This window comes from Podarcis raffonei, chromosome 1 (assembly GCF_027172205.1).
Source record: "Podarcis raffonei isolate rPodRaf1 chromosome 1, rPodRaf1.pri, whole genome shotgun sequence".
NCBI classification, from domain to species: domain Eukaryota; kingdom Metazoa; phylum Chordata; class Lepidosauria; order Squamata; family Lacertidae; genus Podarcis; species Podarcis raffonei.
The window spans coordinates 30052844-30197022 of NC_070602.1; the positions used below are offsets into that span (position 1 = coordinate 30052844).

General features: G+C 43.9%; 3 protein-coding genes across 8 annotated transcripts; 1 reads left to right on the forward strand and 2 right to left on the reverse strand.

The window, feature by feature from the left end:
* Nucleotides 1-32879: 32879 nt before the first annotated feature.
* Nucleotides 32880-60508, reverse strand: LRRC74A (leucine rich repeat containing 74A). Of its 2 annotated transcripts, XR_008329157.1 has the most exons (16): nucleotides 60122-60507; nucleotides 58007-58129; nucleotides 56731-56906; nucleotides 54850-54957; nucleotides 52921-53017; nucleotides 51672-51721; nucleotides 50399-50480; nucleotides 47384-47469; nucleotides 45199-45393; nucleotides 44108-44203; nucleotides 42167-42310; nucleotides 39791-39898; nucleotides 38610-38695; nucleotides 36833-36910; nucleotides 34341-34415; nucleotides 32880-33085 (listed from the first exon to the last, which is right to left on the reverse strand). XR_008329157.1 is itself a non-coding variant. In XM_053378722.1 (15 exons), exons 1-14 carry the CDS (start codon nucleotides 60156-60158, stop codon nucleotides 36850-36852), a joined length of 1449 nt encoding a protein of 482 aa, XP_053234697.1. In that variant the 5' UTR covers nucleotides 60159-60508; the 3' UTR covers nucleotides 32880-33085; nucleotides 36833-36849. The 2 variants fall into 2 exon arrangements, 1 of the variants encoding a protein (XP_053234697.1); XM_053378722.1 differs by lacking the exon at nucleotides 34341-34415 and having other exon boundaries at nucleotides 60122-60508.
* Nucleotides 60509-60523: 15 nt separating this feature from the next.
* On the forward strand, nucleotides 60524-78761 carry ANGEL1 (angel homolog 1). Of its 3 annotated transcripts, none has more exons than XM_053378700.1 (10): nucleotides 60524-60583; nucleotides 67856-68449; nucleotides 69629-69855; nucleotides 70352-70421; nucleotides 71450-71883; nucleotides 73094-73220; nucleotides 73607-73717; nucleotides 75435-75504; nucleotides 76121-76284; nucleotides 77423-78761. In XM_053378700.1, the coding sequence occupies exons 1-10, from the start codon at nucleotides 60568-60570 to the stop codon at nucleotides 77581-77583; spliced, it is 1974 nt and encodes a 657-aa protein (XP_053234675.1). In that variant the 5' UTR covers nucleotides 60524-60567; the 3' UTR covers nucleotides 77584-78761. The 3 variants fall into 3 exon arrangements, with proteins under 3 accessions (XP_053234675.1, XP_053234669.1, XP_053234680.1); XM_053378694.1 differs by lacking the exon at nucleotides 60524-60583 and adding an exon at nucleotides 65315-65750 and having other exon boundaries at nucleotides 77423-78760; XM_053378705.1 differs by lacking the exon at nucleotides 60524-60583 and adding an exon at nucleotides 66478-66510 and having other exon boundaries at nucleotides 77423-78760.
* A 5639-nt stretch (nucleotides 78762-84400) lies between these two features.
* On the reverse strand, nucleotides 84401-102497 carry VASH1 (vasohibin 1). Of its 3 annotated transcripts, none has more exons than XM_053378766.1 (8): nucleotides 101968-102497; nucleotides 101306-101669; nucleotides 95190-95278; nucleotides 94331-94387; nucleotides 93451-93525; nucleotides 92483-92864; nucleotides 88032-88144; nucleotides 84401-86592 (listed from the first exon to the last, which is right to left on the reverse strand). In XM_053378766.1, the coding sequence occupies exons 1-8, from the start codon at nucleotides 102012-102014 to the stop codon at nucleotides 86520-86522; spliced, it is 1200 nt and encodes a 399-aa protein (XP_053234741.1). In that variant the 5' UTR covers nucleotides 102015-102497; the 3' UTR covers nucleotides 84401-86519. The 3 variants fall into 3 exon arrangements, with proteins under 3 accessions (XP_053234741.1, XP_053234734.1, XP_053234744.1); XM_053378759.1 differs by having other exon boundaries at nucleotides 101306-101672; XM_053378769.1 differs by having other exon boundaries at nucleotides 101306-101703; nucleotides 101968-102495.
* Between the last annotated feature and the right edge of the window lie 41682 nt (nucleotides 102498-144179).

Genomic DNA, 144179 nt, shown 5'->3' on the forward strand with positions numbered 1-144179 from the left:
CCTTCGCTTCCATTGGTGACAACCACCTTGGGGTTTTATTTTCCAGTAAATCTTTGTATCTTATCCAGACATTGAACAATGCTTTCCTGACAATATGGTTTTTAAATGCTTTATGTGCTTTAACCTTGTCGTACCACAAATATGCATGCCATCCAAAAACATTGTTAAAACCTTCTATGTCCAAAATGTCTGTGTTCTCAAGAAGCAGCCAGTCTTTCAACCAGCAGAATGCTGCTGATTCATAGTAAAGTTTAAAGTCTGGCAGGGCAAATCCACCTCTTTCCTTTGCGTCAGTTAATATTTTAAATTTTATTCTAGGCTTCTTGCCCTGCCAGACAAATCTGGAAATATCTCTCTGCCACTTCTTGAAACAGTCCATCTTGTCCAAAATTTGCAATGATTGAAACAGAAATAACATTTTTGGCAATACATTCATCTTTATAGCTGCAATTCAACCCAACAGAGAAAGCTTCAAATTTGACCATATTTCCAAATCTTTTTTCACTTCTATCCAACATTTCTCATAGTTATCTTTAAATAAATTTAAATTCTTAGCAGTCATATTAACCCCCAAATATTTTACTTTCTTAACTAATGTTAAACCTGTCTCCTTCTGAAACCTCTCTTTCTCAATTGGTGTAAAATTTTTCTCAAACACTTTAGTTTTTGACTTGTTCAACTTAAATCCTGCCACATGACCAAATTCTTGAATCAATTCTAATACTCTTTTCGTACTAGATTCTGGCTCCTGTAACGTCAAAACTAGGTCATCTGCAAAAGCTTTCAATTTATATTGTTTGGCTCCGACCTGAATACCTTTAATCAGACGGTCCCTTCTAATCATATTCAGCAAAACCTCCAGAACCGAAATAAAAAGCAATGGGGGAATTGGGCAGCTTTGTCGTGTCCCTTTCTCTATCTTAAATTCCTCTGTCATCACATTATTAACTATTAACTTAGCCTTTTGTTCTGAGTAAATTGCACTTATACCATTTTCAAACCCTTGGCCCACCCCCATTCCCTGAAGATTTTTCTTCATAAAATTCCAAGAAATATTATCAAAAGCTTTTTCCGCATCTATAAAAATTAAAACTGCTTTGGTATTGATGTTCACTTGCAGCTTCTCCAAAATGTTAATTATATTCCTCGTATTGTCAGACAAATGTCTACCTGGGAGAAAGCCGGCTTGATCTTTATGTATCTCTTCAACTAATACCTTTTTTAATCTATTAGCCAAGATATCAGCAAATATTTTGTAATCCACATTAAGCAGGGATATGGGGTGGTAGTTCTTAAGTTGTGTCTTTTCAGACTCAGTTTTCGGTATAAGTGTAATGTAAGCTTCCTTCCACGACTCTGGCGCCTTTTCCCCCTCCAAAATTTCATTACAGACCTCCTTTAGTGGCTGAATTAACCAGTCTTTCAAAGATCTATAGTATTTGGAGGTTAGACCATCCGGCCCTGGAGATTTACCCAACTGCATGTTCTGAATGGCACCTTCAACCTCCTGTTCTGTAACAACGGCAATGGCAGTCTCCTTCTAATCTGGAGGGAGAAGCTCCGCGGAAAGTGGGTCTGTCCGCTATGGCGAAGCGGAGACCCTTTTGAAAATCACAGGCAGGAGAAGCCTGTGAACGTGGGACTTGGCGGGCACCCTTAGCGCCCCCCGAATTTGCGAAGGAACCCCGCAAGGGGCTCCGGAGCGTAACGGGAGCTTGGCGCGGTGCTGAGAGTCAATTGCTCTTTCCGTGGGGTGAAGCTGCACAGCTGTTGCCTGAGAGCGCTGACCTTTTTCCTGTGACAATTCGGCTGCTAAACAACTACCCGTGAGTAGGTGAAGCTTAAGAAATTGGGACTAAAGGAAGAAAAAAGGGATTAATTTGGCACTGAAGCGGGAAGGTGTAAACAGGAAGTCCGCCTTCCGTTTCTGTACACAGATCAAAGCAAAGACGTTTTTAAGCTAAGACCTGGAGAGCGGTGCTTTTAAAGTTCTAAATCCGAACGTCAAAGTGAAAGAACTCCCCCCCCCCCAGGTTAGTGGAGAGGGTGGGGGAGAGGGAAAAGTGACTTTTTTTCTTCTGGGAAAAATAGAGACAATTATCTAACTCCTGGGAACGAACTGCCAGGTTCACTAGAACTGTTGCACTGAGAGTCGCACTATTTATAGACAATGTAACTTTTTAATGGTTAACTCTGCAAAGGAGATACTTGTTGAAGGTCTTCTCTGGACTTGAAACTGTTGCTTGTTTTTTTGAGGGGACTTAGGAAAGTTGGAAAAGATTCTTTATTGTAACTTTAATGACTGCTACAGTGTCTCCCTAGAGGAACATTGAAGCTGTACACCCAGCTGGGGGATTTTTCCATTCTGGACTTTGGGGATTTTCCACGGCAAGACTTGACCGTGGGACCGACCTTGATTCATAGACAAAAGTGTGATGACTGAGAGGACAACAAGATCGGGCAAGGCCAGAGTGCAGCAGCCCAGTACAGTTTCCCAGCAACGTAGATCATCTGTTCCCGGCCCTCCTGTGACACAGGGGGAAGATTTTGCACAAGCTGGGTTAAAAGGAATGGCTTCAGAGGGGGATTTTACTTCTGTGTTAAATAAAATCTATGAAAAATTGGAAGGCCTAAGCAAACAAGTTACGGAACAATCAACTAAAATAGACAGGAATACTGCCAGCATTAATAATCTGGGACAGAAGGTGAACTCCAATACAGAATCTATTGAAAAATTGCTGGAAGAATCTGCGTCTAATCGAAAAATAGCTGAGGAAGCAAAAGAAAAAGCAGTGGCTGTAGAGGAAGAAATAAAACCTATGCGTAAACAGATTGGGGATCATCAGTCACTTCTGTCTATGATTGAACTGAGGGAGAAACAGACCAATCTGAGGATCAGGGCAGTACCGGAACTTGAAAAAGATAATCTAAGTGACTACCTTACGCAGGAATTTGGAAAATTTTGGAATTTGGAGCTGGAGAAAGACTTTAAAATAGTAAGTGCGTTCAGACTTGGAAGAGGAGGGAGAAAAAACAGGGTGAGAGACTGTTTGGTTACCCTCCGAACGAAAGAAGAGAGAGATAAAATACTGAGTGCGCACTTCCAGAAGACTTTGGAGATCAACGACTCGAGAGTGGAGATTTTTAAGGATATACCGAAACATCTATTGGATCTTAGAACCAACTACGGAGATCTGGTGGCCCTACTGAGAAGAAACAGAATTGTTTTTAGGTGGGAATTCCCCCAGGGACTATCTTTTACCTTTAAAGGGAAAAAGTTCAAAATAAGATCAGTGGAAGATAAGGAAAATTTTTTGAGAGACCATGAAGAAGACCTACAAAAAGAAGTACTAGAAGAGCTAAGAGCTTTAAGATCAGGAGTATTAGACATAGTACCACCACCTTTGGGACTGGACAAACTAAAAAAAGCGATACCACCGTCAGAACAAGAAGAACTTTTGGGAGCAGTTGGAGGAAAATAGAATAACCACACCATGTCTCTGCAATTATTAAGTTGGAACATTCATGGATTTAATTCCACGGAGAAGAGGAAGAAAGTCTTTCATTTATTGAAAAGGAACAATTGGACTTAATTTGTTTACAGGAAACTCATGTGATAAGGCTTCACAGGAAAGTACTAATTAATAAAAGATTGGGTCAAGAGTTTATTTCATCGGGGCTCAGGACATTGGTCATAATATTTTGTTTGCTGATTGGGAAAAGTTGTGGACCACCGGGATGAAATTTACGGCATGTAATGCCTTAAGAGAAAATATTATGAAAATGATCTATAGGTGGTACATAACCCCAGTCAAGCTTGCAAAGATTTACCATTTGCCTGATAATAAATGTTGGAAATGTAAAGAAAAGGAAGGTACATTTTTCCACCTTTGGTGGACGTGCCCGAAGATTAAGGCATTCTGGGAAATGATCTATAATGAACTTAAAAAGGTATTTAAATATACTTTCACCAAGAAACCAGAGGCCTTTCTCTTGGGTATTGTCGGCCAAGGGGTGTTAAAGACAGATATAACTTTTTTTATGTATGCTACAACAGCAGCTAGAATACTTATTGCGAAGTACTGGAAGACGCAAGATCTACCCACACTGGAAGAATGGCAGATGAAGGTGATAGACTACATGGGTTTGGCAGAAATGACGAGCAGAATCCGAAACCAGGGAAGAGAAACAGCGCAAGAAGAATGGAAAAAATTTAAGGACTATTTAAAGAAATATCATAAAGTTAATGAAAGTTAGAATGATGATGGACTGAAAGTAAATGGTTACTATTAGTAATGGTTAAGACAAGGAGAATAAGGAAGGTTAGCTTAAACTTAAATTAAAATAAGGGAAGATTTGCTGAGTAATTGATAAGAATTTGGAATACAGAAAAGGGAGGCATGAGGAAGTCGGGGAAGGAAGGTATAAGAAATTAGGATATGAAATGGTACATGTTTTTTGTTTTGTTTTTGTTTTTTGTTTTTGTATGTTTATGTATGTCATGTTTATATGGAAAAATTCTTGAATAAAAATATTATTAAAAAAAAAAAAGAGTTTATTTCATCGGACAAGGTCAAAAAGAGAGGAGCTGTTATTTATGCCAAAGAGAGCCTATCACCGAAATTTGTTTTTAAAGATGAACAAGGAAGATTTGTGGCAATTGAGATTCAATCACAAGGAGAAAAATTTCTGATTGTAGGAGTTTATGCACCAAATGAGGGGAAATCTGAATTCTCTTTTTTTTTTTACCTTTTGAATACCAGCTCTAGGCCCCTTACTTGACCACACCAAATTGGCAGCAACAATTCCCCTCTATTTTAGTATCCTTTCCCTGAAATATTCCAGTTCTAAATCTCCAGCATAAAAACATTGCTAGTGCCCTTTCATCCTTGTTGGCAGCATCCCTGGCAGCTCCTGCCCCCATAAATCAGATTCCATACTTAGAACTGGCTTAAAACTAAGTCAGCTCACATAGGTGCCTTGGCTTCTGCAAGGCTACTATCTCTCCATATGCACATGGGATGTTTTACTTAATAAAAAAATAAGATCTTTTGGAGACTCTTTTGAGAATGTGGTCAGCACACAGTGAGCAGCAAGGCTTTGCAAGGGTACAAGAGTCACTGTAGCCTTGCTCAGAGATGTGGGCCTCTAAGAGGGGTAGAAAGCATCTCTGCTCAAATGCCACCATAAGGGTGGCGTGTTTGCTTCTTGCAGATGGGGCTGATTAGCCGGGAATGTCAGCGATGCGATTTGGGGCAGAGTAAGCAACTTATGCATTACTCTGAACCTCATAAAGCAGAATTGGAAAAGGTCATGTTCCCTTTCTTCCCCAGTCACTTCTTCTACTTCCTCCTGCTCTTCAAAGATAGATAGATAGATAGATAGATAGATAGATAGATAGATAGATGATAGATAGATAGATAGATAGATGATAGATAGATAGATGATAGATAGATAGATAGATAGATAGATAGATAGATAGACAGATGATAGATAGATAGATAGATAGATAGATAGATAGATAGATAGAGAGATAGATAGATAGATGATAGATAGATAGATGATAGATAGATAGATATAGATAGATGATCGATGATTGATAGATAGATAGGTATGGTTTTGCTGTTTTATTTCTCTGCCATAAATAAATTGACTACTATATGTGGCCAGTCATCGATTTTGATGATTGTGATGATGATGGTGATGTCAAATTGTTTATTTGTCATAATTTTTTTAAAAATAAATTGTTTTTAGACTGTTACTAGCTGTCACTTTCCTCCCTCTACTTCACACACCCATGGAAATTTCTCTGTTTTCAAAATGCCCCTAACTTTTGAAATCTTATCTAGCCGTTCTGGTCCACTGTGTTGAACCAAAGACGAACTGTTCCAGGCACTCAGCAAACACCATCTTGGTAGTCCAGAGGACCCCACAATTAATTGGTAGTTGAGTTCATATATGTTTATATTCACTTGCATTGATATTGGCTAATTGGCATGCTTTGATGCTATCCTTATCTGTGGGCTTGGGGTGCTCAGCTCTGAGCCCAGAAAGGGGAACTATCTATAAGATTTGGGCATTTGCCATCTATGCCCTCATCTGGGCAGGTGAAGTGATGGGAAATCCTAGACAAAGTGGCACATGCTGCTTTGTGTAGAAAGAACATATGAATGTTTGCTTGGGTGCAGACAAGCCATCTCCTTGCTGCGGTGTCCTTCCCACATGTGTAACAGCTAGGAGACCTGGCAGACTATAAGTCCACACCTTTCTTTAATAAAGCACTAGAACTGAGCACACTGGCATTGATGGCATCCTTCCTCGGTATACCTACGGTTGGGCCTACGGTTCAGAACATCAATCCCTGCATTCATGCCCGCTTGCACCCATAACTGTCCACAGATTGTGTTTCACCCGTTGTGAAAAAGCTGATCTAAATGCCCTCTCCAGGACTGGTTATTTGCCTCAGCACGAACATTAGGTATATGGAATTTTTAATTTGCAAGGTACTTTACATTAGCTTGATTGTGTTTCCATCAGTTCTGTTAATTTTAAGATATGGGGAGCAGAGGCTGGAATATGACCCAGGACTATCCAGGAAGTCCACTGCAAAGCAAAGATTTCAGCCTGTGTGTTTACAACCCATCCAATGTCCACGCACTGGATCACACTCACAGAATTTAAGAGTTTGCGATACTCCATTTGCTTCTTTACATCTATGAAGTCAGTATCCTGAAATCTCAGTGCTTGTTGGACCACCATGGCCACAATTCAATGTGCCTGTTAGATCTGCCAAGGCTTTCACCCTTTGAATGTCTTCCTTTGTGCCACTTTTGAATTTCACCCATACTTCAAAAGTAGCTTGAAAGCAGGACAAGCACATTGCTGTGGAAAAGAAGTGCCAAAGGCACCTCCGGGTGCATATGTGGAATGAATCACTCGGTTCTCTAGATTATGACCTATATTCTGAATCTAATATCTGGATTTTCTGAGTTGTAACTGATGCTGGTCCTACTCAGAGTAGACCAATTGAAGCTAATGAACATGACTAACTGAGGTTCAATGATTTCAGCGAGTCTACTCTGAGTATAATGGATGCAACTTTATGTTTACATGAGTCATTGTGATATTAGGGACTAATTCATTATGGATATTTCTGCTCCATGGGTTTTGATTGTAGGGTCATTAGTGCCACCGGATGAACATTGAAAATAATGCTGGCTTACACAGAAGAAGGTGGCGGACATGGCCAAGTGGGTGTATTGACAAAGATAAAGCAGATCTTCTGGTCCTCTTTGCTACGACCAATTCCTCTCCCCAGAACCTCTGGGGTGGCGATTGGGGCCATCTCCACTGGACAGACCCCGGAGACCCCCTCCAGCAACATGCGTCCCAGGAAATGGCACAACTAGGTGGCAAAATGGCTTTTGATGGAATCTAATATGCATGGCAGTACCTCGAAAGAAAGCAGATGTCAGGCAGAATCAACCCTGGCTTCCGGGATCAGTGCTTGGTTTTGACAGCAGCCTAATATCTCTTCCCAAACACCTCCAGCAGGGTGTCTTGGCTAATAGGGCTCCTTTTTGTTAACAGCCCTTCTCAGTTGTCTCAGAAGCCACGAAGCAAAATTGCTTTGGGGTAGAAAAGAAAACATATAAAGAAATGGGCAGTGCTAAGGGAAGGGCCTCTCCTGCAGAATTAATCTCTTGCTGTGTGGGTTACCAAGACATCTCACCTGCACGAAGCCAAGAAAATCTCATTACAGTATATGCAAGAAACATGGATACTCCAAGTTTAAGGCCACGGACGCACTGTACATTTAAAGCACATTTGAAGCACGTGGCGCCTGCCCCAAGGATCCTGAGAACTTCAACAAAGCTACTGTTCCCAGGAAACTGCAGTTCTCAGGATACTTTGGGGGAAGTCATGTGCTTTCAATGTATGGTGTGCAGCCTAAGTTTCTACTAATGTCATTTTCTTCATTTGCTATTTTCTAGTGTCATTTGAATTATGGTGCTGGAGGAGACACTTGAGAGTCCCATGGACTGCAAGAAGATCAAACCTATCCATTCTTAAGGAAATCAGCCCTGAGTGCTCACTGGAAGGACAGATCCTGAAGCTGAGACTCCAATACTTTGGCCACCTCATGAGAAGAGAAGACTCATTGGAAAAGACCCTGATGTTGGGAAAGATGGAGGGCACAAGGAGAAGGGGACGACAGAGGACGAGATGGTTGGACAGTGTTCTCGAAGCTACAAACATGAGTCGGAGCAAACTGCGGGAGGCAGTGGAAGACAGGGGTGCCTGGCGTGCTCTGGTCCATGGGGTCACGAAGAGTCAGACACGACTAAACGACTAAACAACAACAAGTGTCATTTCCCTTTGCTTAGGGATTATCTACACTTCCACTTGTCCCCATCTGCCTTGCTTCTTTCCCTGGGAAAACCCACTCTTTAGTGCTGAATTGGAGCAAATGTCAATCTGTAGAAAACCCCACTGGCACTAAAAAGCTGGTTTCCTAGAGGGGGAAGGAGCGGGATATGTGGACGAGCCTTCACAACTATAACTCATCACATCCAAAAGTGGTTATGTGGAATGTCATTTTGTTCCAAAGATTTCAAAACAACTGCAGCACTGCACTACGTTTCACTGAGAATAAATCTGGGCCAAGTGTTAGACCAGATGCAAAATTCAGAAAAGGCATACAGGGATGCTATTCTTGCCAGTTGCCAGGGAAGAGCAAGAGATGTCAGTCCTCTCTAGATTCCCAGGTTGCACAGTATTAATAGCAGCATCATGTCACAGCGATGGCATCAGGCACTGCATAGGGATAATGTGGATGACAAATGCACGACAAATGGATTATTTTTTAAAAAAAGAAATGTTTTGATTTTGATTTTCCAGCATCAATATAGAAAACAACAACAACAACAACAAAATTGTGAGTCTCTCCCCACAGCTGAACATAAGTTTGATGAAATACATTGCTCCATAGTTGTAGATGTGTCAGACAGTGGATGCCAATATATTTCTTCATGTCTGTTATAAGCGGACATCCGGTTTCAATAATGTTTTCATCTGACTTGTCCTTTAAATGTTCTCACCTGTTTCCTAAGTTTCTCCATCAATGCGACTGTCCGCACTTTCTGCCCCCAGTTGTGAATTTGTAAATTGTGCAGATCTTTCCAGTTGGGGGCTATGAGTTGTCTCATTGCCAGCAAGAGGAAGGCGAACAGTTCCTTGTGTTGAAGATTTTTCTAGTCTCCGTGAAAAATCATTAATAAAAGCAAGCTGTGGAGTACCTAGCATAGTCTGCTGAATTACTGAGCTGTTTTCTGTGAAAACATTCTCCCAGAAAGGTTTGATTAAGCTGCATGTCCACCACACAGATGAAGAGTTATGGTTAATTATGGAGAGAGAAAACTTCGCTTACATTTAAGGACGAGGGGGAAATCTGAAAAATTCACGGCGGATAAGGCTATCAATGGCTGATAGCTATGCTCTGCCTCCATGTTCGGATGCAGTAATGCTTCTGAATGCCAGTTGCAGGAAACCACAGGAACGGAAGAGTCCTCTTGTGCTTTGTGCCTGCTTGTAGATTTCCCACAGGCATCTGGTTGGCCACTGTGAGAACAGGATTTTGGACTAGATCCTATGTTCTTATGTTCACGGCTAGTCTTCCACAGGCTAGCTAGATTCTTAACATTTGCTTTTCTTGTAGTACCAATCTGTTTTTCCTCTTTGTGCCTCTTAGTCTTATTCTTAATAGCATTTCTCTAATTTGGCTTTGTCTTGGCTTGAGATTGTGTTCTGCGACAGGCTCAAGGGACTATGTTCCTCACATGGGCCTAGATCTGTCGGCTTCAGGCTACCCGCAGAGACTAAAGGGATTCACGAGAAAAGCAAGCTGTGCTGCTTTTGTGGAGATGGGGAGGTGTTTGGGGTTGCTCCCTCCTCCCAGGCAAAATAATCCTGGTTTATACAGTGGTACCTCAGGTTACCTCGGGTTACAGGACGTGGGTGGTGCTGTGGGTTAAACCACAGAGTCTAGGACTTGCCGATCAGAAGGTTGGCAGTTCGAATCCCCGTGTCAGGGTGAGCTCCCGTTGATCGGTCCCTGCTCCTGCCAACCTAGCAGTTTGAAAGCACGTCAAAGTCCAAGTAGATAAATAGGTACCGCTCCAGCGGGAAGGTAAACGGCATTTTCGTGCACTGCTCTGGTTCGCCAGAAGCAGCTTAGTCATGCTGGCCACATGACCTGGAAGCTGTACGCTGGCTCCATCGGCCAATAAAGTGAGATGAGCACCGCAACCCCAGAGTCGGCCACGACTGGACCTAATGGTCAGGGGTCCCTTTAGCTTTTACCTTGGGTTACATACACTTCAGGTTACAGACTCCGCTAACCTAGAAATAGTACCTCGGGTTAAGAACTTTGCTTCAGGATGAGAACAGAAATTGTGCTCCGGTGGCGTGGCAGCAACAGGAGGCCCCATTAGCTAAAGTGGTGCTTCAGGTTAAGAACAGTTTCAGGTTAAAAATGGACCTCCAGAATGAATTAAGTACTTAACCCGAGGTACCACTGTAGCCCTGGAAACTCCTCTCTGCCTTGAGCTAAAGGGGAGGTGGTGGTAGACTATCAAATGCATTTACACCTGGCTTGAACCTAGGGCAGTTTTGGCAAAAGCGGAAGTGCTGTTCCTTTACACCAGGGGTTAGCAAACTTTTTCAAGTCTGTCCCTCAGACCTTGTGGTGGGCTGGACTATATTTTTTGGAGGAGAAAATGAACAAATTTTTATGCCCCACAAATATCCCAGAGATGCATTTTAAATAAAAGGGCACATTCTACTCATGTAAAAACACGCTGATTCCTGGACCATCTGTGGGCCGGGCTTAGAAGGCAATTGGGTCGGATCCGGGCCCCGGGCCTTAGTTTGCGTACCCATGCTTTACACCATCTGAAGAGTCCTCAACATAAGACAATAAAGTCTAAAATTACCTAACTGCACCATTTCCCCCCACAGAACCTGAAAATTTGAAATAATAGATCCATCTCTCTCTCTCTCTCTCTCTCTCTCTCTCTCTCTCTCTCTCTCTCTCTCTCCTTTCAGGTGTAGTTCATGCATATGTAAAATATTAATTGCAAGAGCTGTAGAGCTCTATGACATCATACACTCTGTGGCAGTTATTTTCAGTCGGTATAGTTATGGCAGTTAGTAGAACAGTCTTAATAGAGCAGCAGATGTGTTGTGCTGCTGTCTGCCTCAGAGTTAGTCTATGTAGGACGCATTAGCAATTTAAGAAACATTCACCTGCATTGTATATATTTTATTCTGCAACTGCAAATACACTAAGAAAATATTGTTTGTTCTTTAAACTTTAAAAGAGAATGTGTTGCATAGTTTTTTATAGGAGGGGGGAAAGAGAACTAATTAAAGGATCAAACGACCCAGGCCTGTCTTCTTCATCTTCTGCAAATGGGAATGAGAGTCCAATTCCCACAGTTCAGACAGTTTTGAACTAATTCAGCAAACTCTGTGAAACTGAATGAGTTATCTCCTTCACCAATAGACTTCTAACCACAGTACCTAATATAGTCACTAGGCTTCAGTTCATCTTCTCAGCTAGGAAGTTGCCGCCGCCCACGACACAAGATCAGTTTCAGAGATGCTGTTGCCATAACAACCAGGTTTTTTGGATTCTCTCTCTCTCTCTGCTGAATGGTTAGAAGAAAAGCAATACCACATCTGGAGCTGCAGTAACTCTTCCCCTACCCTCATTTTCAGACTGAAACAGCAAAGCAGATGCAATTATCTTGCAAGCTTTGAATGAAATGTACCAAACAGCAGAGAGCAACCATCACCATCTCATGCTCAGGCAATATAGAAATGCTTTATTGTACAGTCTGGGATCAACCTCACAGCTCTCTGATGGGGTGCATTGCTAGTGGAAACTGATATTCTTCTGTTCAGCTACTGTGTATCCATCATATGCAGCAATTAAAAAATATTGCATGTAGATGGAACAAATTTTCATAGCCTCCAGTTGTCGAGCAGTGTTAAACAAATCCCACAGATTCAATTGTACAGGTATCAGAGGAAAATAATGTTCTATTTTTAACACACCACTCCCCATCCATTTTCCATAATCAGGATTTTAGAGTACAGCTCCAGATCCCCTTTCAGGTAAGCTTTGTTTTACATCATTTTTTTGGGGGGGGGGAGAATTGGAAATCTTCACTTCAGAGTCAGATAAAGATCAGTACCTAATTTCCAAGGCAGTAGTCGACATGAGTGTGTTGTTTTGATCCCACTGAGTTAGAAAATGAGGGCAGACATCTCAGGTGCATTCTAAAATGTGTTACTTATCACTTGTGAATCTTCTCTTGCTTCAGTATATGAACATTTCCCCAGTTCACAAGTTATTCTTTCCCAGGATAAAATGTTGCCAATGCCATGCACTGCACCAGAATCAGGTCTGTGTTAATGGAACCAGCTTAGTCTTGCCATGGTCTGAAGACGATTGGCTTGTGGTAGCACAGAGGTGAGCTTTTTCACAAGTGCTGTGGAATGTCTTCACTGCTGAGATGCAAGAGGCCCTTCCCACAGGTGATACAATAAATGCAAGACAGCTGAAAATTTTGATTGTAAATCCACTTTCCTGTATGGTCACTGCACTGATAGGATTTAAAGACTGGATACAAGTGAATTTTAAACTGCATTTCTGCCTTTCACACAATGGTAGAGGGAGGGAGACAGCACCAACAGCACTTTCGGAGACATACATGAAATGCGAGGTCATAAGAACAGAGGAGGAGTCATGGGAAAACAAGGAGAACATACCTAGAGACATCACCATGCCAACAAAGGCCCGTATAGTTAAAGCCATGGTTTTCCCAGTAGTGATGTATGGAAGTGAGAGCTGGACCATAAAGAAGGCTGATCACCGAAGAATTGATGCTTTTGAATTATGGTGCTGGAGAAGACTCTGGAGAGTCCCATGGACTGCAAGAAGATCAAACCTATCCATTCTTAAGGAAATCAGCCCTGAGTGCTCACTGGAAGGACAGATCCTGAAGCTGAGGCTCCAATACTTTGGCCACCTCATGAGAAGAGAAGACTCATTGGAAAAGACCCTGATGTTGGGAAAGATGGAGGGCACAAGGAGAAGGGGACGACAGAGGACGAGATGGTTGGACAGTGTTCTCGAAGCTACAAACATGAGTTTGACCAAACTGTGGGAGGCAGTGGAAGGCAGGAGTGCCTGGCGTGCTCTGGTCCATGGGGTCACGAAGAGTCAGACACGACTAAATGACTAAACAGCAATGGTGAATATTAAAAGACACATGCTTGGTGAGCTTTTCTCTGTATCCAGAAAAAAGGAGGGCCAATGAGAAGCAAAAGCCAAGAATTGCAAGATACCCCCCCCCCCATTCTGGCATTTGGAATACATTTAGCACTCAAAAGTGAATGCAAGGCATTGTTGTGATGGGCTCACCCCCTCCTGGCCTGGCCCTTACATGGATTCCTCCTTATGGCAAATGTGTCTTGCATTCTCAAAAAAGAGAGGCTTTGGCTATTTTGTTCCTCGGTTTCCACTTCCATCTCAAGCAAGCAAATGTGCTAAAAGAGAAGCTGACAGCACATGGCAACAATAGAAGGAGACAGAGGGATCAGGCTCTGTGCCGCAGTCCGCTTGCTTAAGCGGGAGGGATGTGGGGAGGAGCACATTCCAGACCTTCCCAGCCGAGTCAAATTGGCCTGAAAAAGACTTCCATTCCTAAGGATCTTTTAGATTAAACAGTGGCCTGAGCCAACCAGATTCCACACAAAAAATATTAATGTAACAACTGGTGTTCAATTACAGCTATTTACTTGTATATTTTTATTCCCCTCATCATTGTTTGATTTCTCTATTTTTAGAGTCCTAAAAATGTGACTCTTGAGCTCATTGCCTGGTTTTCCCAACTCCTCCACAGATACTTTTTCAGCTCCTATTAGCTGATTTCAAAATGTGTGATTAAAACCTTATGATAAAGATGTTGGAATTAATGTCAAGTCAGAAAACTGCAGTTACACATCTAAAAGGCAGACCAAGCATGCTTCCACACTCAGGTCATAAGGATATGATTTTGTCTGTGTGGAAATTGGGCACATTTCCATCTTGTTGCTGTTCCACTGCTGCTTGCCAGCCACAGCCGTAGGTGGAGCTTTGTGGAATGCATTTGGACAATGTTTTCCTCTCCTTCCCCTCAGACGCTCCTCCTCTGCTCTCCACGGCCTTTTTCCAATATGGGGGTGTGAGCAGGTGTGTATGGCCCCCCTTAAAGAAAACAAGAAAGTGTGCAGGCCAGATTTTCCTATGTATGGTTCCCAAAAGCTGACCATCCTTGCTGCCTACCCATAAATAGACTGCAAATACCGTAATGTTAGTCAATAGGCTAGGATTAGTCAAGTTTTAGAGCCACAGTGCTACATTTTGCTCCAGCATGAACAAGCTGATAGTCTAACCTCCCTGAAAACAAATGAGGAGGAATGCTGAATAAGCAGGTTGTCTGGAAGTGGCCTATATCTCCATCTCATTTCCTTCGCAAGAAACAGTAAAAGAAATCACATGGGGAAGGGAGACTTTTCCCTCCCTGACACAGTCAGAGCCAACATTTTCCCTTTGTGTGGCTTTCATGTTTAGGAAAAAAACTTCTGATTGGTGTCAGTAAGACATTTGCCCCTCCCCAAGCATTGCAGCTGTCCACAGACAGTGAGTTTAGCTTTGACTACAGTAGGAAGAAAAGAGACAAGCCTTTTCTGCCACTGCCTCCCTTCCCTGTAAAGTTATGTGCCTAAAATGAAGGATATGTAGCTAGATGCTACACTGTAAGTGTAACATATAGTTTGACCCTCTTTGTTACTTATTGTGGATGAAGACGGAACAAAGCCTTCCTCTTAAGGAAGAACAAATTAAGATACCTGCAAGCATCAGATAACTGTTGGAAATCCTTGTTTTATAGTACACGTTCTTCATATCCAAGGCTGAGTGGCTGTAATCAACTCCCACTTGTTGGAGAAGCGGCAGAAGAAACGACCGCTTGTTCTTCCAGTCATGCTTACCTCGAGGGCCATCCAAGTGTGGTCTCACGCAAGGCTGCAATGGAAAACTGGCAGGAGCACAGAGGTCGCACTTCATTTGTCTGACGGGTGCTTACCAGCATGCGGGCTGCTACCCTTTTCCTTCTAGATAAAAACACTTGCCTAACAAGTAATGTCTCAGTCACAACAGATTCCACCTCCACTTGAGTGAGAATAAGGAGCAGCAGAAGTCTTGGGCAAAGATTCCTTCCGAAGAAAAGAAATATCCCAATGGGTAGATAAGCTTAATAAATTCATTTAGCTGTGTGAGAGGTGAGAGTGAAGACAAAAGAAAAAGGCATTTGAACACTAATGGAATTCATTTTGTTTTTATACAATGACAATATAAGAGAGGACATTCATATGGACCTTTTTCTCTCTTTTTTTGCTGGTAAAGGTATTCAATTACTATGTCCTAGGATTCCTGAGCTATAGATTTTTGTGCTACCCATCTACCCTTGCTACATAAGTGGCTACAAGGCTGCCAACAAGATTTCCTCAGTCTGATATATGTGTATTAGGCCCTCTGCCTCACCCACAACCAAGGGCAAATATGTGCATAAAATTTGCATGCATATGCAGAAGTATGCAAATTTGTATCTTTTTTTGTTGTAGTAGAGGGCCCAAAAATTAAATCAGGGCCCACACACCAGTAATGCATTGTCCACAAGACAGAATGCCAACAAGTGAAGCTTTTCCCATGATTGTATTTCCAGGTCTTAACCTGTTGAGCTTCTTCCTGCCCAACAGCTATTAAGGACACCAGAACCTTTATGAGTTGTGAGTTCATTACATTACTGGAGGTTTTTCATAATTTGCTCTTAAGCTGGCAATATTATGCATGAGACCAGGTATTACATATCAGATTGTGGTGCAGAAGGGAATGGTCAAAAGGATTCAAGATTTATTGCAACCAAGGTCCCGATTCCTCTGCAAGCCAAGGCAGTGCATTCTAAGAGAAGGTCTTTATAAAGTACTAGAGCAATGCTAGTGTATATCCTAGAAGCAACTTGTACCAAAATTTAGATTGTGAGCTCCTCATGCACACTGATGATATTCTCATTGGTTTAACTGAACATGCCATTAATAACTTTAAGAACCATAGTCCAGGACTGAGCCGTTCTGTAGCAATGCTGTCACATTGAACCAAATCTGCTTTAAGTGCTTGGCAATGCCTGCTGTAGTTGTTATGAAGCTGACGATGATGTTGAACTTATATGCCACTTTCCTACAAAGCATATGTGGTGAATTACTGCTGTAAATGCAACACAATCTCAGCTCAGAGGTACTGTACTGAACAGGGAACTACTGTACTGTTGCTAGGGAGAATTCTTTGGCTGAGCCAGGTTGCCTAGCTGAAAGAGAGTAGACTCAATTTTCCAAGGGCCTTTGCCTCAGGTGTGCTACCTCATAACAGGACCAGACCCAGCTCTCTCCCTCCCTCTCTCTCATACACACTCCATTAGCATCATTCCAGCTTCTACTGAATAAAGAAAGAATAACTCGGCAGCCCTCGTTTGGAGCCTCTGAGCCAAGGGGATTCATCAGTCAGGCTGGTTTCTTCTGAACCCAAAATAGGCTTTATTAATAGTCCAGGCAGGGATTTTTTTTATCAGCTGGTGGCTGCCCTGAGCCAGGAGCAGAGTCAAGCTACTGCATCCGTCCGGGAATCTTGGCTATTCCAAGAGTAGGAGTGAGCTGCTGACTCAGGAGGTTTTCTGGTATTTCATGGGAGGCCCACAGACCCTCCAGAGTAAAGCGAACTATGGAATTGACTCCCTTTCTTTCTGGCTCCATGCCTGACACTCAAAGTGGAGTGAGGCCATTTGAGCTGGTCTGATTCCTCCTCACCAAGCCACTTCCACATGTGCAGGCAAAGAAAAAACTCTTTGAGAAGCACAACAGGGCAGACTTCCTTTTAAGGACTTCTCTGATGTATATCTTCCCTTAGTCTGTGACATGTCTCCTCATGGTTCCATTATTCAAGGAGCAGTTTTCAAACTGTGCAGAGCCAGCCCAAAGCCATCTTCCTGCCTGAGATGGAAGACAAAATGGTGCCTTTCCCTCACCTGAGACCGGCGAAATTTTTGTTGCAGCAATTTCCCTATCACTTGTTAGACCTGATGAATTTCAGCCTACTGCATCTGTAACAAGGCAGACTTCTCCTCCACGAGGGACATAAGAAGGCTGCAAGTTCCATTCTGACCTGTCTTCATCACTGATTGTAAAGGTATTTTTAAGTGGAAAATACTTTTAAAAATAAACAACCCTGCTCTAAACTTAAGCATGGCACACCATTCTTTAAATGCGCATTAGACAAAATCATGGAGGAGAGGGCCATTGATGGCTACTAGCCATGTTGGCTATGCTCTGCCTCCATGTTGGGAGACAGCAATGTGCTGGAAACCAAGGAGGGGAGAGGGCTCTTGAGCTTGAATTCTTTAATGGTTTCCCACAGACATCTGGCTGGCCACCGTGATAACAGGATGCTGGACTCGATGGACCATTGGCCTGATCCAGCAGGCTCTTCTTATGTTCTCTTGTGAGGATTTTATTTCCAGCTCTCCTGTAGAGCTGCCTGGCTCTGGAGAGTGAGATTTCTGCCATGGATGTGCTCCTCCAGAAGAGAAGTAATGCAAAACACAAGTTCCTCAAACATGGGATTTAGTGGAGAATGCAAATATTTTCTATGCTGTCCATGTTTAGCAGGAGACATTTTCAGAAAGAAAATTCATAATATTTCCAGGAAATGACTTTTAAATAGAGCTGAGCTAAACCTAGCCAACAAATGCTCACATTCATTTTTTGCTATTGCTAAGAAGGGAACAATGGTTTTGAGATTTGTTCAGAGCTAGATTGGAAATGTTGCTCTGCATTTGGGATGATGTCGCTGACATTGTCATGTAATATACATATGCAATTATTCTGCAGTATGCTCTCAGCATGGCTGATGCAGTTTGCTGCCCCAATTCATGAGATTTATGACCTAGTGTACTGATCCTTTGATGTGCTGATCCACCTACTCGATCATGTAATCTGACACCACACATTTCCCACATGCGAGGATGCTCCTTTCCATTTACCAAAATGATCAGGGGGCCCTAGCATCTTTTACCACAACGTTTGTGGTCATTTAATTTAGAACGAAAGGAGAGAAAAGGGGGAAGGGGAGACATGAACAAGATCTATAAAAGGATACATTCATTTCAGAGGTGCCAGAGAAGTAAGCAGGAAGAGAGTGCTAGGGAGAGGGGCCAGTGATGAAGATGATGAAATTTATGACCCACCTTTCAGGTGTCAATCTCAGCCTTGAAAAGCACATAGAACTGAAGTGTGAAAGAGCAAAACTCTTCCTCTCTCAGCTTTATGTGTTTTTCAGTATGTTTCCGAGCACAATTCAAAGTATTGGCATTGACCTTTAAAGCCCTAAACGTCCCCAGCCCAGTATCCCTGAAAGGGCGTCTCCACCCCCATCGTTCTGCCCGGACACTGAGGTCCAGCGCCGAGGGCCTTCTGGCGGTTCCCTCATTGTGAGAAGCAAAGCTACAGGGAACCAGGCAGAGGGCCTTCTCGGTAGTGGCGCCCACCCTGCGGAACGCCCTCCCATCAGATGTCAAAGAGATAAACAACTACCTGACATTCAGAAGACATCTGAAGGCAGCCCTGTTCAGGGAAGTTTTTAATGTGTGACATTTTAGTGTATTTTTGGTCTTTGTTGGAAGCCGCCCAGAGTGGCTGGGGAAACCCAGCCAGATGGGCGGGGTACAAATATTATTATTATTATTATTCAAGTGAAGGGAATTTTTGCCACGCGATAGCATAGTTGGCAGGGAGTGCAGAAGGGGCAGAAAGCCTTTCTGGGCACCATGGGAAGTCCCGGAGGGCCTGATTGTACCCACAGTCACCATCTTGGCAACCAGAGCTCTGGAAGGATCAGCACACTGTCAGACCCTCCAAGTGTCCCTATCTTCCAGAGATGTCCCTGATTTAGAGAAGCTGTCCTGGTTTCTGATTTGATCCTGGAATGTCCCACTTTTCCTAAGGATGTCCCAATTTTCTTTGGAGAAATGTTGGAGGGGACATCTCTAGTTTCATCAGAGAAATGTTGGAGGCTATGTGGCTGCATTCAAAGAATATAGTAGACACTAGATTTTGCCACCTACAAGGTGTCAATGAAGTGGATCAGAAACACGGCCTTCGTTTAAGCAATCTAGAAAGTTAAAGTGTAGAGGGAAAGGGAATCACAACAAATGATATGTGTTGAAGGATGTCTTGCCGTGCTTGTTACTATGTTCTTATAGCAGCACCGGAGCTACACATTCAAAATAGTGTCTTGCGTCTGATAACAGAGGAAATATATGGCCATCATGACTAGCAGCTATTAATAACCTAATCCCCTAATCACCTTTTATAATTGTCCAAGTTGGTGGCCCTCACTATGATACTAAGCTAGATGGGCACAATTTGACTTGGTCTAAGTCTCCATACCAGTGGTTGTATTCTGCAACATGCCATTGAAGCAATAACAGTGCATTGGTAGTGATCTTATATAGGGCCATCCACATGTCATTCTGCTTTATTCGTTCTGTGATGCTCCCCCACATTTTTGCTGTCTGATGGGGCACTCTTGAGCCATGGTGCAACGAAAGCACAACACTAGCCCCCTGCCAGAAACTTTGTGGTGGCAGGATTGCAGTAGGAAGTTATGGGACATGGACCAATTGGAAACAAAGCAGCATGTTTGCTTCAAATCCTTTGTATCATGAGCACAAATCATAATAAATACACCAAAAAAAGGATGTCTGCAGGAGCCCCTAGAGAGGCTCAGAAAACAGGAAGTATCCCTCCTTCCTGCTTTTGTAAGACCCTCATGATCTCTTCCAACTCCACAGCTCTATGATGCTCATGAGGTGCCTGGTTTTGAATGACTTTCCTCCCCATTGCTAGATATCTGGAGAAGCCCCAAAGCCACTCCCTAAATATATTCCCCTTCTTTTAAGCACAAGACCCTCTAAGCTATATGCATGATAAAACTGTCAATAAAACAGCTGAAATCCACAAAACCTTTTCTTTTAGAGATACATAAAATAATCCTCAATGGGATTCAGATAAATTCATGGTTTGGTTGGAAAACTGCATTGCAAAATTTGGGTAAGTGTGAATTTTGAACAACCATAGAATCATAGAATTGTGTAGAGTTGGGAGGGACCACGGGGATCATCTAGTCCAACCCCCTGCAATGCAGGAATCTTTTGCCCAATGTGGGGCTTGAACCCACAACCCTGAGATTAAGAGACTCATGTTCTACCAGCTGACACATCCCTCTTCTGTTGCCAAACACAATGCCCTTCCTCCTCCCCACATTAGGGGACATTGCTTGCAAAAACGTGTACATTTGTCAAAACTGCATTCAAAAATGTGTTTATTAGGAGATATTCACACTAAATCCACACTAAAACGTGGGTAAATTTCCATGCGTTTTAAAAATAAATGGCTGTGTTTTGGTGCTCATATTGTTTCAGAAGGTGTGGGTTTGAGAGAATCCCCTTTAACCGTGAACTGAATCAATTTCTTCCCTGTTCCTCCTCAGAGCCTGTGATAAGCAGCAGGCCTTTGGGGGAAGATGGGAAAAGTTCACTACAGCTTAAAGGAGGGAATGAAAAGCCAGGCTGGAAGAGGCACAAGTATGTTCCTCTCAATGGAAAAAGGACACAGTAGGTTCAAGGATCTGAGCCATGGCTCCGTTTCAACTTGTCTCCAGCCCTCCCAGAGAGAGGTTTGCTTCTCTACAGCACAGTGAAAACAATGCATCTTAAGCTTTAGGGACATGGCTCCCCATGATCCCTTTGGGGACTGTGGGCAGGTGAGAGTGGGTGGGTATCCCTGCTTGGTACCAGACAGTGATACATTAAGGTCAAAGACAGCTTTGCAGATTGCTGGCAGGATGGTGATGGGGAGAGTCATGCTCCTTCTTTGGCTCACAAGCTGTTTGTCTGCCAGGACTTCCAGAGGCTTAAGAAAACTTTCCAAGAGCAGAGTTCGTCTGAGGCATGTGTATGCAGGGCTGGGAGAGAGAGGGATACACAGACAGACAGACAGACAGACAGACAGACACACTCTGAAATTTGGCCATTCAACTCTACTCCTGGCTTAAGGCTGCCAATGATATGTGTGAGAACAGAGCGCTCTCTGGTGGCTGTAAAGAGACACATGAACCCAAACAAACATTGGCTACGGGATTGCAGAGTGTTGCATGGACATCCCATAGAAGGCATGGCCCTTCTAAGGCTATTGATTTTTGACCAATGCAGAGTTTACATTGTAAGTTTGGGTGCAACTCAGCTTGCAGAAAGCCATTCGCATGGAGTTAAAAGAGACAGAATAAAGGACTTCCAGATTTGTATACTATGCCTGTACCTTGCACCTCTATGGTGACCTCTCTATCCTGTGAACTTTAGACTGATACACCTTAGGTTGCATCCTGTGAATAGTGAGCTATCCAGGTGCTCAAGAATTGAAGGGGTGTTGGAAGATTGGGTGCAACTCACTTTGCTTTTGTGTAACCTGTGTTGCATCCAAATTTTCAACAGATTATGACTTCAATATTAAGCCTGCTCCCCCTCTCCCAGTGCTCACCTCCTGCCTCCCATATTGCTTCACATACAGCCAGATGAAAAGTTCTGGTGAGTTGGAAACTTTACTCACTATTCTGTGACGTTTTGGACACACTAAAAATGCTGAAAGCTGTCCAGATAAAAGTGGCACTCTAAACCTTTGCTATGTGTTTTAACCTGCCTCTTCCTCCACTTGGCTTATTTGGCATGCAGCGGATCAGAAAATAGCACACCGGCAGATGACATTATAGTCCTTCATCTGTTCTGAAAAAAGTGGTGGCGCTTTGTTCCTGCCTGTCCTGGCTTCTGCCCAACACACGCAGACAGAGGCTCTTACTTGTAAGTAAGGAAGAGATCCTTGTTCAGGAAAGTGAAGGTACAGGCTCAGCAGCAGACACAGGGCCGAGGAGTCACGGATCAAGAGTTCAGGGGCAGGGCAGACAGCTTAGAATTGGACAAAAGTTATGAGGCTGTCCCAACAAGTTTCACCACCCTTTCGACCAGCTTTGAAAGATGAGGTGTGGCCTTAAGGGAATGTCTAGATTGAAAGTGCATGCTCCATCTGCAAAGGCATTCCATTGTTCAGACTCCTGTTCAGGCTCCCCTGCTCATAGCTGATCAAAGCCCTCCTCAGCCTCCACTGAGGTTCTCTGTTCCAGAGGAAGGTCATGGGGGGAGCCAGAATCCCTGCTTCCCCTTCCAAAGTGATAGAAGTCAGTTTGGAAAGCGAAGAGCCCTGCTCCTCCAACCCAAGTTCCCACCACTTCCATTTCTTCCTCCTCTCACATTGGAGCCTGCCATCACAAGCTCAATCACATCAGGGCTCACAACACAGCCTGCCTCTGCTCCACTCCACCCCTGCTTCCCAGAGCTCTACAGGAAACTGTTCAGGATTAGGCTGGGGCAGGGGAAGGTGGAGACAGTACAGCTGTGTGGCAGCGGCAGCTCCTTCAGGTCCTTTCAATTCTTTTGCAAGCACTCATTAAGGGCTCAAGCTTCTGTGAGTGCTTAAGTCCATTTTCCATTTTACACAGAAAGTTACTGCCCCAATGGAAACCACAGCCCAATAGTATGTCAGTCTCTTGGTTGCTGGGGGTTCTGGTTTCTGGGAGAGGGACAGCATTGCAGGGCAAATGGAATGACACTTGGCATGAAAATCTGCCAACAGGGAGGTCTCCTACCACCAGGAATAAGTGCACAGCAGCTGTTTTCTAGGTCATGCTCCCCGCAACTCAGAGAACAAATATGTAATGAAAAACTACCAGCAGAGATTTTTCCAAGGCACTAGTTCCAGGTACATGACTTTCAGAAAGGTTTTCCTTGTTCAGGATATTCCTTGACTTACAAAATCACGGAGAAGCTTTAGGACTGTAGCCAGAAGAGGAATGAGTCATCTGTAATAGAAGAACTCGTCTGATTTATACACTATCAGAGATATCCGTTATGGCTTTGACCTTTCCTGCTGTCTTGCGAAGAACATTAGCATCAATCGCATGGCCCAGATAATCTGCAGTGCTGGAAGCGGTCACATTTGTCCTTGCAAACTTTCCTTCTTTGGGCTCTCTCAGGCAGGGGTGGAGAAACTCTGGGCTGTGGGCCGAGTCAGGCCTCCCCATTCCTGCCTTGGACTCCTCTGAGCAAAGTGCAGGCTATAAATTAAAGAAATGAGGAAATATTTGGCTTGCTAGGACATCTGAGCAAAGCCACACAACTTACCCTACACCTGACGTCTGAATGGGGTGGGCATTTGCAGTATGCTTTGAAGTCCTGTTGGTCGGCAGACTTGCAAGCACCAGCAATCAGCTGATCATCTGAAGAGAGTCTTGCCTAGCCTAAGGCTCAACTATTAGCTAGATTGACTGGAGGAAGTAGCTCTGGTTGTTTACCTATAATTCACCTAAACAAAATATGTGGCTTGTGTTCTTGGCTCCTGGCTAATAAGGAGTCTGCTCCTGCATAGATATCTGCAAAATTTGAGGTGGGTGGGTTAAAAGCTGCAATAATTCCCTGGAATACAAAAAGAGGGGCACATTTCATCTCCAGCAATTATCAGAGACCACTGAAATGTGCTTTTATGCAATCAAAGCAATGCATTGTGATACTAAAAACAGGCTGCTTTATTGATAGCTATCCTGTTTTTTTTTTATGTTCTTAGAAGATTCTTTCTGCAACATGATACCCAGGCCTCTTCCATATTTCTGTTATCTGAAGCTCTGCCCAATGTAGCTGGCCTAATCTGAGATGCAATGCTCTCACTTTAGTAGGGACAGTTTCCATATGATGCACATATTTGTGGAATTCCTTGCCATATTTCACAGGAACAAGAAGCGCAATAACTGCTGTGACCAAACAGGCTTGTGATGACCCCTCCAGCCTTGAACATCTAATGGTATGGGAAAGGATGGGGCAATAAACTATGCAATCAGCTGGGCAATGAATGGAAGGTGGATAAACTGACTTTTGCTTTCCACATGCACACCCAATTGCAACGACATGTGCCAGCAGGCGAGCACAAAACAGGCAAGACTTCTGGCGATTCCTACAAGCCAGGAATTGCCTTAAGCATGGGAAATGTTTGTTTCTTGTTCTTTCTGTGTAAATTTCCAATCTCATCGTGGAATTTGCCTTCCTTCTGGGCTTAAGTAGCAAACTGCATTGTCCTTCTCTATGGATTTTCACAGCACATTTGGATGGAAGATACGGCACTTGATAGAACAAGCCAGGAAAGCTCTCTGGCTTCTGGGTGGGTGGGATGCGGGGCAACGAAGATGTAAAGGAAGGCTAAGTAAAACTTGTGGCTGCTGTTATAAAAACAGGAAGGTGTCGGCCTGTTTGTGAGCAACCAGATATATGGAAGAAGGGAAAGGACATAGGGTTGTTCTTGGCTCTGGGCTCCTCCAGACGCCTTCATAACTGTGCATTCCTGGTGCTTTCCTGAGGGGGAACGTTCAAAGCAAATAGATTCTGAATTGTATCATTCTACTGTTGGAAGTCTGATGTATATTTCTAATTGGAGTAGGCCAGATATCAGTTATTCTGTTGGAATATTGAGTAGGCTTGTTAAGTAATCCTACCAAAGTGGCTTGGAAAGGGTTAAAACATATTTTTGGATATCTACAAGGGACATGTGATTATTGACTCAAGTTGTCCTCCTCAGGACCAGAAGAACTAAAGTGTTTTGTCGACAGCAACTGGGCAAATTTACCCCACAGGTGAATCTGGAGCTAAGTTGAACATATTTTGTGGGGCGAGGCTAAGACATTTTAATGCACCCAAGTATTTCAATATTGTTATCCATCTTTCACTCATTCCATGGATGGTTTTGAGCTGCTTGGTGTTTTAAAGGAATCCCTGGTGATAAATTTATGGTGGGAAATGTGTACTTGCAGGAATTTTTGAGTGTGTTCAATTTTATTTATTGTTGTATATTTTTAATATTTATTTCTTTACTATGTAAGTTGTGTTTAGGCCTTTGGGCATAATACGACACATAAATAAAGTTATAACGACAACAACCAGCAAGGAAATTTAAGGATGGTGGAATAATGTGCTAAGGCCTACAAATAAAAACAGCTGGAAGCTTGTTTCCATGGATTCACTCAGCAGGCAATTGTTGGTAACATCATGGGTGAGCTTCTCCTTAGAAAGGTAAGGTGACATGGAGAGACTAGACTTCCTTTAATTTTGGAACTTCACTGACACCTAGTGGCCAAGTGGTTGCATAAGCAAAGTCAAGGTTGCTCATCTACAGCACATATCTGTTGCTTTCAGAAGTTTTTCTTTTGCCCTGTCGCTTTACCCAGGAACAAACATCAACCAGGTTAACTGTGGAATGACGTTTATTCCAATTAGCAGTAAACCACGGGTTTTCCTGGGGAATGTGGTGGGACAAAAGAAAAACCTCTTGGGCTCGTGCCTGGAAATCATGAGACAAACAGAATAAACTGCAGGGATGTATGGATGACTCCTAGTCTGTTCATTTCTACCACCAATGTTTTTTTCCTAAAAATGTTTAGGGGTACTCTCATTTCAACTCAAGAAAATCACCATTTTATAGTTCCAATTGGGAAAAATAAATACAGTAAATGGACAAAAGCAGAAAGATTCACAAAATGTTTAGGGGTATGCGTACCCCTGCATACCCCCAGAAAAAAAAGCACTGTCCACCACATCTATTGCATTTAGGGAGCTTCCTCTACTTCTCATACAGTCCACTTCGAAGCCCACATCAGTGGGACATGAGGGCATTAGCTTTCTCCCACTGTCATTCCTAGTTTCTGATTTTCAGAGGCCTGCTGCCTATGATTCTGGCCCACAGCCACCATGACCAGTAGCCATTGATAGCCCTACCCTCCTTGAGTACTTCTCGTCCCCTTCAAAAGCCATCTAAGTTAGGGTCAGGGGCATCACTGAGCCTTGAGGCGGTCAATTTCATGCTCTGTGTGAAGATGTGCTTGCTTTATCTGCCCTAATCTCCCACTCTTCAGCTTCACTGGATGACCCCACGTTGAAGTATTATGAGAGGGAGGAAAACTTTCTACCCACATCCTCCTTTCTCTCTAAACTAAACAGCTCCAATTGTTGCAAGCTTTCCTCATTGCTGTTTGGAAGAAATAAACCACAAGTGCTAGTTTGCCCATCACGGCAAGTCAAGGTTCACACTTTGTTGTTCCTGCCTCTATTATTATAATAATAATTATTATTAATTATTATAATTATTATAATTTATACCCTGCCCATCTGGCTGGGTTTCCCCAGACACTCTGGGCGGCTTCCAGCAGAATATAATAACATAGTCAAATGTCAAACGTTAAAAACTTCCTGATACAGGGCTGTCTTCCAAAAATTGTGTGGTTCTTCATCTCCTTGACATCTGATTCAAGGATTCCCAGCATTCCACAGGGAGGGCACTACCAAAAAAGAAGGCCCTCTGCCCTGTAACTTCACTTCTCGTAGTGAGGGAACTGCCAGAAGACCCTCAGAAGTAGACCTCAGTGTCCAGGCTGAATGATGGGGGTGGAGATACTTCTTCAGGTATACAGGGCTGAGGTTGTATAGGGCTTTAAAAGTCAGTACCAGCACTTTGAATTGTGTTCAGAAACATACTGGGAACCATTGAAGATTCTTTAGGACCAGTGTTATATGGTCTCGGCGGCCACTCCGAGTCACCAGTCTAGCTGCTGTATTCTGGATTAGTTATAGTTTCCAAGTCACCTTCAAAGGTAGCCCCACATAGAGCACATTGCAGTAGCCCAAGCGGGAGATAACCAGAGCATGCACCACTCTGGTGAGACAGACTGCAGGCAGGTAGGGTCTCAGCCTGCGTACCAGATGGAGCTGGTAGACAGGAAGGGCAAAACAAAAAGGGAATCATTTGGCAGTGCACTCTGTATTGCTGCTACTTCATGTTTGGTGAATGAAGCTGATGTGGAAACTTTATCAGTTTTACAAATTCTCTTTATTTTGAGGGCAAACCTTCATGGGAAAACAAACCTCGTTTCAACATGACAGCTGCAGAATTTTTGGTTTCACCACTTTGCTACAGGAAGTCTCTCCTTTTTAGTGGAATAGCACAGATGGGTCCCTGACACAAAGTATAACTTAAGTTATTTTATGAATTTGGTTGTGCGGCTCTGATAGCTGTTTCCAGTACATGAGCTTATGTCTTGCACTTGTTTTACACAGAAATTTTATAGCCTCACTAAAGCAAAATCTCGCAACAAACTGAGGAATGAAGTTCTGTGGCATCAATATTTCATGATAAAGGACTAATCCACTCCAACTTTTAACATTTCCACGGACTTGCTTGGGATTTACTTCCAAGAAATTGTATGCAAGATTGCAGTGTGAAGAACTGAATCCTGACAATCAAGAGAGCCAATCATTTCCACCCTGTTGTCAGAATCTTCTCTCACCTTCCCATTTGGGCCCATTGCTGATAATTCTTGATTGCCCGCAACTGGTATTTTTTCTACAGCTACAAACTTTTAGATTCTGGATGCCACTAATAAGGCAGCTGTCATAAAATATTCCCAATTATTTTCCATTGCTTCCTGAGACATGCCATATAAGCACAAGAAGCTGCCATATACTGAGTTAAGGCACCGTCCATTTAGCCCCATAGCTGTCAACTTTTCCCTTTTCTTGCGAGGAACCCTATTTGGAATAAGGGAATTTCCCTTAAAAAATGGGAAATGTAGACAGCTATGTTTAGCCCCATACATTCTACATTCACTGGCAGTCGATTGTCAAGGTCTCCAGTAGAGATCTTTCCCAGTCCTGCTCTCTGATAACCTTATTGTGCCAGGGCCCATCTGCACACAACACCTGTGCTCTATCACTGAGCTATGGTCTCCACTCTCCAGCTAAAGGATGTATTTTATTCAAGCAACCTATCAGGTAGCTCTCCATTAAAAGGCATCCCCATTTCACAATACGACATAACCTTAAACTGGGGACACACCTGGGTAGGGATGGGCAAATCTGTCAATTTTAATTTCTCTCAGTTTCTAGTATTTCCAATCTTAAGTTCGGTTATCCACATTTTCACATCAGTTTGTGACCTTTTTTTGAAGTTCTCATGAAAATTCAGTAACATTTTAGTGCAGATTTCTCCTAATATCTGCACTTTTGTATGCGATTCTGCCTAGCCCAATGCATCTTTATGTATATTATTTTCACCAGTATGGGCATTTTAATGCACATTTTACCCGAGTATATGCATTTTTGCATACATTATTTGGCTAGAGGACTGCATTGCAAAATTTGAAGTTAGAATTTCGAAGGATGGCTGGATGGCTTCAATTTGTGTATTGTTTCAGAAACTGCAAATTAGGTAGATTTGCCTTTACACACAAATAGAATCAAAACTCTCTCCCATCCCTAGACCAGGACATTACTGACAAGCTTAGCTACATCCTATACATGATGTATAGAGAAACTTCTTTATAATTTAAAAATAGATATTAAAGCAAGGGGTTTTAACTTCCTCTGGCAGTCTTATTTTCTGTGCAAAATGGTCCTGACCTGACACATAGCAATGGCTGCCTCAACCAATCCTCCTTCAGAGATGCATCCAGATACTTCAATGGCTGGATAATTTTCATAACGCTGGTGTGGATACGCATCCAGCTCTGCTTCTTCAGCAGCCATGTGTGCGGAAGGCTGCTTCCAAGCACAGAGCTCTCTTGACAAACTCACCAAAGTATCTGATCCCAATGAATTCTCCTTGCCTTCTAGTGAACCTGAGTGATAAGTCTGTGTCTCATTACTCCTCGTGTGTTCACGGTGATTTCATCCCATCTTGCTGTGAGACCTGAGAATTTTGGAAGCTGGTTGACTTTCTTAATCATGGAGAAGAAACTTTTCTTTAGTATGTTTAGCGTTGTCGTATTATGATTCCAGTGTATTCTGAGGTAGTAAAATATCCCCCCCAAAAGCCATGTGCACTTAAGGAAGTTTTTACACTGCACTGTGTTGTAGGGTATGGAAATCAAACCAGACTGATTTGCCCTGTGCTAAATCTCCTTTGGAGATTTCCTGCTCAACGACTGAGGGGACTAGAGTAACTCCCTACAGACTTAATTATCTGTTCTTCTTTGCAATTTTCAATCTGAGTCTTTGTTGCATCTTGGCAACAGTGTTATGCTCTTGGGCCCATTGGTAGTGGTGTCTGTGAGGAATATGTTTGTTCCCCACAGGCATGACTCTGTAGGACTTAGCCATGTCGCTCGGTTGGATACTGGAATCCATTTCTAGTTCTGAGGTGGCCATGTTGTAATGGGAACGAACGGGGGCTTCTGAGCAACTTAGGTTGGGCTCAGAGTAGAATTTCACTTCCAGGTTGGAGGCTGGCATGCCCCTTGAGGCAGAATGTGGTTCGCTCTGGGAGAGCGGGTTGCTGGAAGAGGGCGCTTGGCCAGCAGAATGTTGGCTGCTGGTGGACACTCCTGCCGCCGCTGGGTAATACCATGAGCTCAGAGGGGTGGCTGAGGAACGGGTGGGCGGAGGACTATCAGGCTCCGCCTGCGCCACTGACTTCTGGCTGGGAGAGATCACCATCGAGCTGTGCGGTGTGGCCACTTCCACGGCACTCCTGAACGTCTGCAGCACACGCTCATTCTTGTGCTTCTCCTTCTTCTTCTGCGACTCCTCCAGCCTGAGCTGACGCCGCTGGTCACGCACCATCTGATTCCGCGTGTCCACCAGGCCTCTGTGAAGCAACAGGGAGGATAGGTAGGAGAGGATTAAAAAAAAAGCAGGAATGAGGGAACTGAAGGCATTTTGGGATCAAAATCAACTTCAACTTCAACAAAGCTACAGTTCCCAGGAAACTGCAGTTCTCAGGATACTTTGAGGAAGATCATGTGCTTTCAATGTATGGTGTGCAGCCTAAGTCTCTACTAATGTCATTTTCTTCATTTGCCATTTTCTAGTGTCATTTGAATTATGGTGCTGGAGGAGACTCTTGAGAGTCCCATGGACTGCAAGAAGACCAGACCTATCCATTCTTAAGGAAATCAGCCCTGAGTGCTCACTGGAAGGACAGATCCTGAAGCTGAGGCTCCAATACTTTGGCCACCTCATGAGAAGAGAAGACTCCCTGGAAAAGACCCTGATGTTGGGAAAGATGGAGGGCACAAGGAGAAGGGGACGACAGAGGACAAGATGGTTGGACAGTATTCTCAAAGCTACTAACATAAGTCTGACCAAATTGCAGGAGGCAGTGGAAGACAGGAGTGCCTGGCGTGCTCTGGTCCAGGGGGTCACGAAGAGTCAGACACAACTAAACGAGTAAACAACAACGGCCGGTACAATGATTTCCATACACTGCAGGGATGGACAGAAGGTTGTACTGGCAGATAAACATCTGGGTGATATGCAGTGCATCGGCAAAGATTTCTGACTCCTCCCATTTGTTTATCAATGGCAGCAACACACACACCAATTACACTGCTGAAAGGAAAAAAGCTGTAAAGCAGGGAAGAGGAATTTTTATTGATCTGAGGGCCAGCCTGAGTTGGATACACACCACAATCCCAGCTCAAGGATCTATTCCACCCAGGCAAAAGTACCGGAGGATGTGGGTCAGGGCCCCAGTAAGGGGTGTTGCAAGGGCCAGAGAGGGACGTCTGGAGAGCTGCTTGAAGTTCCCCATTTCTGATACAGAGGGTGGAATAACCGGAGGTGTTTTGTGTGTGTGGAAGGAATGTACAATCAGTTCAGTTTTGGTACTTGGACCAAATTCCTGGGCTCAGAATTATTTTATTCTAATTGTCCATCTTTTATTGTGGCTCCAGTTGGTGGACCTCAACCTTCCAGTAAAAAATAAAGCAGATCCTGCAAGTCTTCCTGTTTCTGTTATATAGAGGAGCCTTGAGTGAGTGAGCTGCAAGGCTGGGTGGATGCAGGGGCAAAGGAGGCTTCCAGGTGAGAAGTCCATCCACTGGTGCACTCAGCAATATAGTAGAACCACCACCTTGAAGGCCCTGCCTTAGTACGCAGCACATAGCATTGCTTTGTCCTGTTGCATGGGTTTCTTTTCTTGTATCGCTTCCTTGAGGGTGCTTTGATCATCACTGTGCTTCAAGTGCTTCTCTTCTGAGTTACCAAACCTGTCTAGTATTTATACTAGGATACTATTTTGCAGTTGGAGGGTTAGTCTGGATGAGCTCACTCCCAGTCCTGTCTATAACTGCAAAACTAAGGTGTGCTCAGGAGAGTGGTGATAGAACCAGCAGGACCGCTGGAGATCATCCTGATGGCACTGGCAAAGTAGTCAACCATGCAACTGTTGCGAAAAAGATTTCTATTGATAGATGGGGCCTTCTGGAAGCAGAGAGTCATCTGGTAATCAGGTGTTCACATCCCACCTCCCTGGGAAAAGTGGTACCATTGGTGTGTAAGACTGCAATAGACTGGCAGTCCTGGAAATGAGTGTGAAACAGACACATCATTTCTCCAGGGGACATATTTATTCAGCATTCTTCTTAATTTGCTTATGTAGCAGCTGGATGATGATGTGCACTCTTTATTGAACATTTGTTATGATTTGTTTATAGGGTGGTTACATAACAAGGAACATTCATTCTGATTTGCTTGTGGTGTGTCTACACGCCCTCCCTAGAAATGGGAAGGCCTGGGAAAAAACCGGAAAAATTGGGGGGGCAGGTATTTTCCCCCATTTTTTTCCAAAGCTGTTTTTTTCTGGAAAAAAATGAAAAAAACAGTTTGATATACAGTCATACCTTGGGTTGAATACGCTTCGAGTTGAGCGCATTTGAGTTGCACTCCGCGGCAACCCGGAAGTAACGGAGCGCATTACTTCCGGGTTTCGCTGCGTGCACATGCACAGACACTCAAAATGACGTCACACGAATGCGCAGAAGCGGCAAAAAGCGACACGTGCGTGCACAGACATGCCATCGTTAGTTACGTTTACCTCTAGATGCGAACGGGGCTCCAGAACAGATCCCGTTCGTATCTTGAGGTACCACTGTAGTTTGAATATTCCACACCCACCCACCCCATTTTTACAGAAAACAGTTTTGGAAAAAACTGGGTTTTCCCCATTTTTTTCGGGTTTTTCCTAGGCCTTCCTATCTCTAGCCCTCCCATCAATCGTTTGTTCATCTGACACTTTTCAATGCAGTTCCCTGTCTCTTTCCAAATTGCAAAAAGTCTGTGTGTTGTTTTTAAAGTGGATTTGTTGCACTCAGGCAACCGGGTGCTTTGAGGCACTTTAACTGCGCAGACCTAAAGTATTAGTATGTACTTGAATTTGGAGGGCACAAACAGAGACCTGACTTTCTGTCCTAGCTGGTTGACACCCCTGCTGCTGCTGCCTAAGAACTCTAACTTGGTTGCCTAAGCTTGCATTCCCCTCTTCCCTCCCCATTTATTTTTCTTTAAGTGTGTCATCTCTTTCAGATTGTAAGCCTCAGGGCAGGGTAGGGACAGTCTCGCTACTGAGCTTCTAAGCAGCTCTGAGACCCCTTTTGGCCAAAGTGAAAGCTTTTAGAGAATGCTTTTACATGTACAAACAAACAGGATGCCGGGCACTGTGCAGAACAGAGGAATAATGCAATCTGCTGCACATAACATTTCGTATTAGGATTTTAAAAGAAGTTCGGTTTCCCAGGAGAGTTAGCCAATGCATCAATTTTATTCCATTCCTGCCCTTCTTTCTCTCCATCTACAGAGGCTGGATAAAGCCTTTAAAGAAAGAACAGCCCTTTGATTGGATCGTCATCCTTGAACGCGGGAAACCAAGAGCCAATTCAGATGTTTGAAATAAGTACAATATACAGTCCTCCTGGGCTCGCTTTGTTCTCTGCGATTAAGAAGCCAACCTGCAAACGGAACAGCAACTTCTTTTATAACTATGGAAACTTATTATCTAGTCCTGACAAAGCATTTTTCATCCTCTAGCTAAGTCAGAGTTTTAGCTAAGTCAGCATGCTATTTTGGTGTGTATTTTCTTATATGCCTGAGCTTACGTTGCATTTGCTTCCCCCTAACCCGCCGAATAAAAATATTTTCAATTATTTAAGACTCTTCTTTTGCCTTAGCTTACTCAAAGACTGTGAACTATCAGTGTGCCACATTTCTTATTATCAAACTTGTATAATATCATATTCCTGAAGAGGGGCAATGGTAAGATTCAAAGTACCCTGTATTAAGAAAGAAATGGTTGCACAAATTTCATAGACTCACAGAATCATATATCTGTTACAGATCTGCCTTTTACTGGATTAACTACTGCTATGGAACTTAGTCATTCTGTCAAGAATTACCATATTTTCCCATGTATAAGACAGCCCGTATTTGGGGGGACTCCAAATTAAGAAAATGGGGGGAGATTGCCCAGAGTTGTTCACCTTTTTGTCTGTGGGGGGGGGGTGCTTGCCAAAAACCGCTTGCCCAGTTGCCACAGTGGCAGCCAATCATCAACAGGCTTTGTCACAGCCACCAATCACCTGACCACTTGCCACAGCAGCAGCCAATTGACAGCAGCCCTTGCGACAGCCACCAATCACCCGCCAAATCGCTGCTGACGGCTGCAACCAATCGCCCGGCCCCCCCTCTGTACTATAAGTGTATAAGATGACCCCCAATTTCTAACATTATTTTATAACAAAAAAATTGTCTTATACACGGAAAACTATGGTAAATCTCATCTAAAGGCTGGATCTGCACAAGAAGCATCTTGGGCTCCTCTAAAACAGCCTCACATGAACTCAGTTTAAAGGACCCCTGACCATTGGGTCCAGTCGTGGCCAACTCTGGGGTTGCGGCGCTCATCTTGCTTTACTGACCGAGGGAGCCGGCGTACAGCTTCCGGGTCATGTGGCCAGCATGACTAAGCCACTTCTGGCGAATCAGAGCAGCACATGGAAATGCCGTTTACCTTCCCACCAGAGCGGTACCTATTTATCTACTTGCACTCGATGTGCTTTCGAACTGCTAGGTTGCAGGAGCAGGGACCGAGCAATGGGAGCTCACCCTATTGTGGGGATTCGAACCGCCGACCTTCCGATCAGCAAGCCCTAGGCTCTGTGGTTTAACCCACAGCGCCACCCGCATCCCTGAACTCAGTTTACTCACCTTTAAACTTTTGACATGGTGACCCAGCCGCTCAACGGTTCTCTGTATCTCTAGCTAAGGGCTCATCCAGATGACCTGTTTATGCAGCATTTCAACCTGATTTGCTTACACAAAGCTTACAAGGTGGTTAGACTATGTTTGGTCTTTATTGCACATTTCCTCTGCTTTGTTTACAGGGTGGTTATATGACAATGAGCATTCATTCTGCATTCATCCTAATACTGTTGTGGAGTGTTAGTACATCTTGTAATGAACCATTCATTCATTTCAGAGTTTTCCATGTATTTCTCTGTTTCTTTCAAAACTACAAAAAGTCGGTGGTGTGGTTTTTTTTAAAAAAAGAGGGTGATTTGTTGCACTTTAACAGAGCACTTTAATCCGCTTTATTTGTGCAAACTTAACATTATGATAATTCCTCCTGCAAAATACTGAGAAGGGAGGCACTGCAGATCACACAGCCCAGTGTTGCTACTTTGCAAAACAACAGTGCCTTGCAATTTGCAATACAGCTAATCTCCTTTGTCACGCAGTGAAGCAAGAGAAGGATCTCAGCTCTTGAAGAAGAGCAAAATTCCTTAGGAAGCCTCAGCTGTTTTGAGAAATTTGTCCAGATCCCACAGGCATGCCTCAAAATGTGCTGACTGGAGTAATCTGAAGCACAAAAGACAACCTCCAAATCTTTCTTAGGGCTTATCCCCACTTCTGCCTGTCCTGTGTCTAGAAAGCATGGTTCTGAGCATGGGTTTTGCCTTTGCCTCACCACTTCCCACCAGAAACTCCCTCTTTAGTGCTAAATCGGAACAAATGGGCAATCTGCAAAAAACCCGGTTGCCATTTGTTCCGATTCAGCACTAAAGTGTGGGTTTTTCCAGGAGAAAGCGGTGGGACAAACAGCCCATAGTCATGTTGGAGTGGAAATTTATGCAGGTAAAGCAAATAATGTACCTGCTAAAATTCACTCTTCTGAAAGAAACAGGAACTCAGTATGCAAGGAAGGCAGACTGATTGGAACTTTTATGCTTACTCTTCATCCTTAAATCACAGCAATTTGAAGTATCTTAATGTTTTCGCTTTTAGTCTACAATTATGCATACTATCTTAATGAATACAAATATTTAGGAGCATAAGTACATCAGTGCCTGCCTTATGCCAAGTCAGACTATTTGTCTACCAAGCCCAGCATTGCCCATTCTCAGGCCTCAGCTGTATTGTAAAGTGCAATATACAAATGTGACACTAGATGGCGATGGTGAGCTATGGCAAATTCAATATATTTTTTCAAAAAAAAAATTAAAAAAACATTTCACAGCGGGTTTTTAATGGGTGTAGATTCCATTTGACTGTCAATATGGATTTACTTCCACATCAGAGCTGTATGGCAGAAAAGTGCATGGCTGCTGAAGGGTTGAAATATAAACAAATCACACAATGGGAGAAGTGTGTGTGTTATTCATCACTTGCCAGACTAATTTTTAAAAGAGCTTGCTTCAGAAACAGCAAAAATGTGTCTTTGTTTCAAGCAGAGATGGGGAACCAGCGCACTCCCGATGGACTACAACTCCCACCATCTCTGACCATTGACAATGCTGGCTGGGGCTGATGGGAACTGGAGTCTGTCGACACCTGGTGGCTCTTCATCTCCTGATCTAGAAAGCACTAAAACTGCTTCTGCCACACTATAATATAAAGCATATTAGATGATGATGTCTGAAACGAAAAGGATTTCGCAAAATGGCATGAGCCTAGGTGGGGGAATCATGACAGGAATGTCTAACTGGTGACCATGGCACACACAGTTCCACATGGGAATGTAAATATAATAATAAATAATAATAATAATAATAACAACAATAATAACAATAATAATAATAATAATAATAATAATAATAATAATAATAATAATCCTGTACACCTGAAGGAGCGTCTCCACCCCTATCGTTCAGCCCGGACACTGAGATCTAGTGCTGAGGGCCTTCTGGCAGTTCCCTCATTGCGAGAAGTGAGTTTACAGGGAACCAGACAGAGGGCCTTCTCAGTAGTGGCGCCCACCCTGTGGAACACCCTCCCTTCAGATGTGAAGGAAATAAGCAGCTATCCTATCTTTAAAAGACATCTGAAGGCAGCCCTGTTTAGGGAAGTTTTTAATATTTAATGCTGTACTGTTTTTAACACTTGATTGGGAGCTGCTCAGAGTGGCTGGGGAAACTCAGCCAGATGTGCGGGGTATAAATAAATTATTATTATTATTATTATTATTATTATTATTATTATTATTATTATTGCACTGCTTGGGGGTTGTACTGTGTTTTCCCTAGAATATTTTAGATTCTGTATTTCTTTCTTTTGGAAATCAGTTGATATTTCGGTATATTTTACGATCTAAAGTCAAGACTTTTGATTATTTCCCCACTTTCGGTACATCTCCCTCAGCCCACAGGACATGTTTCTTAGCTTCCTGCCACAACTTATCCTTCCATCCTTCACTGGCTGACCTGACTCCTGGGCCTGATTAGCCTTCTTCCTCTTCCACCACCTCAGGCTTCTTTTCTGGCTCCTCAACTTTATAATTACTAATTTGAAAGGCGAAGGAAAAAAACAGTGAGGATTTGTTTTTTGAAAAAAGAAAAGTTTACTGAGAGTTCTATCCAGTGTTGCACAAGCAGAAGCTTGCACAGTGGATCTTTCCCTTCCACTCTCTCCACCCCCACCCCATACTGCTCCCTTTACCCCCTGAAAAGCATCTCAGAAGGGCTGGGGGGCCTACCAAACATGGTGAGCTATGTCATATAGGGCTGCAGTGGGAGGGAGAAATTGCCCAAAATTGGAGAACAGAGCCTTGTACAAACTACCTTTTGCTCACGCAATATGGGATGCATACCTGAATTTTTCTCCCTCATCCCCCAACAGACCTTTGAAAAGAACTTAGCACTGGGCACAGGACAGCCAAAGCAAGAGTATTTTTGCATGTGCTGCTTTCGAACCCACAGTCACATATATCCACCGCATCACATGTAGAAATCGGCTTTGGGCACATAATTACCCCCTGTGTGGCTGTGTGCTGAAGGCTCAGTCCTGCGCATGATGCTGAAGGCACATAACCAGCCTGCCAGAGGCTGGAAGCAATATGCGCTGGCCATTAAGTTGCGAGCTGTCCGAACAATAAACCTGATAGCAGGGTTCTCCAGCTGTTTTTGGACTACAACTCCTATCATCCCTAGCTAGCAGGACCAGTGGTCAGGAATGATGGGAACTGTAGTCCAAAAACAGCTAGAGGCCCAAGTTTGGGAAACCTTAGCATATAGCATTATCACTAAAACAGTTCTATTATCACTTTAGAAATGAATCTACATTCAGGCTCTTAGGAAGTGTTGAGGCCAAAGGCAGTATATTAACTGTTTTTAATTCTGACATTTAAAATTGTTGTAACCCATCCTGGGACATGTTACTGAAGGGAAGGTAATAATTTTAACACCACCACCACCACCACCACCAACAACAACGAAGAGACTGAATTTACAAAGGAAAGAACAAGGAAGAAGCATACAAGATTGCCCACCCCTTAAAGGTAAAGGTAAAGAGAGCCCTGACCATTAGGTCCAGTCGTGACCGACTCTGGGGTTGCGGCTCTCATCTCGCTTTATTGGCCGAGGGAGCCGGCGTTTATCCGCAGACAGCTTCCGGGTCATGTGGCCAGCATGATTAAGCCGCTTCTGGCGGACCAGAGCAGCACACAGAAATGCCGTTTACCTTCCCACTGGAGCGGTACCTATTTATCTATTTGCACTTTGACGTGCTTTTGAACTGCTAGGTTGGCAGGAGCAGAAACCGAGCAATGGGCACTCACTCCATCGCGGGGATTCGAACCGCTGACCTTCTGATTGGCAAGTCCTAGACTCTGTGGTTTAACCCACAGAGCCACCTGCGTCCCACCCCTTAGATACCATCAAAGTCCAAGCCTTAGCACCTTTAGGCCTTCTTGGTGGCTGCTCCCAGACTTTGGAATTCCCTCCCTAGAGAAGGTAGACTGGCTCCCTCCTTGTTGTCCAGACAGAGCCTGCTGACTCCTCCTAACTCAAAAGAACGCCATGGAGGTCAGTGTGTGCACCCTTTTCCAAGCAGATTTGTAAAAGGTGAACAATTTTGGAAGTCATGCCATAGGAAAATGCAGACCTGTGGCCTGGTTGAGAGATCTATTTGATCTCTTGACAGAAAACCAGAAATTGAGAAGAGAATAGAGTAACAGGCCAAATCTGGCTACCGTTTACTCACCTGTAGTCCACGTACCCCGTCCTGCTTTGGTCTAGCTTACGCACCAGCTCCACCACCTGTACCCGGTCCAAGGGGATCTTTTTTTGCTTGTGATACAAGAAGAATACATTATTGAAATGGAGTACAGTTACATATTCCAGAGATGGGGAACCTGTGATGATGTGGATGGACTACAACTGCCGTCACACCTGGCCACTGGCTTTGCCGGAGCTGGAGTCGAGTAACATCTGGAGGGACAGAAGTTCCACCCTCCTGATATATTCCTTTCTCTGTTGGGTGGCTGTAAGGTAATAATGCCCACCTCCCTCTCTCCCCTTTCTTATCTGCTGAGAAAGGCACCATGCAACAGACAGAGCCTGCTGACTCCTTCTAACTCAACTTCTCTAAACACATCCTGTTTATAATAATACACCTCAATCTGCCGGAAACATAGGTGCCAACTCCCTGGGCCCCGGGTGCCCGAGCACCCACAAAATTACCCATGGGAACCCACAAATTTCGGTGCCATGGCCATGTACACGGCATGGCACCCCGGCCTGAAACACAAGGTGGAAAACAAAACCCTTATGACCCGTGTTCACCACTTCCAATATCTATGTCCAGGACCAATTCTGAATTTTAATTTCAGCACCCACCCCCTGCCCATTGCCAATCTCACATCTAGACTTTGGCCAATAATGTTTTAGCGCATCCACACTGATTTGTTTGAGTTATGTGCTCAGATGGCGCAATCTCTGCAACTCGTCTCGTTCTCTTAACAGCCATGACCCCTGCCAACAAATGTCACAGCTTTTCCTGACTGTTTGATGAGCCAGATGTCTCTCTTCCCGTCTGCTTCTCTGTACCAGCAATACTTACGGGGATGAAAATGAAATATTGTAACAATAAGGTTTGTGGTAGGTAGGAGGAGTAGCTAGAGATGTACCAATGTGAGAAATGAGTCTTGTTTTCATCTGTCTACACTAAACGTTTAAATTGCTTTCATACTTGCTTGACTGTTTCACTTTCCAACCATGGAAAACACGGGAACTTCAGTTCTGGGAAAGGGCTGAAGTCCTCCCAGCCAATATTGCCGACACCCCAGTGAACTTGCAAGACCCAGGGGTCTTTGAGAGAATCGTGATAATTTGAACCAATCAAATCTCTTTAAAATTCTAGTATAGTCAGCCTCTGGGACATACCAGCATCATGGTTCTTCGAAACTCCGCCACGGGAATCTTCATGTTGCCATATTTGTCCATATTCCTAAAGAAGTCCCAGAGCCTCAACTTGTGTTCATCTAAATAGTTCTAGGAAAAGAAAATAGAAGAAACCTACGTGAGACCACAAGTCTGATCCCTCTCCCCTGGATAGCATTTACTGTTTTTCTTATATATTCAGATTATATCTACATCTTGGACTTCTGATGCAGAGGCTATGTTTTCTGTTGCTCAAAACCACTAGATAGAACCACTCTTGAAGCGATTCTGCTTATTCTTTTGCTTCCTTCCTATTTATCTTTAAGCATTTACAATACAAATATGTTATTTGGTGCTCTTTATTAACTGAAAATATCATTCTTTTGCCAGGATACTTCTACTTCTCTTTCCAGATTGATATCCATTTACTTAAACCCGCCCATTGCAAGAATATTCAAGGCATTAAACAGTATTTCGGATGGTACGGAAGGGCCCTAAGATTAGTAGATGATTCTTAGTTGTGGCACTCAATTAATGGAATACCCTCCCCAGAGATGTCTATCAGGCCAGCTCTATCTTCTCTTTTAAGCAGTTAAGAACAGTGTTGATTTTTATAATTATGTCAGTGCTGAGGAAGAAATCAAGATTATTTTTGTGCTGTTTTATTCTCTTGGATTATTTTATCACCATGGGATTTATTATTTAAATGTTTGCTATGGACTCAAAAGGCCTGGTAATAAATTGCAAAATCAAAAGATACTGGAAGAGGTCTCTGGCAACTTGATACACTGCCGCATGCAATGTAGCCTGCAGTCTTATACACATTTACTTGGGAGCAAGCACTATCGAAGACAATGCAACTAAACTGTGAGTAATCTAGTCAAATTTTAGGCTATTTATATTTCAGAATTGTGGAAAGAAGCTTTTGTGCTGACTCCAGGCCTGGGTCTTTTTGTTGCTAGGAGGGGACTCTTCTATTGGCTCCTGTGAACCTCTGTCTCAGCACAGCAGTTGATGCCCTCAAAATGTAAGGCAGGGACAGCCAATGTGGTACCCTCCCAAAGCTGTTGGGCTCCCATCAGGCTCAGCCAGTGTGGTCAATGATCAGGGATGATGGGAGTTGTAGTCCCTAACACCTGGAGTATGCCACCCTTACGGATTAGGTCAGGTTGGAGAGTAATTGCTTTCTCTCCATAAGTACTGTAATGTTATTTTCCCATTCAATAGCACCATCTACTGAGTCTTGTAGAGAATGCATGCTTTTGAAAACAGGAGTCGACTAGGAAGCTGGTTTATGTGTAGCATGGCCAGATTATTATTAAAGGTCTCTTGTACCTTTAATAATACTCCACCCATCTGACTGGGTTGCTGCAGCCATTCTGGGCAGTGAAGGGTTATGTCAACAAGGCATTTTGGTTTTAAACTCTTCTAAACCAAGGCTAGTGTAAGTGTGCTGTTTTCTGACATTTAACAACATTTTAGGGCTAATTCTCTTTTTTTTTTTTTTGAGACAATAAGCCGAATCCCTTTAGATGTATCTCTGTTGCCTGTTTAGGAAGCTTTTAATGTTTTGTAGACTATTGTATTTTAATATTCTGTTGGAAGCTGCCCAGAGTGGCTGGGAAAGCCCAGCGAGATGGGTGGGGTATAAATAAATTAATAATAATTGTTGTTATTATTATTATTATTATTATTATTATTATTATTATTATTATTATTATTATTTTAATTCTTGGGGTGCCCAGCTCTTGAGTACATCCAGGTTCCAACATCAAAAATTCCCTAGAACAGAGAGTCAGGTTGCATGTGAGAACTGCCGGCTTGCATGCAAACTACACACTTCATAACACTGCTCCAGAGGAGAGATGAGGGAAGCAAGCTTGGAGGGACAGCAGCTGCAGCTTGCACCTGCGCCTGAGCCTGAGCCTGAGCCAAAACCAAACGAAAACCCCCGTACATTTCCTTTAAAATGTAAAAATTCCCCATGGATGGGCATGTTGGCCCCCAAAAGAGAACATGTCCAGGATTTACCAGACGTATGGGAACCCTAAGTAACCTCATTTTGATGAGCAGCAAAAGCATGGCTTTTAAGGGGTGTGCTCTCTCCGGTAATGCAGTGTTTCTGTAGTACAAGTGCAGCCTTGAGATAAGATGTGCGGTCTGTAAATAACCAGTGGTGGATGCACTGTTTGAAAAGCCTGACTGTGCAGCAAGGCCACTAAGAAAGGAATGGGAAACCTGTGGCCTGTCAGTTACTGAACTCCATTTGATGGGAGCCTAATCATTCTTGGAATGCCACGGGTTCTCCACTGCTACCCAAAGAGAAGCAAACTCTCTCTCTCTCTTGGACATGACAAAAATGCGAGAAGAGGACCTCACCTGAATCAGCTTCATTGCATCTGGCCGTGGTGGAATCTTATGGGCAACGTGGCCTCCAACCCCTCCATAGACGACATCTAGTTCAGGCCGTATGTCACAGACCACATCCAGCAACCTGATGAAGCCTTCATTCACCAGCACATTCTAAAGCAGAGCAGATTGGATTTAGGGCAGACAGGCTAGATCCCATTTCCATATACAGTGGAACATTGGAAGCCAAACGTCTCAGAAGCCAAATGTTTCGGCTCCCAAACTCCAACGAACCGAAAGTGAATGGTTCCATTTTTAAACGTGCCTCGGAAGCTGAATGGCTTCTCTTTTTTCTTTTTTCTCAATGGGGCTTGCTGACTGCCCCATTGAGCCTCGGTTTTTGAATGTTTCAGAAGCCAAATGGGCTTCGGGAATGCGTTACATTCGACAACTGAGGTTCCACTATAATCGGTTACAATGGGATGACAACCCTGGAGCCTCTCTGGCTGGTTTCAATGTCCAGGGGATTGCCGAGTTTACCTTGTGCAATCCATCTCAATCAAAATTTGGGGCCCAGGCAATCCAAAAATTGAATTATATGAATAGAACAAATGCTCTCATTTTGCATAATTGATTCTGCCTCCTTCTAACTTTTTGTTTACTTTGCTATTTACACACACACACACACACACACACACACACACACACACACACTGCTGTTTATCCAAAAAAAGGCCTCCAGTGTGATTTGCCAATCACTAAAAACAGCCCCTGTCCTCAGGTTTATAATCTAAACAGATGCAGCACAAATAGAAAATGGATTGAATCCAGGACAACACCCTGTGGCTTCTCATTTGTCACTTTTCCAGGATGACAAAGAACCTTAGTGAGCACTCTTTGGGTTTGGTCAGCCAACCAGTTACAAATCCATCTAACAGTTATCTCATCCAACCAACATTGTACCAACTTTCCCAGAAGAATATCATGGGGGACTTGGTTAAAAGCCTTACTGAAATCAAGATACACTATGTCCACAGCATTCCCTTGATCCATCAAGTTGGTAACTCTATCAAAAAAAGAAATGAGATTTGTCTATCATGACTTGTTTTTGAGAAAGCCATGCTGGGTGTCAGTAATCACTGCATCCTTTTCTAAGTGCTCACAGACTGACTGTTTAATTATCTGTTCCAAGACCTTTCCTGGTATTGATGTCAAGCTCACTTGTTGGTAGTCACCTGGGTCTTCTTTCCCCTCCTTTGTGAAGATGGGGACAACATTTACCTGCCCTCAGTCTGCAGTGACCTCACCTGTTCTCCAAGAATTCTCAAAGATTATACACAGAGGCTCTGAGATTACATCCACAAGCTCCTTTGGTACTTTTGGGTGCAGCTCACCAGGCCCTGGAGATCTGAATTCTTTTAAAGTAGCTAGGTGTTCCCTTACTACCTCTTTTCCTATCTTGGGCTGCTGCTGCCTCCTTGCATTGTTTATTCTATTATCACCAGATTGGGCACTTTCCTCTTGGGTGAACATAGAGGCAAAGTAGGTGGTGAGGAGTTCCGCCTTATCTCTGTCACCTCCTAGCATTTCTCCGTCTTCTCCATGCAGAGGACCTACTACTTGCTTGCTCTTCCTCTTGCTTCAAACATAGCTGAAGAAACCTTTTAAAAATATTTTTAACCTCTCTTGCAAGCCTGAGTTCATTCTGAGCTTTGGCCCACCTGACCGTTTCCCTGCAACTGTTGGCTACTTGTGTATACTCCTCCTTCACGATGTCCCCTTTTTTCCATTTTTTAATAGATGCCCTTCTTAAATCTCAGCTCATCTGTAAGCTCCTTATGCAGCCACACCAGTTTTTTCAGATGCCTCACGCTTTTCTTTCTTGCTGGAATTGTCTGTATTTGTGCCTAGGCAGGATTTCAGCATTATGAATTATGAGGGCTGCTGAACTCTCCCTTAGTATCCTCTTACCGAAATATTGATTTCTTCCATTTTGGTGCTTGTGTTCTTTCTGACACATGAGACGAGAGCAATGGCGCCTTCTACTGTAATGGGATTGTGGGACATCTATAAGGAAAAGAAATCAGAGATGATCTGAAGACAGGAAAGATTTCACTTGCTTGAAAGGAATGCACCATCAGTAGTCCTAAGGTTAAAGAACTGAGTTGAAAGGTCGGGGATGGTTCCAGTTCTGACATGGATATTGTGTGGCAATACATAAACGCTTTACCTCAGTTCTTGATCTGAGAAATGGGAATTATAGTGACAGGACTAAGGGCAGTGGAACGCACTGCTTATTTATTGCCATCCATGTTGTGCTGACTGGGAGGTGGGAGCAGCAGTGGCACATTGGACTGCCTGAAAATTGTAACAAATCAGTATGTACTGTATTTACCGTATATTTATTGATGTTTTATTGATGTTTTTATTGATTTTATTCTTATAGTTTGCACTTTGCTATATTTTTTTATGAAAGTGCATTCATAAATAAATAACTTGTCCCAATTATATCTACTACATCATAACAGTAAATATAAGCAGATCTTTAAAGTGAACAATAATAATTTAGTCAGGGCAAAGCCTAATCACTATATAATGTGTGTGGGGGAGAGATATTTCTTCTTTACTTTTTCCACTGAGTTTCTCATTTTTAATTTCATGTCCGCCTGATTAGAGAACTGTAGATGTAGACATAGCCTTTCCGCTAACAAACAACAAAAAAACCTTTCGGTTTAACACGTTTCCTCCAGTTTGGAATGCCCTTCCTTCAGCTATACCTGAAGCATCATCAATTATTTGCTCCCAACATCTTGTAAAGACATATCTTTCTCTGCTGGCTTTCCCTGATCAATAGGCTGGACTTTGTACCATTTGACTTCTGCTTTTATGATATTGTTCTAGTTTCTTTAAGTTCACTTGTAGGGTTGTTGAACACGTAGACTTTTTAAAAAAAAATTAAGTGGTTTAGAAATATTTTTGAATAAACAATTTACAAAAACAAAACATCATTCATATACCATATGCTGCCAAGCTCCAAACCAGCTCAGAAAATAAAATCCTACCTTCAGGATTCTAAGGGTACCATTAACTTCTAACCCCTTGCACAACTTTAACGTCCCTTCATTGTTGATATGGTTGCTACTGATGTCCAGCTCATTTAGCACATTGTTGACCTTGAGGGCTTCCCCAAGGGCCAGAGCACCCTCATTCCCAAAACCGTTCCATGAAAGGTCCAGTACCTTCAATGCTCCATTGGCCTCCAGAAAGAGAAAGAGAGAGGAGAAAATAACATTTATTTGTGGTTTCATGTATATGTTCTTTTTAACCCTGTAAATCACCCTGGAACCAGTTCTGGAGACATAATAGAAATAATAAAAATACCCGTAGAACTCTTCAGGAGGATCACAGAGACAAGGAACGCCAAGGGAGTGCAAACGGACACCTTCATCTGCCCAGCTGCAACAAACCATGTCTCTCCCATATCACTACCTATAGCCACAGCAGGCACTGTAACTCCCAAAGGTTTGACTTTACACACCTTTCCCCCCATCAAGGCACACTCCTCCATTGTCTCCCGAGACAGATGGGTACCAACTGAGGGGCTTACTTCCAAGAAGACACTGTAAAGCTCTCTGATGGTTAAAGTCCAGTTTATTACAATGTGAATGGCTCTTCCAAAATTCCTTTAGGATCAGCTGCAAGTCACAAAATCCTGTCCGCTCCTTCAGTGCCAGTTTTCACATAATGGTATCTAGCTTGTACCCTTAATAGCACCACCAAACAATAAAGTAACTTGATTTCCTTTTGGTGCCTGCCCAAACACCAGTGATTTTATTATTATTTTTAATCCTTTTAGCGGTCCCAGGCAATTGTGCCAGCTTATAACCCACCAGCCAAAATTTTCCTCACAGGGCTAGTTTATATTCCAAGCTCGTGGGTTGTGGTTTTAGTTATGCTTTAAAAAAAAAATCACTGCTGTACATTGCTTTGAAATCTTCTAAAATATAAACTGGCGGGGTATAAAAGTGTTTGAAAATAATAAATAATAGTGCCCAATTTGGACTTTGGCCCATACTGGAATGTGGGTTGACTTGGAGGGGCCTCACCTGGAGTGTGCAGCAAGGTAGGTACAGCATACCCACGAAGTGTCCCGGGGGGGGGAAAGGGGGGATCCTGTTTTTTCAAGCGACACCACAGTGGCTCTTTTGGGTGCCACAATATCACACGCTACCTTGTACCCCCCCAAAAAGCTTTTTTTGGTGCGAGATAGTGGCACAGGTCACGTGACTTGCCCAGGAGCGCGTCCTGAATGTCGCTCATCCCGGTTTTTTATCTGAAAAAGTTGGATGGTGTGGGTATGGTACTGCCTTACCAGGTGCTTTTATCCCCTAAAAAAATATTTAAGGGTACTCTCATTTTGACTCAAGTGAATCACTATTTTATAGTTCAAACCGGGAAAAATAAATACAGTAAATGGACAAAAGTACGAAGAACATGCATTGTCTCATATTACACAGCTGACAGCTCACAGTTGTTTTCTGACTCGTATTGAAATACTGCCCCTCAATGAGGCCAAATTTTCATCAGTAAAACAACACACATCCACATTCCACACTGCTTCACACATTAAACGCTCGCTTCCGTCTGAGACTCAGGAAACATCATGACACGAAATGAAGCTGCCATAGGAGGTGGTAACAACGAAACTGACCAATCAACGTGCTATTCAATGGAATTGACAATTCACCGTGCTAGAGAAGAAACTAAAAATTTTAACATTTTGAGTTTCTTCTCCCGATAGATTCACAAAATGTTTAGAGGTATGCGTACCCCTGCGTCCCCCCAGGAAAAAAGCACATGTGCCAACTCCCAATACATGCCCATTTTGCTGCCACACTGAGCATAAGACAAGCCTGCTGGATGAAGCCAATAGTGCATCTACTCCGGCATCCTATTCTCACAACGGTTAAGCAGATGCCCATGGAAACCAGAAAGAGGGACCTGAGGGCAACAGCACTCTCCCCGCCACCCCAACCATCTATGAGATGGAGCAGTAAAAGGTACTTTGAGCAGCAAGGGCACCCTGTTTGCTGCTCTTAATCACCACAGGCCTCTTTCCACCATTGTCTCTTCATCCCCACACGCCGGCCCTGTTCAGGCATTATTCCTGAATTGGTCTCCAGCCTCGCCTTGCTCCCGGGATCCTCTCCCCAGGATCCGCAAAGGCGAGGCCCAACGGAGTCTTACCCTGAGGCCTGCACTCAGGGCTACAGCCCCCTTCATGCGCAGGTGATTCCAACTCAGGTTCAGAACCTCCAGCGATTCATTGTTGGCTGAGGAGAAAGAAAAAAGGAAAAGAACTTGCTGAGGATGCAAAAGATTGGGGTGGGTGAAAATAAATGTCTCTTTGGAGGAGGGTCTGTGATGATCCCAGACTCGCATTGACATAATTAGGATGGCCCAGGGATTTTTGTACGTTTCAGGGGTGGTGGGGTTCATATTTGGGGGCAGGTCGGTTCTTGCCATTAAATATGAAGTGGCTGAGGCTTTTTCTTTGCTTTTCACAAGAAAGCCTTCCTGCCCCTTCAAACTTCTGCCTTCCCCACTCCCTGCAAATGCTTCAGCAGCAATGATACAGTCATGACATACAGTTGTCAACAGTGACGGTTCTTTCCCAGGGATGTGGCCAGACTTCTAAGGGGCAACCAAGTTGCCTTCTGAAGTGAGTGTGTGTGTGTGTACTGTACACACACACTCTCTCTCACAGGTACACTGAAACATAATCAGTCAAGAGTTTCTAAGGTGATTCTAATTCTGGGACCCATTTGTGCCTCTGCGGAGCTGTGGCGGAAAGAGATCTGAGAAAACAATTGGATTCCGATACATTCCCAGAAGCTTTCCCTCTTGCTTCATAGAAGTCGCCAATTTGGTGTCCCTCAGATGTTGCTGGATTACAACTCCCACCATAGTGGCTGGGGCTGCTGGGAGTTGGAATTCAGCAACATGTGGAGGGCAGCACATCGCAGCTGCTGGGATGGCGCATCCTTTTTTAGAAGCAAGCCTTCGTTTCCAAGCCAGATTTTGACGGAGGCATAAGCATATCAAGCTATCTATCCACCACCCGCTTTGGCTCTCATCATAATGATGGATTTATCTGCCTCTTGCAGACACCCACTGACCTTCATGCTGGATTAAAAACATTAACAATGCTGAAATGGTTCTGTGAAAATGCTATTTCTGCTAACGGGGTAAGCTCCAGACTAATTTCAAGGAAACTCTTATCTGGTTAGAAATGACATATCTGATATCCATTTTAACACCCCCCAAAAAGTGTGTTGTTTGGGTGTAATGGAAATGCTCTAAAAGTTCGGGGTGTTATTCCCAGGAAGAGTATTAGAAGCTTATTTGTCCAATAAGTGAAAAATCAAAATGATGTTGTACAGTGGTACCTCGGGTTAAGAACTTAATTCGTTCTGGAGGTCCGGTCTTAAACTGAAACTGTTCTTAACCTGAGGTTCCACTTTAACTAATGGGGACTCCTGCTGCCGCCACACAATTTCCGTTCTCCTCCTGAAGTAAAGTTCTTAACCCGAGGTACTATTTCTGGGTTAGCGGAGTCTGTAGCCTGAAGCGTCTGTAACCTGAAGCGTCTGTAACCCAAGGTACCACTGTATATCTGATAGAAAGAAGACTAAAGCAAGTTGACAGGGTCACCCTTGGAAACTACTGCTTGAATTTTTCATGGTAAGGGCAGCCTTCTTTTCCTTCCACAACAGGGAAGGGCAAAGCTACCCACTATTCCAGAAGTAAACTGAATGCCTCAGAGGCACTGACTTGGGCCCCAGGTTATGGCTGCCCAATGGCACCTGTAATGTAACTTGACGTCATGATGTCACTTTGGGTCGGCAGGTCAGCGGCTCTTCCGAGGCCTCAGAGATTACATCCGAGACCTTGCAAGACCTCCAAACGCAACTTCTGGTTTCCACCAGAAGTCTCGTCAGAGGTCTCATGAGGCCTCATGTAACCGGAAGTTGCGTCAGAGCCCCGCATTGTGGGTGCTAGACTTGGCGCCTATGGAATGCTTCCTGGCCACAACATGGTCTCAAATCCATGAAATGATGAGGCTGCTTATTTATTTTGCATTTCTGTCTCCAGAGCAGGAGTTAGCAGACTTCAGGTTTGTCAGACACACTCCAAGTTTTTTAAAATTAGAACTCAAAGATTTATCAACCTGAGCCAGTTAACAAATGATGCAGAATGCCTCTGAGCACATTATGAGCCGAGAAATTTGTTTTCAGTACAAGAACTGAAGTGAGCTTGCAGTCTTTACACAAGAAACTCCTTCTGATTAGCTTTCTTTGTTTTGGCAGTCCGCCATACATCTAAAGCACTGAAAGCACACGGCTTCCCCCTAGAAATCCTGGAAACTATAATTTGTTATGGGTGTTGGGAACGAGTTTTGCAAGGGTGAAACTAGGATTACACAGTCAAGAGATGTTATAAATTGTCAGGAATCATACTGTATTTGGAAGGCAGAGTACCAACCTTAAAATACATGAATGCTATATTAGCTTTCCCAAAGTCTTCTTTAATTCTTCCATTTTAAACAAATGGTTATGATAAATTTACCAATGCACTGCTTCAGAAGGAGCCATTGCACAATAGGCTTCTTGCAGAATAAATGATGAATGGGTTAGTGGATCTGCTGCCTGCTAAGAATGCTTAATGTGCTAGTTTCCACCTGTGCTATATTTATATATTTGCAAAGAAGCCAACTGTTACAAAAGCAGTAGAAGACTCCAGCGATCTCTCCATACCCTCCAACATTTCTCCAATGAAAATAGGGACATCCCATTATATAATGATAATTTTACTATTTATACCCCACACATCTTATTAGGTTGCCCCAGCCACTCTGGGCAGCTTCCAACAAATATAAAAACATAATAAAACATTAAACATAAAAAACCCCTTCCCTATACAGAATTGCCTTGGGGGTCACAAAACCCCATACTCTCCAATGAAAATAGGGACATCCTAAGGAAAGGCGGGACATTCCGGGATCAAATCAGAAACTGGGACGGCTTCTGTAAATCAGGGACGTCCCTGGACAATAGGGACACTAGGAGGGTCTGTCTCTCCTCCAAAAGGAAACTAAACAGGTAGTGTTGCCCCTTGGAACTTCTTCCTGCTTGTGGAAGCAAGGTGCACGTAACTCTTTGGTCCCACTGGTAGCCATGTAGAAATAATGAAGACGGTTACCCAGCATCTGTCCCAGCTGCTCTCCTCCCTTGTCAGCAAACTCATTGTGGCTGAGGTCCAGTTCTATCACTCTGTAATTGACCTGTGGAGAGAAATGGTGCACAGACCTACAAGCTCAGTTGCAGCCTTCAGACCAAGCACTGGACTTAGACATCCCGTTTTCCTAATTTGTAGTATCTAATGACCATTGCTTGCCAAGCACATAAACACCCATTTGTGGTGTGCGTCAGCCTAGTCCACCAAGATACTGACAATGATGACAAAAGAACATAAATAAGAGCCTGATGGATCATGCCACTGTCCCATATAGTTCAGCATCCTGTTCCCATATGCTTGTGGGAAAGTCACAAGAAGGATTTGAGCGCAAGAACACTCTCCTCCTGCGGTTTCAAGCAACTGGTATTCTGAAGCATTACTTCAGGTATTTTTATAAGTTGGCATACTCTCAGCGTCTGGTTCAATGCACACCTTACCCCAAAGTTCTGCCTCTGATTAAGATTTCAACATTTCAAATTCCAATACAGTGACCCATCAAAAAGCCCAACCCAAAAAACAACAGAAACTTCAGCAGCAATAATATTTCACCCAAGAGGAAGTCAACAAGCACAAAGGAATTCATTCCCTGTAGTGGAGCATTGGGGGTGGGGTGTGTGTGGATGAAACAAATTGTGCTCAACACAGTGTGCTGCTATTTCTTCCTTTTTACTCACAGTACTGAGTACATTTACTTGAGAAGAACATTGTCAATATAGCATGAAAGAAAATATTCCCCGTCCTCTTTTCTTCTGGTCTCTTATTCTCTTATTCTCTGATACTCCCTCCCTAGTCCTCCAGTGCCTAGAATATAATGGTACCTCTTACCACAGCACCTTCCGGGCAACCAACATTTCCTCTTAGGGCTAAATTGAACATGTGAAGCAGTTCCATTAGGCTCCCTTATGACAATTTTAAAAAGAAAGAAAATCAGGTGACTAATAGGTGGGCGGAGTGAGGGGCTCTTCCCTTCCTGCCATTCACCTGTTCATATTTTTCTACAGACAGCAGTTTTTCTATCTGCAGGGGGAAACATGTAGGGACTAAATCATCCCCCCCCCCCCGCTGCATGAATAAACAAAGTTTGGCAAGAACGATTTTGAGTAGACAAGGCATGAAGTAGCTTCTCTTCCCGCTGCCACAGGTCATTGCCAACCCTTACTTTGAAGGGTGCATCATAACCTTTCATTTACGGCTTTTTGCACAGACCTCCAGTTTCCCCAGCTCACAAGTTACTCACCATTAATGATTCCGAAAAATATGGTGCTGTCTCTTCCCTAAAGTTGTTTCCTGAAGAGGAAAAGAGGGCTGTTTCACACGAGTCAATTACCTACATTGACCTCACTTCCATGTAGGAAAATCACATAGACAACACATGCAAAGTACATATATATTTTGTGCATGACTGAAACAGCCGCATTTGGAGCTGGACTCCTCCTGATAAATGTACCATAGGCAGTCCTTTTTCTTTTCTTTTCTAAATAATGTTGAGGGGTGTGCTTACCCCTGTGTACCCCCAGGAAAAAAGCACTGACCATAGCTTTATGTGAACTTGTTGCTCAGTACATTGCATGCACAGTTTTCCTTTGTAGAGAATGACTTGTGTGATGTGTTCCCCAGACATGGATTGTGTATTACAAACGTCACACGTCAAAACAATGCAGAACAAAGCAGAGGTTTAAGATTGTTTCTCTCATTTCCTTCCCTCCTTTCTCCATCCCTATTCATGGCTCTTTCCAAAGGGCTTACAGACTTCCTACTTTGGAATGACTCAGATGTAATGCATGGAGTTCACATTCATGCACACATAATAGAATCAGAACATTAGAAGGTGGAGACAAAAGGGAACTTCTACTGGTATTAACGGCAAAGACCAAAATTCCTCCTCATGTACAAATTCAAATATGTACAGTTCGGGACTACAGTCTAATTGAAATGGGGTAAAAGTGGACTAACAGCTAAATACTGCTGAAATGTGGACAGGCCCTTAGAAAACGGTATGGTTGGCTGGCATCATGAATAGGAAGCACTCCACACTGCAACATTTTATTGCAGGTCCTACTTGACCCTCACTCATTTATAACAAAAACATGAAAATCTGCAGGTTCATTTATTCTTCTAGCCCCAGTATAGCCTGATCTGACTATACTGTTGTCTTTAAGCAGAGGCTTGACAACCATATGTCAGGAGTGCTCTGATGGTGTTTCCTGCTTGGCAGGGGGTTGGACTCGATGGCCCTTGTGGTCTCTTCCAACTCTATGATTCTATGACTGGAAGTAGCCAAGAATTCAGGCACAGGTCTTCCCAGCCTTGTTGTCTAATATCCCTCCCTAGCTTGGTGCCCTCCAAATGGTTTTGGACTTCAACATTCATCAGCCCCAGCCAGCATGGTCAGTGGTCAGGGAGGGATGAAAGGAGGGATGAAAGTATTCAGAAATATCAGTGTTGCTGCATCATTCCACTTGTGTCTATAGAGGTAGAAACCATACCTGAAAGCTGAACAGCCCGGATATTCGAAATATTATTGTAGAACATCCTGCAGATAGCTTCAGCTCCTTCTGTGTTGAGATGATTATTGGAAATATTCTGAAATGCATGAGGGGTGGGGAATAAGGCAAGGAAAGAGGATGAACATCTGAAAAGGATGAAGTTGTTCTGAATAAAGAGGCGTTTGAGGAATGTGACCAGCCTACCCTCAACGTGGTACTATCCAGATATCATTGCACTACATCTCTGATAACCCCTTACCACTGGCCACACTGGCTGATTGGCATTGCCATTCAAAACATCTGGAGGGCACCAAGTTGAGGAAAGTGGAATCGGACCTTTGCAAAGATACAAAATGAACTGGTACACACCGCTCAGATTCATGTGAGTATCACAGACACCAACTCTATGGGGCTGAGGGCAGCTTAGCCGGCCCCCGTATGTGGGGATAGAGCTGAGCCCCCCCCCAATCTTGAGGGGCCAGACCATGTTGGGTCTACCCGCAGTGGTGGAGGCCCCTGTCGAGCCTACCTGCAGTGACTGAGGGCCTCATTGGGCCTCCCTGCAGTGGCAGCAGTCCTCTCCAGACCTCATGGCCTCCTTCTGATGTGCTTTACGTCACATATGTGTGTCGCACGTGTGATGTCACATGCACACGATGAAGGCCCCCCCCATGTGGTGCAGAACTCGGCACCTCTGATGAGGATCAAAACTTAGCTGATGTTTCTGTTCTCCAAATGCTGTGATACACTTCTCTGCAGTCTGAACATCTCAAAATATGCATTTAAATGTATTATTAAATAAAATACAGAGAGCAAGTATAAATATGTATGTCAACAGTAATTGTACCTCAAATCCATATTTAATGTGCATATTTTTCATCTGAAGCAGGAGAGAGCAGCATTGAAATAGTAAGATGTGTGGAGGGAGATCTTAACCTTTACCCTGCTGCACTGGCCCAGGTGAAAATTCCTCCGCACCTGCTATTTGCACAAGGAGGGGGTTTTTCATTGTTTATGATGCAAGCTTCTCTCCTGGTGCAAGCAGCAGGGAGTATTTGTTGGGGACAGCACTTTTAGTGAGACCTTGGCAGAAGGGAAAGGTTTATACTCTCCACACTCTGCAGTTCCCTACAATACTATACCCTCCTTCTAGATCCTATTTGCATTTGAAACAACCTGCATGTTGACTGCATTAATTTATTTAAAGGCATGTGTATTTGGGCCCTGACTTGTTGTATTCACAAACAGGACGGCAAAAAATTATGAAATTTTCTCCTCCCCTTACAATTTCAGTGCACATCTATGGATAAGCTGCCTGTTTTTTGGATTTGTGTGAATATGGGCCCAGAGTATGATGTTATTCTAGGGGCTAATGCAGAATTCAAAGGATGAACTTATGCATGGATCTCAAAAGACTGTGTGAAGATGCTACTTACAGGCAATACTGATATGGGCAATGATACATATATTATAGAAAGCTAAATTTAGCTTTGAAAATAATTTGATGTGGGGCTTAGCTCTGCTGCACATGACATTTCTGCAGAGGGCCCTGAGATGGTCTCCAGGCTCTCACCACCAGATAAGGAGGTATCTTGCTCAGGGACTCCCAAAATCCTGAAGCTGATCAATCCACTACTATGATTCTGATGGTTTTCTAGGGTTCCAGACCTAAGTCCTTCCTAGCCCTTGTATCTGAGAACACATAATTGAAGGGGTGTGGGCTGAACATGGGACTTCATGCATTGAAAACATGTAAGCGATTATTGTGAAATGAGAAGGCCAGTGAACAGTTTCCAGAGATAAGCAAGGAAAAGGTTGTAAAACACTTTGCACATCAATAATAGCAATAATAATCAATACCAAAAAAAAGAACGAACTCGTCAAGTAAGTGAACTCCCTTCACCCTCCATACAGGGAAAGATTGGGTACCATCTCCTGGATGTAGCAGTTCTCCCGCAGCATCTGCACCAGGTATGCAGCTCCTTCGCCCAGAATCCAGTTATCTTCTAGCTCTAAGTGGGTGATGGTTGTGTTGGACTAAAGAATGCAAAGAGGGATAGAGAACTACAGGAAATCAGCAGAACTGACTGACAGAAAAGACCTTTTAAAAAGTTCTCTGTTTGCCCAAAATATTAGTTTTCACAGCTTGACATCACAAAACCACAAAGAACTGTAAGCCCGGACAGTTAACATTGGAGCTAACATTAATTGGATGAATGCAGCTGATGGGCTTTGTTTTTAAAGTTTAAACAGCAGCTAGGCAGAGGAGCAGATTAGGACACCAATGGGATCTTTCCTCCTAGATTGAAAAACAGCTTTGGGAGAGGGAGAATTTACAAACAGAACTACAGAGGTAAGGAGACAGATGAATTATATTGGGATAGTTTATGTGTGTGTGTGAAGGGGGGAGGGGGGCCCTGTGGTCTAAACCACAGAGCCTAGAACTTGCCGATCAGAAGGTCGGTGGTTCGAATCCCCAAGATGGGGTGAGCTCCCGTTCCTTGGTCCCTGCTCCCGCCAACCTAGCAGTTCGAAAGCACATCAGAGTGCAATTAGATAAATAGGTACCGTTCTGGCGTTTCTGTGCGCTGCTCTGGTTCGCCAGAAGTGGCTTAGTCATGCTGGCCACATGACCTGGAAGCTGTACGCCGGCTCCCTCGGCCAGTAAAGCGAGATGAGCGCCGCAACTCGAGTCGTCTGCGACTGGACCTAATGGTCAGGGGTCCCTTTACCTTTACCTAATTCTCTGATCAAAATCACACACACCCACACTCTGAAGGCAGTAGTTACCATGGGAGGAAGACAGGCTGTTTGTTTGTTTGTTTGTTTGTTTGTTTGTTTGTTTTGTTTGCTTACATCTTGGTTGTAAATAGAACCTCTTAGGTTTACAAAATTAATAATACAGGTACCAACCTTTCCCCTAGTAGGGCTAGTAGGAGCTGGGAGATGTGATTCTGTTGGGGAAAACAGTGTGGGACCAAGTTGTAGAGCATAAACAAAGAGTTTAACCTCCTCTCGTATTAACATTGCCCTGAACTAATCTCCTCCCTTGGCAACTAGTTTTAAACTTTTTATTAAGAAAATAAAAGTGCTGGGAGGATCTAGTCTCACAATGTCTGGTATAGGGAAGGTGAGCATAGTTTGGCCAAAACTGCCTCCTAGGCTGACTTAGGCCCATGAGCCAGAGGTTACTCAATGCTGCTCTAGAACCATTAACACTTCTATAATATACCACTCAGTAGACATTGTGGCTTCATTTAACGCTAAGGGTGCATCCAGACTGTCATTATTTTTGAGTGGGATTCAATCACTTCTGGCAAATTTAGATTTCATGATTATAGTTGATTGGGAGGTATTGTGCAACAAACATGCTTCCTCAAAAGATAGAACTTCTTGTGATAAGAGCTGGAAAGTGTGGGATAACACTTGCCATGTCACAATGTCATCTAACCTCCCAGTAAACAAATCAAAATGAAAGCACAATAAACAGGTTGTCTGCAAGTGCCCTAAAATGTGTTGAAATGCACCATGTGATTATTTCTGCAGCATTCAGCAGATAGCACATTACTTTACTCCAGTATGCTGTAAAGAACATCAATACAATTGCAATTCTGGTTAAAGCTCCAAATGTGAAGGGGAAATATGGGGACAGGGAACTTGCCATCTACGCAGTACGGTTAACCAGATCTAGTGATAAGACAGTGTCCTCTTTCTTCCTACATTTAAGAATAATCTTCTTTCTCCCCAAACTGGGAAAAAGCCTATCAACTTGATGTGAAATAGTGTGGACTATTATTTTGAAGTACTTACAACCAGAGCAATGGCAATGGCTTTCGTTCCCTTGGGTCCGAGCCCATGATGGTTAAGGTTCATGATGGGCTCTTCCATGTTACGAATGAAGTATGAGACAGGAACCACTCCTACCAGCTTGCAAGCCTCTATGTAGAGTTCTGCACCCTTTATGGTTGCAAATGATCGGTCAACATCTGGAAAAGCAAACCAGTCTGATTGGCATAGCATTTCCCCTGTCATCACTACAAAGAAAACAGACGTGTCCTGACCTAGACTTCAGTAGCACAGTCGCTAAGGAAAGGTTTAAATTGATGGCCCCTAAAATATTAGGCAACTGAACACCTCTGAAGTTCTCCCTTATGCCTTGCAAATGTGCAAAATCCACACTGATTCCAGGAAAGAATCATAAGATCACAAATATCTCTATCCTTCCATTTATGCGAAGCCTGCACTACAATATGCTGTAGTTAAATCAATCCTATTTATGTTCAAGACAATATCAACCAGGTAAACCAATACAACAAAGAAAATCCATTTGCAGGGTTGATGTAGGTGCACATTCTTGTACATGGCTGGTCCACATTTTATTTGATGGTTTCCTGATACAGATGCCTCTGTACATTCACTGGCTGGGCTACTAGTCACATACAAGTAAGTGCAAATAGAACTAGATTGTGGTTCCTGTATAACATTTTGAGGCTAAGAACATAAGAAGAGCCTTTCGGATCAGGTCAATGGCCCATCTAGTCCAGCATCCTGTTCTCACAGTGGCTAACCAGCTGTCTATGGGAAACCAGCAAGCAGGATCTGAGCAGAAAAACATTCCCCATTCCCCCTTAGGCTTGCAGCAAATGGAATTCAGAAGCATTACTGCTTTTGACTGTGGAGCAAGAGCTTAGCCATGGTGGCTAACAACTCGCGTTAGCCTTCAGTTAAATAAGATTGACAAGGCCTACTATTGTCAAATAACTTCGACACTGATATTTGTCGCTGATCCATGTTTTGTTTTGCCTTGATGAACTAAAATGAAGGTTATAGAGGCATTCCTCAGTTTAGCAACAGAAACCATACTTTTAAACAGACAACTACTGACATGGGTGTAGCCAAGATTTATGTTGGGGGGCAGAACCTCAGTTATTTATTTTTATTGATTTGCTTGATTGGGGGGGGCAACTCCCCCCCTGCTATGCCCATGACTACTGAGTGTCCTTGACAAAGTCACTACTATCTTACAAGGTTATTATGAGGCTGAGGGGAAAGGTTTGGCTGGAAGACAAGATACTAAACAGTCCACCTTCTATCTCAAGGTCTGTGTCAGAATTTTCATCCCTTGACTTCTCTTCTGTTTTGTCAGTGGTGTCAGTCACAGACAGGATCTCTGCAGACGTGCTGCCTTCCGACATCTCGCCATACTCATCTGGAATGAGATTAATTGCACACATTCTGCAGTAGGAATACAAGCCCCTTGCTATGCCTATTAAACTACACAAGAAGCCCTCGTTGCCCATCAGTGAAGCCATTCATGAACCCAAGCGCCTTAAAGAGCTTTTTCTCTCCTTCCCTATCTATGGATCTTTGCCCTTCTCTCCAGTGTGCATGACACTCACCCAAAAGCTGTCAGAGGTTGATGGTTGCTTTCTGCTGTGAGATCCAGAAAAGTCCACCACTAGCTGTCTTGTGATGTTCGCCTTGCAATGGGTGTGCTGTTGCTCATTTCAAATGAGGTTCTCCTCCTTTCTTGGTGTTTGTCATTTCTCACACCTACAATCACTTACTGTGACTGGGCTCCCCACATTTTGTTGACCCCACCACCTAAAATGATGACAACTGCTTTCATCTCTTTCTTGTGTTGCTAACTTGGAAGACATGCCGGCTGTGTTTTGTATCAGGCAGAGAAGGCTTTGGAGGGTGGGGGTGGGGATTGTGCTGTTCTCTAATAAGATGAAATGGTTTGAATGCCACTCTGCACAGGCACTGGAAGCAAGATTTGTAACTAGATGCTATTAGATGTGATTCCACCTCTCTCACCTCCAATTCATAATTTATTTTACAATTAGGCAGAAACAGCTTTGGAAAACTGCCCCTTAAGACAACTCAAACTGTACAAGGGATTTGTTGCTATACCTCGTCCAGCCAAATGAAGGAAAGAAAAAAAATGTGTTACTGTTTATTTAATCTCTTTTTTTTGCACAGCATGTTCAACCTCTTCCTTCCACTTATTGGGTTACTGAGCTGCACTTCTGCAACCTTCTTGAGTGTTATTCAATATTTAAGCTTGACACGAATGATCCCCAGTTCAGCCATTCAGGTATCGATATGGGTGGGGGAAAAGAGTGCTAGTTGAGGCCATTGACAGGTGTGTGTTGGGTTTATTGGTTTGTTTTTCTTTCTTTCTTTCTTGTTCTTGTATTATGTATTTTGTGTTTCTATCTTGCGTTTTTGAGTTGTGAACTGCCCTGAGGTCTACAGATGGAGGGCAGTATACAAATTTAATTAATAATAATAATAATAATAATAATAATAATAATAATAATAATAAATAACAAAATTGATAACCACAATACAGAATGAACTGGGCTTCAAAACTGTCTTGACTTACAATCTAAGATTCTGGTGGGTGCTGGGAATGGATGAATGGCTTGTAAATGGAATGAAATAATATAGAATAAAGGATCCAAAAAAGCCATCTAGGGTCAACCTCTTATTTTGAAAAGCAAAATGGACCACCCAAGCAGGGTTGGCCCAATAATTTTTGCAGCAAAGGATAAGGTAGTGACCTCCTTCCCCGGTTCCATATTCAGAAGCCAGCTGGATGGGCAGCTGAATGCTCCTTCAACACTAGGGATGTCCCCCCACTGTACCAGATGGCAGCAGGCAAGTGAAGGGATGCAAGACAAGCCATGTGGCAAAACCGAACAGGTAGGAGGCTTAGGTGGAATGACTGAGAAGCTACCACTGCCTCTACATAGCATCTGCTGCCCGAGGCAATTGCTTTACTGTGCCAGCCTTGCACAGATGTTCTTCCCTAATTCTGCCCCCCCCCTACAATCCAGACAATCTTTCTGTTGTGGTAGTGTGTAACCCTTGTTTGGTGATACTAGTGGCTGGTTCTTCTACCTCAGCTTCACTGTTGTTGCCTGTTTCATCAACCTGAGATTCTTTATAATTCCTGGCACATGTGAGCATCACTTCCTAGTTTCTTTTTGTGAAAAAGATTGCTGTGGGGAAGGAGAGTTGGTTTCTGGACTCACTTAACCCTGAATACTTCAGAGTTTCATCAAGACACCAATGCCCTGCTTTTACATTTTTTGCTCTTATACATACACAGATAATTGTGATTTCTGCTAAAGCTCTAAGGGCATTTGTTTGGTGATTGCTGTTTTAAACAAAACACATACAACACTCTCACCTTCATCCTCCTCAAAGTCAAAGTTCAAAAAGTCCATGGTGTTGTTAAGGAACCAGGCGGTCTGCTTGTGGATTCTTCCCTTTCTTATAGTGTTATATGTAATTTATTGTGGTCTGTATTTCAGATTTTTTCGAAACAGAATCTTTACTGGAGTTACCCAACCATAACAATTTTTTACATCACAGAAACATTTCCATGACCTAAGGTGTCAGCTGGTGATGTGGAATCCCAGATGGGGTTGTTTCTGATTAGGAAGACATTTCCTAGTCACTGGGACTGTCTGAGTGTTGTGCATGCTGTTTGCCTCCTCTTGAGTTCAGGTCACTTTAATTTCATCTCAAGTATTCCATGACCTCATCTAGACATTGTGACTCAAGATATATAGTATCTCCTATGGTCACATAGCTCAGACTTGCATCGGGTCTTCTTTGCTGAGCTGGATCAAAATGGATCAGAATTCAGGTGAGAGATTTTGTTTCAGAAAGTGATGCTGTTGATTGCTTAAGGTAAGGTTACCAGATTCTTTTCAATGAATCTGGGGACACTTTTCAACTTCAATGGATTTTGTATGGGGACTGATTTGTAAATCTGGGGACTGTCCCTGGGAAATGGGGACGTCTGGTAACCTTAGCTTAAGGGTCAGCTAAACCTGTTGAGGTTCTAAGAAATAATGTAAGGTTCTGGGTACTAATGCTGCTACTTTTCATGACCCAAGTTCAGCTCCCTCTCTTTAAATGTGGTGATTTTTTTCACAACAGTCAACCTTGGGCAGCCGATTAAGATCAGCATATGGATTTGGCACCCTAAGGCCTATTAAATTAGCCAGATCACAACAATTCAGGACACAGGTGACCCCTTTGTGAGAATTCTTCCCAATCACAACATTTAGACATGTACCATCTGTATGACACTCCTATCTCCTAGCAGACATCTGAAAGCGAGGTGTAAATTTTTAACCATAATTTTTATTAATATTAGCTTTAAAATATTGCATAATACAGTGGTACCTCTGGTTATGTACTTAATTCATTCCGGAGGTCCATTCTTAACCTGAAACTGTTTTTAACCTGAAGCACCACTTTAGCTAATAGGGCCTCCCGCTGCTGCCGCCGCGCGATTTCTGTTCTCATCCTGAAGCAAAGTTCTTAACCCGAGGTATTGTTTCTGGGTTAGCGGAGTCTGTAACCTGAAGCGTATGTAACCTGAAGCGTCTGTAACCCGAGGTACCACTGTATAGGCATGAACGCTGGTAAGGTACTGCTGAGCAAGAGTCTTCATAATAATAGCCTTAATGGACAGCAAAAATGGTAAAATCTGTTGCCATCCAAAAGTAGCATACAATACAGAAGGAAACCAAGCTGAATGTGGTAGTGACATCTTTCCCGCCACAAAGTTGTTGAAAAGATGGTTCCTTGGGATCATTATTTATTTATTTATTTATTTGATTTCTTACCTGCCCTTCACCATAAGGTCCTTGGACTGGTTACAGCAATTAATAAATACAATTACTAGGGTGGCTCATAAAAATTTTATATTGAATGTGAATGGACAAGGTAAAGAGAACTGATGTTTAGACATGCTTAAATTTGTATAGGATTGGGCCATTAACACCCACTCTTGCTTTCTATTTTGGGTGCCTGTCAAGTCTCTGTTTTCTTGCTGCAAGTTGTGAGCTGCTTACAATTCTAATTAACAAACAGAGACTGTTTTCTTGTTTTCAGTGACAGCTGCACTAGTCATAACTGTTAGACAAGAAGAAAGGCTTCTAATTATCACCTAATGTGACCTCTGATTTATTCCATGAGCATGTAAATAAATCCAAGACTGGAGCTGGTGATAGGGTTATTTTGGGAGTGATCTTGCAGACAAGCATGGGGTAAATTTAGTAAAACCAACCCACATGGTTCAAGTAAATGGCCCAGGCCTTACATGACAGGAAAAGGCAAAAAAGATAATGAAAAAAGAGAGGAATTAATCAGAGCAGCTGGCAGTACTATTATTATTTTTAGGACGTTCTTAAATTAGGTAATTTAAAATAATGGAGTTAAAATCTGATAAACTGTTTTCATTTTCAAAGAAGCCTTTGGATTGTGGGGGGAAATGGAAGCTGACTTTTTAAGAGACACCAGAAGGAAACTCCTTCCCTTCCAAATTATATTTTATTTTTTAAAAACACTAATAAACAAGTCTCATGTTTCTTTAATTCTGGGAAGATGTGAAGGCCTGCACTAATTCAGGGCTCCTGAATGCTTCACAAACCACACAGTCCAGTTTTGGATTCATCAATAATAATTATTAGCCTTGATTCTGTGCTGCTAATGCTATTATTAAAATCCTCATAAAGCACATAACCAACTGCACAGGAAAAGTCTACCACAAGGATGTGCTGAAGTGAGGGCTGTGTGTGTGATATTCCAGAAGAAGATTTCTTTTTTTTTTTTTTATTTTTTTTAAATAATATTTATTAAGATTTTCAGAGATACAGAAAGAAAAAGAATAGAATACATTCAAAGCCTTCTTTTCAAACACCCTCTTTCCGGGACTCCCTCCTTCCCCCACCCCTACCATATTCCCCTATCATATTGTTGGCTCCACAAGTTCTCAGTTCTAATTAAAACTTAATTTGTTTAAACCATTATTCAAATTTAAATTTAAAATTATTCAGTCCTCACCAGTACCCTTAATAAAAGACAAAAGTTCTCTCCCCAGGGCCCACCCCCTTTCCATTCCACAATTTCCCCTTTTTTTTAGTGATAAAGACACCTCACACAATAAAGAAATAAGAAACAAGAAATAAAAAGTATAGTAAATGAAAAAAAGCCAATTCAAAAAATAGTTGACAAGCCTTTGGATTCTAGTTCTCCCCCCCCCCGTCCCCGGTTTAATTTCCCCCTGACCACTAATCCATATTGTCTGCCTGGAATTCTTAAAGTCCATAAATCACATTTTCCCCCCGATTCCTTGCTGGCTTTTTTCTTTTTATAATTATTTTTAAAGTTATTTTTAAACCATTTAATTTCCAATCTTTAATAAAGCTCCCCCCATTGTTCTTTCCAAGTTGTAGTCCAGTTTCCTCTTGTTCCGCTGCCAAAACGTTCTAATTCAGAAGTTTAGTAGGTCTGCAGGGATTATTGTTATTCAGGAACAAAAACATACGTTCAGTCCCTTCCTTTCTTCAATAGAAAATTCTATTGTTTAGCTAAACACCCTGTAGACACAATATTGTTTCCGTTTCGCAGCTTTCCCAGAAGATAACCAGTCCTGTAGAATTCCAATGGTATTTTTCCACTTACGACCTTCTTTGTAATGTCCCGAAACTCCTCTAGGGGGATTGTTGTAACTTTGTTTTCTCTAGTCCAAAAGTCCGATTGTTATCCATGTTTTCGCCATTTTATATCCAAGTTTTGACAAATTGTAACAAATTGTAGCAAAATTAACCAGCAAAGTCCTCATAATCAAGTCCTCTTTAAATTTCGGACTTTGACAGCTACTTTGACAGCTGTCAAAATCTCCCTCGCTTTTCGCCAGGCTCTCTCCTCAATCACCCCGGTTCCCAGGGGGGGGGTTACGTTTTCCTTCTCCCTCAATTCTTCCTCCAGCACAGTTCTTGTAGTTTCCCATCGTGGAATTCTTAGTTCTTATCAGCAATTCAATTCTTTTTGGACCTTGGTTTCCCAGTCCTTGTTTTGGAAGGTTTACAGTAGGGAGGGGGACTGACTTCCTTTTTGGATCCCCCCCCCGCTCGTATCAAATCCGAAAAAAAAATTCTTTTTTTCTCCTTTTAAACCCGGTTTCCAAATTACTCACGGGTTGTTGTTACAAATCCGAATTCTCAATGGAAGAAGTCAGCGCTCTCCGCCGGATGGCATGCGGCTTCGCTCGGCAGGGATAGCAGAGGACTCAAAGCACCACGCTTCTCCCCGGCACCCGATCCGTAGCCTTTAAAAAGGCTCCTTCACGAGTCGGGAGGGCGCTAGCAGTGCCAGCCGAGTCTCCATGTCCACGGCCTCCGTGGCCGTGGTTTTTAAGGGTCCCCGCGTCGCCGATGCGGTAGGACCCAGCCCCTGCCGAGCAGGCTCCCTCCGGAGCTCGGAGGGAGTCCGCCATTCGGCGATGGCGCCAACCCGGAAGTCCCCCAGAAGAAGATTTCTAAGGTGCGCACTTGACAGGCTGCTATGCTGATTTGCACAACCACGAAGCAGTGAGATGTGCACTGAGCACAGGTCGCCTGAGTTGCCTCCCAACGCAATTCCATTGCTTCATTGCATTACCCACCCCTCCCCGCTTAGAAAATTTGGGAAGCCCCAATTATTTATTTTTTACATCTGTATTGTGCCTTTCCTCTTAAGAAGCCACAGGTAGCCAACATTTGATCATAGCATCGTAAGAGTACTAAGGAAGGTATCCCAAAGGTCTAGTCCAACCCCCTGCAATGCAGGAATCTCAGCTAAAGCATCCATGACAAATGGCCATCCAACCTCTGCTTAAAAACCTCCAAAGAAGGAGAGTCCACAACCGGCTGAGGGAGATGGTTCCACTGTCAAATAGACTCCCCTCCCCCTTTCAACCTCACAATAACCCTCTGGGGCATAGGCATAGCCAGGGGGTGGGGGTGGGCAGCTGGCCCCCATAAATCAATCAAAATCAATACAAATCAGAAGTTCTGCCCCCCCACCCCCCCCAACAAAAAATCCTGGCTTCGCCCATGCTCTGAGGTAAAGTTAGGCCTGCGAGAGAGCGACCCACTGAAAGTCACCCATTATTATTATTATTAATTGAATTTATATACCGCCCTATACCTGGGGAATCTCAGGGCGGTTCCCTGAATAAAATTGAGATATAAAACCACAAAATACATAATAAAATAAAAACAACCCAATACCCCCCCCCCCAAAAAGCCCTTTAAAGGGGCATAGAATGTAAATCAGATCAACAAAAGGCCTGGTTATTGGCTGTCTTATTTAGACAAGCTGCCCAGATGTTTAGAAAGCGTGCACCATTTTAAATTTGGCTTCAGTCTATCCTATAGTAGTGTGTTCTTATCTATCCGCATGCTCTTAAATGACGGCTGCAAACTTTTCAGGAATAATTTTATTGTTATGTCTTTTTTTCAACTTTGAGTGTGCCCTAAAACCAAGCGGGTGTATACATTTTATGAACTAAGATAAATAAAAGAACATGGGCTGAGGGGGGTGGCTTCCAGAGTTTCCCACAGAAGCGCCTGTTTGGGATATTCCGCATTTAGCAGCAGGCACCGGGGAGATCCAGCAGCGGGATCTGTACAGGTGCTCCGTCCCCCCTCACAGCCTCCGTCAAGCGGGCGGCGAAGACGGCGCCGCGTCCTCCCGAAGCCTCTCGCGTCAGTCCTTGAGCACCAGCCCCGCTCGCTTGGTGAAGCTCCTCCGGGCCCGCCAGCCTTCCCAACGCAAGGAGGGCCCTCGGGCCGCCGCGACGCCCAACGGCTCATCCCGCCCGCGCGCCGCTCCCAATCAGCCCGCTCGAGCCTCGCTGAGGCGGAGTCGGGCTCGCGCGTGGCCCACAGCTGGGAGGGGAGGCGCGGGCGGCATGATCGGGACCGTGCTCTGTTACGTGCTGCTGCCCGTGGCGCGGCTCCTGCGGGCTTTCCGAGGTAACCCCCCCTCCCCGCGCCGCCGTCCCTCCTTTTTTCCCGGCCTCCTCCTGTTTCCCTGCCCCCCACAAGCCTCCTCAGAAAGAAGAGGTGGCTTCGGCGGCTCCTCACACGACGCGAGGGCTTCTGTCAGCCGAGGCCCAAAGCTGACAGGAATCCCCGCTGCCCCTCCGCGCTTGTCTACCAGGCCTGGCCGGACGACGCTCAGTTGGCGGCCTGGAAGCCTCCCCTTCTCCCCGCCTCAGGGACCCCTTTTTGCGAAGTCCGCCCCCCCCTCGAAGGACGTGGTGGTGGTTGTTGTTAACAGTTCTGCCCCTACATTCCCGGGGACAACATTGTCTGTCGCCGGTGCTTTATTTCAGTGTAATAAAATGCTTAACATCAGTGGGGGGCTGTGTTATTTTAAAACCAGATGGCCACTTTCCCATATGGGCAACTAAGGGCGGGGGGGGGGAGCAGGACAGGCGTGCCAGTTGTGGGCGGGACCCGACGCAGAAGTGGGCGGGGCAATGAATGCAAAACAGAGCCTTTGTACCGTCGGCTGGTTTCTTCTACCCATGCTGTTTCTCTATCCTGCAGCCGCGCGGAACGAAAACGCACGCACGCTCAACGAGGGTGTGTTTTAAGGTGTGCGTGGGTGCGTGCGCACGCGTCCGGGGTGGGGGGAATAGCCCAAAAGGCCAGACGAAGAAGACTGGAAAGCTGCGTTTGTCTCCACACCCCCCCCACTCCCGCCCCGGGTTCCCTACCAAATGTTGCTGTACGTTAGATGCAGTAATTATGGTTTGGCTGGATGATGGCAGTGGGAAATTGATTAAGGAGGCAGGCGGTTTGGAGCGAAGTGTGTGGGGGAGCGTAGGAAGAGTAGGCAAACGCGTGTATTTGTGGTTATCATAATAAATGAAACATATAGGCCTTTTGAACTGTTCAAAACACTTCAGATTTGTGTTGTAATCTTTTTAAGTTAGGTCGATGTTACACTGAGCGTGAGTGAGTGAGAATGTTTTCTAAGTAGCCTAGCAGTACCTTGTCTCCTTGTATGACTCTTTCTAATAATCAGAGTGTTAGGGGCTAGATAGGTGCCCAATCTTCATTTTCTATGTGGCTTTGGAAGTACCTTTTTTGAGGTATGCTTTTAATACATTCTCTCCCCCTCCCCCTTTTGAAGAAAGGGGCTACAGATGTGCCATTTCAGAATTTTCTAACAATTCAACAATTCAATGCTTTGAACTGTAAAAGTATCAATTTTCAGGGCTCCGGCACACTGGAAAGTACTCTTAAGGGTTAGTCTTTCTCTGCGACCCCTGGCCTTATTTTCTTGTATAATAAAGTTATCATCCTGCATCATACTCCACCCATCATGATGACAAATATTTTGCTACCATGTAATATCAGATGACTAAAAGACAAATGTGAGGGAACAAGGATTAGCATTCTAACCCAGAGAAGAGGATTCATCTAATAGCCAAGCTAGATCCGATGTAGGAGATCTGTCTGGTTTGTTTGATTGGGATCATGACTTTGGGGGAGATTTTTAAACCTCTTCCCCTGCCCTGTTTTCTTGCTCCCTTCCAATCTGAAACTACTGTTTCCTAAATACATATACCAGCCAGATAACTTAGCTAAAACCTTTACATTCTGTACTACTTCATTCTGTTCCAGTTCATGAAGTAATCCAATATCACTTGTTTAACTTTTATATCTGTTTTAACAATGCCTCCTGATCTGGTAAGAATATTTTGGAAATGAATGTCTGTTAATGGTTACTTCTATTTGCACTCAAATCAATAATAGAAAATCATTGAGATTTTGAGATCAGCCAAAGTGATCAAGGAAGTCTTGATATTGCTAAACCCAAATGTTCAAAATCATGAACCTGCAACAATGTAGGACTGCTTTAGACAGTGGCATGGACTACTTTCCTGCCCACCTTCTCAGGATTGGTAAAAGCAGGTGTGCCCTACTGTGCCAACCTTTTGCTGATCCTTCTGAATTGTCCTCGTATCATAAACTGTTGAGTTCTAATAATTTTGTGGCACCTAATTTTGCTACCCTTTGGAAACGTGTTGTTTTAATCAGCATCTGCTGTTGGCTTATTTTGGCAGATGCTTTCTTTACATGTCAAAAGAACATGCTTCTGGCGAAGAGCACGACCACCCATATAGACGGCCTATCTGCTCCCATCAGTGGGAAGCCTGTCTCAGAGGAGCAGCAAGCCCTGCTGCAGCAGTGGCTGGAGGAAGGTGCTGGTGAGGTCCATGCCAGTGAGAGTGCTTCAAAACCAGAGAAGGTGCCCACGATATCAAATGCTGAGTGGCTGGAAGGCCCAGAGCTGCTGATGACAAGCTTAAGCGACCTGAATGTATCACCACAATCTGGTGGCCAGGAGCAGCTGCCAAGTGAGGTCCAGATTGAGACGTCTCCTGGACTACAGGAATTTGTAGAAGTGACAGGAAGTTTACCCGCAGAAGAAAGGGAGGCCTTAGGGGACAATGCTATATGGGCAGCAGTAAGGACACAGGCTGATCCTCAGATGGTTGAAGCTGCTCCTCTGTCTACAGAAGTGTGGATTGAAGACCCTGCAGTGTTAGCCTGGAGTCCTGCCCAGGAGACAGATGTGGGTCCAACAGAGGGAGCAGTGTGGCCTTTTCAGAATGCTGGTCAGTTTCAGCCACTCCCATTAGAGATACCTTATCATGGTGAGTATAATGAATGTATTTTATCTTCTGATTTTGACTCTGCTTTCATAGAGCAAAACTTTCCAATATAATATGACTGTATGATCTTTGCCATGTGTAAGGCTGCAACAGAGCTGAAAAACACCAGTATTATCTTTCCGCAGACTCCTTCAAAGTTTTGCCTTGGAAGCATAGTCCATTGCTGGACTCCTTTCATGTTTGGATATGTTATTACTAGTTTAATGTAGTATGACCAAAATTACAGCCCAAAAAGCATAGGCAGAAGGTTTTGTGAATAGTTGCCATCAGAATTGCCTGGCAAAGTAGTGAAGGGAGAGTTATTCGAAGTGTATTACTATCTGTGAAACAGATGACGTTTCAGAGTACAGTTGCAAGGAAATGAATCTAGTGCTTGTTTGAAACTTGTGAGCATTGCAGAATCTTTCTTCTTCAGTACATTTAAGTCTGGAAGACTAGCTATCTTAGTCTGTTGCTGTAAAATTTCATCTTGTGAAGTAGGCCTATAAAATACCACACTCTATTAATCTTCAAGATGCCACCATGCTAACTTTGTTGCTTTTAAATACATTTATCCATTGGTCGCCTATCCATCTCTGCCAGTGGAGTACTTTTACAATCTGAATAATCTTTCTGAACGATTATATCATAGTTCAAATTCTTCAAGCAATTGGTGAATGATTAATCCTTCATTTCCCACATAGCAGAGGTAACTTAGGGCCAAACTGTAAAGATAGTAAATGTGTCTTTGCATTTAACAAGTACCTTTTAAAGTAAGTAGTAGCTTCTAAAAGATTGTAATTATGAGGATCACAGCTAGAGAGGATTTAACTCTTTCATCCCCTGCTTTGGTCCTGGTGAAAATCACTTCTAATTGCATTGTGGGGGAGGCAGATTGGTGCTATTTGCAGTTTTTAAAACCATGCATGTGAAACATAAGGGTGCATTTAACATCACATCTGATTTGGTCCATACGGTCAAACTATTTGTGATGCTGGAGATCTGTGATCAGGATCTCCCACTGTATTTTTAAATTAAAAGCACCTGTTTGAACTTTTGGAATGGATTGGGGTTCTGGAAGGGGGTTTAAGCCTTTTCCCTCATGCAGTTTCCTCTGCCTATTCCCTCATCCCCCACTCCCATATTTCTAACATCTGTCTTCCTTTCTTTGTCATTATGCAGAAATTCTGTGGAGGGACTGGGAAGATCTTTCTGCTCAGGCTTCCATCCCAGAGTTGAGCTCAGAGGCTGGGTCTTTATTTGAATTCAGAGTCATGTCGTATAACATTCTGGCCCAGGACCTGATAGAACAGAGCCCTCATCTTTATATGCATTGCCATCCAGACATTATGAACTGGAGCTATCGCTTTACAAATCTCTTACAGGAGATCCAGCACTGGGATCCTGAAGTGAGTGTAACATTTGCATTAGGCACTATATTAATTAGAGAGGAGAGGGAAATCCTAAGTATATTGCTCTTAGCTAGTGTCTGATAATATGGCCCCCAGAGTCCTCACTTGCAGCAACTGGAATTTGGGTCCTTCTCGCTATAGCTCACGTGACTGTAAACCTGTCTTTTAGTTTGGATTGTCTGTAGATTCCTATCAAGGGTCACTGAGAACTTTCTGGCTTTAGGTAGCACTATTCAGTGGCTGTGAATCTGTAAGCACTTTCACTTTCAGTCTCCCACTCCTTGAACTCTTTGCACCTCCTCTCCTTATTTTAAGTAGTTTTTTGAATATGTAATTGCTTGTAGTCCCAAAGGATGCTGTCTTTTCCCACTCTGTAGTAGGGGAAATAGGTATAGGGAAGATATTCAGCCAGAACTAGTTATCGTGAGGGAACTTAATCTGTTGTGCTGCCTTGGGAGAGCTGCTGCTAAGTATGTTCTCTGTTGCTTTCCAGATTCTTTGTCTCCAAGAAGTTCAGGAGAATCACTATTGGGAACAGCTGGAACCAACACTTACGATGATGGGTATAAGTAGTTTTTGCAATGGAGACTAGCTCAAGAATACTCCTATGAGGAATACTCCTCCAAGCACTGCTTTTTCTACACAGTTTTAGTGGCCACAATTTTTCTGGGGTGATTTGCTTTACCCCCTGAGTTTGATAGAAGGAATGGTTGTGGGGAAGTTGGAGCTTCTCTGCTACATTAATGTCACACTAGGGTATCATCATTTAGTAAGAGGCTTGGTCTGTCTCTCCCATGATTTTCGGAGTGGGGTTTTAGCCTAATGCTGGGGATTAAAGTCAACATTCCTTTTAAAATAAAAAAAGTAAAAAATGAGAAGCAGCCATGGGAGGCTGCAGTTAGGAACAGGATGCAGGAGGAGCTGCTTAACTTCTCTCCCTCCTGCTGTCTTCTCACTTAAAATTCTGCCCCTACCTGCAAGCGGCTTTCCCTGTGAGTCAGGATATGGATCCCAGCAACCCTTCTCCCCGCTAGTGGAAAAGCAAGTTGGGGAAACTGATTTTCAGCAGGGAAACATCCAGGCGCAAAAAGGATTAAGCAGTCTTTGACATTCCTTTGCTCAAACTTGGGAGCTCCTGTAGCATCTCTTCAGTTTAACAAGAAAAAATTGTATCAGGAGACAGTTGTATGCATCTCCTCTATAACCTCTAGTTGAGCTTTGTGAATAAAGTCATGCCAGGTTTAGAACGTCTGACTTTTAGGTTGGCCCTGACTTTTAGGTTGGTAGGGAACTTTCACCCCAGACATGGTTCCCTGCCTTCCTGAATCTGCTCCAACTCCTGCGACAGTTGGATGTGTTTGGCTTGGCATGGTTTCACAATATGAACAGGAGGAACATTTGTTGGCTGGACACTGTAAAAACAGAAGTGTAAGATCTCGATATAATTTAATCTTGCCTACAGAGACTTGCAGCCTAATCCTATGCAGATTTACTTATAGTTCAGTGAGGCTTATTCCCATGTATGTGTTAGAGTTGCAGCCTTAAGTTCTTGTTTAAATTGATCTGATGAAGCCTTTTGTTGTTTGGCTAGGCTTCGCCTGCATCTACAAGCGGAGGACAGGCAGGAAGACAGATGGTTGTGCAATCTGCTACAAGCAAAGCAAGTTTCAGCTGATAAGTGCTAGTCCTGTTGAATACTTTCGGCCTGGCTTGGACATCCTCAACAGGGACAATGTGGGTCTAGTATTACTGCTGCAACCTTTACTCCCAGAGAGCTTGGGAGACAAATCAGTGAGTCCATTGTGTGTGGCAAACACTCATGTGTTGTATAATCCCCGTCGGGGCGATATCAAACTGGCTCAGATGGCTCTGCTCCTAGCCGAGGTAGACAAGACTGCAAAAATGGCTGATGGCAATTACTGCCCTATTATCTTATGTGGGGACCTGAACTCTGTGCCTGACTCACCGCTATACAAGTTCATTCGGAATGGCCAGTTGTACTACCATGGGATGCCAGCCTGGAAGGTAAGCAGAGAAAGGGGATAGATGGCAACATCTCTTGACTCAGCTTAAAACGTATCATGCCGTTCCTCTGTAGACTTAGCAGCTTCTGAGATTTTCTACCATTGTACCACCTTTTCTGTGGCTTTGGTCAGTTCACTAAGAGAAATTGAATGAGTTAATTTCTCTTGTGATAAAAAGGCCATTATTGTATTTGGGGCATAGGTGCTACAGGAAGAAGTCCATGCTAGAATCTATGTAAACTTGGGCTATCTGCATGACAGCTTCCTGCATTGCTACTTTAGTATATTAGCACAAAACATGAAGCTGGGGCGGTGGACAAAGCAGGCACAGTAATAGGAAGTTATTGAGAACAAAACTTTTCTACAAGTTAAATTAAATGTTAAAACAGATATTATGGTACCTTCAATTTAGAACAGAGAGAAACTATTCCCCCTCAATCTAGCTGCCCTCAATGTATTCTATTTTATTCATTTGAAAATAATAAACTTTGTGAAAAGCAGAAAGTCAAATGGGTGTATTATTCTATATTGTAAATATGAAATCTGTTATGCAAATGGCACAAACTATGCTCGTTTTGCCGAATGGATCAGATTGGAGCAGAATAAACTGAAGCTACCAGCATGTGTGGGCTGCTAGATAAGGGTGTGCATTGGATGCACATTGAAAACTGTCATGCATATACCAGTTTAAAATTACTGGATTCTAAACCCTTTTCTCTCCTTGAGACAATCACACGTTTGCTGTTATACCCCCATCTGCTATAGGCTAGATTTCTAACATTCTTGATTACCAGGGAATAGTCTAGACTGGGTTCTTCCAGACAGAGGCATAGTATTATAAAAGGGTCCTTAGCAACAGGCTTCCTTAACTTGCTGTATTATTTTTGGAAAGCATAACTTCAGATTAAATTGGAGTGGTGGGAGATACATGCTGGCATTCTGATGATAGCAGCACTGTACGGGTGCTTCAAAAACTTGCATGCAACAGCAGTCTTGACCCCATAATACACACCCTTCATTGGATTTTCTTTCTTTTGACTAAGTGACTAATTCCTTTGCTTGTAAATTCCTAGCATAGTCACAAATCTGTAGATGTAGGTGCCAGTTTTTAAGCTTGTGTGTGTGGCTGCACCTACTGTAAATTTTGCTGTATTTGAGAAGATTGTGTGTTTCAAAACACTTTTGTGTGTGCTTGTGTTCTGCCCCTGTAGGTGTCTGGACAGGAAGACTTCTGTCAGAACCCACACCAGCGGAAACTGCTGACTCCCCTGTGGCCCAGCTCTCTGGGGATTACGGACAGCTGCCAGTATGTCAGTCTATGCCAAAGCAAGAAGTCAGGTGAGCTTCATGGTGGAAATGAGGACAAGTGTTGCAGAGACTTGTTCTCTGCCATTAATGTACTGTCTGAAAGTTGCTAGTCTTTTACACTCTAAAACCATCAGACTGGCTAAGAGCCTAACCACATATAATGTTACTATCCTATAAGTAATGTTTATTCATAAAAGTGTGTATTCCCAACATCCATAATTATAGGTTAGGGTCCCCCTCCTTCGCTTTAACCAGCATTTGAGTTTTGAAATTGCATTTTGATGGTTGTATGGGTGCAGTGTGGACTTGTACCTTCACTTCATTCAAATAACAACACTAGGTTGTGTGGAAATAATCAAAATCAACTTAAATGCTTCGTTTTATTTCCCTCCTTTGATCTGCCTTTCTCCCTGTAGACAGGCGCAAATACAGCCGTGACTTCCTGCTTCAGTTCCGTTATTGTGATGTTGCATGTGAGCGACCTGCAGATTTGATCCTGTTGGAAGGTGTGACGGATGCCACGCCAGGTATCCAAAATTTCCCACCGCTTCATTCTGCAACTATGATACACCTAGGTGGAACAGATCTTTTAATACTTAATGGCTTGGACTCACTAGCAGGGTTTCAGTAAACAGTTACAATTAAGAAAACAAGTATAAAGGTCAAGATGCAATAATGGGGAAATAACAAAGGGTAAGATTTAATGTGAAATTATGGTACAAAAATTATAGGATTATAACAACATTTAATTAATTAAAATTAAAGTTAGGAAAAAACAGGAGGAGAAGTAAATAATTAATGAACCAGAAGAGGAAGTTGTGGGAAGTCACTGGAGGTGGGGTGGGGGAGGTAGAGATTTATACAGTCTTTTTGTGATAATATTGATTGTGTTGAATATAAAATTGTAAAACTTATTACAAATTATTTTTTAATAATAATAATAATACTGAATGGTTTGAGGCACTGCTGAACATGGGCGTAGCCAGGATTTTTGTCGGGGGGGCAGGCCTTTTATAAGGGGTCAGAACCTCAGTTTGCTATGTATTTTTATTGAATTTTATTGATTGGGCGGGGGCAGCTGCCCCCCTTGGCTATGCTCATGCTGCTGAAGGTGTTCATTGGGGGACTGAAGCATCGCCACATGCTTCTCTTGGTTCCCTGTGGCTCTTTTGAGGACTTTGTAGCAAACCTTGCATTCCAAAAAGAGTGTCAAATTTGGAATTTTGATTACATTTCCCCCACTCTTTGAAATCTGCCTCATGCAATCTTCTGATTAAAAGATATTTGTTGATTATTCTCATCCTGTCCAGAGGACAGCCTTTTGCGGCTTGGTGGACTTGCCGATCGCATGGTCGGCGGTTTGAATCCCCGCGGCGGGGTGAGCTCCTGTCTTCGGTCCCAGCTCCTTCCCACCTAGCAGTTCGAAAGCACCCCTAAGTGCAAGTAGATAAATGGGTACCGCTTTATAGTGGGAAGGTAAACGGCGTTTCCGTGTGCTGTGCTGGTGCTGGCTCGCCAGAGCAGCTTCGTCACGCTGGCCACGTGACCCGGAAGTGTCTCCGGACAGCGCTGGCCCCCGGCCTCTTAAGTGAGATGGGCGCACAACCCTAGAGTCGGACACGACTGGCCCGTATGGGCAGGGGTACCTTTACCTAATGATAGGCCCTTATGTGCCAACAGCGAGTTAAGTCCAAGGATCACAAAACATAAGTATCGAGGCTTGTGTTTTTCAAATAGCAATCAGCCTTCCATGCCATGTGGCAAATTTACTTTTGAAATTTAGGACTGTTACAAAGGCAGCTTGTGTATGTCATGCAGGTTTGCTGTTTTACGAAAAAGTCTACAATAACTCTTGGGAATTCCTAAAGTGGTTCTTTCAATCCTGGACAAAATCTATTACTTGAAAGAGCAGCACCTTTACTCATCACCTGAGCCTTGTCTTGGTTTTGTCTTGTTCCTGTTTGCGTATGAACTGCTTAACCCAGTTCTGGAGGTGAGAAAGCAGGAGGGACCCATTTCTGACTGTGGTAGATGTTCACACCTCTTAGTCTCTTTATGCACCAATATATTTCATTGAATGCTGGAACCATGACCTGTTCCCTAGCCTCTCCCATTTTGCCACTTGGTCTTGACAATGTCGATTGTTGAAGCAGCAATTTGGATGGGGTTACTAATTGTGCGTTTAACCCAAAAATTGTACGTTCAGTTGTGTATCTGATCTGGATTTTCTTTGGTGCATTGCAGACCGTCCTGCACATTGGCCTAAGGAGCTCACTGTAGTGAACAACTCTGATCCAGATCTGTGTTACTCAAGGTAACTTGAAGGGAAAGGGTGTTGGGTCCCATGAATGAGACAGTTCCATAGCCAGGATTGTTTATCTTAAGAGCATAGCGGAGTCACCTTTGGCTGAAGGGGATTGTATGATCCTTGTCACAAAGCCTATGTTAGAGTCAAGGTTTTCTCCAAGTAAATGGGGCTGTGTTTGCAAGAGCAAGTTAGTCTTCATACTGCAGTTACTCTCTGGGTCACAGGAGGGAGTTTTTCTTTTCATTTGTTACAATGAAATAAATTGAAACCAACCATGGGTGGGCCAAGTGAGAATCTCTCTTGAAACTCAAATCAAGGTATAAGATTAGATATATGCCAGGATAGTGCAACAGTTATAAAGGCTACACTAGCTTGGTCCCACCTTAGCAAGATTCAGGGCTCTGAGCAGACTCCCCTTGAAGTCATTTATCAAATAAGAGTGTTGTAATCAAATTAAGAGAGTTTCACCAAGGTCAGACAGTAATAGCAAAGCAAATGTCTGTGGAAGGCAGAGTTGAGTAGTTGAATAGTAGTACTTTTAAAGTGTGCTTTTCTTTCATTAATTGGGTTTCTTCTCCTCTTCCCCATGTTTTGGGGATGGGGAGTTGTTTCTCCTGTACAGGTATCCTGGCAGTATCCAGCATGGCCTCAACCTGACTTCTGCCTACAGCCACTTCCTGCCTGAGAGAGGTTGCCCTGAGATTACAACCATGCCAATGGGTGTTGGGGCCACAGTTGATTACATCTTCTATTCAGCAAAGCCTGTCAAGAGTGATAATGAAGAATGTGAGTGTTACAGAACTTAAATCTCCTGTATGGCTATACTTTGTGTATTTCACCAGAGATTTTGTGATGGATGGACTGACTGTCTATCTCAGCCTCAGCCCTTCAGTGAGCCACTGAAGATAGCAGTTTATGTAGTCATAAAATGCATAACTCCCCCTGTTTTTCATCTGGCTATTACTCTGCAGTGAGTTGCAGTGGTGATCATGTAAGTGCTTTGCTTCTTACGGCTGTTCCTTTAATTGTGATCGGAACAGACTAGAGTGCTGACTTCCTGTTGTTTTGCCATAAGTTCTTCCTTCTTATTGTACTTTAGCTCTGACCTATGCTCCTTGCCTCCCCCAAACACTTCTTCAGCAGGATCTATGCTCACATCTCTGATCTGGCTCCTGAAGGCTCTCAAGAAAAGTATCCTAATGTCAATGTCCAGTGCTGTCCACAATATGTCACAGGGAGATACTGTACTGAACACATCTACATTGTGTTGTTTAATTTGAGGTCTCAAGCCTGAGAGAGTCATTTGAAAGGGCAAAACCTGAAATGAAGCTTATACTTACCCAGCTAGTGATCACTTGCGTGATGACTGCAACATGTATTGGCAACATGTTCTCTCACTGGTAGAGGTAGAGCATGTGCTTTAAAATGCAGAAGGTCTCAGGTACAATCCCTGGAATCTCCAGGTAGGGCTGGGAGAGACCTGTCTATGGAAAGTCCCTGTCAGTGAGTATAGACATTACTGATGCAGACAGTGGGTATAAGGCAGCTTCAAAATTGCCACTTTCCAGTTTCCCTGGTTCATATTTTATTGAATGCGGAAATATTTGGGACTATCAGCTGAATACACATCTAGGATATTGCACTCCGGGAGGGATGGTAGTAGAATTAGAAAACTAATTGGTTATGATTTTGAGAGGCTGTATAAGTGTGTCTGGGTTAGTGCATTATTTAGTTACTGAAAACAGTGGTGTGTGTGTGTGCGCGCGCGCGCGCGTGTTCCCATGACAGTTGCTAATATCAGTATTTTTACTTTCTGACACTTTCATTGCAGTCTGTCTGTTGAGCTTATGCTTCCGCCACTCCACATGGGGAATGAGTGTGCATGCTCTGTGCTCCTCTTATTGCAACTGTGATTCATTTTCAGGTCGCAGGATGTACCAAGATGGAGCCCTAAAGCTGCTTGGCCACCTCTCCCTCCTCTCTGAAGACATCCTTTGGTCAGCAAATGGCTTGCCAAACCCTTTCTGTTCATCTGATCATCTTTGTCTGCTGGCCAGCTTTGGCCTACAGATCTCTGACTTCTGATCATGTGCCAGATCTCTAGGACTCTCGCAAGAGTTGGTCTGAATGGGAAAAATCATGCCGTTGAAGTTTACATTAGCTATCTTTAAAAAAAAAAAGCAAAAGCTATTTATCTTCCCCACCCTCATCCCTCCCCTTTATGAGATGTCCTTGTTCGTTTCTCCCACACTTCTTTTTTCATGAGGAAATAACCTGAGTTCACCCAGAATGCTACAGTGCTTCACTGCCAGTTTATGGCTGCTGCACCAGCTTTTTTTTCTCTTTTAACAAAGTGTATCCTGCCAGCAAATTAGCAGATTTCTGTCAGCTTGGCAAGTATGCTTGGCCACCATTGCTTAGAAGTCAGCAGAGCAAGTCTTTGTGCACCACAAAGACCTTAGCAGGACTAGAGATGATTTGAGCCGGAGTCTAATCTGGCTTCATTCTTTTTTCTTTTCATCACAAGCAGCAGTTGGCCCATACATTACTGTTTCTGTTGCACCTAGGCCAGAATGCTGCTGATGATTTTTGCATGTGTGCAAAACATAGGGCATTTTTGAAGTGCTGGTACAGCTCATAACCTCCAAAGGTGGGTGCTTGTTGACTGAAATGTTGTTTCTCTTATCTGCTTGGAAGTAGCGTCAAATCAACCCGTGTCAACTAACCGTACCCTATGGAGGTCACCTTGCCAAAATTCAGCTCTCCTGCATGAACATTTGGAAGCCGCCTGCTCATACTGTAACAGACTTTTATCTCTGCTCTAAGAGCCCGCTTGGATTTTATGCTCAGGTTCTTGAGAAGGCTGTTTTCTCTCTCCCATCAACTTGTGACATTTTTGTTGCCTCTGGTGGCACTTCAGGGAAGAAAAAGACGGACTAAAAGTGGCAAAAACCCAAATGAGCGCTGCTTTGTTCTTTGTTACAGCTAGTAAGCCACAGTACTGGGTACCTCAACTGGTCCTGGCAGTTGCTGCTCATTTTTTCCTTTATCACCAATGAATTGTGACAGGAGCATGCAGCTGCAGAGTTAAGGCCAGCCTCTAAATAACCCACATCCTTTCCTTGATACATGGAATCCACAGGATCAACTTCAGCTTTGTGTGGGCCATGGCACAACTTTATTTTGTGGGGGAAGGGAACGCATTGGGAGTTGTCAGTATTTTTAATGTTTTCTTAAAATTTGAAAAAATAAAATTTTATAATTTCAGAAAAGTTGTAAATTCAGTTGGTTGGAATGGTGTGGGTGAAATAATAATAATAATAATAATAATAATAATAATAATAATAATATATTATTTGTACCCCACCCATCTGGCTGGGTTTCCCCAGCCACTCTGGGCGGCTTCCATAGAAACCATAGAGCTGGGTATCATCTGCATATTGATGGACACCCAGTCCAAACCCCCTGATGATCTCTCCCAGCGGCTTCATATAGATGTTAAAAAGCATGGGGGAGAGGACGGAACCCTGAGGCACCCCACAAGTGAGGACCCAGGGGTCTGAACACTCATCCCCCACCACCACTTTCTGAACACGGCCCAGGAGGAAGGAGCGAAACCACTGTATAACAGTGCCCCCAGCTCCCAGCCCCTCTAGGCAGTCCAGAAGGGTGAAACTGAGCAGGATGCTTTGTGAGAGCAATTTGTATGTAGCCCTCTGGTGAGCACAGTGGGAACTGCTGCTGAAGATGCACCCTGCTGTGTGGTGCCTGGAAATCCTGAAATCCAGTTTAATATTATGCACACTGACCTTCTCTGGAGTGATTACCTGAGTATAACACCTCTTAGGAGCTTTCTGTAGAATTTGGCCAATAAGGCTTTTCATTTTATAGAAATGCAACTTTCTAGCTCTTACAGATATGAAAGTAAGCTTGGAAGTGTGTAGGCACTGGGCCATGCCTTCTGGCTGGGTTTCCCTAGCCACTCTGGGCGACTTCCAACAAAATATTAAAAATACAATAAAACATCAAACATTAAAAACTTCCCTAAACAGGGTTGCCTTTAGATGTCTTCTAAAAGTCATAGTTGTTTATTTCCTTGACATCTGATGGGAGGGCGTTCCACAGGGCGGGCGCCACTACTGAGAAGGCTTCTGCCTCAGGTGTCAGAATGAAGTGTGGAAGGCCTAGTAAGACTTCAAGGCTGGGGAGAGAGGTATTCAGCACAGTGTGTCACTCCCTTGTTTCTCTCCTCCCTTTCACAATTTTCCAGAAGGAAAATTAAGCAAGTGCAAACAAAGTTGCTTAGTCTATACAAGTTGCAGAGTTTGGGTTACATTTGGGTAAGGTTTTATTGGGGTGCGGTGCGGGTTAAGTAAACACATACAGCCCTAGATATGAGTATACTCACCTTAGAAGCAGAAGAGACTTGGTCTGCAATCCTGTGTCCGCTTACATGGAAGTAACTTCTAGTGAACTTTCTGGGATTTCTGTGAGAAGGGGCACAGGTTGCCCCATTTTTTTACCCCAGCTGGAGAAAAGTTCTGCCTTCATTTATTTAATCTTCCTGCAAGGAAGTGGTGGTGGTCACTTTTAGGAATGCATGGTGGAAAGGCTTCCTGAAGGGGAGGGTGGGTAAAGAATGAGGAAACTTCTTGGACATAGAAGTGACTACTTAATTGCAGTGCAAGAAGCCAGAAACTTACAGAGTGATGCTTATTAAGTTCCAAATGTGGGAATGTTAAGATGGCAAGTTTCCCTGTTACGTGAGGCATATTGAGTGGCTGTCAAATGTATTATTTTGTTTCCTTTCCCTAATCCATAAAGCCTCCATGTACCTCTTTGATTAGAATACGTGTCATTGCCAAAGCTTATTTGGCTGTTGGCATGCATGGGAGAGCAAGCAGCCACATCATCACACCAGAAAGTTAGCAGCAGCAACGAAAAGCCAAGTCTTAACTTTACTGCAAAGAACTCTACTTCATGGCAACTTTGGGAATTTACCAGGGCCTCTGGCATTACCTTGTACAGCTCATCATAGCTTTACTCTTCTAGATTCTGGAATAATGAGTATTAACTGCACCCAGCAATGATGATTACAGAAATAAAGAAAATTCCTTTGACCAGGGAGTCCTCCTGGTTGCCAGCCTTCTGATTTAATACACCACCTGGCTATAGTATCCCTATCATGCTGATTAGCCCAGAAGTACAATTTTTTATTGACAGTTGGGTAGAATGGACAAAGTGCCCACAGAAAGCAGAGCTTAGCTTACCTTTCATGATAAACACCTTGCAGCACCATTGAACTATGAACATAGGAAGAACCTCTTACGGTGGCCTGTGGGAAACCTGCAGACAGCTTTTGTGCACAAGAGTACACTCCTCTCCCACAATTCCTAGGATACTGCCTCTGTTGGCATAGCCATCATGGATAGCCTTATCCTCCCATGACTTTGTCCATTCCTCTCTTAAAGTCATCCATGTAGGTGGCCATCACTGCCTGCAAGGCCACACCCACAGCTTATATTTAAAGCACATAGCTTCCGCCACAGAGTCCTGGAGTTTGTAAAGGGGGCTGGGAAGTGTAGCTCCATAAGGCTTAAGCGAAAATTGCCAGGATTCTGCAGGAAGCTATGTGCTTTAAATGTATGAGATGGGAGAGATTTATGCTGTTTTTGTTCCCTTACACGGTGCAAATGGTGGAGAAAAGAACTTTGGGAAGAAATACCAGAACTGAGAGGCCAGACCTAAGGAGGGTCTGTGTTATCTGCTTAAGATCCAACAAATGGTGTTAGTTTTCCATACCGAGCGCACACAATAGTCACGGAAGAAAGCAAACCATCTGCTTCAGTTATGCGCTGTTATGACAACAGCTCTGAAAACAAAACCTAGCTGCTAAAACCAGGTAAGTCATACTGATTGTGTCAAAGCAAACCCCAAAGGTGCTATGAACATCATCTTATTTCTGACACACCAGGCTCTGCTCAGCTTACAGGGAGTCACAGTTGTCTGAAGCAGGTGGTCAGCACACCATGTCAAGTGGGAAGAGTGGTTTGGTGAGATGCAGGACATCTGCTACTGACATCATGCTTCGTTTTAGGATTCCCCAAGGAGCCCAGCAGAGCTGACTTTCTGGCCTGCTAAAAGGGGAAGGAACAGCGGTCAATTAAGGCACTAAATCACAAGTTCATTTCATACATCTTAGAGCAGGAAAGGGTATTATTTAGTATTAATTAATTACCTATACCGCCCTTCATCCGAGGACCACAGGGTAGTTTATAATATAAAAACTCAAAATTACCATTGTAACAAACAAACAATACCCCCTCCATAGTTTAAAAGGCCATTGGTTAGAATTATCCAAAGGCCTGGGGAATATTAACTTTTTTTGCCTGGTGCCCAAAGATATGTAATAAGGGCCTTCTTGGGGAGAGTATTCCACAAGCAGAAGACAAGTGTAGACACATAGGTTTGTGTTGCGAGAGATATGCAGTGATTTGTTTACTGGCCATCCTTCAAAGGCAGTTGTTTTTGATGCACTGATGCCAGGAGTCCAAAGGTTAGGCAAAGGTTCCCCAGTGTAGAAATCAGAAATAGCAAACAAGCTTTCCTTCCACTATGCATCATATTCTGCAATAGGCAGCTTGGTGGTGCTTGTTTGGGGGCACAGGCTCTGTTCATCAAGGGGAACAGCAGCTTCTCAGTTGTACAAACTGGTTCCAGACCTGCTCCAGGGTGTCTGCAACACGCAGAGGTTCTCCAACAAGTGCCTTGTGTTTCCTCCAGGTAGAGTTTAATCAGAACTGCTTTAAGTCAACCTGTTGTTCCCCTGAACTGGGGAGCAAGGTAACCCCACAATTAATTAGTAGTTGTTGTAACCCTGAGCTCATATATATTTATAATCACTTGCTTTGATATAGGCTAATTGACTCACTTTGATGCTACCCTTATCTGTGAGCTTGGGGTGGTGGGCTCTGAGCCCAGAAAGGGAAACTATCTGTAAGACTTGGGCATTTGCCACCTACGCCCTCATCTGGGCAGGTGGAGTGATGGGAAGCCCTGGCCAGAGTGACGTATGCTGCTCTGTGTAGAAAGAAGGCATGAATGTTTGCTTGGGTGTATGGGCAAGCCATCTCCTTGCTGCGATGTCTGTCCAACATCTGTAAAGGCAGGGAGACCTGGCAGGCTCAACTGCTGTAAGTCAATACCATTCTTTTAATAAAGCACTAGAACTGGTCATTCTGGCATTTTTTGACATCCTTCTTTGGGACCAGTGGTTCAAAACACTCGCACCCATGAGTTTGGTGACAATTGATGAGTTCTTTCCTAACCTTCTGTCACAGCCCCCTTTGCTGTAATTATAAAGCTCAGCAGAGAAAGCAAACAGCTTCTTCTAGCGTGGTGTAGTGGTTAAGAGTGGTAGACTCATAATCTGGTGGACTGGGTTCAATTCCCCGCTCCTCCTCCGCAGCTGCTGGGTGACCTTGGGCTAGTCACACTTCTCTGAAGTCTCTCAGCCTCACTCACCTCACAGAGTGTTTGTTGTGGGGGAGGAAGGGAAAGGAGATTGTTAGCCACTTTGAGACTCCTTAGGGTAGTGATAAAGCGGGATATCAAATCCAAACTCTTCTTCAAGATCACTAAAACTGTTTTCCCCTTGTGCCTTTTTGTTGCAAATATACCCAGTTCTCACCTCTGCCACAGCTGAATTGGTGGTTGCAGAGTCTGTTCCAGCTTGCCAACTAAAGCATTCTCTCTGTTTACAGCCAGTCTTTTAAGAAAACAAAACAAAGAAAAAAACAGGCAGAGACTGCTACATGGCTTTGCAAAAGAACACTTGTTCCAATTGTGTGTAATGTTTACTTTCTCATTAGTTGCAAGTTTCATAAACAATGCAACCCACCAAACCTAGACTGCTTCTTTGTAAGGGTCTTCCTGCAGAAAGATCACTATCAGTTCACCTCAAGGACCACATGATGGACCATCTTTACATCTAATCTTGAAACTTGGCTCAACTTCTCCAGCTCTGGAGGATGGCTAAACATTAAGGCTCATCTCTCAGCCACCAAAGGTTCATGGCCCCAGTAATGAATGTGATCCCTCCCCCCCCCTTCATGATGCATTTCTTTTGCAGATAAACTTGGCAGTTAACAAGCTAGGGAAGATAAAAAACAAGGAATAGTTGGAGGAGTTTGATGAGAGGACCCACTATTCTAAAGAGGAATATGTTTCAGACATTTCAACACAGGCAATTGCTAATGGATTAATACGGGCTTCGTTTTCAGTAGAATTTCACTATTTATTACCTAAAATTAGGCTCGATGTGAACTACAAAAAGAACATCCATCTTTAAATATAAATATGATCCAGTCATATTTAAAATCTTTTTCTTCTTAATTGTAGAGACACAAAAAGGAGACAGGCAACAAGCATGTTGGAGGGTTTCTTAAACAATGCTCCAAAAGTGGTTGTTTTTTTTTTAATCTGTGAACATTTTCTAACATGAGATGTTTGCATTTGGCTCATAAGTGTCTGTACACATTCTGTATTTTAGTAAGACATGTTAAATATTCCACGTGTGAACTCCCACGCCCCACTCCCCACCCCAATTATGTTAACATACTGTAGATCTCACCTCCTCTTTGGGCCCTACAGCCCCACACCATATTGCCTCTTCCTCTGTCCACAACTCACAAATAAAATACTGATCACAGACAACACTCCCTGGCCCTATAGCTAGAGACACCCACAGCACACCATCTTCTGAAATGTTTAATTACTTTGCAGCAGCTCACTTGTCAAGAGGAAGACCAGCTCAATCCTGCTACAGAAAGGCAGTTAAGTAAAAAGAGTTGCTTTTTTTCTTTAAGTAAAAACCTGGAAAATATTGTCTGTCGGGGGGTGGGGGGGATGGAAGAGTGGTAAAAGGCAATCAGACTTCCTGGAAAAGATGATGGAAAATCCACAACCAGAACAAATCCTATGGAACCAGAGAACTAAGAAACATGATACTTTGGAGCAAGTGCTTTGCACTCTTGAAGCTGGGATGGGGAATTTGCAACCCTCCAGAAGTTATTGGGCTGCAACTCCCATTATCCCTGGCCATTGACCATGCTGGCTAGGAGTAGAGGGAGTCAGAAGACCATCTGGAGAGCATCAGGTTTCCCCTCACTGCTTTAAGCTGCGTCCCTTACATAATACATGAGCCCTTTTGTGAACTGTCCCCTCTCTCAGCTACTGACGAGTTCACACTGCTCTGAAAGCCAATTGAGCCCAAGGAGGCCATCAGCTAATCAACAGGGATGAGTGAAGAGCGAGTATCATTTGTCGCAGCAGCATCTCAGATTCACTTGCTGCCGGGGAGGGACATCTCAGCCCTGTTTGCAGAGCAGGCTTCTTTTAAGGTTGTGGCCATACTAGTCCTCCCCACATTTCAATTTATCATCCTTTATCATCCCAGGGCATGTCTTCTGCATACACACTATCTGCAAGGACCATTCCAGATGCAGAGATCCCCCCCCCTTTAAATTAAGTGCTGAAATTGTCCCGACTGCACCCACAGCCACCCGCCCACCTATCTATCCATGTTTTTTGAGAAAGGGACATGGATGGAGCACTGAGAGGTGCTACCACATTTAATTAACAAGGTGGCTTAAGTTTTTTTAAAGGATTTACAGGTGCACTGGCACAAATTTTCTGCTAAAAACATATGGCAGACAGAAGGGCAACACAAGGCTTCAGTCAAGGACAGACATAGAAAACCCCCCACTTTTCATTATCTAGAATACGATTGGCAGAGGTGGTGGGCACACGGACGGACCAGAAAAGAGGGCACAAACAGTGATAGATCCACAGGATGTGATGTGGCTGGTACCCCAGTTATATGTTACTATCTGCATTTAAAAAAAGGCTATGGGTATACCTTAAGAATAATCAGTGTGTGATCTTTAAATGACAACAACAAATCAACACCTTGATAAAGAGAACGAGCAAGGGTTGTGTTGCTAAAAGAGAGGGAGCGCAAAGCATCCTTTTTTCTTTAAAAGGGAGAAATACTTATGGAGTCAAGTCATATGGATCTCTTCTTGGCATCCACATCACACTCCCACTTTGAAAGGCTATGATGCTCTGCCAATTCACTCGAGACACCAGAATAGCACCAGAAAGTAAAGAGATGGAAAACTGGTCTCCAACCAATCTCTTGAATGCATCACAGTGGCCAAGGGCCACAATTAGGCCAGTTAAGATGCTACTATCATTCATTGGCTTCTGCATGCAAGAAATGTCTCCTGAGCTGGCCGCTATGAAGGCTCACTTCCTGGGACATCAAACCGGCCAGCTTCACCTTGCTGCAGGAACTGCAGGAGAGCGTTGTTCTCATCATACAAGGCACTCCATCATTTGAAACAGAAGTACAAGATGGTGGTTTCAGGGCATATGCAAAGACGGTGCTTGCTTTCTCCTCACTCCAACTCGATAAAAATATTAAAATTCTCAGAAGGTACAAATTCAAAAATTCTTCCGCAGGATTCAGCTTTTTGATTCCAGACACTACTTCTCCTTCTCCGAGGCCTCATACCAGCTTGATTCTTTCAGAAATAAAGGGTGGAAAATATGCCCCTCTAAAGGGATTAAAAGAAGTTCAGTTCCCATTGGGATGGCGGACACAAGTGTCTCGCCATCAACTCAGCAAAAAAGACGACTTTTCTTACCAATACTGTACAACACTGCAACACTGACTGGCAGAGTCCACTGCTTGTGCAGTTTGTTTAACTGCTGGATTACAAAATATATATATAAAGGGGGAGGAAATCACCCCTTTAAAAGTCAGAGAAGCGAACTCCCAGAATGCCCCGTACCCCACAGAATAGTGCTCTGGGGGGTCAGCATTGCAGGAAATACCTCGGAGGAAAACAGCACTTCATGCCCCCTGTGCCCCTTCCCCCACACTTTGCGCCCCTTGTGGGCAGACTCGGTCCAAACAAGTGTCCACAAAGCAATCCTTGAATGGTGAGAAGACTTCTTTATACTCTGATTTGGTAACCGTTGAGATCTGGCATAGCTTTGGGCTCTGTAGGCTTCTTCTCTCCAGATGGTCTAAAGGGTAGGGAAGAGAAAGGGGGAAAGGGAGGAACACAAGTGAAATGGAATATCGTTGTGCAGAACCTTTTCCAACTGTCAAAGAGAGGGTTGAATATGCACCTCTCAATGCCCCACCCAGCTACTACAGTGATGGGAGGGATTTTCAGCCAACTGGACATGCTGAATGTTCAAAGAGTAAGTTCAGGCAGAGGTCCAAGTCTTGGCTTGGCCAGTCACATTTTCAGTCCCCAACTATCCATCTGCTTTACCCTTGGGGGACCTCGAGAGAGATGGTGGCAGCTTTGGGGAAGGCTGGAAGTAGTGCTAGCTTCTTGTTAAGCTTCCCTATGGTGATCTGGCCAAGCCAGAGGGAAGTGGGTGAGGTTGCAGATGGCATGGATTTATTTTCTGCTATGCATATCAGGGAGAGAAGTCCTTCTTGACTTAGAAGCAGGTGCAGATGTCTGCCCCAACCCTGTGGAACACTAAAGCTGCCATCCTAGGGAAGACGTGGGGATCCTTTGACCTGGCAGATGTTGCTGGACTACAACTCCCATCAGCACCAGCAAGCATGGCCAACAGCCAGGGATGATGGGAACTGTAGTTCAGCAACATCTGGAGGACCAAAGATTCCCCACACCCCCGCTGAACATAGTTGGGCTTATGCCTAAATAAACATCTGCAGAATTGCTCTGTAGGACTGAGGGCTCCACTCAGGAGCTGCACTTAAAAGTTCAAAGATGGCAAAGAAATAAACGTCACAAAGTTGCTGGTGGGTGCTATGATCAACTTCACAACATCCAAACAGATGGAAAGTGAGGTGTTGCTGAAGTAGCAATCAGAGGCTGTATGCACCCAAAAGATGCAAGTAAATTTTTGTGACATGTGCCTCAGCTCACAACCACCTATGAAGTTTGAAAAAGTGTGCACTGCAGATGTGTTTGCATGCTTAAACTACAATAAGTTGTTACAGCTATTGGATTTTAATAGTATGTACAGTGGTACTTCGGGTTACATATGCTTCAGGTTACAGACTCCGCTAACCCAGAAATAGTACCTCGGGTTAAGAACTTTGCTTCAGGATGAGAACAGAAATCGTGCTCCGGCGGTGCAGCGGCAGCTGGAGGCCCCATTAGCTAAAGTGGTGCTTCAGGTTAAGAACAGTTTCAGGTTAAGAACGGACCTCTGGAACGAATTAAGTACTTAACCTGAGGTACCACTGTATATGCTATTGCTGTTTCATATAAATCATTTTCTATATGCAATTGCTTTAACTGTTTTTATATAGGCAACTGTTTCAAATACATTTTTATTATATTGCAAATTGCTGTGGAGTGTCTCAGGGGAAGTGATTCATAAGTGAAATGAATAAGAATAAATGAGGAGAGAGATGGGGACAAAAATCCCACATCGGGACTGGTCATCTACATAGAATCAACATCCTTTGTGCTCACCGCCGTTCTGTCCGGCTGTTGCGACGATGTGGACTGGATTGGCTTCGCTGTGGGGATGACACATCCTTCTTCCTATCCTTGGTGGGCGATGGTGGCCCTGTTCCTTTGCTGATCTAGGAGCAGGAAAGCGACAATGAGCAGTAGAAGCCATTAGCTTCTTCCCACAGCAGCCATGTAAATTCACATCTGACAAGTGCAGTAAACATTAAGAGCAAGGAGAAGGAGGTTACGGCGGAGAATGCTAACACTAAGCATCTATGTATAGCTCCTTCTGAAATGTTCAAAGCATATAACCAATATGTTGCATTAATCAACCTTCTTCAACCTGCAAATCTCCAGATGTTTTGGACTACAACTCTCACCATCTAGGACCATTGGTCATGCTGGCTGGGGCTGATTGGAGCTATAGGCCAAAAGAGGAATGCACCAGGATGGGGAGAGCCTTGGTTTTACATTCATACCTTGGTTTTCAAACAGCTTAGGTCTCAAATGTTTTGGCTCCCGAATGCCGCAAACCCAGAAGTGACTGTTTTGGTTTGCGAACTATTTTTGGAAGCCGAACATCCAATGGGACTTCTGCAGCTTCTGATTGGCTGCAGAGCATGGCAGAGTAAGATTTTAATCAGGGATGGCCCAGCTCATATTCTTGGCCATTTTACTGTGCCACCTCTTGGTGGTTCTGCATGCATTTTACTACAGTGTGTGCTGTCTTGCATCATCTCACATCAACACGTTATTATTTTAAAGCATTTCCCCCTTGCTGTTCCACTAGAAAGTCTCCCAGAGTGGCTTAGGTATGATCAGTAAAACTGGTCTCTGCCCAGATGCTTACAATCTAAAAAGACACCACACAAAAAGGAGATATGAAGGAGGGGGGGGGCACAGGAAAGCAAATTACCGTATTTTTCGCTCTATAACACGCACCCGACCATAACATGCACATAGTTTTTAGAGGAGGAAAACAAGAAAAAAAAAATTCTGAATGAAACAGTGGATGTATCATTTTTGTGCTTCATGCTGCGGCCACAGACATGTGATTTGACGGTGAGTTTGGGGTAGCCCAATGCAAAGATCCTGAGGATCCATGTGGATCCATGCTTTGTAACCACGTTTTTGCACCATTGCAGCCCCAGGCAACAGTGGGTGCGTGATTTTTTTGGTGCAGGCTGTAGCCATGGACATGCTATGTGATCTGATGGTGAATTTGGGGTGACCCAATGCAAAGATCCTGAGGATCCATGTGGATCCATGCTTTGTAACCACGTTTTTGTACCATTGCAGCCCCAGGCAACAGTGGGTGCGTGATTTTTTTGGTGCAGGCTGTAGCCATGGACATGCTATGTGATCTGATGGTGAATTTGGGGTGACCCAATGCAAAGATCCTGAGGATCCATGTGGATCCGTGCTTTATAACCATGTTTTTGCACCATTGCAGCCCTGTTTTTGCATCAGATCATTGCTATGTGGAGCCACCTGAGACGCCGGTATTACAGCCACCAGCCCATAGGGGCCCCTCATTCACGGTAGAGGAGCATGAGGTGAGAAAGGTATTGAGGATGGTGAATCCGAGGAAGGCGGCTGGACCTGATGGCATCACTGGAAAGGTGTTGAAGGGCTGTGCGGATCAGCTGGCGAGGGTCTTTACTAAGATCTTCAACAAGTCCTTACACCAGTCTATTGTCCCACCCTGCCTGAAGTCGTCAACTATTGTCCCTCTGCCTAAAAAATCCACAATCAGTAGTTTGAACGACTACAGACCAGTTGCACTGACTCCAATTATCATGAAGTGTTTTGAGAAACTGATGCGCCGTCATATTATTTCCTGTCTTCCATCAACTTTTGACAACTACCAGTTTGCATACAGGGCAAATAGATCCACAGAGGACGCTATCACCACTACTCTCCATGCTGCTCTGTCCCATCTGGAGCAGCCGGGGAGTTATGTGAGGCTGCTGTTTGTGGACTTTAGCTCAGCTTTTAACACTATCCTCCCCCATAGACTGGTGTCCAAGCTAGAGGCGATTGGACTCTCCAACTCCACCTGTCTCTGGGTTTTGGATTTTTTGTCAGAACGTTCTCAGAGGGTTAGAGTAGGGTCACATATGTCCACAGCCCTTAGCCTTAACACCGGCTCACCACAGGGTTGTGTGTTGAGTCCCCTGCTCTATGCTCTCTATACGTATGACTGTACAGCCACCTATTCCAGCAACAAAATCATCAAGTTTGCTGATGACACTACGGTGGTAGGGCTCATTTCAGGAGGGGATGAGTCCGCCTATCGGGACGAGGTGGAGCGGCTCTGTGTTTGGTGTGGAGAGAACAATCTGGCTCTTAATACGGCTAAGACCAAGGAATTAGTGGTGGATTACAGGGAAAAAAAGGCGGACATTCAGCCCTTGTATATCAATGGGGAACGGGTGGAGAGGGTGGCGGAATTCAGGTTTTTGGGAGTAACTATCGATCAGGGCATGACTTGGAGCGCAAATACCACTGCTCTGGTGAAGAAGGCCCAGCAGAGAATTTATTTCCTCAGACTTTTAAAGAAGAACAATCTGAGTGAGAGACTGCTGGTGTCCTTCTACCGAGGCTCCATAGAGAGCATTCTTACATACTGTATTTGTGCTTGGTTCTCCAGTTGTACAGCTAGGGAGAGGAAGGTGCTCCAGAAGGTCATAACCACAGCACAAAGGATTATTGGTCAACCTCTCCCATCTTTGGAAGAATTGTACGGTTCCCGTTGTCTTAGGAAAGCAAACAACATCCTGCAGGATTCATCTCACCCGGGATACAGTCTGTTTGCACTACTGCCTTCTGGCAGGAGATATAGAAACATCAAGTCAAGGACAAATAGACTGAAAAACAGTTTTTACCCGAGAGCTGTGGCCCTTTTGAATGCTGTAACTCGATAGTGTGACCTGGGAGATTGATGGGTGTGGGTGTGGCTGGAATGTGGTTTGTTGGTTGTTGTTGTTGTTTTGCTTTTGTTGTTTTTAAGGGATGGCATCCAATTTCGTTGCACTTGTGCAATGTTGCACGTGTGTAATGACAATAAAGAATCTATCTATCTATCTATCTATCTATCTATCTATGTGATCTGATGGTGAATTTGGGGTGACTCAATGCAAAGATCCTGAGGATCCATGTGGATCCGTGATTGGAACCACGTTTTAAGTAGGGAGGGAAGGAAAAACATAGAAGCGACAAGGAGAGGGGTGTGCAGAGAAGCAGCTGGCTAAGAATGCAGGAGAGGGGTTTTACCGGAGGGAGGAAAGGAAGGCAAAAGTCCCCCCCCCACAAGCCAGCCAGCTCTCTCTCTCTCCCCCCCCCCCAACCTGCATGTTGCCTTCGAGTCCCAGACGCACGGAGAGGAATTAGAAGGAATCTGCTTGCCTGGAGGGGAGGGGTTTTCTCTGCTCTTTGTTCCGTTTGAGCAAACACAGTAAGGAAACGGAAGTGGGTGGGCAGTAAGACCCTGAGGCAGAATGCAGGAAAGCAGCAGCTTTCCTCCCTTCTCCGGACGATTTGATATTTGCCTGATTTTTGCCTTCACTTGCGCTTGTCAGCTCCAGGGACCACACATTCGCTCAATAACACGCACAGACATTTCCCCTTACTTTTTAGGAGAAAAAATCTGCGTGTAATAGAGGGAAAAATACGGTACACACCAATTCTTACAGAAATATAGTAGCTATTGTGTAATGACCAACTGGAATATAAAACAGTTCAGGGAGAGAAAGGAACCAAAGCAAGCTGCTCTCTCAGAGAGAGAGAGTAGCCCTGGTTCCGTCTGCTGCAGCCTGATGGAATCCTAGGTACATCTACAGAATAAACGATATACTGCGGCTATCAGTTTGTTAATAAAAACACAATATTAAAATGGAGTAAACAGACAGATCTGAGACCTGGATAAATGGAGAAGCAAACAATTCTCCTCTCCTTTCCATTCCTTAGCCCACTTCTGCCTAGCACTCAAGAGACTCTTCAAGACTTTGCCCTAAAGCGTGGCATATAAAATTCATTAACAGGCATCCAAGTAAGAGGATTCAAGGACAGCAAACACGGCGTCCTCCACAAATCCCATCAGACCTTGTCAGCATGGCCAATGGTCAGGCATGATTGGAGCTAATTGTAGGAGGGGAGAGGAGGTTATTGGTTTGGTTTGGTTTGGTTTGTTCTTTTTCTTATTATGCATTTTGCGTTTTTACCTTGTATTTTTATGCTGTGAACTACCCCTGAGATCTACGGATGAAGAGCAGTATACAAATTTAATGAATAATGATTATAATGGTCATGATAGTAATTGTCCAACAACCTCTGGAGGGAAACATGTTGGCTACCCCTGAACTAGACAAACTCAACCGAGGGCTTTTGGCTTTAAGGCTTGACCCCAGCAAACAGAACTCAGCGTTAATAAACTACTCGCAAGGTAACACCACCTCCCACCCACTCACCTTCAGCCTCATGTCCCGGGAATGCCTCTCGAGCTCCTTGCGGAAGTCCTCACGGCCCAGCTTCTCCACATCCAAGATGGAGTGCTTCCACTCAATCTGCTCCACACTATGTGGGTCATGGGACACACACTGGCCAAGCTTCACCTTTTTCAGGGTGTGCCAACAGCGCCGGTAGGCCTCCTCATAGTCAAAGATCAGTTCGCTCAGTGTGCGGAAGGTGGGCGCTTTGTACATGAGATCCTCACGCCGACTAATGCCCAGGGCACCGTAGCGGCCCCCAAAGTTCACTCCCAGCACAATATGGCGGAAGTAGTTCCCTGAGAAGTAGGTTTTGAAGCTGATGGGGAAACGCTCCAGGGTTGGCATGTTGTTGGTGAGGTAACTGTGAATGGTGAAGCATTTAGGAAACAGGTGGTACAACAGAAAGAAGAATATAGTAAGGGCCCTTCCCCACATCTCCAACAATATCTTAGACACCTTGGTTGATTATGTCCTACTCTTAGGACTATGGAGATAGGTAGATCTAGATAGCAAACCCCATTGATCTCACCTGAAGATACAAGCTGAACAGACCTATCTGCTTTGGAGGGACCTTCTCCTCTAAGTGATATCCACATGCAGTCATGTACTTGGGCATAGTCCTGAAGCATCAGCGGACCAAAAAGGCTATTTGGTACAAAGCTCATTTGGTTCTTCTTGGTTGAGACACAAGAGAACTCCCTGCCTGAGGAAACTCACCATGCCCTTCCTTGATGTCGGTCTTTTGTCACCTCCTGAATATTTTTTTTTTTATTATAGTAAGAATTTGTTCCCCCAAATAGAATGCTTGGTAATACCAGATGTATTTTGCTAGCTGGTTTGACAGGACATGACATGGTGGGCTTCAAATGCTACAGTATTAAAGCCATCCTGTTGAAATTACTGTGCTTGAATTGATATGCACACACTCCCCTGAGAGAAAAGGATACATTCCCAGGATCACAGCTTCCAGACACTTGATTGGCAGAGCCTCTTTTGTCATTTCTTTGGCCAGATCCATCAGCCTACGGAAAAAGACAACAGGAGGAGCAAGAGAATTAAGGGGGGGAACTAGTGTCAAGCAGAACATAGGTAGAGAGAATGGTCTGGGAGAGGACAGAATGGTCTGGTCGCGCAAGGACGGAGGGAAAACCCTTGATTCAGACTCAGTTCCTCACCACATCCCTCTCCCTCACTGATGACACACAGTTTCCCTTCAATAATTCAGTGACAATTCATCTTCCAAGCCAGACTGCACCCTGCACATATATTTGGATTAATTTCTATTTTGATCAAACCCGTGGTGTTCCTCTTCTGTTATTTGATGTCCCAAGGTAGGAGGAACAAGTGCAAGGTGGAATGGAGGTCTGCAAAAAGCCACGTGTAATCAGGAATGTACAGCTCCAGTGTTCATTAAATGAGTTGAACGTCTTTATATAAGCAAGACATCAATAATGGCAGAGGTTCCGAGATACTATGCTGCATGGAGTTCAGGGATACCGAAGCAGGAAGTATATGGACTGTGTAAGGCTTATAAATCCAGAAAATAAAGACAGAACCTTGCTCTTTTACAGACTATTATGCATACTTTCCAGGACCTCAGCATCTGGAAGAGTACTGTGCTCTTGTACTGTAGTTTGGGCAAGAAGTCAAAACTCCAAGCAGCTGCATCCAACTTGAGTTCAGTTTTTGTGCTGTGCCTCCCCTGGGAGGCAAGTCATTGAGACATCAGCCAACAAAGAGCTCAGCCTGGGCCTTTTGGCCAGCCTCAGTAGAGTCTTCAGAGAAGGTAAGATCCAACAGGGATGACTTCAGAGTGATAGTACTTACCCAGTCAAAGGCCTGCTTTTCTTGATTTCAAAGAACTGTGTCCCAGTGTGATTGTACCTGGGAACAAGGAATTAAGGGCCACACAGCTTGGAAGAGGTGACAAAAGGGGGGAAAGTTGCTACAATCACAAAACTCCTAGCTAGCAAAGCATCAACAGCACAAAAACAACAAAAAGAGAAATTGGGTGCTCTGGGACAAACTAGATGTAATGCTAGATGCATAATTAGAAACCATGCCAAGGCTGTTGCTTTTATGATTTAATAGCAAGTCCACAGCTCCCAATTTTCATCAGGGCTGCAGTTGTGCATGGAGAAGTTTAACCCTTCTCCCTCTGGCCACAATACTAATGAAATTCTATCCCCTCTCTGGCCATGCAGCCACAGAAAAGCTCCCACTGGTGCCAGTTGCAGTTATGGGCACCTACACAGTTGGCTTTTAGCATAGCCAAGAGCCTTCAGCAACATGTTAAATACCTCTTCCTCACCAAAGCTAGGCAGAGGAGAGCAGCACATTATCTCCTGTCCCTGACCTTCCTCAAAGAATTAAATGCAGAGTTCCTCCTTTTGGATTGCACAATGGGCATCAAGTAAAATGCATTTCTCATACCAGAAGCCTGCAATGGATTAACTTCATCTTGCTTACACAGAGGATGCTGAGATGCCAAGGGAACAAACAAAAGGAAGCTAGTTTTAGATGGCAAAACCACAAACAGCAGTTTCCTTTGGGAGGGGACTGGGCTTCTTTCCCCAGTTGGTCTAAAGTGCCAAGCAGGCAGAAATTCTTTTTTGTGGTCAAAGCAGGGAACTTGCCCGGCTTCCCTTTTCATTCCTTGGCAATGTGGCAGAGGTTAAAAGGATACTGAAGCTCCCTGATATAACGCTGTACAGCTTCCAGGCGCTCAGGGATAAGAGTGGACGGCTGGAGCGTAGGCACACTTGGTATGGGAATCTGTGCATAAGAGGGGGAGGGTGGAGGCAAGGTATGAGATCACCAAACAGACATCAACTTACAGACACAGCCCACACCCAGACACAGCACCGAAGGCACATTGAATCATCGTTCCACAGAACCACACGGAATAGCTCATTTTTATTACCGGTCACCTGAGGTTAGTAATGCAGAGCAAGAAAGCAAGAGAGAATTATTCCATTTTCAGATAAGCTAAAAGAGAAGTCTGATTATTTCAAAAAATTCTCAAAAAAGGAAAGAGCTGTGATATGCAGGATGAGCTGGGAGGATACCACAAAGTGATTTGGGAAGCAGTTGCAGCAGAAATAAAAAATGTGCATCACAGACTTAAGGAGTGTTATGCCAACGTTAACAAGTAGCAGCAGCAAGTAGATGCAGGTGAAATGGACAGATTATTCCTGTGAATGAGGAACACATTTCACATCTCTTAGGGAACAACAGCGCAGGAGTCCCAGCTAGCAGTATTACGCAGTCACTCTTGGCAGAAGGTGATTAAAATGAGGGGTAGGAATTAGAGAACCTACAGCCACTCCTAGTGCTGTAGAGCTTGTTACTATTGAAGATGATGAGCTGTGGTCTGAAAGCTAAGCATGCTAAACGCACCGAGACCAGCCCTTAGGCAGAGCCATTAAAGGTCTATGACTTCAGGTGGGTGCAACATTTAGCAGTTATTAGTTTCTCCAGAAAGGGTGTGCACCAGAGAAAGAGAAAACGGAGAGCTGAAATGTACTTGCCAAGCAAAGTGATAATGCTAGATGGGCTTCCAGAAATGCAGTGCAGGCACTTGGGCATTTTTAAGGTGTAAGAGCTGTACAGGAGAGAACTGCCTGGGAGATTCCAGATTTTTTTCTTTTTTTAAATCAAAAACACACTCCTTAAGCCAAGGAGCTAAGCTACAGATAACAAGTGAATGGTGGAGGCACTAAAACCTAAAAACCAACAAACCTCCACACACAACCTTCCAAATACTAGAAGAGTTGCTAGTCAACCTAATCCATACAGAAGTTGTGCCTTATCTAAATTGCAGCTGTGTTAAAAAACAGTACAGTACTCTTGGTTGCTTCCTCCTCTGCTGGAAGAAGCAGAAGTTGCTGTTGCTGCTTCTCCCCATCTGATTTACCTCGAGCGCATATGAAATATTCCCAGTGTAACTGAAACCACTTAAAAGTGCAGAAGAATCTCCTAATACCTATAACTAGTCCTTCACTTAAGCAATTAAACTGATGAGGAATCCAGTATACTCTACACAAACCTGGGCCTGGAGCCCAGACTAGGTTAAGGTTTCCTCTTTATCCAGGATCCTAGTCTTCACTTAGTGAAAGGGAGGGAGGGCAGAATGAGAGACAGTAATCTGTCCCTTTTATCTCAGAGCTAACTGATAAGCTGTGTTAATGCTTTGTTGGGACACTGCCCTGCTGCTTTCCACTCAAAATATGTCCAAGCAAAAGCTTTAATTGATCCAAGCAACTGCTAAAAGGAAACATAAATCTGTGGCTGCTAGCCCTTTCTGAAGAGCTTTGAAAAGCAGAGTGTCATGCTTATGGCTACTCAGTGAAGTCAGCAACACAGCCAAGAAGAGACAGTGTGCTTGTCCACATCAGAGAAAAATGTGGATTTGCACCTGTCTTTCTCCCCTTTAATGTAGGGGTGTCCACACGATGTCCTCCCCTCCCCCCTTTAAATGCATGGCTGTTTGGTCTTAGACATTTTGGATTTTTTTCAAGGATTGAAAGCCTGTTCTTCTTAAGTTTGATTCCAGAGCCAGTTAACATGATTAGGAATTGCTTCATCACATTCAGGGGAATATCTGAAAGGAAGCAGAAAAGTTTGCATGTAATAAGATGGTCTCCATGTGGACGGGCAGTGTGCATTCACTGTAGGATACCAACAGAGATAACTGGGCACCTAATGCAACATTAAAGTGGTCAAGGTTTAGAGGGACCCCAACAAAGACAATGCTTTACTGGAGAGTCTACATTGTAGAAGATTTGCAATATATTTCCTCAGAGGCAGGACAGTGAACACCATTGTTAGTTTGCAACCGCTCCCACACAAAATACTCACATTGCATTTTGCAATACAGACAAAACCATAAATCTAAGTGTGAATTCCTGGCATTGAACTACTAGACTTGCCAGCCACCCATGTTTGACTCTGAGAACTTGGGACTGGATCTCATCCAGATATGAAGTCTGCAGAAAAATATATCACAGAGATGCTTTGGAACTGTGGAGATTTGGCAGGTCTAGTGTGTTCTAGCATTAAATCTCAAAGCATCTAGGGAAAACATTTGGCGATAATATACAATGATAAAGTATCATGTACCTTTAATGTGGTCTTAGGTGGTACATAATATAGCCCAGTACTAACTCTGAGATGCACTTTTGTCCACTTCTTTCATAATAAACAAGTCCTTCTGGATCTTCTATAACCATATTCCCAAATCTCCCCTTATGGACCTCTCTGTACCTTAATATAATCAATGGAGGCCCCTTTTTAAAGTGCTCCTTCAGGCTCAAGCACAGAGAGTTACCGGTACTCCATGGATGCAGCCATGACCCTACTTCATCCCAACTGAGGAACACCTCCATGGCACCTACTTAATTGGCCTTTCTGCACACCACAACTTTTTGTTCTCCCACAACTATTTAACACTCTCCCATTTTAAAATAACATTTTAATATTAATTACATTGAACAATTTATACTTTTTTTTTTACCTTTCGCAGCTGGGCTGTTTTTAGCTTTCTGAGATCAAGACCACTTGATACAAGTGGCTGTGGCTGCTATTAGATTTTGCTCTCTGTGCTCATTATGGATGATATGGTGGCATTTGGATGGTCTTTTATCTATTTTGTTCTTCTTTAAAAACTTGTCCAAAAACTTCCTACACATCACCCAGAGAATTGTGTATTGGATTTTTTATAATAAATAAATTATGGAAAGCTACCCAACCTTACTAAAGAGCATGAGGAAGGGAAAGACAGCATTGGGGGCATTGGGGGCATTGCAATGCCAGCTGGCTGAGTTGGGTGAGCCAAGGGAGACAGCAGTCTGGGGAGAGCAAGGACAGATGGAAAGCCAGCACTCTTGAAATGGGGAAGTAGAGTGGACTCCACTTAATACTGCTTGCATTCGCTATTAACAGCTGTTTTGTCTGAGGCAAACATGCTAACCATCTGCCATACATGGTAACTGCAGCCAAGGTCCCACTCATGCATGTAGTCCTCAGCATGGAAACTACTTGAAAATGCAGCCATGTGGCAAACCTTCTGGTTTTGGCACCTTTAACTGCTTGCTACCATTGCAAACCCCTGGAAACTTTCCCCCACTGTCGGTGCACAACAGGGATCCCATCACATGCTACTGAGGAATCTCCCTAGATCAAGGGTGTGGAGAACGTAGCTGAAGATGTATGGGTAGCTCTCCAGGTGACTGGCAGTTAGGGATGTACAATGGCATTGCTTCCCATCTTGCCCCATATCAGTTGCACGCAGCACTGTTTCCATTCCACTGCAGTTTGCCTTCTGCCAAAAACTGCTACATAATTTACACAGTAAATTATTCAAGTTATGTTGTCTTTGCGTTATTGCGCCTCATTCATTTCAGTGCAAAGGAAACACAATACATATTGTATGTGGACTAAAAGAAACCACAGCAGTGAATATTGATTGTATTCACTGGATTGATTTCTACTTTGGACATGGGGTGAATAAGTGAACTTTGGCCATTTCTGTTCCTGTTTCTATTTCAGTTGGAATTCGTCAGCATCCCAATTTCCAGTAGATCAGCAAGAGCTTCTGGCTGCCAATTGTCTAACACTAGGAACACCCAGAAAGATCTCCTACCTCCAATCTTGTTCTGGCGGGTTGTGTGTGTGTGTGCTTGAGGTGGGGTGAATGTTTTTGTGAAAGAACTTGTGCGCCAGATTCTAGTACTGGCCACAAATTCCTGGGCTGAGCATGTGCTTAGAGGTATCCGGTCCACCCTGAATCCATTCTTTGCACCTCAGGATCTGGGCTGCAGGATTCTATTAAAAACCCCAACCGCCCAAGCGGCATTCACATTTTGTCTGCCTCCATTAAATGTTATACTATTTGATTTGATACAAGTTGGCACCTACAACTCTTTTGCAACTCTTTTTCCTGAATCTTCCCTATGCATTTAGTGTCTAGATCACTTCAGGCACCTTGACCAAGCTCAGACCATGATAAATGTTGACGGCTACTAGTCATTTTTGCCACAACATAATAAGATGGCTGCTCTGATCTGGAATTTGGTTTCCTACGTTGGTTCATTTCAGAGACGCCTTCAGCACACAGCAAGTAAGAGCAATCCTTAGTCTGTGGGTGTGTACACACATACAATGGTGAAGTGCATTTGCTGCCTTCCCTTCTGCAAATGCATCTTCTGGTCTGTGTACACACTTTGTTGCCTTCATACAGGTGGCATACTGCTCTCTTGGTGTTCTGAAAGCACCTTTTGGTTAGAACCGTTATAAGAAATCGTACGTTTTACAATGCATTCTGAAGCATTTCTTGTGTGGAAGCTGAGAGCGCCTTCTCTGGGAACCTCCTATTGGGGAGGGTTTTATGATGTTTTGGGGCTTAACTCATGTAGCCACTCCTCCACACTTTCATGGAGGTTCATCTGAGAAATACCCAACCCATTCGGTGTCCTGGACTACCTCAAAGATCATGCTTTAGCCCCACTCCCCCCAATATATATCAGTATACTGATTCTTCAATCTTTGGAGAGTCACATAGGTTTCACTAATATTTTATTCTTTAAAAGGAAGGGCAGAAATAGCCTCCAATAAGTGATTGTGCCCTTTAAAAACACAGGTGGAAACAGCAACCAATAACTCTTTCTCCTCTGTACTTGAACACAACTGGAATTGAGCTGGCTTCCTCCACTGCATTTAAAAATAATAATAATCCCCAGAGTTTATCAAAATCCCAAAGCTTTGATCGGCTTAATGTTGCAATGGCTATAAACTTTTCCCACTAAAAGCCATGTTATCTGACTTCTTATGGCAGCAGGTCAACAGATTTGAAGCTTTTCTATTTTGTGCATTGCCCTTTAACAAAATGTAGTATCTATATGTTGCCCTTTAAAAACCACAATGTCTCCAGTGGAATCAAATGGTGTAACAGGGAGCCTGAAGTGCCTTTTTTGCACTCCTCTTTCAATAAATGAAACTCTTGTAATGTTGCGTGCCTGGTGGCAGGACAAAGAGAGACTTTGAGACCTTTTCATATCATACTGTAGGCATCAAGAGTAGCATACTAGCCTCATCCGTCCAGTATAAAAATTATGGCAAAAAATTTCCTAATACCGTCTCTTCCTCAAAACGGTTCCTTTTCTAGCCCAAATTAGCTGCAGTATGCCGATTCTGTAGCCCTTTTGCAAGTCAATTCTCAACACACAGTTATACAGCCTTGGATGATGATGTGCATGTTATTCAGTTACTTTACCCCAGCACAGGTCCCAACCTCATATGCTTTCAGCATTAATATTTTAACAAAGTTGTTCAAAAGCCGGATAGTGCTATCAGAGGCTACTTGAGTTACCTCAATCACTCATGCACACAAAGGGCTCTTCTGGAGCCAATCTGAGCACACTCCTCATCAAAACAGGGAGCATTCCGCATTCCCAAAGATTGTTCCAAGAATTCTGCATTCCCTTGTGCTGCTATGGAAGATCCTGACTCCATTAACAATCAAGAAGTCGCTAATGTAGACGACACAAAAACATCAAAGACCTGTTGATACCATCTCAGGTATGCAAAGGCAGAACCCCAGCAGTTTGCATGCTCACTCTGCAGTTCACCTCCTTCCTCACTATGAACTAAAATCTTGACATTGCCGGGTTTCAATCCCAGATTCCCCCTCCCCCTCCCCCTCCCCCTCCCCCTCCATCTTCCCATTTCATTCATTCGCTGGCGTTTAACTCCGAGATTCAGTTCACACCTGCCTTCGTCCTGCACAAAACAGCTCCCTCTCACCTTGGGCAGGTCACTGGCTCCCCGGATCCTCAGGGCCACCCTTTCTCCCTCGGGGTGGATCTTGGCCACGTGCTTCCACATCCTCTCCCAGGTGGCCTCGTTGACGGGCAACCCGCCTCGGTTGACGAAGAAAGGGACTCCTCCATCTCGGAGATCTTCCTCCGCATCTTCTTCCTGCTCCTCGTCTCTCTGCGCCACCCCTTCGCTGGCCTCGGACCTCCGATGCGCGGCCGCGCCGCTCCCGCCGCCGTCCACTCTGCCGCCCGACATGCCGGCGGCCGCATCCACCGGCTCGGCGTCCCGCTCGCTTAGGGCGCCGCCGCGCTGCCGGGCCTCTGGCGCTTGCTGGGGCCCGAGGTGGCCGCTGCTGGAGACATGGCAGTTAGCGAGCCGAGGCCCTTGAAGACAGACGAGACAAAGAGGGTGTGGCTCATTCACGCCCGGAGCCCGCAGCGCCCAGGGGAGCCCAGGGCCAAACTCGCCCGCCCGCCCGCCAACCAGGAGGGCGGAGGAGCCCCGAAGCGATTGCACGAAATCGCTCTCCGTTCACATGCAGGGGCGCAGCAATGATGCGGATTTAGGGTTTTTTTGGGGGGTGGGAGAAATGCATACTTAAAAAAAAATGTTCCTAATTCTTATTCGATCTGAAATTCCTCACTCACCTAGCAGGGCATCGCCAGCCGGTAGAGCAGCAAGTCCACGAAACCATCCCAAGGGAGCCAACGGAGAGACTCGCCGCCCGCCCGCCCGCCCGGCGGCTGAGAGAAGCCAAACAAAAGGCGGCGGTGGCGGCAACGGGAGTCAGGCGCAGGCGAGCGGAGGAGCCGCTCTTCTGCCGGCTGCAGAAGGGAAGAGAGGGAGGGAGGGAGAAGGAGGCGGGGTGGTGCTTCTTCTCCTCCTCCTCCTCCTCTTCCTCACCCTCGCGGGGTCCTTCTGAGGCGCAGCCCAAAGCCGGCCGGCTGCGAGGCAGGTGAGCTCAGCTCCTGTCACAATGCCAAGAGCGCGGCTGCGGGGCGAGGCGGGCGCGCGCGGGAGAGAAGCCGGGGAAGGGGCGCGCGCTCGCTCGCTTGCTTCCTCTCGGCCAGACCCGCTAGCCGTGTGTGCGGCTGAGCCGGAGGGACAAAGGCCCGCCCGCCCGCTCTGAGGCAGCGGCTCTCTTTGCCCGCAGGACTACGAGGAGGAGGAGCCGCCGGCGGGGCAGATGCTGCTGTGGCTGCTCCTCCGGCGCGCGAGGGCCGCGGTCTGCGGAACCTGCAGGCGGCGCCTCGGGCCCAAGCGCTCGCGCAAAAAATAGATAGGCACCAGCCTGGTGCTGGCTGTGCTCAAGCGCCCGAGGGCGACACCGGGGGGCGGCCGCCGCTGGGTCTCTCTCCCTCCATCCCACCCACCCCTGAAGCCAAACTCGCCCTGCGCATGCGTTGCTTCCTGGCGGCCGCGGCTAGTTAAAGGGACAGTGACACCCCCCGCCCCAAATCAGGCAGGCTGCTGCAAGTTTGGTTGTAGCCAGAGCGGCCGAGGAGAGAGGGAGGGGTGTCTCTCAGCCCAAAGCCCCCTTCTTGCCTTCCCTTTCTAAAGCTGTATGCAAGACGCGCGCTCTGCTGCGTATTCTTAGCCCCGGATTTTGGGAACGGATTGTTGTTACAGTGGCGCTCTGTACATGCTCAGAGGCAATTGTCTTCAGTTTTTACTTCGCTTGCTCCAGGGCGGAGCTCTCTGGCTTTGAGGACAGGCTTCTGGATTGGGGCGGGCATTGTTTTTGTTCGTTATTGTTCTATATAAGAATTGTATTTTTATATTGTAAACTGTCCTGTGATCTTCCAATGAATGAATGAATGAATGAATTATTCTTTTCTGTATCTGCTTAAAACATTTTAGTTCAGGCACGCCTATCCAGACATGTAGAAATTACATGTGTTTTATCTCCTTTTTAGGTAAGGTTGGTTTTAACCATCGCTGAAATGTTATAGATACCAGTTTTTAATTGTTTTTATAATCAAAAATTGTAATGTTTTATATTTTTGTTCACTGCTTAGAGTGTTTTCTGACAGTTAAGCGGTATATAAATTTTGTTAACTGAAATAAAAGATAAGAGCTACACTATTGTACAAATGCACATTAATGCTTGCATTTCAGTTCAGATTCCCAACCAATAACTGAATGGGTTTCCCCCCACCCAGCTGGAAAATGATACACAACTGCATGTGACTAGTGACCATGCTGCAAGGGTGTGTGTGTAGGGAATTCCCTGGTCCACACAAATAAAGCAATCTGAAGTTGGCTTATCACCCCCAGGCATGGAGTTCAGGACTGGCCTTACAAACGGGGGGCAGCTCAGCCTTGTGCAAGGTTCTTCTGGATAGGGAAGGGCTGTAGCTCAGGGACAGAGCATCTGCTTTGCACGCAGGAAGTCCCGGGTTCAACCCCCAACATCTTCAGGAGGTAGGGCTGGGCGAGGCCTCTGCCTGAAACCCTGCAGAACTGCCACTGATGGTCAATGCAAAAATGACTGAGCTAGATGGACCCAATGCTCCAGTGGTGTAGCATGGGTTGCTAGTGCCCGGGGCTGGGTGAGTGAGAGGGAGGGAAACTGACGCAGTACGCAAGTGCATTCAACTGCCTAATGGTGTTCGTGTCATTGCAGCCACAGGGATTAGAGGAATTTTTTCCTTTCTCTGGAGAGGTTACTTCCTGGTTCACATGGAAACTTCCTGGTTTCTATGGAGCCTAGCATCAGAAGCACACAGCTGCCTTGAGGCAACACCAGGTGTTGAAATTTTGCACCCCTAACAATTTTGCACCCAAGGCAACCACCCCTCTGCCCCCCCACTATGCCACTGCAACTCAGTGTAAGGCATCTTCCTATGCTCCTAGAAGCTGTTTTCAAATGGTGGTGTCACTGGTGGAGGAAGAGGAGTGCGGGGGGAGCGCACCACCCCCGGCAGTGCGATCCTGGTGGAATGCCATCGCGGCTGCTCCCCCACCTGCATTGGGCGCCACAACCCTGCGGGCGGTGCGCCATGACCCTGGGACACATGCCAGCCCCGCCCCGGCCTGCTCTCCACCCCCCAGTGCTGGAGCATGAAGCACCGCCACTGGGTGGTGTGTTCATATGAGAAGACACTCTCAGATCTCACCAACAACCCAGATCTATGACTGGTCATTGGCCTTAGTGTGCGATCTGTGGACTTCGCATGTAACACACCGATGGACAGAGAAATGGGATTGATTTATGTTCCTGGGGAAGCCTGTCTCAATACAACAGGTTGTTTACAGATAAGTCAACTCATTTCTTATGTCTGTGTATTCCCTTTCCCCATGTTGTATGTAAAGTGAAATTTCTGTGGTAGCCTGAACAGGGTTATGAACATGGATGATTAATATGCATTTCTATATGTTCATATTGTTGATGTAAATGGAAAAGTCAGGATCTGGAAAAGCTGTAGAAAAAAGTAACCAGAATCAGGGGGTTGAAGGATTTCCCCTGTGAGGAAAGGTTACAATGTTTGAGAGTTTTTTGGTTTAGTAAGAATATATATGGGACAAGACAGAGGTTATTATGTTATGCATTCCTGAGCAAATATGCAATGTAACAAAATCAGTCACAGATTTGCTTGGGCAGAACAGCTGCTTGTCTCCTCCTCACAAAATGGAGCTACAAGCACCCCAGAGAAAAGACTCTGCTTTGTTATTTAATGGGCAGCAGCGGTTTTTTTAGGCCTGTGAAATAATCTGAGAGTTGCAAATGTCCAAAGGGCATTCTAAAAATTCTTGTACTCTACACAAAAAGCGCTTGTGAGACACTTAAGAAGCAGGGCATGGACTCTTTGCTAATAAAAGTGATGGCACAGTTGTCTAAGAGAAAAACCTTTGGATCCCCTGGACTCTGACATGATTCTCTATCTGCTGGTCTACAGGGCCAGCCCTACCATTAGGTACCCAACAGCTACTTTAGGCAGAGGCAGCTGAATGTGGGTGTCACAAAAGGGCAGCAAATTGTTCAGTTCAATTTATCAATGCATCTTCACAGCCAGGGAGGGAAAGAGGTGCTTGGGGAATTTATTTATTTTGCCTCAGGTGGCAGAAAAAACTTGACCAGCTTTGACCTCCAGGACTACACACCTTCATTTGGTGGCCTTTTAAACTTTGCGGGAGGACGACAACGATGACGACTATTGTTCTGTTTGTTATTATGTTACAAATATTTATGTTTTTATACTGTAAACTGCCCTATGATGATTGGATGAAGGGTGGTATATAAATTTAATAAATAAATATGTAGATTGAGAGAAGGAGCCATTTGATGCTTGTCCTCAGGCACCATAATGTCTTGGTCAGCTCTGCTGGCCCATTTCCAGCTCTGGGTGCAATTCAAAGAGTTGGCCATTCCCTTTAAAATCCTGAGTAGCTTAGGATCAAGTTTTCTAAAGTTGTGGTTCCTTGCCTTTTTGGTTTGGCGACCCACAAGGCCAAATTTACTTGCTTTGGTGACCCATTGATTTATTGTCCCATTAGTTTTGGAGTATAAGTATTCATTGACAATCAGCTGCATGCATTTAATTGCAAAGTTTGCCTATTTTATAATCATTACTTGAGGCATTCAAGCAAAAAATTACTAAACACCGCTGTTAATGTGAATTTGACAACCTGAGTCTACTGAGGAGGCATCTCCAGCAGTTACATCTCAAGAGGGGCTTGCTTTCTACAGAAGCACAACATTGGTTTCAAAGGCAGCTAAACAGCTTCTGTGGGTCTCTTTGAAAAATGGTTTGTCCCAGCTAGCCTGCCAAGACTTCTGCTGGCTCCACCTTCTCCCCTGCTTTTCAAACCTTTTGCAAAATACCACAATTTTCTTTCAGCCTATGTCATCCAAGCTGAAACCCTAAACCTTTTCTTTCCCTGTCCACTACTGCACACTGCTGGAAAAGGAGCCCCACCTCTGCCTGTCTTGCACAGTCTTTGCCCGACTGATGGCTTCCCCAATGAGTTGAATAATAGAGTAAAAGAGCTGGATCCTCTAGTCCAGTCCCCCACAATGCAGGAATATCCTTTATGGGGATTGAACCTTTGGCATTATCAGCACCATGCTCTAACCAACTAACCAACATACGACATCACAGGTTGATGACTGGCCTTTGTTCGGAAATGCCCTGGTCCAGAAAAACAAGGTTAGCCTGCCTCTTTACATTGCTGAATCCAACATCTGTCGGCTCATCTTAATTCTCAAAGCACCAATAAAACCCCAGGGTCCAGGAATCCAGAGTGTTTCAGGGCACCCACAAACCTGTAACAATATGTATTGCCAAATGACATCAGCCACAGCTACTGCTTCATTAGCAAGTTCAAGATAGTAAGTAGTAACTGAGTAATTTTGGTGATGTGAAGCTAAAATCAGATAAACGTCGCTTCCATATTTGAAGGTCCTTTCACATGACAGTTCAATGATTAATGATTTGTTGTTCTTTTTGCACAGGCAACTGCTGCAATTGAGTTTTGCATCTGCTCAAACTTCTCTGCTTCTTTCGCAGAAAAGAGGTGGACAAGCCTTGACTAAGTAAACTTCAAATCACCCTTGGTTAAACTCTTAACTCATCCTGGTGGGAGATCCGGTGACAGTTCACCGCAAGATACTCACCCAGGAAGTTATTTGGAGTGACTATTACAGCTCTCCTCTGATGTGCAAGCAAGCTGTAAAAGTCACTTAAAACAACTCCCTATATGATAATAATAATAATAATTTATTATTTATACCCTGCCCATCTGGCTGGGTTTCCCCAGCCACTCTGGGCGGCTCCCTACAGTACACTAAAAACACAATAAAAGATCAAACATTAAACCTTCCCTAAACAGGACTGCCTTCAGATGTCTTTTAAAGATAAGATAGCTGCTTATTTCCTTGACATCTGGTGGGAGGGCATTCCACCGAGTGGGCGCCACTACCAAGAAGGCCTTCTGCCTGGTTCCCTGTAACCTCACTTCTCGCAGTGAGGGAACCGCCAGAAGACCCTTGGAGCTGGACCTCAGTGTCCGGGCAGAACGATGGGGGTGGAGACGCTCCTTCAGGTATACTGGGCCAAGGCTGTTTAGGGCTTTAAAGGTCAGCACCAACACTTTGAATTGTGCTCGGAAATGTACTGGGAGCCAATGTAGGTCTTTCAGGACTGGTGTTATATGGTTATATGAGCACTTTGTGGCCAGCTGTCATTCCCAAGTGTTAAAATGTAAGATTTTAGTCTTTTTTGATTTTTGGTTACACTTGCACAGGCTTCACAGTCCATAGATTGGGAAGCACTGGCCATCTCCTCCACTTCTCTGCATGAAACTAGGGGGATTCATGCAACCTGAGATGTGATGAAGGCAGTGATGCTGCCCTGGTGCTCCTACTAGCTATGCCTCCCACCAACCACCCTTTGGAAGTTGTTGCCTAATTCCTGCACTGTGTGATGTGTGTGAGAGAGTTTGCATGTGATTTTTGATTGGGGAGGTCACAGTGCAGGGAATGTTATTGCCAGCTCCAAAAAACAACCCTTTGCATGGCAATTAGGTTTGAAATCCACTCCTCGTTGGAGTCAATGGAAGGCACTTTGGTGTTGGTGAGGTTGCAGCAGACGTGAAAGGGAGGGTTAAATATAAGGTTGCCAATTAACCAAAAAATGCCCTCTCCTCTTAATAGGTTTTTATTAGCAGCTTCACTAGCATAAATTGGCAATGGAAGCTTTTTATGCCATGGACACAGGCATTATTACCTGCTAATAAGCTGTACGGTGAGCTATTCTTGGCAGAGGAGGAGAGGCTAGTAAAAAATTGGCAACTTTTGGCATCAGTAGCTAGCTAGATTGATTGATAGGTGGCCACAAAACTAAGCAATAAGCAGTGCTTCTTAAAAAAACAACACACGTTTAGGGGTACTCTCATTTTCCTATTCATATTTGAAATGCTGCCCCTCAATGAGGCCAAACTTAGATTCACAAAATGTTTAGGGGTACCCCTACCCCTGCGCCCCCCAGAAAAAAGCATTGGCAATAAGCAAAAAGAACAGTTGGCAACCCAGTTACAACTAGTGATGAAATGAATTATCATAAGAATTCAAAATCTGACAAACTCCATGCATCAAGATGACCACACACCTGGCAGGCTCCTGTATCTTTAACTGCATAAGAGGCAAATACTCAGCGGAAGACTTCAGCACTCCAGGATGCTGACAACTCATCATGAATCACTGAAGCTCGGAGGGGGACCACCTCTAACTGTAGACTGCCAATCCTATACATATCTAATCAGATGTAAATTCCATTGATTTCAACGGGACTTCCAGCTGTTAAGGTGGTCTAGCACTGCAGCCTTCAATTGTGAATCACCACACAATTTTTTTTAACGTTCATACTGCAAACTGTGAAGTCGCAAATTCAAAATCTAGGCTAGAAAATTGTTTCTCTATTCAGTTATTGTGGTGTTTTTCCCAGCTGTTTAGATGGGACTTCCGTCTGGTGTCATCTCACTTGTGATGTGACAGACATTTCCCATTGAAGAGATTGGGCACAGAGAGCGAAACAGGAATAAATGCTTCTAAGGCAAGCAATCGTGTCTGAGTCATTTGTTCACAAGCTTCCCAGAAGGATAGCTTCATTGCCCGTAATTCTCGAACTGCTTATTGGAAGAACTGCCTTCTGGTTTCTGGATTTTAAGCACATTTAGAAAGCAGTTGCCAAAAAATGATTGCCATTTTAAAAAATTAATAAACCCCAGAGATGTCCTGATATTCATTCATGGCTGCCTCTGGGGCCATCTTGTGGCTACTGGAGAGATTTTTAAGGCGGAATCAAGACAAGGTTTGAATGCTGCATTTTCTGGGAGTGGGGGCACATTTCAGTCATGCAACGACTTGATATGAAGATGCATTATTCTACCCTGTATTGGATCAGTATGTATGGAAGTGAGAGCAGCCCTGTTTAGGGAAGCTTTTAATGTTTGATATATTAGAGGATTTTAATATTTTTTTTGGAAGCCGCCCAGAGTGGCTGGGGAAGCCCAGCCAGATGGGCGGGGTACAAATAAATAATAATAATAATTATTATTATTATTATTATTATTATTATTATTATTATTATTATGAGAGCTGGACCATAAAGAAGGCTGATTGCCGAAGAATTGATGCTTTTGAATTATGGTGTTGGAGGAGACTCTTGAGAGTCCCATGGACAGCAAGAAGATCAAACCTCTCCATTTTTAAGGAAATCAGCCCTGAGTGCTCACTGGAAGGACAGATCCTGAAGCTGAGGCTCCAATACTTTGGCCACCTCATGAGAAGAGAAGACTCCCTGGAAAAGACCCTGATGTTGGGAAAGATGGAGGGCACAAGGAGAAGGGGACGACAGAGGACGAGATGGTTGGACAGTGTTCTCGAAGCTACAAACATGAGTCTGACCAAACTGCAGGAGGCAGTGGAAGACAGGAGTGCCTGGTGTGCTCTGGTCTATGGGGTCACGAAGAGTCGGACATGACTAAACAACTAAACAACAACAACAACAGATATTGAATCAAGCGCTGCACCAGACTTCAGGAGACCCCTGGCATGATGTTGCTGATGCCCCCTGAAACACATGCACCCCATTGTGGCTACATATTTTTTCTTCTGCTGCCACTGCCCATGTGGTGGCAGCAACACCGCTCATTGTCTTCCTTGCTGGGCCTCCTTGCTGGGCATTAAAGCAATGTCTGGTTGGCAATGCTGCTCCCACCCCCGGTGGGTACCCACCATCTTATTTTACACACAATACAGTCTACAATACAGTCCCAGCCTACAGATCTACGAAATCACCCTTGGCAACAAATCATTTGTACTTGGCCAAATATTGTACTTAATAGAGTCAGATCTCTTTGTTAGGTTTTGCCATTCAAGTGGTTTTACCATCATGTAGTGCTTAACCTTACTGGGAGGTATCCCAAGAGGACATCCAGCTGAACCCAAATCCCATAACATTATAAAGGACTAGAAAAATATCAGACTTCATTTTGAAAACCATACATTTCTTTTAGCCTTTTTTCCCTTTTTACTGTTATAGAGGGCATGACTTAGCTGAAAAGTTCAGAATAATACCATGAAAGTTCATGGTGAGCACTGTGCTATTTATGTACTGTATAGATGACCATGCATAATAGCTGCAGTACATAGTTTCATGAGATGCTTGTCTTGTCCTCCTGGTACAGATTATATTGTTTCACCTTAATATAGGCGAGCTCCCATCATCCCTTGCAATCCTGACTGGGGCTTGTGGGAATTAGCTGGAGACACAGAGGCTTTTCTTGCTCTGTGCTGGGCCCTAAGCTATGTATTGGGAATCTGCCTGGGAACCTAATGGAGAAGCAAGATTTGTTGGGGTGTTAATTCTGCGAACCTTTCCATCCTGAGCTCAGGTTGTATATATGTGTAAATAAACCATATATCTGAAAGACACCACAGTCTCCATTGACCTTCATTCTAAGGGAACACAATACACAATAGGCACACAATACACAACAGACCCCCTTTGATTCCCGCAGGAATGCTTGCTTGAGCAGAACTCTAACGGAGCTAACTGGAAATGATCCCCATGGTAAACTGTATCTGTTCTTATGAAAACAGTCCCACAGAGACTCATTATGGTTATTGCAGCCAAAAAACTTGTGAGTGTGAGTGTAAGATTTGCAGGATTTATATGACAGTGGATGATACTTATCTATTTATTTATGTTACACCCACCAGTTCTTCAACAGAAGTCAAGGTGGCATAAACAGGGTTCCCTGGAGATCTCTCACCCAAGCTGTGAGGATAGGAAGCTGCCTTATACCAGGACATCTAGCTCAGAGAGGTAGTGACTGGGCTGCTATCTGTCAATTCAGCCCAGACTGGCAACAGCCCAGACTCTAGGAATCTGTCCAACCAAGAGCACCCCAGGGGAGGCGCAAAGGAAGAGGATTTCGAACCTGGGCACGGGTGGTGGGAAACCGGCCACACCTCAGAGGAAGAGACGAGCTGGGAAGTGCTAGAAGCAGGGTGCTTGAGGGATAGCAAAGTCACAAGACACGGTAAAGAGGTTTGCAGTCTGGATGCAGCCATCAACAGTGATGACAGAGGGGAGGTAGACCAAGGGCATATAGCCAGGGGGTGGGTGGAGGCAGCTGCCCCCCTAAATTAATTAATTAAATAAAAATACTTAACTAACTGACCAATTACATCACAGATAACTTGGTTCTGCCCCCCTAACGAAAAGCCTGCCCAACCCCAACTAAAAGTTTCAAGGCAAAAGCCATTGTCGCACAGATGTTCTCAGTCTTGCTTGACTCAGACTTTGGCTTTCAACCATGCGTGATGAGATCACCTGGTGCTGCTTGCCAAGGGATTTCACTAAGAGTTTCTCCCAGTTAGATTCGGCATGTTCCCAAGTTTGGCTGATACATCTTCTCTTTTAGTGTTTTGTTGGAAGCCACCCAGAGTGGCTGGGGAAACCCAGCCAGATGGGCGGGGTATAAATAAATAAATTATTATTATTATTATTATTATTATTATTATTATTATTATTATTCTATAACATGCCTTCCAGGGTTCACATCCACACCATACATTTAAAGCACTCTTAAACCGCTTGAACAGTAATGGCTCCCCACAAAGGATCCTGGGAACCGTAGTTTGTTAAGGGTGCTGGGAATTGTAGTTCTATGGTGGGTCTCCTCACAACCCTCAGCACCCTTAACAAACTGCAGTTCCCAGGATTATTTGGGCAAAGCCTTCCTTTCCAATGTGGTATAAGAATGTTTTAAATTTATGGTGTGGATTTGACTGACAAATCAATCTCTTCCTACATCAGTCATGAGCCTCTGCTTCTTGGGGTTTTTATGTCACCAGCCTTCATAGGAATGACAACATTAGAGCTCTCGCCATCCTCCCTACCCTATCCAGTTATCCCATGGACCAGAGATCTGGCTATCCATTCTAATCTTGTTACTTTGAGGCTTCTCTGTTGCAGCAGACAGACCAGTCCTCAAGAACAAACTAAAGCTGGACACTTGGAAATTAAGTCCTTTACGCATAATATGCACAGTTCTTTCCAGACCTGATATTTAGCACTGAGAACGAATCCATTTTTAATAGAATACAATTGAATAATAGTTACCGTAAATGAATGAATTAATGAATCCCTTATGTTGATCTACCCTTTAACTGTCTGTCTTCTCTCCACTCTGTCCTTGTGCTACGTAACTTGTTAAGAAAATAAAATAAAATTGAATTTGTGGTTTTAAGAGAAAAGTCTGTGAAAGACTTTGGGGGCAGCTCAGTCATCTAGAACACCATTTAACTTTTGAAAGGGAAGAAAGTGACTTGTTCATTTCCCCCTTATATTTAAATAATGTGCTTGCTTAGGCTGTAGCAAAGTGCTTCCATTTAATTAGGCGGAGTTCCAATTTACAAAACAGTTTATTGTTCTTGCTTTGCTGGGTCTGCCTAGCTGGTGGCAGTGGCACAGAGCCTCAGCCCTGCGAGTGCGTTTTGTCATTGATTAGAACAGATTGAATAATATTCGCCAAACAATCATTGTAATGAATGGGAGTGGATTTGATTCCCACAAATTATTTAATACATCTTATGCCACATTCTCTTGGACTGTTCTAGAAGCTGCCTGAACTGGCATTAATCAACATTTCCTTTGCCTCCAGTTGTGATTATGTTAACAGCAGGAGATGCCGGTCACTGTGATACCACATCCTGATGAAATTTGAACATTTTAAATAATGTCTTGGCACATAGTTGTCAAAGTCACTGAAGAAATAAGTTGGTGGAGCTGTTCTGAAATGTTCATGTTTCGGCAGAATTGCTTCTTGAAACACAGAGGTGGATCTTTCTGAGACAGACAAGAGACACACAAAATGATCCTGCGATAAGGCCATCGAAACCTGTAGAAAATACAAGTTTAGAATCTTTCAAGGAGAACTGGAAACCTTTTCTAGTCTATTTGAAAAGTAACTTTTCATATGCGAAGTCGACAGTGGGGTTTGAAGTCTAAGGGGAAAAAAACAGCAGAGCACCGTAAGAAATTTGTTAAAGATGAAACTGGATAGGGTGGGATTTTTTAAAAATGCAATTGTATGTAATCATAATTATAAACATCGAGGTTGGGTGGGCGGGAAAACATTAGTATTGTAGAATAGGATTAAAACTGTTGAGTGATAATGTCTCACTTTGAATCTTGAAATAAATTAAAATATTAAGAGCCAAGATGAAAAGGGAAACCTGTAGAAGATAGTACTGTACAGTGGTACCTCGGGTTAAGTACTTAATTCATTCCGGAGGTCCGTTCTTAACCTGAAACTGTTCTTCACCTGAAGCATCACTTTAGCTAATAGGGCCTCCTGCTGCTGCCACACCGCCAGAGCCTGATTTCTGTTCTTATCCTGAAGCAAAGTTCTTAACCTGAAGCACTATTTCTGGGTTAGTGGAGTGTGTAACCTGAAGCGTATGTAACCCAAGGTACCACTGTATTTTGTTTATATGATGGTTGGAGGTGGTGACGACTTTGGAGGTGATAGAATGGGGAACAATTAGTACCAAATGAGTGAAGGGCAAAAAAGTGAAATAGTTTTGTCACAGATTTTACAGCGGCGGCGACTAACCTGGGCTAACCTCCAGATGCTGTTGAATGACAGCTGCCACCAGTCCCAGTCAGTATCTCCAATAGCTAGGGATAATGGGAGTTAGGGTTTAGCTAGGCTTGCCATATTTCAAAAAGTGAAAATCCGGACAAACATTGTTGATCTATACTTCCGACATGGGTTGGCATACATCTGGATTTTCCTGGACATTTCAGCGATTTCTTCCCGTGTTTTTGATGGCTAAATCCCAGCTATGTCCAAGAAATTCCGGCAGCCCTAGTTTAGCAGCCTTTGGAGGTCCTCAGGTTTGCCACCCCTTTTACAGTATAATGAGCATTGTATGGAATTTATAAGAACAAAGCTGTGCACAGATGCTTGCACTCTAAAAAATGAAACAAGAGTTTGAAAACATTTTGGGGTTAGGCTAGATGACCCTCAGGGATTCCTTCCAGCTCTGAAATTCTATGATTCTTATTTTCTTATTTGTTTTTTCTTTCTTTCAAGGAGCTGGGCTCTAGACTAGACACACTTTCACCTGTACCTGATTTATGCCGTAGTAACAAGATTTTACTTTGCCACCTAGTGGAAAGCCATAAAATTTCCCCTAGCCTAGCTATTTTGCTAAGATTTCGTTTTAAAGAACATCTCTCCCGATCTGTTGCTGTGAATGTGTGAAAGATAGAAATGTATTTAACAACAACAACACCACTTGCATCGGCTTTTATACAGTGGTACCTCTGGATGTGAACGGGATCCGTTCCGGAGCCCTGTTCGCATCCTGAAGCGAACGCAACCCGCATCTGTGGGTCACGATTCGCCGCTTCCGCACATGCGCGTGACGTCATTTTGAGCGTCTGCACATGCGCAAGTGGCGAAACCTGGAAGTAATGCGCACCGTTACTTCGGGGTCGCCATAGAGCGCAACCCGAAAATATTCATCCCGAAGCATATTTAACCCGAGGTATGACTGTATTGATTTGTGATTTTGAACTTCTCTCACAGAGGGTCCAGGAAATCTCTACAGTGCCAGGCATCTTGATAGTGCTATACAAATAAGCAATTGTATGACTAGCAGTAAAAGTGACAATAAATATCTGAAGGAATTTGATCCCCTTTCTTCTTTATTACAGTAGTATAGGAACCCCCAATTTTCTTCTTAAAGAACAAATCCCCCCCCAGTTTTTCAAATTTTATTTATACTTTTCAAGTTTATACATTTCACTAATTTTACAATCATTTCAACATTTCAGAATTTGACTTCCTTCCCCCTCTTTCTGAGGTTCCTTAAATTTATTTTTAATATCCTCTGCATATCCAAATTAACTTAATTTGCTCATTTATTCATCTACTTTAAATATATACTCTTATAAAACTGCAGGTTATTACAATAATCCTGCCAATGATCTTATCTGTTTACAATTTATCTGTAAACATTCAATAAACCATTTCCATTTTTTAAAAAAATTGCTTATCTTGATTTCTTATTCTTCCGGTAAGTTTCTCTATTTCTGCGTATTCCATAAGTTTTTGGGTCTATTCTTCCCTTGCTGGGACTTCTGCTTCTTTCCATTTTGGGGCGAGTGACATTCTAGCCGCTCTAGTAGCATACATGAATAAATTTTTATACATTTTAGGTAGTTCTGTCCCTATAGTTCCCAAAAGAAAAAAATAGCTTTTCTTAAAGAACAGATTCAAGCAGGGTTTGCTTTGACTAGTTAGCATTGTTTTCTGCTTCTCACAGGAAATAATTGGCTTCTGAGCTCTCCCCTACATTAGTGTGGGCAGAAGTCAGATAGATCAAGATCTACGGTCAGATATCTGGCTGGTTTGCAGCAAATAGCCAAGGCTTTTTGACTTCCCCCAATTAAATTAGTGACAGGAGCGAGCCAGCAATAAATCACACCATGCACCCAGCAGCTAGGCAAGGAGGGTGGAGGAAAAACCCACCCATTAGCCAGGTGGGCACCATCACCTATTTGTAGCACTCACAACATAGCTCATTCTTTTGGAATGCTGATGAGGACACATCAGTGGCCAGCTAGGGCCGTTGTCTTAGAAAGAAACTTATCTTACCAGTTCAGCAAACTCCTCTGTTAGGTTCTAACCATGCCTAGGTACAGGACCCCAAGAATTGGAAGGGACTCAGAGCATCACTAGACTGAGCCTGTTAAGTATACTTAATTAATTGACACTGAAATGGAGAATGCCGTAATGTGTGTTGCTAAAATAGCGGATTTTCCCAGCCAGCATACTGAGAGCTCTCTAGGCTCTGACTAGTTGATAATTAACTGTGGTGTTCTCTGCTCTTAAACTGAGTGTTTAACTTTAGATCATGTGATGAAAGTATTCAGTGGCAAATTTGTCATTTTGGAAGGGTGGTGGCTGCCTTTCTTTGTTCCCAGGCTCTGTGAGAGAAGGATGTGCAAATGACTCGCTCCAAGGAGCTCAACAACCTTGGGCTGAAAAGCAGACTAATGGAGCCCATGTATGAGAGAGGTCTGTTTATCAGCTCTGGTTATAAGTTCCTTTATTTCAAAGATGAACCTATGCCTTGGACAGGCAAATGTCATGGAATAATTTGAGTGCCTCTTTGATTACTTTTGCACCTTTTCCCCAAGAAGGTCTGGTTAGTAAGCTTGAACATTGTTTTATTCTAAAGGGAGTCAGTTTTTATGCTTCAAACTGCACAATATTAATATCTGCAATAGACTCCCTCCTACCAACAACAATATGCATTTAGAATCACGCGACTGGAAATGTAGTGAATACACAATAAATGGGCGTGTGGACACAGCCTGTAACTCTTTTGCATCTGCCTCTGATTGGGTCAATCAACCAGAGCCAAGAGCAAGAGAAATACTGTCTGGTAAAAGCAAATAAATAGACCTGACAAGCTTGAAGTCTGCCCACCCTTGCCCTAGACTAGCCAAACTGTCTTTGGAGCTTTCCCTCTGAGAAGAAAAACATGTTTTTCGGAGGAAATTTCATTCCAAGGATGTGTGTGTAAAGGCATCCCATTGAGCAGAAGGGCTGGAAGGTAAGTATTCTATGTGACAAATGAGGATTAAGGCCTCCAGCATTTCAAAATGGATTCTCTCTGGCAACTCTGTTTTCTAGACTCCAAGCAGACAGAGTTGTGAGAGAGAACTTCATGGGGAGATACACCCGACACCCTGACCTGGGAGTGACAGGAGACATTTGGCTCAAGTAGGAGTGTCCCTCCAAGTCCCACAGTACCTGCTTCTGAGTTAATGACACCTAACCTTGGTCAGTCCCTGGAAGGACACTTTTTGTTCAAAAAAAGAGAAAAGGTACACAGTGATAAGACCATTTCCTTTCTCACAGCGTCTCCTTTAATGTCAGGCCTGAAATATGAAGTCATTAGGGGATATTAAAACAGTGCTGACAAACTAATTAACAAAAGACATTACGCCGGATGGGCTCAATTTATCCTTTTTAATGGTTCTTATAAATGGGCGCCGCCAATTAAAATTAATAAAGATTTACCAGCGATTGCCTGGCATACACTGCTAAGGAGTTCCACTGAAGGTCGAACTTAAAGTCAGTCTCCTCATAGCTGCAAGTTCAGCTTCCCACCCTGTGCCCAGCAGGGCTGCTCTTGGCTCATTTTTTTCCACGTTGTTATCTGTTTCTAGGTGTTTACCTGGTTCTTGTCTTGGTTGCTTTAGAAATCCATCTGTCTCTGTGTTGAAGCACCCTTCTCACTCCCCAGTTCCTAATGCACATTTGGAATGGGCACAACTTTCTGTTGGCAGAATGACTGGAATAAGGCAAATGGAGTCCAGAGAAAAAAGAAACTGATAATACTTTCCTGAGGTAAACTGAACAAGAACAGGGTATAACTTGAGGAGAAAGGAACAAAGAGCTTTGTCTTTCCCAGGCTTCCTCCTGCTTAATCTGCATCCAGTGCACTCCCATTGCTGGTTTGGGAAGTGATAAACTCATGATGTTAGCCGCGATCTATATCTAACCTGGCTTTTCTTATGAAATACTGTGTTTCGATGTGTTTCTTCTCCCAAACCACCTTTGATCCGAATTGTGAAAAAGAACAACCTAGCAGCCTTTTAAGCTGGTAATGTGGACGAGGCCTTAGTTAGGAAAGGTCTATGTAAAAGAAAGAAAAAAACCTTCAGAATCACACAGCCAATCAGAACTTGAGTCACCTCAGAAAGATCATCCCATTTTGAGTGGTTGCTAGGCAACACCTCCACCTTTTGCTGGCTGTCCAAACGGAAGCAGAATTAACCCTTAGGTGACCAACTGGATGATCCCTGCTGTTGCACTTCTGACACCTTCACAGCAGAATTTCAGCCTTTGCAGTTCTGCTGAGAATTTGGTACTCTCTTGATGCTTATCCACACTGACTCTCGTTTTACTGCTTTTGCCTGGGGGAATCCACTCTTTAGTGCTCAATTGGAGCAAACAGCAATTTGGACTTTCTTCAGATTGACGTTTGCTCTGATTTAGAGCTAAAGTATGGGTTTCCCCTGGGAAAATAGTGAGGCAAGGGGGAAACCACTCATTCCTGTGCATAGAAAGCCACTTGGACTCATGCTTTCTAAGCATAATAATAATAATAATAATAATAATTATTATTATTATTATTATTATTATTATTTATACCCTGCCCATTTGGCTTGGTTTCCCCAGCCACTCTGGGCAACTTCTAACAAAAGATTAAAAATACATTAAAACATCAGGCGTTAAAAACTTCCCTAAACAGGGCTGCCTTCAGATGTCTTCATAGGACATTTACAAGCAGAATTGTGGATGAGCCCAAACTTTGATGTATTTGGAATGCATCAACAGATATTGAAAAGTATCTGCTTTCTGAAAATGCTTTGGAGCATTTCATTTACACTAGGGCAAAGAGGGCTGAATTGCTTGGTTGAATGGGGCACTCTGGGTGCAGGGGCATATTGGTGGAACATGACAGTCCTGTTTGAAATATCACAGTGGTGCCCACGGGAGACTACAGTGTATATTGCAGGGTTTTTGCCATTACTGCCAGACGTCGAGATTTTACTGCCAGACCTTTCAAGATTTTTCCTTTTGAGGTTTTGTGTGTGCTTTTTAAATGGGTTTAAGATTTTGAACAAAGCTGACGAAAATATCCATGTGCTCCTCTCATGCATCTTCTGCCTGAGCCTTAACTCTGTTAACAAGTTCAACAGATGGTTATTGCTTTTCTATTACAATATTTCACTACAAATACGAAAATCAGTCTCTGGTTTGTGTAATGAAGGGCATTTTAGGTCAAGCTCAGAAGAGGGAAATACACAAGCCCCAGAATTTAGTATTACAGAAGCACTATTCCTATGTGTGTGCAGTGAATGTGCACAAGGGGAAGTGGAACTACCGTCACATTTATTTGCCCATCTGCAATGTGCCTATATGTGTACCAAAAGTTCTGTGAACAGGCTGATATGCTGAGTCAAAAACTCTTCAAATAGCATCGCCACCGACTGCGCTTACGAGCCTACATGTATACAGTCTGGAGGCATGAATATACAGCCATCATGCAGATCTGCCAGTGAGTGTGTATGCTTAGGGAACAAGGTTTATTGTCACGACGTCTCTTCTCCATACACACATTCACATTACCTGTGGGGTAGGAATATCTGAATGGGGCTTGTGTGGGATTTTGCATTTCTCCCTTTTCACTAGCATGCCTGTTGTGAACAAATTGCTTTGCAACAGTCTCACAAGCACCTTGTTTATTTTGTGCCTGTGGCAGTATAGATGCTGCAACACAAATCAGTCCTATTGCATCATCCCTCCCAGCCCCCATCCACAGACCATTTTAGTTCCCTGCTGTTTTGACAACTCTTTCCCTCCTTTTCTTTCCCCCAGCTCCACCACCCCACTAGAAGGCAGATCCCCTTTCGCACTGCCGAGGGGGCAGAGCACACAGTTAACAATTGCAATCACATCACCTATGCCACATCTTTTATTTACATGGTAAGCTGAATTCACCATTGCTGGTACCCCTCTAGGTGTTTGCAATGCTCAATATTTATGGTTCAGCATAATTTGGTATCTGTATGAAATAATTTTTGTTGGTGTCGTTTAGTCGTGTCCGACTCTTCGTGACCCCATGGACCAGAGCATGCCAGGCACTCCTGTCTTCCACTGCCTCCCGCAGTTTGGTCAGACTCATGTTTGTAGCTTCGAGAACACTGCCCAACCATCTCGTCCTCTGTCGTCCCCTTCTTCTTGTGCCCTCCATCTTTCCCAACATCAGGGTTTTTTCCAGGGAGTCTTCTCTTCTCATGAGGTGGCCAAAGTATTGGAGCCTCAGCTTCCTGATCTGTCCTTCCAGTGAGCACTCAGGGCTGATTTCCTTAAGAATGGATTCGTTTGATCTTCTTGCAGTCCATGGGACTCTCAAGAGTCTCCTCCAGCACCATAATTCAAAAGCATCAATTCTTCGGTGATCAGCCTTCTTTGTGGTCCAGCTCTCACTTCCATACATCACTACTGGGAAAACCATGGCTTTAACTATAGGGATCTTTGTTGGTAAGGTGATATCTCTGCTTTTTAAGATGCTGTCTAGGTTTGCCATCGCCTTTCTCCCAAGGAGCAGGCGTCTTTTAATTTCGTGACTGCTGTCACCATCTGCAGTGATCATGGAGCCCAAGAAAGTAAAATCTGTCACTGCTTCCATTTCTTCCCCTTCTATTTGCCAGGAGGTGATGGGCCCAGTGGCCATGATCTTCGTTTTTTTGATGTTGAGCTTCAGACCATATTTTGCGCTCTCCTCTTTCACCCTCATTAAAAGGTTCTTTAATTCCTCCTCACTTTCTGCCATCAAGGTTGTGTCATCTGCATATCTGAGGTTGTTGATATTTCTTCCGGCGATCTTAATTCCGGCTTGGGATTCATCCAGCCCAGCCTTTCGCATGATGAATTCTGCATATAAGTTAAATAAGCAGGGAGACAATATACAGTCTTGCCGTACTCCTTTCCCAATTTTGAACCAATCAGTTGTTCCATATCCAGTTCTAACTGTAGCTTCTTGTCGCACATAGAGATTTCTCAGGAGACAGATGAGGTGATCAGGCACTCCCATTTCTTTAAAAACTTGCCATGAAATAATTACAAATGTATTAATTACATACCCTCCAACCTCTGGAGGGAATCCAAATTGGGACACTCGTTTTTTGGTCAACCGCTCTGGCACGAGCCAACTGACTCCCGTCAGAGCATATAACCAAAAAACAAATATCAGTGTGTCAGAACAAAAGGCAGGATATTCAAAGATCCAAACAGAAGCCAGGATGGCTTCTGTAATTCTGGGGTGTCCTGCTTAAAATGAGGCTGTTGAGCAGTATGTAATTACCAGTCTTGCTCTCTCTCTATAACTGAGATTTCAGAAGCATTCGGGTCTGCCTGATGTAGTTCCATAGTTCCCTCCCTTTCTTTTTGCCTCCCTGCTGGAATGGGAAGAAGTGGCTCAATCCATTGAACTTTGGAAGTCTCCAGAGGATGGCTTTATTTGAGGCAGGCCTCCTGCTTAGCCTGGGCTGGAACACATTTCCAATGCTAGGACTTTGCAGAAGGGGACTTTGTGGGATAGGATCAGAGATATGCGAAATAAACAAATTATAATGAAGCGTCTTTCAGCCAAGGATAGGGAAACTGAGAGCTGGAGGTCAAATGTGCCCCTCATCCTAGCAATCTGGCCTCCCCAGACCTGATAAGAAAAGCCTGCTAGATCAGACCAATGGTTTATCTAGCCCACCATCCTGTTCTCACAGTGGTCAGCCTATGGAAAAGGCCTGCTAGCAGGAGCTGACTGCAAGAGCACTCTCCCCATTTGAGATTCCCCAGCAACTAGTACATTGCTTCCAGCAGTAGAAGCAGGAAGCCTCTGTAATAACATAATAAGCTGTTGCAATGTAAGCCACATTGAGAGAGAGCAGATGAATATTTTAAAGTAAAAATGAAATATGTAGAATTAGCAGGTGGTGGGAGGTTCAAGCCCTGTCCTGCATGAATGTCCTTCCCTGCAAATGTCCCCTTCCAGTGTTGCATTTGAGATGCAGGTGGTGCTGTGATCTAAACCACTGAGCCTAGGACTTGCCGATCAGAAGGTCGGCAGTTCGAATCCCCGTGACGGGGTGAGCTCCTGTTGCTCGGTCCCTGCTCCTGCCAACCTAGCAGTTCGAAAGCACGTCAAAGTGCAAGTAGATAAATAGGTACCGCTCCGGCTGGAAGGTAAACAGCGTTTCCTTGTGCTGCTCTGGTTTCGCCAGAAGCAGCTTAGTCATGCTGGCCACATGACCCGGAAAAATGTCTGTGGACAAACGTCGGCTCCCTCGGCCAGTAAAGCAAGATGAGCGCCGCAACCCCAGAGTCGTTCACGATTGGACTTAACTGTCAGGGGTCCTTTACCTTTTTAGTGTTTGCATTAGTTTTAGTGTTTAGTGTTTGCAATAGTGTTTCAATGGAAACAAACATGGGCTTCTGGTTTGGCCCTCAAGTGCATGCAAACTCCCCTTCTTTCAAAATATGACTTTCTACAAAAGCATTAGCTCAAGGCATTCAACGCCACGTTACCAAATTTCTCTCTTTCCCCCCTGTAGCTGTGCTCTGTCGGCTCATGTACATTACATTAATCGAGCCCTCCCTAATTCCTGCATCATGATAAATCTCCTACTGTCCTATTATTTGGCTAATTGCTGTGGATTATATGGCAGTCAGGTGCTCCTTGGCAGGAAGAGATAAATGGAGGACATTTCCCTTGTTTTGATTTCATTTACTAATTGCTGTGTGGAGAAGTGGTTATGTTAATTCATCCCCTCTCCCTGTTAGATAACAAGCACTTGTTTTTCACAAGCTGGGGAGGGAGTGGAAGAACAAGAGCCCTGGAAGGATGACATTCATTTTGTGCTCAGAAATTCCCCCGAAGGTAGTGTGTCTTTCCTTTCAGCCTGCTGTGGACAGAAGCCTCCCCTCACTTCAGAATGCCAATATAGGCTCAGGGCAGGGCTCAGGTGCCATCACACGGCACAAAGAGTGGATTGCGATATACAATAGGAGGGATATGGAAGAAAACTTCATTTTAGCCAATGACCGAGGTACAGCTTTCCAGGACCAGCACAACCTTCTCAGTTGCCTTGTATCCACACATTAACATGTTCCTTCTTAGCTTGTTGAAAGCAGGACTGAGCCTGGAAAACCTTAGCAGCCACATTTCCTGTTCTGACATTCCAGCATGGAAAAACACACCATGTAGGAATTAGCTTGCAATGTGCATGCTAGGTAGACTTTAATGGGGATTGTGACATACTGTTATGGGTTTGTGGGGATCAGTCTGGGTGATGCCTATGGATCCCTTTCAGACCTGCAAGCCTGTGCATATGGGGTTAGAATGCATAAGTGGATGCCAGCCAAACCAATTCCTTTATTAAGGTAATGGCCCTAGCCAGTTAAGTACCACTGATTACAGGTACTTGCACCTGTTGCCATAGAGACAAATGGGTGAGCGTTTTCCCACTTGACTGGGCTGGATGCCATGGCATCCTAGGAAGAAGAACAATGGGCATGTATGGGCAAATTTGGGGGCTGAGGTATGCCTGCTGTGTGCTGGACCCAAAACTGTGACTTTGGGCTCTCCTGGAAACCTAATGGGGGAGTAAGATCTTTTGAGATTGTATAGTTGTGAGCTCCTCCATCCTATTCTCAGGTTGTATATCTGTGCCAATAAAACCATATATTCTTCTTCATTGACCCTCATTCTAAGGAAACTGAATCCTGGGTAAGTGCCAGTGCCCCTGAGGTCTCTCACCACTGAGAAATTAGCATCACATGCAACAATCTGTTATTGTTGTTTTGTGTTTTGGAGTGTGAGCCACGCTGAGTTTCTTTGAAATTTAGATAAGGATGTGCACTATAAAAATTTAAAGAAAGTAAGGAATGGGGGTAGGCCAAGGTTTTGAGAATGGTATAGGTGCAATCTATTCTGAACAAAAAGCAAAACTAATTGTAAATAACGTGGTTACTGAAGAAATTGCTATTGAAAAAGGGACACGACAGGGGTGCCCAATATCCCCATTACTTTTCATATCTGTTCTGGAGGTGTTATTAAACATGATTAGAGGGGACCAGCTGGTTAAAGGGATTCAGGTCGGAGCTAAACAATACAAATTGAGAGCGTTTGCAGATGATCTAGTATTAACTTTACAAGAGCCAGACACTAGTACAAAAAGAGTTTTGGAGATAATACAAGTTTTTGGTCGAGTAGCAGGTTTTAAGCTGAACAAACAAAAAACAAAGGTATTGGGAAAAAATCTAACAGTTGTGGAAAGAGAGAAGTTTCAGAGTGAAACTGGATTAATGGTAGCAAATAAAGTGAAATATCTGGGGGTTAATTTAACACCTAAGAATGTGAACTAATTTAAAGATAATTATGAGAAATGTTGGACAGAAATTAAGAAAGATTTAGAAATATGGTCAAATCTGAGACTTTCCTTGTTAGGCCGAATTGCTGTTATTAAGATGAATGTTTTGCCAAGAATGCTGTTTTTGTTTCAAACATTGCAGATTGTGGACAAAATGGACTGTTTCAAGAAGTGGCAGAAAGATATATCTAGATTTGTTTGGCAGGGCAAAAAGCCCAGAATAAAATTTAAGATATTAACTGATGCAAAAGAAAGAGGGGGGTTTGCCCTGCCGGACTTAAAATTGTACTATGAAGCAGCGGCTTTTTGCTGGCTGAAAGACTGGCTACTTCTTGAGAACACAGACATTTTGGACTTGGAAGGGTTCAATAATAGGTTTGGTTGGCATGCATACATATGGTATGACAAGGTAAAAACTCACAAAGGTTTCAAAAACCATATTGTTAGGAAAGCATTATACAATGTTTGGATTCGGTATAAAGATTTGTTAGAAAATAAAACCCCTAGGTGGTTGTCACCAATGGAGGCTAAGGAAGTGAAAAAACTTAATATGGAATCTAAATGGCCAAAATATTGGGAAATTATAGAACAAGAAGGTGGAAAAGTGAAACTTCAGAGTTATGAGAAATTGAAGTCCAAAGTAAGAGACTGGCTTCACTATTACCAGATAAATGAAGTATTCAAACAGGACAGGAAAATTGGCTTCCAGGTGGAAAAGTCAAAGTTAGAAACAGAATTGTTAGAACCCAATACTAAGAATCTGTCAAGAATGTACAACTTGCTGTTGAAATGGAATACGCAGGATGAAACGGTTAAATCAGCTATGATTAAATGGGCACAGGATATTGGACATGACATTATGTTTGCTGACTGGGAACAGTTATGGACCACCGGAATGAAGTTTACGGCATGTAATGCCCTAAGAGAGAATATCATGAAAATGATTTATAGGTGGTACATGACCCCAGTCAAGCTTGCAAAAATCTACCATTTGCCCAATAATAAATGCTGGAAATGTAATGAAACTGAAGGTACTTTCTACCACCTTTGGTGGACGTGCCCAAGGATTAAGGTCTTCTGGGAAATGATTTATAATGAAATTAAAAAGGTGCTTAAGTGTACCTTTCATAAGAAACCAGAGGCTTTTCTCCTGGGCATGGTAGGCCAATTGGTGTCAAAGAAAGATAGGACGTTTTTTATGTATGCTACAACAGCAGCAAGAGTTTTACTAGCAAAGTATTGGAAGACACAAGAACTACCCACACTGGAAGAGTGGCAGACGAAGGTGATTGACTATATGGGACTGGCGGAGATGACGGGCAGAATCCGTGACCAAGGGAGAGAGACGGTGGAAGAAGATTGGAAGAAATTTAAACTTTATCTTAAGAACTGTTGTAAAATTATTGAGTGTTAAAATGTCATGGGTAAAGCATAGCAGATTTGCAGCGATAAATGATTGGATAAGAGAAAAAAAGGGTTAAAGAAAGGGATTTATAAGTAATTTAGATCAGGGGTTGCTGAAAAAATTTAAAACAGGGATGCAGAAAAGTGAGGCATGGGGAAGTCGTTGAAATTGGGTATAAGAAAAAAAGATTATGAAATTATACATGTTTATATGTTTGTTTGTTTTTGTATTGTTGTTTGTAATGTCTTATAATATATGTTGAAAAACCAATAAAAAATTTATATAAAAAAAAAATTAAAGAAAGTAAAACACTAAAATAAATTAATCTCATATGTGACAGACCAGATGAGTGGGGCATGACCTGCTGTGGATGGCGTTACACTCCTTCTAAAGAAGCAGGTGCAGAGCTCGGGGGTACCATTACTGTCATTTGAAGCTCCATCAGCTTTGTTGGTGCAAAACATCAGCTTCACCCCTCTCTAACAGTGGCAGCCTAACTTCTGCTGCCTGGTGACCTCTAGGTTAGATTACCATCATGGGTTATATGTGGGGCAGCTTCTGAAGGTAGTTTGGAAGCTGCAACTGGTGTAGAGTTCAGCGGCCAGATTGATGACTAGGGCAAGATGGTCAGTGCATATAAAACCAATTCTGGCATGACCGCACAGGCTGCCAGTTAGTTTCTAGGCTCAATTCAAAATGCTGCTGTGGTCTAAACCACTGAGCCTCTTGGGCTTGCTGATCAGAAGGTCGGCGGTTCGAATCCCTGTGACGGGGTAAGCTCCCATTGCTCGGTCCCAACTCCTGCCGATCTAGCAGTTTGAAAGCACGCCCCAAAGTGCAACTAGATAAATAGGTACTGCTCCGGCGGGAAGGTAAATGGCATTTCCATGCGCTGCTCTGTTTTTGGTGTTCCATTGCACCAGAAGCGGCTTGGTCATGCTGGCCACATGACCCGGAAAAACTGTCTGTGGACAAACGCCGGCTCCCTTGGCCTGTAAAGCGAAATGAATGCCGCAACCCCAGAGTCGTCTACAACTGGACTCAACTGTCAGAGGTCCTTTACCTTTTTCCTTTTTTACTTTTCCCAAGCAACCTTCTTAACAGCAATGGATTGATACAAACTGGGAGACTGTGATGAGTTACAAACTCAGTAACATTCATTCCAATGGCTAAACTCTGAGTATGAGTAATATTGGTTACAAGCCATTGCTTTATGACTACAATCCCATAACTTTCTCTCTAGTTAGGTAGCACCTTCTTGGCTCATTTTGCTTGGATTGCCCCAGAAGCTTACCTATGATAATACCAAGGACTGTGACCAGTTAGCTTCTGTTTCCCTTTCATTAGTGATCTTCTTGTTTGTGTTTGTGTTTGGGTGTCCTTCCTTCTGATTTCCCATAATGCTTTTCCAAAATAAAAATCCATGTGCTTTGCTTTGTATTTTATTTTCTTATTTGATGTTTGTAAAATTTAAAAAATAGCTGTCCCACCTGGGGAAAAAATCCATGTTCATTAGGGCAATGCCACCCTTGTTACAAAGCACACAGGCAATACCTTTGCATTTCAGATGGAGTTGTGAGGTTCCCCATGTCTCTGGACGAGGGCCTGGGCTATTTAGCTCTTCGCCAAGCAAAGAGCAACCTGTCTCTCAGGGTGACCTTCCAGATCTCCTGATCTTTTAATTAGTAGGAACTGATAACAGGAAGGTGACTGCCACAGATAGTATAAAAGCAATGACACCGAGCCTTGCATAGAGATGACAAAAGTTTAGACAGCTGAAGTGGTGGCGATGTATATGGGGACAGATCCAGAGTTCCTGCTGGAGCACAGGTGTGTGGGAAGCTGATTTTTGCCAGTTCCTCCTCCCCACTGAAGACCCCTGCCCTACTCCCAAATCTGCACTTAGGGGGTTGAGGCACTTTCTGGTACAACCTGGAAGATGGTGCAAGAGGGCTGTAGCGGGGAGGGAGAATTGTTGAAAATCCTCTCTCCCTTCTTCTGATATGTCTCTGTCCACATTCACACCATACATTTAAAGCACACTGACACAGTTCCCAGAGTGGTTTAACCATCAACCCCTCGTCTCAGGGAACTCTGGTAATTGTATCTCTGGGAGGGGAACAACTCTAAGCAAACCTGAACAAACTACAGCTCCCAGAATTCCTTGGGGGAAACCATGGCTGTTTAAAGTGGTGTCATAGTGCTTTAACTGTATAGTGTGAATGTGGCGTCTGCTGGATCTCAGTCTTTTCCATAAATGGAAGAGGCCCTTCTATACCCAAAAGGGTGTGCTGTGCACCACATTCTCATATCAGTACAAAACCATTATGAGCACCATACTAGCCAACCCCTAGTGGCCAATGTCCCTTTGCCCCCCCCCCCAAATTGATGGGCATTGCCATTCGAATGGTGTGCGCACGCAGCATCGTGTGATTGATTGTGCAGGGTGGAGCTTACTCGCCACCCCCTCCAATATTTCATTCAGTTTGGCACCCCTGATGAGCACAATGACTCTGGTAAAGCAGTGGTTCTCAAACTGGTCTTCAGGTGAGGTGATAGAATGCGCATGAGTGGCCACAGGAAAAGCACGTTTTGTACAGGGCAATGGAATAAATTAGGGCTTTGTATCTGGCACCTTCCTTATATGGTTTTGTTGAATGCCGACAACACACCTCTTCATCCTGAGATCTATATGTTTAGGACCCACCCCAGTTGTGACTGTAATTTGTTTTAAATGGTTTTTAATGTTGTAAAGGTAAAGGTAAAGGGACCCCTGACCATTAGGTCCAGTCATGGCCGACTCTGGGGTTGCGGTGCTCATCTCGCTTTATTGCAAGGGAGCCGGCATACAGCTTCCGGGTCATGTGGCCAGCATGACTAAGCCGCTTCTGGCAAACCACAGCAGCGCACGGAAACACCGTTTACCTTCCCGCTGGAGTGCTACCTATTTATCTACTTGCACTTTGACGTGCTTTCGAACTGCTAGGTTGGCAGGAGCAGGGATTGAGCAACGGGAGCTCACCCCGTCATGGGGATTCAAACCGTTGACCTTCTGATCAGCAAGTCCTAGGCTCTGTGATTTAACCCACAGCGCCACCTGCTGTTGTATATGGCTGTAATCTGTCCTAGGGCCTTCTGGTGAAGGGGGAACAGAAGAAGGGGAAAGAGAAGGAGGAAAAGTTGTTGCTAGTCTCATCTTTAGTGCTTTACATCAGTAGCTTTAGAAGAGCGAAAGGCTTGAGAAAGGCAAGAGTTTGCTGGAGCAGAGCTGCAGGCACCGCAAGTACAAACGCCCACGCGACCACAACATTGGCCTACAGCCGCCGCTCCTCATTGGCCCCAATGAAGAGGCCATGCATGCGCTGCGGAGTGCTCCCTTTCCATTCATGAAAAATGGTGAGGTGTAGGAGCATAATGCATGGGGCTTTAAAAATAGTTTTTATTTATTTTTTAAAAGAATCTTGGGTTACAGTGGCACCTCAGGTTACATACACTTCAGGTTACATACGCTTCAGGTTACAGACTCCGCTAACCCAGAAATATTACCTCGGGTTAAGAACTTTGCTTCAGGATGAGAACAGAAATCGTGCTCTGGTGGTGCAGCAGCAGCAGCAGGAGGCCCCATTAGCTAAAGTGGTGCTTCAGGTTAAGAACAGTTTCAGGCTAAGAACAGACCTCCAGAACGAATTAAGTACTTAACCCGAGGTACCACTGTACTGATCTCACAAAGCTGCAGCTACTCACAGCAGCAAAGGTCTGAGCCTACAAGGACGTCAACCAGTTCTCCCTCTGGTCCTGATCTTGTCCCTTTAGCGCTGCAGCTCTCACTGGGGCTGGGTGTCAAAGTTCGGATCTAGTCAAACATTTACTTATATTCATATCTATATATTTAAGTATTTATTTCAGGGTTGAAGCAGAATGTAAAAACTATATGAAACATAAAGTACGAGGGATGCAATGGGGAATACGGTCTCCAGCCACGGAAAATCTTTGTTGATAAATACTGAGTCTGAATGTGATAAATGATGAAGAATACGGTCGCTCAACTCCAACTGCTCTTGGGAGAAGCTGACAAAAGCAAACATTTAGCCCATAAGACTGCTCCCCAGAAAATCATTTTAAAAATGGACTTCACTTCACTATGAAATGAAAAATTTAAAACGTAGCATGCAAATAAGTAAATATCCTCAAAGGCCATGAAGGTTGTGGTCATTGATTTTTCGCTCTCGGTGGGACACTGTCTTCCGGGAATACTAAACGGCGTGTCCCAGGCCACATTCAAGAACAAGGAGTTTGCAAATGCACTTAATCAATCTGAAGATATTGATTGCGTTTCACAGGGACAAATAAAGGAAAGCTGGCGATGTAGTGTTGCTACATGTTCCTTCCTTGCTCCCTAAAAGATAGACCCATGGGAGATTCTGAGACTTCATGTATCTGGACAGTCTGCTCCAGGTAGAATTCCTGGAGTGTACATCATAATAAGGGATGGACCTTACATACTTACATGGTTTAAACCAGGGGTGGGGGAACCTGGTGTCTTCCAAACATTGTTGGACTCCAGCTACCATCATCTCTGACCACTGGCAGACCTCCCAAGTGTCCCTATTTTCCAAGGACAGTCCCAGATTTACAGAAGCCATCCCAGTTTCTGATTTGATCCTGGAATATCCCACTTCTTCCTGAGGACATCCCTAACTGGAGAAATATTGGTGGGTATAGAGTTATGGTTTTCCCAGTAGTGATGTATGGAAGTGAGAGCTGGACCATAAAGAAGGCTGATCGCCGAAGAATTGGTGCTTTTGATTCATGGTGCTGGAGGAGATTCTTGAGAGTCCCATGGACTGCAAGAAGATCAAACCTCTCAATTCTTAAGGAAATCAGCCCTGAGTGCTCACTGGAAGGACAGATCGTGAAGCTGAGGCTCCAATACCTTGGCCACCTCATGAGAAGAGAAGACCCCCTGGAAAAGACCCTGATGTTGGGAAAGATGGAGGGCACAAGGAGAAGGGGACAACAGAGGACTAGATGGTTGGATAGTGTTCTCGAAGCTACCAGCATGAGTTTGACCAAACTGCAGGAGGCAGTGGAAGACAGGAGTGCCTGGTGTGATCTGGTCCATGGGGTCACGAAGAGTCGGACATGACTAAACTACTAAACAACAACAACAACATAAAGTTATGCAACCCACAAGCCAAGGAGATAAGTAGCTATGTAACTTTTAGAAGACATCTGAAGAAAGTTTTTTAATGCTGATTGTTTCATTATTATTTTTATATATATGTTAGAAGCCACCCAGAGTGGCTGGGGAAACCCAGTCAGATGGGTGGGGTATAAATAAGAAAATTATTATTCTTATGGAATAGGGTGTCCCTATTTTCGTTGGAGAAATGTTGGACAATATGCACTGGCTGCGGGACTGATGGGACTTGAAAGCCAACAAAATCTGACATTTAGAGGCATGTTCCCTCCGACAGCACAGGGAGAACATAGATATTGTGGCTTGTATCCTTCATTAGACGGATGATTAAGAGGGGGAGAATTGAATGGTTGCACAGTACTAAAAAAAGTAATATTGCAGTCTGATGAATGCTTACTTGGGAATAACTTCCCTTGAACTCCGCCAGTGTCTTACTTCTGAGTACATGTGCCGGTGTCAGTCAGGATGGCAGGGGGAAGACCTGCATATTGCAAGTACACTAAATATCTGCACCTCCTCCATAGCACCTGCTTATTCATTTGAATTCATTTATGAATTGGTTTCCATAAAACATATGGAAGTGGTTTTATAATAAAAACAAAACATTTGTAAAAAAACAATTCCATATGTAAAAGCAATTTCAAAACCACTTCAGATTCAGTTTTCTGCTTAAAAGCCTTGTTGAAAAAGGAAGACCATAAAGAAGCACTGAAAATAGAGATGACACCTTTCTGGCATGTAATCAAAGTGGGAAGGAGAGGAAAAGTTCCAGAGAGTAGGGGCCATCACACAAAAGGCCAGTTTTCTAGAGAGATGATTTTTTAAAAAATAAATAAAATGCAAAAAGTCTCTCTCTCTATCTCTCTCTGTTATTTTCTTGATGAGAACTGGCTCTTGGTCCTTGCTGAATACTGCGGACTGATACATGCCTGAGGTATATACCTATCAGCAGATATTTCTCTAAATCAGGTGGCGTTGGTAGGTGGGAATGAGAAAGTTCTAATGCACATACACTGGCTAAACTAAATCATTTGGCACTGGACCTACAGATCCGTCTTAAATGAGTTCACCTAACTCCCCTAAGACATGTATTATTCAAAGGGAACCATCCCTTAACATCAGCTTGAAGCTTGACTCTTGCTTAACCCCTACAGTCAGTGGCATAGCGTGGGATGCCAGCGCTTGGGGCTGCACAGAGGTGGTGGGTGGGAGGGAGGGAAATGAACAGAGAACGTGTGCGCATTCAACTGCCTAATGGCATCCACATCACCCAGGAGATCGCAGCCACAGAGATAAGAAAAGAAGAGTCATTCCATTGTCTGGAGAGGTCACTTCCTGGTTTGCATGGAGAAGCTGTTTTCAATGGAGACCAGCAACAGGAGCATGCAGCTGTTTTGAAGCAGGATTGGGTGTTGAAATTTTGTGCCTTCTAACAATTTTGCTCCTGGGGCAATCACCCCTGTGGCTCCCCATGCTGCACCACTGACCGTAGGGATAAGGGATGAGGAAGCTGTGGTCCTTCAGATGCTGTTGACCTACAAGTCCTGCCATTCCTGACTATTGGTCATGCCGGCTGGGACTGAGGGGTGTTGGAGTCTAACAGCATCTGAAAGGCCACAGGTTCCCTTACCCTGATTTACCTGAACATCTTATAATTCGCCTTAGTGAGATGGTTTGCAAGATCCAATCCCTTATCTTGGGGAGGGGGGGAGTGGATAAAATACATTCTGATTGCTGCTGTTTTTTTCTTATGTGATTTATGATGCCAAGTGATCAGTTATCAAAGTGGGAGGGTGGGGAATTTGTACGACCTGAGAGGCTGGGATCTCTGCTCTTCGAATTGCATAGAGGATTAATCTAGCTTCCAGAGAGATCAGAAGCTAGAACCCAGTGGCAAATACATCATTTTAAATGGATTTGTAATGTAGTCCATGTTGGCCGCTAAGTGCTCAGAAGCATGGGGCCTCAAGCTAGGATCACAAGGGAAGCTGATCTGGGCTCATAGTTTTAGGATGTCTTAGGAAGAGAAGGGTGTCCACAACACTTTGCCTTTCAAAATATTGATTTCACAGCCTTGCTTTTCTCATTTGTCAAAGTGGTAATATTCTCTGTAAAAGGCCACACATTTCTTGATGGCTCAGAGCAGATCAGTGTCACTCAAAGCACAAAAGTGACACTCATGCTTTTGTTGTAGATTGTGTACCTTCCAATGGTGATGGGACTCAAAGCTACAAAGCTTCACCTGTCCATTGTTGCCATTTGTTTGTCTTGAGAGACAATGGAGTGCTACTTCAGGGGTGAAGTCCCTGGGGCACAAACCTAGGCAGTGTGTATGGAGGTCCTGGGCTGCCCATCCCACTCTCAGCCTCACGGATGGGGTCCAAAGTTAAGCAGAGCAATGTGTTTGGCACCAGCGTGACTGCAGGAGATGCTGTACATATGGAGTGGCAAATTATGACCACACCTGTGTGGGATTCTGCTTCTCTTTGGGCTCCTCCAGAAGACCTATGTCTTGCACATTCATCCTGACTTGCTTGCACAAAGCTTGCTTGGAGGTTAGATTATGCCCAGTCTTTACTGAGCATTTGTTCTGATTAGTTTACAGGGAGATCATATCGTAACGAACATTCATCTTGATTTGCTTGTTATGTCTTCTCATTAGTCATTCATTCACCCCACACTTTCCAAAGCATTTCCCTCAGAAATGTCTGAGCAAGATGGTTTGAGCATATTACACCGATCTTGGCCTGACTGCACTGGATACCAATTAGTTTCCGAGCCCAATTCAAAGTGTTGGCTTTGAGTATAAAACCTTAGACGGCTCAGAACAGCAATACCTCAAGGACCACCTCTTTCCATAATAACCTATCTGGACCCTGAGATCATCTTCCAAGGCCCTTCTCCGTGTGGCTCCTCCATGAGAGGTTTGGAGGGTGGCAACACAAGAAGGGGCCTTTTCTGCAGCGGTTCCCTGTCTGTGGAATGCTCTCCCCAGCGAGGTTCAGTTGGCACCTTCATTATATAGTGGTACCTCGGGTTAAGTACTTAATTCGTTCTGGAGGTCCGTTCTTAACCTGAAACTATTCTTAACCTGAAGCACCACTTTAGCTAATGGGGTCTTCCGCTGCTGCTGTACCGCTGCTGTGCAATTTCTGTTCTCATCCTGAAGCAAAGTTCTTAATCCGAGGAGAGCCAGTGTGGTGTAGTGGTTAAGAGCGGTAGTCTCGTAATCTGGGGAACCGGGTTCGCGTCTCTGCTCCTCCACATGCAGCTGCTGGGTGACCTTGGGCCAGTCACACTTCTTTGAAGTCTCTCAGCCCCACTCACCTCACAGAGTGTTTGTTGTGGAGGAGGAAGGGAAAGGAGAATGTTAGCCGCTTTGAGATTCCTTAAAAGGGAGTGAAAGGCGGGATATCAAATCCAAACTCTTCTTCTTCTACTATTTCTGGGTTAGCGGAGTCTGTAACATGAAGTGTATGTAACCTGAAGCGTATGTCATCCGGGGTACCACTATACCAGGCAGGCAAAAATGTTCCTCTTTAACCAGGCCTTTGTCTGATTGACATCCTATGCCCTTTTAAAATGTGTTGGAGGGTGGCGACATTGTGTTGTCTGTGTCTGTGTTTGTGTTTTTATTTTGATTATGTATTTTGTGTTTTTATATTGCGATTTTATCTTGTGACCTGCCCTGAGACCTGTGGGTATAGGACAGCATACAAATTTTAATAACAACAACAATAATAATACTCTGAATATTTCATCAGTTCTGTTACCGTGGTCACTTCCAGAGGACTTGATTATTAAACATTAAACATTATTAAACATTAGCAGCTTCGTAGCCAGCATTGCTCGGGAATTCTAAGAAACAGAAACAAAAAACAGTGCAGTTTTGATATCAGTGGTTTTGAAAGGTTCGGTCCACCATCTTGATTCAGTATGGCTCCAGTTGTACCCCAAAACAGACAAAACCCTGCTCCTTGAACTCAGGAACCATCATGTAAAATTCATATTATTAAAAACAATAACAATTATTAAGAGACCTTAAGGAGTGTCCGAATGAATAACGAGCAGAAAACTTTTCAAATTATAAAGTAGATTTCCCCCGATTTGATTGTACATACTTTGTGGGGAAGTTAGACAATAGTTGCTATTTATTTAATAATAATAATAATAATAATAATAATAATAAATTTTATTATTTATACACTGCCTATCTGGCTGGGTTTCCCCAGCCACTATGGGTGGCCTGCAGCACATATAAAAATTTGTAAAACACCAGACATTAAAAATTTCCCAAGCGTTTATTCTGACATGTTTGTGATGATGGAAGATGAAGTTGGGTCAAGTTTTCCCACACTTTCCAGTGCTTTTTCATGTCACTTACTGGGGAAAATCTGGGATCTGTTTTGGCAGGTGGAGCTCCAAATCAACTTGAATTTGTTATTGAGACCCACCCCAAAATAGCAACAACCTAGAAGTGCCCTGAATCCATATTTTAATGCTTTATCCCTATATTCTGGCCTGTAAGCTTTGCTCTATAGCTCTTAGCTATCCTGATTCTTCATATAGATCTTCATCATGAAATGGCTTAGAACTGGATCTAACTCAGATTTTAAAACTGCTTTGCTATCTAACTCCTGAAAGGCAGCCTGGGTTATGACCTGAAGGCTAAAACTCAACCTCTGCTGACTGTCTTTTATGCCTAGTTCCTCCACAGCTTTGTGACCAGAAAAAACAAAATGAGCTACTCTGTGACCCATTGGCCACGTGGGGGCACCAAATGCCTACTTTTTCAGCCTGAGCCAAGTTTCTATAAATCAACAACAGTACTTAATCCTGAATTACTGCCATTCCTTTGTTCCATGCTCACAGTCCTTATTATCACAGGTTAGACTCCCCACTTCACCATGCAGCGTGCATGAAAAAGGAGGAAGTACCTGCTCTTCATTCATAATAATAATAATAGTGCATTTGTGGTGGATTTATTCTGCTTTATTAGTTGTTCTGCAACACGGCCACATTACTGCTGTCCAGGAGGGCTATAGCACAACGAAAGTGGGACAAAATTAAGCCAGAGCAATTGTTGGTGGTACAAAAAGTTAGGGGATTTCAGAAGTAAGCTACAGGACATGCACTGACTGGAAATTAAGCTGTGTGGTTGCTTGCCTCAAAACCTTTGCAACTGCAAACAGTACTGGAAGCATCATGGGCATGAAACATGAATGTGTAATAATAGACCCTCCAAGTGTCCCTGTTTTCCAGGGACATCCTTGATTTAGAGAAGCTGTCCCAATTTCTGATTTGATCTCAGAATGTCCCACTTTTCCTTAGGATGTCCCTATTTTCATTGGAGAAATGTTGGAGGGTGCAGAATTACCCGACTCCTGAGCTGTCTGAAGGCAATCCTGTATAGGCAAGGGGTTGTTGTTGTTGTTGTTTTTAAAAAAATATGTTTAATGTTTTATTTTTATATGTGTTGGAAGCTGCCCAGAGTGTCTGGAGCAATCCAGTAAGATGTGTGGGGTATAAATAGTAAAATTATCAATATGGAATTTGGCACGTCCCTATTTTCATTGGGGAAATGTTGGAGGGCATGTAATAAAAAGCAAGTCTGGAGGAACCTGTTTACAGGGAGTATGATGCTATATTTTCTGCTTTCTGGTCTGTATTGGAGAAGATACTCACACCAGACTTCTAATTAATGGACATGTTAGCTATGGAAGCTAAACAATTACAGAGGTAGCTTCAGTACAGAAAATCATTATTTGAGCAACCACTTTATCCCTTACACACAAAGTAGATTGCCACAGTCTGTGTGAGAGTTTCTCCTGCCAGTTCCAAAGATCTCAGAATCCAATCCTCACTAATGGTTTTAGTGTGGCTGCCCCAGTTCTATGGAACTAAATTCCTGTCAAGATATGACAGGGAACTCACTACTGGCACTTTCTGGAAACAAGTGAATATCTTTTTGTTCTGACAGGCTTTCCCAGCTGGATAGATAGGTCTTTACCATGAATATCCACTTGTTAATGTTTTAGTCTTGTTTTAAATGTATTTGGGTTTTTTTTTTTTGTATTTTTAACTGTTCTTAATTATCTTACACGTAAATTGTCTTCAGGCAGTGGTTTAGAAGGTAGTTAATAAATAGTAATAATAAGAATGAGAGACGCAGGTGGCGCTGTGGTCTAAACCACAGAGCCTAGGGCTTGCTAATCAGAAGGTCGGCGGTTTGAATCCCGGCGAAGGGGTGAACTCCCATTGCTCGGTCTCTGCTCCTGCCAACCTAGCAGTTCAAAAGCACGTCAAAGTGCAAGTAGATAAATAGGTACCGCTCTGATGGGAAGGTAAACGGTGTTTCCGTGAGCTGCTCTGGTTTGCCAGAAGCGGCTTAGTCATGCTGGCCACATGACCCGGAAGCTGTATACCGGCTCCCTCGGCCAATAAAGCGAGATGAGCACCGCAACCTCAGAATCGTTCGCAACTGGACCTAACGGTCAGGGGCCCCTTTACCTTTAATAATAAGAATAAGAATTTCATACTCATTATAATCATCCTTTCACAGGTTCAGCAGTTGATTTCCTTCAAATGGAAAGCAACAATCAAACAATCATCTGGGAAGACTTTATAAGAGTCATTGGGTTCTCTCTTAATAAAGGCCTGTATGAGGGTCATAGAACTTCATTTAGCATAGTTATAGTACTTCTGCCATATAATGCAACAGTGAGGATTGGTGTTGAGGGGAAAACACCATCTAAAGACAATTGAATGCCACTGTTTTGATATCACTTCAGTATGTACAAAAAATCTTTATAACATTGTATAATAACAACAAGGGTTGCTTTAAAAAGATGCTTTTTATCTGTTCATAAATGAGGGAGCAGGGCCCCTAATGCACCAGCACGATATGTGAGTTTGTGGAACTCTTAACAGCCAAAAGACTTTACTCTGGAGATCAGTGAGCAGTATCTTTGGAACTCTCTGATACACATTGAGGAACCTGGGAAGAGAAACAGGATAATTAGACTGAACACCAGTTAGTGTGTGTGTGTGTGTGTGTGTGTGTGTGTGTGTGTGTGTGTGTGTTACCTTGGTTGTAATTCTGGAGATTGATCTCATTTTTTAAAATGTTCTATATTCTTGTCTTCTACAAAAATAATAAAAATTATTTATAATGCCTCTCCAAAAATAAATAAGCCAAGCTAATTTACCAACTTAAATTAAACAGAAAAAGGTTAATACCCTTCTTCTTCTTCTTCTTCTTCTTCTTCTTCTTCTTCTTCTTCTTCTTTGGCAATCACTCATAGCTGAGTAAGATTATCTTCCATGAACACGGTCTTAACAGTGAGTCCGTAGGTGACTGTGAAGGCCAATTTTGGATCCAGATGTCCTTCCAGAGTGGAGACATAGGTTTCCAAGCAGGAGTTGATCATGGTGAGGGTTTGCCAAATGTGCCTTTCTCTTAGGACGTTTCAGCCTTTCGTCCTGAGTTTGAGTGTCTTCAGAGTCCATGACACCTGCTAGGTTGGCAGGAGCTGGGACAGAGCAATGGGAGCTCACCCCATCGTGGGGATTCGAACCGCCGACCTCTCGATCGGCAAGACCTAGGCTCAATGGTTTAGACCACAGCGCCACCCGCTTTGAGCCACCTCTTTCCTCTCATTGGAGAACCAAAAAGTAGCCTCAGCCAATACACCATCAGGGATTCCAGAGCTTCCTCATTGCTGCTTCTTTCTACCTTACATCAGTGCCGAAGGGAGGATGTACAGGTGAGCATCCTCAGCACTGAGAGAAGGGGTACAATTTGTGCTGTGTGTTCATGCATGTGTGTGTGGTGGCATAGGTGGCATATTTGGCCCAGGGCATTTCAGCTGATATACAGGGCACAGTTGTCCCCCTTTAGGCTGTCAGCAATGCCTTCTTAGCTGCAGCCTTCCATTCCTATAACAAAGGTTGACCAGCCATTGGCTGGGGTCACTGACCTTGTGACTCCTCTCATGCCCTTTGCCCTTCCCCCTTTTAATAATACTAGTCCCAATTTAATGGCTTGTGTGTGTTTTAAAAAGCTTGCTTTGATCTGTTCCTCAGGCTTCTAAATCTTTAGGACTGGAGGCTGTCAGAACAGCGCATAGGTAGAATGGGCAGGCAAAGTAGTTCAAAATGTGCTGTGGGTGCCATGGCCACATCTGATGATGATAATAATAATAATAATAATAATAATAATAATAATAATAATAATAATTTAATAATAATAATAATAATAATAATAATAATAATAATAATAATTTATTATTAATAATAATAATTTATTATTAATAATAATAATTTATTATTTATACCCCGCCCATCTGGCTGATTCTCCCCAGCCACTCTGGGCGGCTCCCAATCAAATGTTAAAAACAGTACAGCATTAAATATTAAAAACTTCCCTAAACAGGGCTGCCTTCAGATGTCTTTTAAATATAGGATAACTGCTTACTTCTTTCACATCTGAAGGGAGGGTGTTCCACAGGGTGGGCGCCACTACCGAGAAGGCCCTCTGTCTGGTTCCCTGTAACCTCACTTCTCACAATGAGGAAACCGCCAGAAGGCCCTCGGTGCTGGATCTCAGTGTCCGGGCTGAACGATGGGGGTGGAGACGCTCCTTCAGGTATACAGGACTGAGGCTATTTAGGGCTTTAAAGGTCAGCACCAACACTTTGAATTGTGCTTGGAAACGTACTGGGAGCCAATGCAGGACCAGTGTTATGTGGTCCCGGCCACTCCCAGTCACCAGTCTAGCTGCCACATTCTGGTTTAATTGCAGTTTCCGGGTCACCTTCAAAGGTAGCCCCACATAGAGTGCATTGCAGTAGTCCAAGCGGGAGATAACTAGAGCATGCACCACTCTGGCGAGACAGTCCACGGGCAGGTAGGGTCTCAGCCTGCGTACCAGGTGGAGCTGGTAGACAGCCGCCCTGGACACAGAATTAACCTGCGACTCCATGGACAGCTGTGAGTCCAGAAAGACTCCAAGGCTGCGCACCTGGTCCTTCAGGGGTACAGTTACCCCATTCAGGACCAGGGAGTCCCCCACCCCCGCCCACCCCCCTGTCCCCCAAAAACAGTACTTCTGTCTTGTCAGGATTCAACCTCAATCTGTTAGCCGCCATCCATCCTCTAACTGCCTCCAGGCAGTTGGAGGATGATCTGGAAGTACAGCTCCATCATTATTTATTCCCCTTAGCTCTGTAGAGGGACCGTCTTGAGCTGCACCCTGCTTAGTATGTTAGCGGAACACCCAAGTGTCTCTACCTTTCATCCTCAGTGAGTCCTCTTGGCTAATCTGGCAGACGCGTCCTTAATGTCTGGCAAATCTAATGCTAGCTTTGCTACTTTATAGCTAATGTACTGGTCAGAAGGGGCACGCCTGTCAATTTTGTGCTGAGGTTTACAGCCTTTTTGAATTATTTCCCCCTCCACACACATATTTGATGGGCGGATAAGGCCACATTCACACCATACCTGTCAACTGTCCTTATTTCCTGGGACATTAATGGAATTACAGAAGCCTTCCAGTGCCGCCACTGAAGAGGATGAACCGGTGCTTGCAGCCAGCACTTGTACTGAGCAATGGAACCCTCCTGAAGTGGAACCCTTGTGTGCAGGGAAGGTTGTTCTCTGCCAGAGTGGAGGTGGCAGATGTGTGCAACACTCTTGCCAGCCCCTTTCTGCCACCGCCAAAGCCACTGCTGCTGCCTTGACGGCGTGAGGTGCAGTGCAGGTGAAGGAAGCGAGAGAGGAGGGAAGGGAGCCAGCAACTGCCAGGTAGGGGGAGCAGCAGGGGAGACGGCTAGCTGACTTGCCCATCTTTGGGTGCCATGCTTCATTGTGAGCCGGCTGACTCACGTAGCAGCACAGTTCCAGAAGACACACATCTCAATTTTCAGATTAAGGGCACTGATAATAAAGCTGAAATGTGACAAATCAACACTATACAGTGGTACCTCGGTTTACAAATTTAATCCATTCCAGAAGTCTGTTCTTAAACCAAAACCTTTCTTAAACCGAGGCGTGCTTTCCCTAATGAGGCCTCCCGCCACTGGTGCCCTTCATCATTCGGATTCCATTCTTAGACCGAGGCAGAGTTCTCAAACCAAGACACTTTCTGATTTTACGGAGTTTGTAAACCAAATTGTTCTTAAACCAGACTGTTCTTAAACCGAGGTACCACTGTACTGTACGTGGTTTTGGTGGTAACTTTGGGGAGAGGAACCATTGTTGATTCATCTTTAAATGTGCAGAGAAAAGAACCTGGTAATCATGATTCATTATTAGTCAAATAGTTCAGATTTATTATTGCTGTTTCTCCCCCACCAGTGCATGTCTCTTTGCCTGGTCAAAAGGTATGTTTTCAGCTCCTGGACTGAATTTTTATACAGCAGATAATAACACACCCTGAAGGTTCTACTTTTGATATGGCTTGCATAAATATTTTTCACAAATTCTGCTCGTAATGAAGGCATTTTAATGATGCTCCCATGAGTACACTGAAGCAGACTGTAAGAATGCGGTGAATTCCTCTTATGTGGAACTTATTGGAGAAGATCTATTTTATAATCAGACTCAAGAGATGGACAGTCCAAGCAACTGTGGTTATTTCCATTGTCAATGAAACTTTTCCAAATTTCTGTCCAGTACAAGTTTAATATGTGTTTAACTGAGGTTTTAATGACCCACATCAGTCCCACTCCTGAACTTATTTGGGACTAGATCTGGAGCAAGACAGGTTGGTGGTTCCCCAGGAGGGTCAACCCAATTCCCCCATGGATTGGGGCCAGAGGGCAGATGGGCTGTGGTCTGTGTACAGTCCTACTAGACAGGAATAAGTTGGTCACAGAGATTCATGCCTTGATAATGTCAGGTGTGGACTCTCATAGGGTGCTTCATTTCGGCCTTCACATGCAGCTGGTTCAGAGGCTGAAGCTGGTGCAGAATGCGGGTGTCAGAGACATGGCCAGCAGAGAGGACTCTGCAGAGGGGGAGGAAGAGGCAGAGGAAGATAGAAACTTGGTTCTTTCACTCAACGAAAGTGAGGTAAGCCCTTCTCACTCTGGAATGCTGCCTGTAAGTTTTCACAGCAGCACAGAGATAAAGGAGCAGGATGCAGGTGGTAGGAGGAAGTTGGATTCAACTCCTGAGGAGGAGGAATTGGCTGCACCTGAGTCTCCAAGAAATAGGAGGCGGAGCAAGCGATTAGAACAAAGGAGGACCAGCAGGAAGTGGGGGCAGGCCTGGAGTATATCTGGCCTTGGGAAGGGCAGGAAGCTAGTCGAGTCAACTGACTCCGACGGTGAGGAATGAGTTGCAGGAAGCTTGGATTGCTGGAAGCCTGTTATTTCTAATAAACCTCAACTAGTTAAACTGCCAGGATGTGGGTGGAGCTGTGGTCTAAACCACAGAGCCTAGGGCTTGCTGATTGGAAGGTTGGCGGTTTGAATCCCTGTGAGCTCCCGTTGCTTGGTCCCTGCTCCTGCCCACCTTGCAGTTTGAAAGCATGAAGTGCAAGTAGATAAATACAGTAGGTACTACTCCGGCGGGAAGGTACCTGGTAAATGGCGTTTCCATGTGCTGCTCTGGTTTGCCAGAAGTGGCTTAGTCATGCTGGCCACATGACCCGGAAGCTGTACGCCGGCTCCCTCGGCCAATAAAGCGAGATGAGCACCGCAACCCCAGAGTCGCCCAAGACTGGACTTAACGGTCAGGGGTCCCTTTACCTTTACCTAGTTAAACTGCCAGCATGTTGTGTCTTCTGTGAGAGAAGTGCTAAACCTGATAGCTGGGGACTGAGTGGAGAGTGATGCTCCTTACCAGCTACATATCACACCAGCTCTGAAGGATCTACACTGGCTGCCAACTAGCCACTGAGCCACTTTTCAGGTTCTGTTACTAAATAACTCTGGACCAGGTTACCTGAAAAAAACACATTCCCCTCTGATGCCTGGTAAGGGCAATATGGTCAGCTAATGGAACCCAGTTGGTTTTGGCACAGACTGAAAATTATTGGCTTGTTGTAACACATAGGTGGGCTTTTTCAATTATTATTCAGACAATAACGTGCTACTTCACCTCCCAAAAAGCACACTCACTCTTTGTCTCCCAAGGTAGATGGATGCCAATCATGCAAGGAGGCGTGGCTTTCAAAATAAGATCTATTTATGAGGGTGTGTCTCTTTTGAATTGTTTGTTTGTTTGTTTGTTTACTGATAGAGAGTAAAGAATCATTCCCCCCCCCCATTCTTCAGTTCTCCACATTTCTGTTTCACTTCATAATTTCTTTTTTAAGTCCTCATGAAATTTCATAAGCATTTCAGTGCAAATTTCTCCTAATATACACAATTTTGCAAGCAATTTGCCCCAATATGATGCACACTTATAAGTTATTTTCACTAATAAATGCATTGTATTTTAATAAATACACATTTTTGTACACATTATTTGGTTGGAGACCTGCACTTCAAAATTTGGAGAAGTGTGAATTTTGATGATTATTGCGGTTTGGTTTGCATATTCTTTTGAAAAGTGTGAATTAGGATGGTTCTCATTAAAGTTTGAATCAAACTGAATTTCCCCTCCATTCCTAGTGAAGTACTCCTGGTGATTTTTTTGTCCCCAAACTGTATACTTCAATTCTGCCATAGAGCTATCCCCTGAAACAAATTAATGTAGCTTTTGTTAATTGTTAAACTGATGGCCTTTTGGTGACCTGTGCCAGAAATGTCAAATCTGTTTCCCACTTTCTCCTTTAATCAGTGGCCCATAACAAATGAAAGAACCAAATTTCTTGACTGCAGCTCAAAAGGACATTTGAATGATTGAAATCCAATAAGAATGTCTAACCTTTGGTTGACCTCTGATGAAAAGTGCGAGGGTCAGCTTTGGAATATTACCCCTGCCCTCTTATAATGAATGAGGGTATCACATTTTAAGATTGTTGGTCAGTAAGAATTAAATTCCATTATGCTGCATGTGCTATTGAGTTCATTTATGAAATTTCAGACAAGAAACGATGAGAGACTTGCCCAAGTCCACAGAAACATTCAGTGTCAGAGTCAAAGTATAGAACTTGAATTTATAGTCCATTGCTTAGCTAGAAAGGGTTCAAAATTTATTTATCACATTTGTGTCTGATCCCTCTTCTAGTATACATGGAACTATTCTGTTTTGGCTTCACAATAACTCAGT

Excerpts from the sequence above, each read along its gene's own strand:
- LRRC74A (XM_053378722.1), bottom strand. The coding sequence starts at position 60,158 with ATGGACTTTTTGAACTTTGACTTTGAGGAGGATGAAG. Across the intron at positions 56,907-58,006 it reads CACAGACCTTGAGATAGAAG|ATGTTGACCGATCATTTGCA; the intron begins GTGGACTGTTTA and ends TTGCTTTTCCAG. Across the intron at positions 47,470-50,398 it reads GCAGCTGGGACAGATGCTGG|CCAACAATGAATCGCTGGAG; the intron begins GTAACCGTCTTC and ends CTTTCTCCTCAG.
- ANGEL1 (XM_053378694.1), top strand. The coding sequence starts at position 65,687 with ATGATCGGGACCGTGCTCTGTTACGTGCTGCTGCCCGTGGCGCGGCTC. Across the intron at positions 68,450-69,628 it reads ATTAGAGATACCTTATCATG|AAATTCTGTGGAGGGACTGG; the intron begins GTGAGTATAATG and ends GTCATTATGCAG. Across the intron at positions 69,856-70,351 it reads TCCAGCACTGGGATCCTGAA|ATTCTTTGTCTCCAAGAAGT; the intron begins GTGAGTGTAACA and ends GTTGCTTTCCAG.
- VASH1 (XM_053378759.1), bottom strand. The coding sequence starts at position 102,014 with ATGGTTTCGTGGACTTGCTGCTCTACCGGCTGGCGATGCCCTGCTAG. Across the intron at positions 101,673-101,967 it reads GGCTGGCGATGCCCTGCTAG|CAGCGGCCACCTCGGGCCCC; the intron begins GTGAGTGAGGAA and ends CCATGTCTCCAG. Across the intron at positions 94,388-95,189 it reads CGTTATATCAGGGAGCTTCA|GTACAATCACACTGGGACAC; the intron begins GTATCCTTTTAA and ends CCTTGTTCCCAG.